The 110,000-nt window shown below is 43.9% G+C and overlaps 2 protein-coding genes across 4 annotated transcripts in view; one reads left to right on the forward strand and one right to left on the reverse strand.

Annotated features, from left to right (window-relative positions):
* Positions 1-5,324: 5,324 nt before the first annotated feature.
* Positions 5,325-97,277, forward strand: TNRC18 (trinucleotide repeat containing 18). Of its 3 annotated transcripts, none has more exons than XM_070761307.1 (28): positions 5,325-5,898; positions 10,424-10,772; positions 34,072-34,197; positions 34,905-36,716; positions 48,219-48,321; positions 49,025-49,230; positions 50,094-50,234; positions 51,321-51,484; positions 53,228-53,654; positions 55,345-56,295; positions 56,417-56,589; positions 56,744-56,880; positions 59,027-59,201; positions 61,079-61,448; positions 64,028-64,300; positions 72,436-72,681; positions 73,637-74,070; positions 75,692-75,874; positions 79,145-79,286; positions 79,494-79,611; positions 79,876-79,951; positions 80,378-80,486; positions 82,788-82,904; positions 83,738-83,893; positions 85,345-86,630; positions 89,401-89,637; positions 91,285-91,359; positions 95,196-97,277. In XM_070761307.1, the coding sequence occupies exons 2-28, from the start codon at positions 10,592-10,594 to the stop codon at positions 95,400-95,402; spliced, it is 8,625 nt and encodes a 2,874-aa protein (XP_070617408.1). In that variant the 5' UTR covers positions 5,325-5,898; positions 10,424-10,591; the 3' UTR covers positions 95,403-97,277. The 3 variants fall into 3 exon arrangements, with proteins under 3 accessions (XP_070617408.1, XP_070617406.1, XP_070617407.1); XM_070761305.1 differs by lacking the exon at positions 5,325-5,898 and adding an exon at positions 57,640-57,768; XM_070761306.1 differs by lacking the exon at positions 5,325-5,898 and adding an exon at positions 57,640-57,768 and having other exon boundaries at positions 51,324-51,484.
* A 5,694-nt stretch (positions 97,278-102,971) lies between these two features.
* Positions 102,972-110,000, reverse strand: part of SLC29A4 (solute carrier family 29 member 4) — a 19,733-nt gene continuing 12,704 nt past the window's right edge. Inside the window, 4 exon segments of the mRNA XM_070760183.1 lie at positions 102,972-103,510; positions 105,882-106,122; positions 107,904-108,091; positions 109,117-109,249. Of these exon segments, the coding sequence (XP_070616284.1) occupies positions 103,368-103,510; positions 105,882-106,122; positions 107,904-108,091; positions 109,117-109,249 (705 nt within the window). The 3' untranslated portion in view covers positions 102,972-103,367.

Genomic DNA, 110,000 nt, shown 5'->3' on the forward strand with positions numbered 1-110,000 from the left:
AGAGGAGGGAAAGATAGGGGGAGGGGGATATTGAGAGAAAGAGAGAGATTGAGAGACAGGGAGGGAGAGATTGAGAGAGGGGGAGAGAGATTGAGAGGGAGGGAGAGATTGAGAGAGAGAGAAAGAGATTGAGAGAGAGGGAGAGAAAGAGTGAGAAGGTGAGGGAGAGAAAGAGTGAGAGGGAGAGAGAGATTGAGAGAGGGAGATAACGAGTGAGAGATGGAGGGATTTTGAGAGAGGGAGGGATTTTGAGAGCGAGAGAGAGAGATTGAGCGAGGGAGAAAAAGAGTGAGTGAGGGATTGAGAGCGAGAGAGAAAAAATGAGAGGGAGAGAAAGAGAGAGTGAAAGAGAGGGGGAGGGAGAGATTGAGAGAGGGAGAGAAAGAGTGAGTGATTGAGAGGGAGGGAGAGAGATTGAGAGAGAGAGGGAGAGAAAGAATGAAGGAGGGAGGGATTGAGAGAGAGTGAGAGAGAGACTGAAAGAAAGCTGATTTGCAATACTGTAGTTCTTTCCGAATAGAAGAAAATCGGGGTGCTGCCTGCGGCGGGGCGCCCGCAACGAGAAATGGGAAACACACACACCCCGTCTTCTGGCGTTGTTTACTAAGGAACAAGCTCCGGCCAGGGGTGGGGGGCGAAAAAAAAGGTCGTCCCCCTCCCTCTTGTCCTTTCCCCTCCTTGCCTTTTCTTGCAAAGCTCCCCCGGAGGCGCCGCGTAAATAGGGAATCCGGGCACCCCCTTTCCCGAGGCGCGCGCGTAAAAGGAACGGGCTGTGAAGAGCACCCCTCCCTCCCTCTTAACTGTCTCCAAACCTGCGGGGGTGGGTGGGAGAAGGGGTGGGTGTCGGAGGAAGAGGAGACGTGTTGAAGGCCAGCGATGTTAATTCAAGACAGATGGACCCAGCTTGGATAAAATCGGCATTTCTATATTTGGTGCTTTTACGATGCGGGCGCTCGGTTCTCCAACAGTTTGGACGGGGGGTGGGGAAGCTGTCATTAACCTAATTTGAGGCGGGGGGGTTGGAGATCCACTCTCCTCCTCTTAACCTCCCCCCTCCCAATCTATCTATCAATCCTCCAAGTCTCCGGGCAATGAAAACGCTTGAAACGGACTAGCGCCTTTTCCGACGAACGCGGGTTTTTATTTCCACGCTCGCTTCTTCACACCCCCCCCCCGCCACCGTGGACTTCCAAACGCGGCCGAGGGGTCCGGCCGACTTTCCGGGTGGAAAAGACGTGGGTGGGTGGATGTTTTCAAGTCCCACCCACCGCCGTGCCTAGAATGTGTAATTCTCGTGCGTTTGCGCCAAAGCCCCGCGGGACCAGAATTGGGTGCTCCTCCCTCGGGAGATTATTATAATATTTTTTTTTCGGGGGTGGGGGAAGAGGAGAGAATCGGTCGATCTTTTCCTCCGGGAAAGGTTTGGGAAACTCCTGCGCCGAGGAAGGCGGGCGCGACTAAATGATCTCCATTCTCCCGACCCGAAAAGATTTTAAAGTCTTTAAAGCGCGGTGGGAGGAAAAAGGCCAGGTTCCCTTCTTCTGTCGAAAACGCGCAACTCTGGAAGGATCGCGTAGCCCAGAGGGAGGAGAAGGAGAAAAGGAAGCCTTTGGGGGGGGAGGGGGAGGGAAATTAAGCAACATTTCCAACGCGCAAAATTCCACCCAACAAATAACGCGAGCGCAATTCCTCAGTTTTTTTCAGCCGGCTCCGAGCCGCCGCGGGGGAGTCTATCTCTCCCGTCTTCTTGGCAAGCTTTTCCGCGGTGGGAGGGGGGGAATTGAACGGGGATGGGGGGGGGGGGTGTTTGTAACCGGGCGGGGAAAGCCTAACCCCCCCCTCCAGTCCTTAACACCTCCTTCTTCGTCGATCCTGGCTAATTTGGAACTCGGCCATCAAGACCCGCTTGCCAAGTCGTCAATTTTTCCTCCTCCCCGGGGGGGGACGGGGGACGGACGGCTGGGGGAGAGGCACACGGTGTTTTTTTTAAAAAAAAAACAACCCGCCGGGTTGCAAAAATTAAGCGGCGCTTTTCCTTTGCGGCCTCGCCTTTCGACTTCCCACCCTCCCTCCCGTTTCCTTTACAGCTTACGCTACTATTTTCGGCGGCTGTTTTTTTCCCTCTCACCTTTCTCTCCCTCGCCTCCCCCCTCGTCCAGTCTGCTTTCCAACGAGGGAAACCGCCCCCCCCCAGAGGTGGGGGTAATTGGAAACGGCCCCATTCCGTAGAAAAAAAGACAAAAGAGATGGAGAGAAAATAAGAGACACTCAACGCCCCCCCAAACGAAACTCATTTACCCCAAAATTCTAGGAGGGCTTCATTCTCTGGTTCTTCGCGCCCCTTTCCCCCCCAAATCCAGGTGTTCCCTGCACCCCAAAGGTGTAGAGATATCTTTAATTCTACTCCCAAAAGATGCCAACTTCGCAGTCAAAAAAGACAAAATAAAACCGAGATGCAATTTTTCCTCCATCGCTTTTATTTTATTTTTTTTGCAAAAGGGGCATCCGCCCCACGCCCCCGTGGGGGAAACGAGGGCCGAAAAATCCGCCACTCCAACGCAAGGGGGGGGGGAGACGGGATTTTGAAGACCTTGAAACCCGAGGCGGCCCAACCCGAAGTGGGGCATTGTGTAGGAAGAGGAGGGGGTCTTCAAACCCCCCCCCAAAGAAGATCGTTTTTCTTTCCATTTCTCCTCCCCCCCCCCCTTCCCCGCGGGGAGCCTGTATGTAAATAGGGGCGGATTACGAACGATGGTTGGTATGCTTGCTCCTTAAAAAAATAAAGAATGAAAAAGCAAAACAGGGAGGGGAAAAAAAACGAGGCTAGGCGAAAGGAAAAAATGAATCATTCGCTTCTCCCCCCCCCCCCAATGCCCAGCCTTGTTTTCCTTGAAGCGTTAAACTGCCACGGTGGGTTTATTTTGCCAAAAAAACCCCTTAATTCCGAATTATTTCCCCCCCCCCCTTTTAAAGTGACACATCCACAAGATCTCCGCGGCTTGCTATAACCCCCCTTTATTTCTGATCTCTTCCCATGCAAACAAAACGAATTTAAGGAGCCGCGCCTTAGCTTTCTTCTCCCCCCCTTCTCCCCCTCCCCCGAAGGAAGGAAAAAGAAAACAAGCGGGGAAAAATATCCGAATTTGCACGGCCGCTGGGAAAACGGAGAATGTCCCAGAATTACGCACACAAAAAGGCCATTTAAAAAAAAAAAAAAAAAAATTAAATACATATGTCCTGTAAAATGTTTATTGATTGAAATCAAAGATAAACATTGTATTTACAATGTATTTACAAACATTTGTAAAGGCCATTTTTAGGCCTCGCTTTTTCCCCTTGCTAATCTTTGTGGAGAGAAACAGAAAAAAATTTAAAAGGTATTTTTTTTAAAAAGAGACCTTTTTAAATTACAAAGGCCTTTCTCTCTCCTCCTAAACGGAGGTCTTTTTCTTTCAAAAATAAATGTATTTTTAAATTTTTTTTGAGAATCCGCAGCTTTGTTCGTTGAACGGCTCGAGAGGGAAGTAGACGAGGGGCCTAGGTTTGGGAAGGGTGGGGTCCTCTATAAATGCAATCCAATAGAGAAAATAGAAACGCCACCCCCACCCCCCCGCGTTTCTGAGCTCACACGCGTACAAAGACCGCTGGACTTTAATCCGCGTTTGTTTAAAAAGGAGAAGCGACCGTGGCGGATGGGAGTTAACAAAAGCGAAGAGGTTTTACTCACAGTAAATGATTGATTCGGGAAGAACGCGCCCCTTCTTTCGCCGCTTCCCCCCACCCCAAAGCCCCTCCTGGAGTAACTCATCTGTACACTAGGATCTAATTTGGGTGTAATTCTTGGTCAACGACAGCCCCGTGTCGGATGAAAGAAAGAGAGAGAGGGAGAAAAAGAAAGAAAGAGCCGACTCCGGTTCTTTACTCCGCTCCAAGGCGAAGCGTCTCGGCTTCTCCTTTTGGCGGCTTGATCCTGATCGGCGGCTACCGCGGAAAAGGCTGCGCCCGGCCTCTTTCGCCGGGAGGAAATCGGTCCCCCCCCTCTTTCAAAGGGGGATCAGGGCCTCCCCCCCCCCCACGAGGCTGGGATCGGCTGCTGGCTTACCTGGCAGTCAAACCCCACGGGGGGGACGGACGCCGCGCGCTTTCTGGCCGAGAAATATCCAATCCGGACGGAAGGAACACCCCCCCCCCCGTCCAAGAGAATCCGGCCCCTAAGCCTAGGAGGCGAGAAAACATTTACCTTCCCCCCCCATATGCCTTTCCCGCCGGTACAAAACCTTCCAGCCCCCCTCCCCTCCTCCAAATTCCGAAAGAAAGAAAGAGAGAGAAGGGAAGGAAGGGAAGAAAGAAAAAGAGAAAGAGCGAGAGGAAGAAAGGGAGAGAGAGAGGAAGAAAGGGAGAAAGGAAAGAAGAAAGACAGAGAGAGGAATAAAGGAAAGACGAAAGGGAGAAAGGAAGGAAAGAAGAGAGAAAGGAAAGAAGAAAGACACAGAGAAATAAAGGAAAGAAGAAAGGAAGGAAGGAAAGGAGATAAAGGAAAGAAGACAGAGAGGAATAAAGGAAAGAAGAGAGAGAAAGGAAGGAAGGAAGAGAGAAAGGAAGGAAAGGAAAGAAGACAGAGAGGAATAAAGGAAAGAAGAGAGAAAGGAAGGAAGGAAAGGAGAAAGAAAGAACGCATCTCTGACTTACTTTAGTCGAAAAAGTCCTTTAAAAAAAAAAGAAAAGAAAACAATGGGGGGAAACCCCCAGAGAAAGCGAAGGGCCCATTTTTAAGCTGGGGCGGCGCGCCGCGTTGAAAAGGCCACGCAATCCAATGGCCACCATGTTTTTTTCTCCTCCTTCCTCCCTCCCCTTCTTCCTTTAGACCAGGAGGAAGAAAAGAAAGACCAAAAAAAAAAAAGGACGAAAGGAAGAAGAAAAAAGGGAAAAGAAAAGAAAAGAGAGAGAAAGAAAAGGATCGAATGGGAGCGGAGGGAATTGGGGAAAAAAAGGGGGGGCGCCTGGAAACGGCCCTGAAAAAGTTCCCACCATCACCCCCTCCTCGCTCTCATTCAAGCCAAGCCGCCTGGGGGAGCCTAGAAACTGCTCGCCTCCTCCTCCTCCCCCCTCCCAGCTCCATAATTGGTTTGATAAGCTTGGCGGCCAGCCAAAGTTATTTCCACGCGCGGGAGTGGCAGGCAGGGCGACCAATGGGGGAAGCCAGAAGGACATTCCGAATGGCCGAGGGGGGCGGGCCGGCCGAAACAATGCGCGTTTCATTGCTTGGCTCCTTTCTTCCTCGCCCCCCTCCCTCCCTTTCTCTCCTTTCTCCTCGCCCTCCCCCCTTTTTTCCCTTTCTTTTTTTTTTAAACATCCTCGAGAGAAACTTCGAAAAGGGAGGAGGGGGGGTGGGGGGCAGCGCTTGGGTAATGTACCTTTCCCCGACGCTGAGTTGTATATGGAGATCGCCAAGGATTACCAACGGGGACCAGGGTGCGCTTCGGAGGAGAAGCTAAGGAACCGAAAAAGGCCCGGAATCGTGGTTTCCCCCCCCCAGCAGCTCGGATCCCCTCCGCCTTCCGGGGCTTCCTTTCGCGCCAGAGGGGGCCCTCCGTGCAAGACCCTCACCCGCGACCCCCAAAAGCCACGAGAGGACCGGGAAAGGAGGAAAGAACCGACCCCTGCAATCCATCTAGCGCGCATTTGGGTTATTTTTACGCACGGAAATCGCAAAAGGGAAGGATTTTTGGGGAAGGGGAGGGAGAGAAAGAGGAGGAAGAGGGGGGGTTTCCTCTGGCCCCCTTTCGCTGATGGTGGGGGAGGCGACGGATCCTAGCGGGCCAGAGACCCCCCCCGCGGAAAATGCCCCAAAGGATCGGGCTAAGAATCCACTGAGGGCATCATCTCCCGAAGCGGAAGGTAAGAGCTTTGCGCGGCCAACTTTCGCAAGTTGCCAGGGCTGGTTTTGATTTTTTTAGAGGGGGGGGGGGCAGGGGAAAAAAGAGAGGGAAAGTCTTGGCTGTGTGTTTGGGGGGGCTTTTCGTCCCCTCCCTTTTAGGTCTCGAAAAAAAGGGGGGTTGGATGGAGGGGATTTTTTGCACCCCGCCTTCCTTCAACCTATTTCTTCCACTATTATTTTTTCCTCTCGGTTTAATTTTTTTCCCCTTGGAAAGAAAGCGAAGAAAACAAGGCATTCTCGAAAGAAAAGGAGAAGAAGAAGGGGAAAAAAAATAACCCCTCCCCGCCTCACTTCGGGTGGGCTGTTTTTAATTAAAATCGGGAATTCAGCCATTTTGGGAAAAGGGAGCCGGGATTACTCGAGGCAAGGAAAAAAATAAGAAAGGGAGAGAGGATTTTTTTTTTTAAATCCCTCTTGATATTTTAGCCCAAACTCCCCGCACAGTTTCAAAGGAAGTTTATTTTCGCCACCCCCGAGAGAAGCCTCGGCGTCTGGCGGTGTGTGTGTATCCACCCGCACCGACGCACAAACACACACACACAATCCCCGTAGGAATCCCGTGGCCAGCGGGACACCGAAGAAGGAAGATTTATGGCGATTTTTAAAAGCACGCGTGGGGCCCAGCCTCCCCCAGGAACCCAAAACTTTCTCTTTTCCGTTGAAAGAGAAAGTTCCCATGAAGGGGATCTCCCTACTAGAAATCGCAATAAGACCTTTCTCTCCCCTTTGCCGCCCCCCCCCAATCTCCGGTAGTCTTGAATACCAGGGACAGCACAAAATGAAAGCTTAGGCATTTAAAAATATATATATACTGTATTTATATATATTTATTTTGGCTCCTGCTTTCCCCTCTCGATAAATGGCAACGTTGGGACTGCAACGTTACAAATTATCCTTTCCAGGGAAGGGAGAAAATAGCCTTTGGAAGGGTGGGGGGGGGGGCGAGAAATGTGGAGGGGAGGCAGGCGAAAGGACTCAAAGCCAGTTGGCTAAAGGGGGGAGGGCGCAGAAAGACCTTGTCCCCCCCCCAAAGAGATTGTAAAAATTTTTTTGGAGAGGGTTCGTTTTGGAATCCTCGCTTGCGCGAAGGGAAGGCGCGCGCGGGCGGAGAGCCAGACGCCCGGCGCTTTGAAATCGAATGCGGCGCGGGAACCGAACCCCCCTCCTCGCTTGTAATTTTTTTAAAAAAAAAAAAATCCAAGCCAGAAGCGCTTTAAGGGGTGCTGGATCCGATCTCCCGCCGGCCCCTGGGAGGAGATCCGCGGATTTTCCGAGGTTGTCGAATTGGAGGATATTTTTTTTTGCGCGCCTGCTTCGCGCGTTTCTCCACCTGGGCGTAAAAGTCGCCTCTGGATCTGGGCAGCTCGCAGGCAGCCTCCTGGAATACACCGGCGGAATTGGGGAGCCTTTTTAAGGACTAGGTAAAGAGGGGGGTCCTGGGGCTCTTTCTCCATCTTTCTCGTTCTCTCTTTCCCCCTTCTTTCTCGATTTCTCTCTCTCTCGTTCTCTCTAGCTTTCTCGTTCTCTCGTTCCCCCTTTCTCTCTTTTTCTCCTCTTTCCTCTCTCGTTCTCTTCTGTTTTTCTCGTTCTCTCCCTCTTTTCACTCTCTCTTGCTTTCTCGTTTTCCTTCGCTCGTTCTCTCTAGCTTTCTGGTTCTCTCTTTCTGGTTCTCCTTTTCTCTTTCCTCTCTCGTTCTCTTCTATTTTTCTCGTGTTCTCCCTCCCTCTTTTCTCTCGCTTTCTCGTTCTCTCGTTCTCTCTAGCTTTCTTGTTCTCTTCTTTCTGTTCTCATTTTCTCCCCTTTCCTCTTCGTTCTTATATTTTTCTCGTTCTCTCCCCTTTTCCGTCTCGCTTTCTCTTTCTCTCGTTCTCCTTTTCTCTCTCGTTCTTTCTCTCCTTCTCTTATATTTCTCTCGTTCTCTCCCCTTTCTCTCGCTTTTTCGTTCTCTCGTTCTCCCTCTCGTTCTTCTTTTTCTCTCTTTTTCTCTCATCTCCTTCTTTTTCTCCCTCATTCTCTTTCTCTCGTTCTCCTTTTTCTCTCCTTTTCTCTCCTCTCTTTCTCTCCCTCTCCCTCCCCTCTTCCCAAGCCTAGATTTCTTAAGCAGCAAGTCCTCATGTTCACGGTGGGGTTTCTGAGTTGAATTACCTCAGACTGCAGAGTTAGAGGGCTGGGAGGGAAAGGATTTGGTGGGGGGGGGGGCGGAGAAGAGACCCAGAAGAGAGAAGATAGTTTCTCTTAAATTATCAAAGCCACCCCAATAGTTCTGCAAAGCTTTATATATATATATATATATATATATATATATATATATATATATATATATATATATATACACACACACACACACACACACACACACACACATATACATACATATATATAACACACACACACACACACACACACACACACACATATATTAAAGGGGTGGGAGCAGATAGAATATAACTCAAGGTTGTTCCAAGCTTTAAAAATAAAGGTGGGAATAGATAGCTATATATTTCATGTTTAAGCTTCTCTGCCTCGTATATATGCTTATTTTTAAAGCTTGGAACAACCTTGACTTTTTTTTTACATTCCTCCCCTCCCAAGGAAGGTTAAATCACCTTTGATGGAGAAAAGGAGGAAAATAAAAGTCATTTTTAAAAATCCAATAAATAAATAAAACGAATGTTTAAAAACAGATAAAATATAAGGAAGAGTTTGGGTTTTAGGAAGCCCGGAGCAGCGCGATGTTATCCACTTAAATTGTCTTTAAAAAATAAAAATTAAAAGCTAACAGGGTGGGATCCAGCGGGGGGCCCCTGATTTTTCCTCCACAGTTGCCCCCCCCTCAATCCCACCCGCCATAAATGAGGTTCAAGGGTTTTTCATGCGGGTTTCGGGGAGGATTTTGCAGGCTCGCCGCCCTGCTTTGTGGGTTTGGGTTTTTTGCAGCTGGGCCTGGTAAAGAAAATATAAGTGGGGGGTTGGGGGGGGCAGCGACCCCCCCCCGTGGAAGAAACGCAAAAGCAATCCAGCCTTTAAAAAAAAATCTTTTCTTATTAGAAAACTTTATATACAATTGATTTTAAGCATCGTTGTTGCGTTTAGAGCTATATATTGTTTTATTTTATGGTGGGAGAAAATAAAATAAATTAAACCCTGGGGAAAAAAATTTCTGATAAAGCCATTTAAAAAAAAAAGATATTCCTCTCCTTTTTGTCTGCAAAAAAGAAAAACACTTCCAAACGGGCGTTTAAAAAAAAACAAACCAAGACGCCCGTTTTTAAGACACCAAGAGCGGCTTGCGAGCTCAGGGCGGGTGGACTTACAATTTATTAATTTTATTAATTGGGTTTATATTTTATTTATTTATTAATTCTCTCCGAAGACTCGCGGCTTGCAACATAATAAAAGACAGTAAATGACAATGAAAACCAAACCAATTAAATTAAAAATTCCATAGCTGTTTAAAATTCCAAGCTGTATCCATTGACACAACAACTCTGCGATCATTCCTTGGCCAGGGTTAAGGTCTAATGGCCCAAACCTGGCCACATAAATGAGTCTTAAGACTTAGGAAAGGCAAGAGGGGGGGGGGGGCAGTGTGAATATCCAGGGGTAGCTGATTCCAGAGGCCGGGGCCCCCACAGAGAAGGCTCTTCCCCTAGGCCCCGCCAAGCGACATTATCTCTCCCAGGACTCGGGGCACACAACATATGAAACATGGACATACAACATATAAAACCAACACTCACCATAGCTAAATCAAATTAAATTAAAATGAAAGCTATCTTTTTTTTAAAAAAAATAACACAGCTGTGTTAAGCGATAAAGACCTTCCACTTTGATTCAGCAGATCAGCAAGAGGGGAGGAAATTGGGAAGGTTTTTAACAAGTTTTGTGGTTTTACTAGTTGTGTTTTAGCTAAGTGTGTGTATTGCCTACCCTCTTTCCTTAGTTGTATATGGCTTGCTGTCATGCCCTTTCTTAAAAGAATAATGTTTAAATTATTATTATTATTAATATTATTATTATTAGTAGTAGTAGCAGCAGTAGTAGTACTACTACTACTAGTAGTACTATTATTACTATTATTATTACTATTATTATTATTTAATAATAATGATAATTATTATAATGCTCTTTCTTAAAAGGGCATTATAAACAAACGTTTGCTATTATTAATTTGAAGAGGAAGGGGCGATCCTACGGAGGGGAGGGGTGTCAAAGAGCCTCGGTTTCCCGTGGGGGGGGGCTGTAGGGGGTGCATCCATTTTTCCCTCCCCCACCGCCTTTTCTTTTGCCTGCAAATGAACAGGGCAGTTTGGGGAAGGGGAGGGGGTTCTGGGCAAGACCAGGTTTTGGGGAGGGGTCTCTTCTCCCTCCCCCATTCAATAACCCCCCCCAGCTCTCCCCTTGCCCAGGGTGTGTCTGTCTGCCTGTCTCTGTCCGTTTGAAAAGCCCCTCTCTGACTCTGCGCCCCCTCCCCAATTTCTCCAGGCTCCTTGGCTTGCAAGAAGCTTTGCAACCCCCCCAACCCCTCCAGGAGGATGATGGACCCCCGCTCCCCGCTGGCCCCCTCCGGACTCCGCCGCCTTTAAGGCTGGGGCCTGGCCGAGGAGGAAGAGGAGGAGGGCGGCGGCGGGGGCGGTGCTCGGCCACCGGAGGATGGATGGAAGAGACCTGGGGGCTCCCCGCGCCGTCCGCGTGCCCCCGCCGCTGCTCTCCGGGCTGGCCATGGAGAGCCACGTCGCCGCCGCCGGAGCTGCTCGCTTGGCTCCATTGGGAACGCCGCTGCCGCCGGGCAAATACCTCGCCGCCCCCGGCCTCAACCTCCATTCCCACCCGGGTGAGTCTGGGGCTGGGCTTCTGGGGCTGGGAGGATTGGCAGGGTGGGGGAGACAGTGGGACCAGGGTGGTGGAAATGGACAGCCTTCAACCCCCATTATTATTATTGTTGTTGTTGTTGTTGTCGTTGTTCTTGTTCTTGTTATTAGTAGTACTGTATTACTATTATTATTATTAGTAGTAGTAGTATGTTTTAGTATTACTCTTATTAGTATATAAGTATTAATATTATTATTATTTAGATTTATAGACCGCCCTTCTCAGGGAGGTTTATCTATCTATTTATCTATCTATCTATCTATCTATCTATCTATCTATCTATCTATCTATCTATCTATCTATCTATCTATCTACCTATCTACCTATCTACCTATCCTTCCTTCCATCTATCCATCCATCTAATCCCTCCCTCCATCTAACCCATCCATGCACGCATGCACCCACCCACCCACCCACCCATCCATCCATCCATCCATCTCTCTATCTCTCTATCATCTAATTCTATTCTATTTCTGTGCCACCCAACTCTCTAGGGACTCAGTAGGTTTTAAAGGAGGTGATAACACACCTTTCCTTTCAACCCCCCTCCTTTCCCTTTAACCTCCCTCTTTAAAGCTGGGGTGCCCTCCTTTCCCTTCAAGCCCACCTCTTAAAGGTGGAGGTCAGCCCTTTAATCCACCCCACCTTCTTTAAGGAGAAATTCTGCTCTCACCTCTACCTGTAGAGGTAGGCTTCACTCCCCCTGCCCCCTTTCTGCAGTTACCTTCCTGCCCCCCTCCACAAAACAGCCCTGCAGGAAACCCCAACTGGACCTTTAATTAGCTGCCAATGAGTTTTAAGTCCGTTTTGAACCCCCACCTCACCCCAGACGTCCGGTAAAATGTAGGGAGCTGGGTCGGGGGGGGGGGAATTGCCAGAGGGGTCCATTCTAAGTAAAAAATGGTTTAAGGGCTGTTAAACCTGGGATATTCTTCCCTTTTTCTGTTTAGCCATCTGGGGCCACCACCACCCAACCCTGTTTGGAAGGGGGGGGATCACCAACATTTAAAACAGAAAGGAAAAAAAATGGGAATGAGCCAATCTTCTCTTGAGAAAAAGAGCTCCAGATATCTGGGGAGCTTCTCTCTGAAATCCTTCAGAATCCATGAATGACAAACCGAGTTCTATATAAACCACCTTCCCCCTGGATTGGATAAAGTTATTACCAGCAGGTCCCTGGCTGGGGTGGTGTGGGTGCATCTGTTTTTAATCGGACAGATAGCAGACAGTATATATAAATTTCTTCCCAATTTGAATTCGAGAGCAGGAGGGAAAAGAAATAAATTTGTTTTCTTTAAGATTTAAGAGAAGCGAGAACTAAAAAAATGTCCTTTAGGTGCCTATTTTGAGAAGCTGACATAGGCTGTTTGATTCTTAAACCATCGCATTCTATCTTGGGTTAAATGTCAGGGCTGAAGCGGGCTGGTTGCTTTTTTTTTTTTAATGGCTTGTTTTTCCTGCATTTTTATGGTTTTCCTGTATTTTTCTATCCCAGGCACATTCTATACCTTGCTTCCCCCCCCCCCCCCCTGTTTGTTGGTTCTGGAGAATTTGATGCCCTTTTTGTCTCTCCTGCTGGTTTGGTTTTGCAAAATAATGGTGTTCCTGTCTTTGTCTGAGAATTGTAGATTTTTTTGCCCCCCTCTTCCTTGTGGACTAAAATGGCCTGTTTTTTATTCTAAGCATGCTTTGGGAAGTAATTATTATTATAATAATAATGCTTTGGGAAGTCCATGTTTCTTTGCCCGTAGCTTGGTGTTTTATTTCTGCAAATGTGTTCTGCAAAATTTGCTTTTTGGGGGTCTTGTAGATTCTCATCACAATCCCAAGAATTTTCTCTTAGTTGAAGCCTTTTTATTTTTAAATGGACTTTTTGTAGTTCTTGTGGTTTGCTAGAAATGATAGAAAATATGAGAAAAGAAGTCTCAGCTCACTGATTCATACTTACCATTTCTGGGTGTTTTTTTTAATATGATCCCCTTTTGCAAACAGCAAAGTCCATAACCCCAACCGCTTTAACACTGGTGGCAAAGGAAGGTTGTAATATGGAACAAAACTTGCTTTACCAATGACTTAGCCACAGAAATTTTGGCTTCAATGGTGGTCGTAAGTTGAGCTATACATGTACTTAAAAACATAAACCCTCCCAAAATCAGGGATGCTTTAAAATGAAAAACAAGATGGCTTTTGTCACTATTTTTGGCGAGGTTTCCAAAGTTTGAGTGCATATTTTAGAATTGCAAAAAAAATAAAATAATTGCCAATGGGTAGTTGAGCCCAATTTATTTTAAAACTGTGGTTTCTTTCGCTTTTCTTTTTTCCCTCCTTTTGAAATAAGTTTTTTGTGGAGTAACTTTTTGAATAATGTTCCTATAGTAACACAAAACTGTTGTTGTTGTTGTTACATTCAAAACAAACATTCCTTTGTCTTTCGGATTGTTTGATCTCTCTTTTATTGGGCCCAAAGTTACTTTCGAACTGAATATCTTTGTAAAGAAAATAGCTGGGTTAGTTTTGGCCAGTTCTCAGGAATGGCAGTTAAAATTAACTTCTTTTTTCAAGGGGTGGTGGTGGCTGGGAGGGAAAAAAAATCCCTCTGGCCTTTGTCCAAATAAAAGCTTTTTAAAAATTAAGCCTTGAGCTGTTGTGATTTCCCCCCCTTAATGTCTTGCTGTTGGTGTTTGTGTGGTAGGGACACGGCCAAGGAATAAATGTAGGTGTTGAGGTTACACTTCCACCTATTTTTTCTTCTTTTTAATGTTCTCCTGGACCATTTTTCTTTCTGTCTCGCCTGCAATTCATCGGCAGAATCAATGAATTGCCCTTTAATACAGTTTAAAATAGCAGAGTTGTGGGTTGGTTTCTTTGGTTTTATGCCTGGGTCTGCAAATTGAACGGGTCCAAAGACGGGCTACAAGAATGGTGGAAGGTCTTAAGCATAAAATGTATCAGGAAAGACTTCATGAACTCAATCTGTATAGTCTGGAGGACAGAAGGAAAAGGGGGGACAGGATCGAAACATTTAAATATGTTATAGGGTTAAATAAGGTTCAGGAGGGAAGTGCTTTTAATAGGAAAGTGAACCCAAGAACAAGGGGGCACAATCTGAAGTTAGTTGGGGGAAAGATCAAAAGCAACATGAGAAAATATTATTTTACTGAAAGAGTAGTAGATCCTTGGAACAAACTTCCAGCAGACATGGTAGATAAATCCACAGTAACTGAATTGCTTGGGATAAACATATATCCATCCTAAGATAAAATACAGGAAATAGTATAAGGGCAGACTAGATGGACCGTGAGGTCTTTTTCTGCCATCAGTCTTCTATGTTTCTATGTTGATACGCGATATAAATTCAAACGACAAGCTCTTTGCTTGGAAGAACTCCTTGTCTTTCTAAGCTAAAAAGGAGAGGTTAGAGGGGTTTTTTTTGGTTGGTGGCGGAGGGGGTGTGTGTTATGAAATACTGCACAGGTTAAGAGATTGGAGCCTCTCCATTACAATGCGTGTATTTCACCTTTGGTCTGATTATGGGCGTTAGGCCTGCTTTAGAGGCATCAATGTAAAAACCAGCCACAGTCAAAAGTCCACTGTTTTTATGTAGGTGGGTGTGTATATATAATAATAATTAATAATAATAATAATTTATTGGACTTGTATGCCGCCCCTCTCCGAAGACTCGGGGCGGCTCACAACAATAATAAAACAATATAGCAGTAAAAACAAATCCAATATTAAAAAACATATATAAAACCCCAGCAATTAAAACCATACAGCACAGATGTCTTAGTTCCCCCATGCCTGGCGATATAGGTGGGTCTTAAGTAATTTGCGAAAGACAAGGAGGGTGGGGGCCGTTCTAATGTCTGGGGGGAGTTGAATTCCAGAGGGCTGGGGCCACCACAGAGAAGGCTCTTCCCCTGGGGCCCACCAAACGACATTGTTTGGTCGACAGGACCCGGAGAAGGCCAACTCTGTGGGACCTTATCGGCCGCTGGGATTCGTGCGGTATACTGCTCAAAAAATAATAATAAAGGGAACACTTAAACAACAGAATATAACTCCAAGTAAATCAAACTTCTGTGAAATCAAACTGTCCACTTAGGAAGCAACACTGATGGACAATCAATGTCACATGCTGTTGTGCACATTCAACTTTGTACAGAACCAAGTATTCAGTGAGAATATTTCATTCATTCAGATCTAGGGTGGGTTCTTGGAGTGTTCCCTTTGTTTTTTTGAGCAGTGTATTTTTTTAAAAAAAACAACTGCAGATGTTTAAAATCCTGCCTCCTGCCGTGCAGGTAAAAACAAAACTCTTTTTTTTGTAGGTGACAAGTAGGGTTTTTTTTTCTGTTTGAGATGTTTGAGATATTTTTGGTTTGAGATGGACTCCCCCCTCCTCAGCAGCACCTTAACTGAAATAGCATTTCTGAATGCGGTTTATTATTCTCTTCAAATTTGTTTCTTTTTTAAAAAAAAATTCTTGGCTTACCCACCCTTACCTGGAATGTCAAGAGAAAAAAATAAATCAATTTTTTTCATCAACTGGTACGGTTGGAAGGTCTTGTGACTTTCCAGTTCTTTTCAAATCAGTCAAATCCTATGGTGCAATTTGTGTGTGCGTGTGTTTGTGTATCTCTTTCTCTCTTTCTCTCTCTCTCTCATATCTGTCTCTGTCTGCCTGTCTATTATCTATCTATCTCGTCTGTCTGTCTGTCTACCTACCTACCAACCAACCAACCTACCAATCTACCTATCTACCAATCTCTATATCCCTATCTGTCTGTCTGTCTGTCTGTCTGTCTGTCTGTCTGTCTATATCTTTCTATCTATCATCTATCTATCTATCTATCTATCTATCTATCTATCTATCTATCTATCTATCCATCCATACTCTCTCTCTCTCTCTCATCTATCCATCTTCTCTCTCTCTCTCATCTATCTATCTATCTATCATCTCTCTTTCTTTATCATTCATCTATCTATCTATCTATCTATCCATCCTCTATCTATCTATCTCTCTCTCTCATCTATCCATCTTCTCTCTCTCATCTATCTATCTATCTATCTATCATCTCTCTTTCTTTATCATTCATCTATCTATCTATCTATCTATCCATCCTCTATCTATCTCTCTCTCTCATCTATCCATCCTCTCTCTCTCTCATCTATCTATCTATCTATCTATCTATCATCTCTCTTTCTTTATCATTCATCTATCTATCTATCTATCTATCTATCTATCTATCTATCTATCTATCTATCTATCTATCATCTCTCTTTCTTTATCATCTATCTATCTATCTATCTATCTATCTATCTATCTATCTATCTATCTATCTATCTATCTATCATTGCTTGTGAATAGGTGTGGTTTTATTTCCCATCCCCCAACCAGATTGGGGTTGGGGGATGAGCAAGAAGGATGAATCCTGGGTGAGAGAAAGGCGATGCAGAAGAATTGCCATGAGGAGATTGGTGTGTGTGTGTGTGTGTGGGGGGGGGGGGGGTGACAGCTTTTGCAATTGTGAAAAACTCGCTTTATTTTTTTTTTTCCTTTGCAAAACCCAATGGCCAACAACAGCAAAAGAGGAAGTTTGCAAAGAAGATTTATTGGATTTCGGGATAGGTGATTTTTCCAGGCGCTAAAAAAAACAACCCGGAGGTGCCAAAATGCAGAGTGTTAAACTAAGCTCAAGAGCAAACATCATTTTATTTACACGCGCACACCCCCTTCTATCCTCTTAGCACTTGCCACTACGAGAGAGAGAGAGAGAGAGAGAGAGAGAGAGAGAGAGAGAGAGAAGAGGGAGGGAGAGGGATTGGGAGAGGGAGAGAGAGAGAGAGAGAGAGAGAGAGAGAGAGATGACATGACATCACTTTGCAGACTAGCTCAAAAAAAACCGACCCAGAATGGGGCTGAATGTTTTAGCATTTAGGGTATATCAGTATTGTTATTTTAAAAGTCTAGAAAGGTTTAGGGATGTAATTGTCCACAGGCCCACTGTAAATCAATGCCCCTGCTGGATCTTAGCACAGTTGCCGGGTTCCGGTGGGAAATGATATTATTGATGCTTAGAAAATCCGCCGTATCTCTGCAGTTGAGGAGCAGAGACAGAAAACAGCATCTGATGTTCCCTGGATTTTGTGAGTTGTCTCAAAGGGTAGGTACCACTCTGGAGAAGGTGGCAGCCTAATCTGTGATGAAAGGTGTGCCCTTCATGGGTGGGTTTATATGACCTGCCCTGGATCCTGGTCTGTCTGTCTGTCTGTCTGTCTGTCTGTCTGTCTGTCTGTCTGTCTGTCTGTCTGTCTACCACTATCTAACTACCTACATCTATCTATCTATCTATCTATCTATCTATCTATCTATCTATCTATCTATCTATCTATCTATCCATCCATCCATCCATCCATCCACCCACCCTCCTTCCTACCTACCTACCTCTATCTATCTATCTATCTATCTATCTATCTATCTATCTATCTATCTATCTATCTACCTACCTACCTACCTACCTACCCACCCACCTACCTCTACCTACCTACATCTATCTATCTATCTATCTATCTATCTATCTATCTATCTATCTATCTATCTATCTATCATTGCTTGTGAATAGGTGTGGTTTTATTTCCCATCCCCCAACCAGATTGACGGCAGAAAAAGACCTCATGGTCCATCTAGTCTGCCCTATATACTATTTCCTATATTTTATCTTAGGATGGATCTATGTTTATCCCAGGCATGTTTAAATTCAGTTATTGTGGATTTACCAACCACGTCTGCGGGAAGTTTGTTCCAAGCATCTACAACTCTTTTAGTCAAATAATATTTTCTCACGTTGCTTTTGATCTTTCCCCCAACTAACTTCAGATTGTGTCCCCTTGTTCTTGTGTTCACTTTCCTATTAAAAACACTTCCCTCCTGAACCTTATTTAAACCTTTAACATATTTAAAAGTGAAGGAATTGGGAATTGATCCATCATAAGCATGAACCAATTGCCAAGCATTCTGAATTTTGATCATATCCCCACGGGGTGTTTGTTAAGTGAGAAAAATGGTGGTAAGTCCCTTTTTTTGGGGTGCATTTGTGACTTCAGATGCTCACTCAAAACTCCGTTGCAAGTTGAGAGCTTATCTGTGTTTCATCCTACGAATTGTTCCTCCGATTTTTCTGCCCCTTAAGAGGCTCCGTTGTCCATCTGCTAACACAGCTGTGGCTTGTGGATCAGGCTGGAAAGTTAGAGGGACTTGCCAAGGGAAATGGGACATTCCTGAACCGCTAAATCACAGCCTTGTGGATGGAACCACCTCTTTCGTAAGGATATCACGTTGGGGAACAATTTCTAACCCAATTTCCGTTGAATTTGATTTTTGAGCTTTTATACAGTTAATTTAGGCATCCTGGTTTCAAAACTGCAGTTAGTTTTCTTCTATCAGGTCATCTTATATAGACTGCTCAAAAAAAATAAAGGGAACACTCAAATGACACGTCCTAGATCTGAATGAATGAATGAATTATTCTCACTGAATATTTTGTTCTTTACAAAGTTGAATGTGCACCACAGCATGTGAAATTGATTGTCAATCAGTGTTGCTTCCTAAGTGGACAGTTTGATTTCACAGAAGTTTGATTTACTTGGAGTTATATTGTGCTGTTTAAGTGTTCCCTTTATTTTTTGAGCAGTGTGTGTGTGTATATATATATATATGTGTGTGTGTACATATATATACACACATACACATACATAATATATACACATACATATACATACATACATACATACATACATATACATACATACATATATATGCTACATTCAAACCAAATCTCCACCCCCAACACTATATATAAGGAACAAATGGCAGTTACAAACATTCTATATTTACAGCAGAACGAAGCTTATAACTTCAGCCTGATGATCATATATTTGTTTTCGTATTTCTTCCCATGTAGGATTTAGAAATTTCTGGCGATGTTTCGACGAGGTCCCACTCATCCTCTTCATATATATATGTCACGTGTTTTTTTGCTGAATTTGAAAATTAAGGGAGACTAGGATAGATCTATTTTGTCCTTATTTTGGCCTCATCAGCTAGCCATATACTTGAACCTGCAACCTTTGCCTTGGAAGGCAGAGAATTAACCTCTAGGCTACAGTATCCAATCCCTTCAGCTCTGCACCAGGGAAAGGTTACATATTTTTGTTAATAGTTAATTAGGCAACATGAGCATCAAATTGCATTTTTTTACATAGCCATCTTGCTATAACTTCCCGGAAAATCTTGGTGCAGTCAGTGATAAGCAGGGTGAGCGATTCCACCAACATTTGAAGGTCATGGAGACATGAGATCAAGGTAGATGGGATGTACATAGGATGGCTGGAAGTTGGTCCATCCATTTTCTTAATGGCCCAGGTTTGAGAAACAATCAGTAATTCATGGTGCTTTGGTCTGCCCGATTTGCTTCTTAAAATGAGGGAAAGTAAGCTAGGTTTCTAGTCCTTATGGGGCCAGAGGACTTACCATAAATCGGTTGGGCTTCAGAGCAGATGATTTTGCAGCCCTGCAGAATTTCAGCAGTGTGTTAGTATGTATATCCTTGGATATTATGAATGTGGACGATTGTTGGATATTATGGATAGCGATGATTGTTTTTTAATGTATTGGGGTTTTAGATTTAATTTTAAATTGGATTTCTTATATTTTATTTTATTTTAATTAATTAATTAATTTATTATTATTTATTATTGTTTGTTTATTTATTTTTTTATTTGATTTGATTTGATTTGATTTGTATGCCGCCCCTCTCCATAGACTCGGGGCGGCTAACCACAATAGTGAAACAACATATAACAAATCTAATATTTAAAACAGTTTAAAAGACCCTAATTTAAAAACCAGACATACACACAAGCATACCATGCATAAATTGTATAGGCCTAGTGGGGGGAAGAGAATACGAGTCTACGGAGAGGGGCGACATACAAATCCAATAAGTAAATAAAATAAATAAATATCTCAGTTCCCCCATGCCTGACGACAGAGGTGGGTTTTAAGGAGCTTACGAAAGGCGAGGAGGGTGAGGGCAATTCTGATCTCTTTTGCATTGTTATATTTTCATTGAGTCTGCGCAGAATAGCAGCATAGAAATCTAATGAATGAATAAATATGAATGAATAAATAAATAAATGAGATGTAATGTACAGTTGTGAATGAGTTGGCTGATTGGTTTTCATTAGATTTGTTGCCATGCTGGTTTTTTTTGTATTCTGTGAGCTGCCCCGAATCTTCGGAGAAGGGCGGCATACAAATCTAATAAATAAATAATAATAATAATAAATAAATAAAATTAATATTAGACTGTTGGGAGAATTTTTGATCTCTTTGTTTCAAACTTGCTCCCCTGCCAACTGTTCTTCGGTCTGTGTTTCCTGGTCTTTAATGGCAGGCCAGGGTTATAAATATTGCACTTTTTGCATTTGACAACGATCGAACAGTTTAAAAAGCCTGCTTTGGATTCGTCTTGCCTTGATGGTGTGTGTGCTATTTATACGGAGAAAATGCACTTTCTCCTGGATCAGCTAGCTAACAGCCGCCCTTTTTCTAAAATGAAATAAAAATAATACAATGGCCCAGCTTGTAAAGAGTGAATTATTTTAAACTACGGCTTGCAAACAGCTTGGCCGAGTCAACCTTGTTGCTAAAGTTAGCAGACGGGTTATTTCATTTGATGGGGGATGGAGATGAAGTAAAAGGAAAACAACCCAGCTGTGTTACTCTGGGGCTTCTACTAAGGCAGTATTTATTCTTAATGTTAACTTTTCAAGCAATGAAAAACGGCTGTGGAAAACAGGCGATGCTTTATGTCAGAAGCTCTTGGGCCAGCTGTTGGAATTTAGAGAGAGAGAGAGAGAGATGGGGAGAGGGAGAGGGAGAAAGAGAGAGAATGAGGGAGGGAAAGGGAGAGAACGAGAGAGTAAGGGAGAGAGAACGAGGGAGGGAGAAAGAGAAAGAGAGAGAATGAGAGTAAGGGAGAGAAAATGAGAAAGGGAGAGAATGAGGGAAGGAGAGAGGAAAAAGAGAGAATGAGAGAGTAAGGGAGAGAGAACGAGGGAGGGAGAAAGAGAAAGAGAGAACGAGAGAGTAAGAGAGAGAACGAGGGAGGGAAGGAGAGAGGGAAAAAGAACAAGAGAGTAAGGGAGAAAGAGGGAGAAAGAGAAAGAGAGAGAATGAGAGTAAGGGAGAGAAAATGAGAGAGTAAGGGAGAGAGAACGAGGGAGAGAATGAGAGAGTAAGGAAGAGAGAATGAGGGAAGGAGAGAGGAAAAAAGAGAGAATGAGAGAATGAGGGGGGAGGGAGAGGGAGAATGAAAGAGAACAAGAGAGAAAAGAGGGAGGGAGAAAGGAAGAAAGGAAGAGAGAGAATGAGAGTAAAGGAGAGAGAATGAGGTGTGGGAGTGAGAGAAAGGAAGAGAGAGAGATGGAGAGAAAGAGGGAGAACAAGAGAACGAGGGAGGGAGAATGAGAGAACGAGAGAGGGAGAGAGAGAGAGAGAAAGAAAGAAAGAGAGAGAGAGAGAGAGAGAAATCTGCCTTAGCTGGTAGAAGGGCATGAATTACACCTCTGCTCCTGGCCCAACCTTATGGAGATGGTTGAGCAAGGTGCTAGTCCACATGTCTAGGGTTTGCTTTGTGCTTTGCCCCGTCATAATATGGTTTGGGCTTGGCAGGATGTGGTTTGCAAACCGAGATAAGGCACAAGTGAAGGTGCCAGGCTGAATATGTCCACCTCCATATCCTCTTCCCATTCATGCAAATTCACTAGAGGGAAATTGGGCAGCGTGTGGGAAAACAGGTCACGTTGTAAGTAAATTGTAAATTGGGTTAATATAATGGTAACCATTTATAATAGGTAGAAACTGAAATATACCGTATTTTTCGGAGTACAACACGCAGCCGAGTATAAGAAGCACCTTAGATTTTGGGGAGGAAAACAGGAGGAAAAATTTACTAAGTAGGTATTCATCTGGCTAGCATCCTTAGTCTGGTCAGTTTCAGCACATTATTTTATCCCCTGGTTAGAGCTTTTAAAAAACCTTATTTTGAAAGAGTAACAATGAAAGAGCTTGCAAGCCAGCAAGAGCTGGTAAAATCATTAGCACCTGGTTTATATTTATTTGTCTGTCTGTCTGTCTGTCTGTCTGTCTGTCTGTCTGTCTGTCTGTCTATCTATCTATCTATCTATCTATCTATCTATCTATTTATTTATTTATTTATTGGATTTGTATGCTGCCCCTCTCCGTAGACTCGGGGCGGCTAACAACAATGATAAAAACAGCATGCAACAATCCAATCCAATACTAAAATAACTAAACAACCCCTTATTATAAAAACCAAACATACATACAGACATACCATGCGTAAATTGTAAAGGCCTAGGGGGAAAGAATATCTCAGTTCCCCCATGCCTGACGGCAGAGGTGGGTTTTAAGAAGTTTACAAAAGGCGAGGAGGGTGGGGGCAATTCTAATCTCTGGGGGGAGTTGGTTCCAAAGGGCCGGGGCCGCCACAGAGAAGGCTCTTCCCCTATGTCCCGCCAAACGACATTGTTTAGTTGACGGGACCCGGAGAAGGCCCACTCTGTGGGACCTAACTGGTCGCTGGGATTAGGGCTGGAAAGAAATATTTGGAGCAAGTTAGAGCAATGAAAAAATCCTGCAAAGACTTAGGGCTTGGAAAACATTCTTTGCAGAGAGTAACAATGGAAGAACGTGCAAGGTGAGAGTTGGAACATCATTAGCATCTAGTCAGGGCTGGGGGGAAAAGTTTTGAAAAACGCTACATTCTGAATTTAAGTCGCAGCTGAATTTTCAGTCTCTTTTAGGGAGGAAAAAGGTGCATCTTATACTCTGAAAAATACGGTGTTTGTTGTGGCTCTTGAAGAACAAGGACAAAGGTAGCAGCGAGAATGTTCTGCTGGAACTGGAGAGCATGGAATTATTTCTCCCACGAGAAAGAAACCAAAGTCTATCTTTTCCCCTCCAGCTAAATATATATAATATATATATATTGTTTCTAGCTGTAGCCTGACGTGGTGCAGCTGGCTTTTTTCTGTCCTTCAGTTGAACTGTCCTTGGTCTTTGAGAAGATGATTAGATGGTGGGAGAGAGGACATAGTGTACCTTCTCCGCCAAGGTCCCCAAATCTAACCCTGGCAATGCACCGGAGCAGAAAAACTTTGGTGTATTATTCCAAAGGCCTCTGTTATTCCTCCTCACTATCCTGGAGTGAAATTGGTGGAGGAAGAGAAGGTTTAAATCAGAAGTCTTCAAACTTGGCAACTTTTAAGACTTGCGGACTTCAACTCCCAGAATTTTCCAGACAGCATAGCTGTCTGGAGAATTCTGGGAGTTGAAGTCCACAAGTCTTAAAGTTGCCAAGTTTGGGGACCCCTGGTTTAAATTGTAGTTAGTTTTATGTTCAGGTACACACATAGTAAAGCAATGCAGGGTTTACTGAGTCTTGAAAGACTGTGAAAATAATTCTGTTGTATAAAAGTTTGCATGTGAGAGCTTTGTTTTTCTTCTTTAATTGGAGTGTGTCATTTAAAAAAAATATTTTTTAAAGGGGATTGCAAACAGCTACCAGACAGGCACCATAAAAATATTATGGTTATACAGAAAAAGGCCTGCCTACATTGGTAGGGATGAAAAAGGAAAGAAAGAAAGAAGGAAAGGAAGGAAGGAAAGAAAAGGGAAGGAAGGAAGGAAAGAAAAGGGAAAGAAGGAAGGAAAGGGAAGAAAGGAAGGAAATGAGTAGGACAGATGGATGGAAGGAAGGGAGGAAAAAAGTAGGAAGGATGGAAAAGTGTAGGAAGGAAGAAGAAAAGGAGAAGAGTGGGAAGGAATAAAAATGTAGGCAGGATGGAAGGAAGAGTAGGAAGGAAGGAAGAAGGAAGAAAAGAGTAGGAAGGAAGGAAAAGGGAAGGAAGGAGAGAGGGAGGAAGGAAGGAAGGAAACAAGTAGGACAGATGGAAGGAAGGAAGGAAAAGCATAGAAAGGAAGAAGGAAAGAAAAAGAGTGGGAAGGAATGAAAAGAGTTGGAAGGATGGAAGGAAGAGTAGGAAGGAAGGAAGAAGGAAAGGAAAAGAATAGGAAAGAAGGAAAAGGGAAGGAAGGAGAGAGGGAGGAAGGAAGGAAACGAGTAGGACAGATGGAAAGAAGGAAGGAAGGAAAGCATAGTAAGGAAGGAAAAGCGTAGGAAGGAAGAAGGAAAGAAAAAGAGTAGGAAGGATGGAAGGAAGAGTAGGAAGGAAGGAAAAGGGAGAGAGGGAGGGAGGAAAGAAAATGTCACTTCATGTAATATTAGTCTAGAATTAATTCAGTCCTTAAGCTTATCTAGACCAGTTTGTCTGAACCTTGGCGACTTGAAGATTGCGGAAGTCAACTCCCAGAAGAATTCCCCAGCCAACAAAACTGGCTGGGGAATTCTGGAAGTTGAAGGCCGCACCTCTTCAAGTGCCTGATGTTCCTTGGATGGAAACGCCTGTTATTATTTCAGCGTCTCCTTTTGAAGAGGTTTTCCAACCCAAAGATACAGACTCGTGATCCGAATCCACTCCTTGGTCACCAGGAGAAGAAGTGGAACAGAAGTTGTCTCCAGGAGTTGTGTATGCTCCAACACTGGAAGTTTTTAAGATGTTGGATAACCATTTGTTTGAAGTAGTGTAGGGTCTCCTGCCCAAGCAGGGGGTTGGACTTGAAGACCCCCAAGGTCTCTTCCAGCTCTGTTGTTGTTGTTGTTGTTGTTGTTGTTGTTCTTCTTCTTCTTCTTCTTCTTCTTCTTCTTCTTCTTCCTCCCCTTCTTCTTCCCCTTCTTCTTCTTCTTCCCTTCTTTTCTTCTTCTTCTTCTTCTTCTTCTTCTTCTTCTTCTTCTTCTTCTTCTTCTTCTTCTTCTTCTTCTTCTTCTTCTTCCCCTTCTTCTCTTTCTTCTTCCCCTTCTTCTCTTTCTTCTTCCTCTTCTTCTTCTCTTTCTTCTTCCTCTACTCCTCCTCCTCCTCCTCCTCTTTCTCCTTCTTCTTCTTCCTACTAGGAAAAATCATACTAGGAAACTAAATAAAACAATGTCAACTGTAAAGATACAGGCAGCATAGTACTACTACTACTACTACTACTACTACTACTACTACTACTACTACTACTTTGAAGAGAAGACTATTGGAAGGGATGATCCCAAGGCCTTCTCCACCTCTTCTTGGGTTGCTCGCTTTCTGCTTTTGGAGCCAAGGAAGCGTTGCCCAGTGGTTGCCCTGACCATCTCCTGGGGAAAACGGCTGGCTAAATCTCCACTCTGAAGATTTTGGACATTGGGGGGGAGGATAAATTGGGTGAGCTCGGGTCTGTCGGGAGCAGGTGGGCGGCTGCCGGCGTTTCCTGAGCCCTTCTGGTTGCAAACGGGGGAATTCCCCATTGCCCCAGTTCTTGCTCAACCTTCCCGGAATTCGCTTCAGAAGGGCTGGTCTCCATTGCAGCCTGTGTTTTTTAATTACGGCAGGGACACCTTCAGGGTTGTGAGTGTGGGTGTGGTTGTTTTGTCGCTCACTCAGGCTGTGTTTGGCTGGGTTCCCACCTCAAACGCAAAAGAGGCGTGTGGCTCGCCGTGGAAACTCAGCCATGAGTGAAAAACCCTGGTGAAATGACTTTGACGTCTGGTGTGAAACCTTGCCGCTTCCATAAACCAGAGCTTGCTTGCTTTAATTTTTAATAATTTTTAATAATTTTTACTTATTTACTAACTTATTTATTTAATTTGACTTCTATGCCGCCCAATCCCGAAGGACTCAGGGCGTTTTACAACAGTATAAAATTACCATATAGAATTACAAATAACAATAAAAAAGAAGTCAAGAAATCTAAAACCCTCTTCTTCTCTTTGCTCTTCTTCTCTCTTCTCTTCCCTTCCCTCCTCTCTTCTCCTCTTCTCCTCTCTTCTCTCTGCTCTTCTTCTCTCTTCCCTTCTCTCCTCTTCTTCTCTTCTCCTCTCCTCTTCTCTCTGCTCTTCTTCTCTCTTCTCTTCCCTTCCCTCCTCTCTTCTTCTCTTCTTCTCTTTGCTCTTCTTCTCTTTTCTCTTCCCTTCCCTCCTCTCTTCTTCTCTTCTTCTCTTTGCTCTTCTTCTCTCTTCTCTTCTCTTCCCTTCCCTCCTCTCTTCTCCTCTTCTCCTCTCTTCTCTCTGCTCTTCTTCTCTCTTCCCTTCTCTCCTCTTCTTCTCTTCTCCTCTCCTCTTCTCTCTGCTCTTCTTCTCTCTTCTCTTCCCTTCCCTCCTCTCTTCTTCTCTTCTTCTCTTTGCTCTTCTTCTCTCTTCTCTTCTCTTCCCTTCCCTCCTCTCTTCTTCACTTCTTCTCTTTGCTCTTCTTCTCTCTTCTCTTCCCTTCCCTTCCCTCCTCTCTGCTCTTCTTCTGCTCTTCTCTTCCCTTCCCTCCTCTCTTCTTCTCTTTGCTCCTCTCATCTCCTCTCCCCCCCTCTTCTTCTCTCCTCTTCTCCTCTCCTCTTCTCCTCTCTGCTCTTCTTCTCTCTTCTCTTCCCTTCCCTCCTCTCCTCTTCTCTTTGCTCCTCTCATCTCCCCTCTTCTTCTCTGCAAGTGTCCACGTCAACCAGGAGAGATTTATAGGCTAGCACACTTTGGGAGACCTGGTTGAGACTATCCAAGTTTGGAATGGAGACATGGATTTGGTTACTGTAGGGCAGGGGTCGGCAACCTTAAACACTCGAGGAGCCATTTGGACCCATTTCCCACAGAAAAGAAAACACCAGGAGCCCCAAAAACCTTTTGACATCTGAAAGGAAGATAACACTGCATATATATATTCCCCCCCTGTATGTTATGTATAAAAAAGCTATAGTGTGTTGCATTTATGGAATCCATGACCTACAGAGACAGCACATTTTTATTTCTGCATGCAAGAAAAACATTGTGGAGATTATGATCCCCCTATATAGAATGCTGGTGAGACCACATTTGGGATACTGTGTCCAGTTCTGGAGACCTCACCTACAAAATGATTGAAACATTTAAATATGTTAAAGGGTTAAATAAGGTCCAGGAGGGAAGTGTTTTTAATAGGAAAGTGAACACAAGAACAAGGGGACACAATCTGAAGTTAGTTGGGGGAAAGATCAAAAGCAACGTGAGGAAATATTATTTGACTGAAAGAGTAGTAGATCCTTGGAACAAACTTCCAGCAGACGTGGTTGGTAAATCCACAGTCACTGAATTTCAACATGCCTGGGATAAACATAGATCCATCCTAAGATAAAATACAGGAAATAGTATAAGGGCAGACTAGATGGACCAGGAGGTCTTTTTCTGCCATCAGTCTTCTATGTTTCTATTTTGAACCCCCCTCCAAAAAAGATGGGTTGAAAAGTTCAATGAATCACACGCCAGTGGCTATCGCACATTGGTTCTCTTTTTCTTGCGCTCTTTCTCCTTCTCTCTCTCTCTTTCTCTTCTCACGCTCCAGTCTCCGCCCCATCCGCCGATCTTGCCAACCGCTTAGAGACGTCTTTTAGCCGATTAACTCTTCTGGGTTTAAAATGATTAAGCAATTAAGCAATTACCTTTGTTGTGTTTACATCCTGCCCTTTCTCCAAAGAGGAGCACAGGGGAGCATATTACGGAAGATGGTAATTGCTTACCTGGATCTTGCGAGGTAGGCCAGGTGAACATGGCAGGGGGGGGGAGGAAGGGACATGGATTGGCCAAGCGGCAGGTGGGGGGAAAGGCTTAAGTTTGGCACCATGAAACACTCCGCTTGAAGACTGTCTGGGAATAAAATTTGGGGTGGGGAAATAAAGCCCCTTGGTTATCCTTTAACCTTTCCCTGAAATCTTGCTTGTCCTGTTATTGGTTTGATGGGGAAATAAATTGAGACTGGGTGGTGCAGTGGTTAGAGTACAGGACTGCAGGTTACTTCTGTTGATCACCGGCTGCCAGCAGTTTGGCAGATCGAATCTCAGTAGGTTCAAGATTGATTCAGCCTTCCTTCCTTCCTTCCTTCTCTCATTCCTTCCTTCCTTCCTCCTTCCTTCTTTCCCTCCTTCCTTCCTTCCCTCCTCCTTCCTTCCTTCCTCCTTCCTTCTCTCCTTCCTTCCTCCTTCCTTTCTTCCTGCCTTCCTTCCCTCCTTCCTTCCTCCTTCCTTCCTTCCTCCTTCCTCCTTCCTTCTCTCCTTCCTTCCTTCTCTCCTTCCTTCCATCTTTCCTTCTTCCTTCCTTCGTTCCTTCCTTCGTTCCTTTGTTCCTTCTTTCCTTCCTTCCCTCCCTTCTTCCTTTCTTGGTGGTGCAGTAGTTAGAGTGCAGTACTGCAAGTTACCAGCTGCCAGCAGTTTGGCAGATCGAATCTCAGTAGGCTCCAGGTTGACTCAGCCTTCCATCCTTCCAAGGTTGGTCAAATGAGGACCCAGATTGTTGTGAGCAATATGCTGACTCTATAAACCGCTTAGACAGGGTTGTAAAGCACTGTGAAGCAGTATATAAGTCTAAATGCTGTTGCTATGCTATTAGTTCCGAGAGGTTGAGGTGACCCGAAATATTAAGATTTCTGCACCGACCTATGGACTGTTTACCTTTCGTTTTATTTGTCGGAAAGTGTTTTTGTTTAACGGGCGAGTTGGCTGATTAGTCATAATCAAAATGACCCTGTGGCATTTCATATTATTAAACAACATCTGCTTATCTCACAGCCTTCGGAAAATCTGAAGAGGTAGGCACAAATGCCAGATCCAAATTCTAAATAACTGGCTGACTGTGCAAACCAGCCCTAATAAGAGATTAAATATACAGCGGTCCCTCTACTTAAGAACTGAATTCGTTCCATGACCAAGTTCTTAAGTAGAAACGTTTTTAAGTGGAAGCAATTTTTCCCATAGGAATCAATGTAAAAGACACTGTTGGGCTCAGTTTGAGGTCACAAGTGGAGGACGCCCCGTATGTCAAAGGATGATGTTTTTCTCTTTTTATCCAAGGTGGCTCAAAGAAAGCACTTAAAAACCACCGAGAGTTATTTTGGGTCCTTTCGAGTGAAACTGAGAATCAAAAAAATTGACTTTTGATGCCAGAGGAAGGAAGTTCCACCTTCGAAAGAAGGAAGGAGATTGACTTTTGCACAGTTGGCCATCGTTGAGTTTGCAATGCGATCTTTTTACCTTTATGCACGAGCCGCAGTGCCCATTCGTCAGCTCCCCCCAAAACCTTCCTCCAGGTTTCTGCAGTCTCTCTCTCCAAAATTACAGAAAAAGCAATTATTATGATTATTTACATTTCTATGTCGCCTTTCTCCAAAAACTCGGGGCAGCTCACAGAATAAATATAGAAACAAAGCGTACAAAACAAATCTAATACATTAAAAAACGACAGCTAAAATATATATATAATATAATATATATTGGGGTTTCTTATTTTTTAGACTTTTTAAATGTATTATTGTTATTTTAGAATCTAACCATTAGATTTGTCATTATATATTGTTTTTGTCATTGCTGTGAGTCTACGGAGAGGGGCGGCATACAAATCTAATTAATAACAACAACAACAACAACAACAATAATAATAAAAATAAAAATAAAATCCCTATGTATAACTCAATCAGACAATCCAATCACACCATGCATCACATTTATTGGTCAATTGATGCCAACCTGCCTTCCATTGAGGACCTGTATACTGCATGAGTCAAAAAGAGGGCAGGGAAAATATTTACTGACCCCTCGCATCATGGACACAAATTGTTTCAACTCCTACCCTCAAAACATCGCTACAGAGCATTGCAAACCAAGACAACTAGACACAAGAATGGTTTTTCCCGAAGGCCATCACTCTGCTAAAGATATAATTCCCTCAACGCTGTCAAACTATTTACTACGTCTGCACTACTATTTCTACTAGCTTTTTCTCATCCTTCCTATCACCCATCTCCTCCCACTTATGCCTGTAAGACGATAACTTTGTTGCTTGTATCCTTACAATTTATATTAATATCGATTGTTTCCTGATTGCTTATTTGATCCCTATGACAATCATTAAATGTTGTACCTCCTGATTCTTGACAAATGTATATTTTCTTTTATGTACACTGAAAACATCTGCACCAAAGACAAATTCCTTGTGTGTCCAATCCCATTTGACCGATAAAGACTCTACTCTACTCTACTTTACTCTAAATTCTACTCTACTCTATTCCGAATTCTACTCTACTCTACACTCTATTCTACTCTATTCCATATTCTATTCTACTCTACTTTACTCGAAATTCTACTCTACTCCATTCCGAATTCTACTCTACACTCTATTCTACTCTATTCCATATTCTATTCTACTCTATTCTATTCTACTCTACTGCGAATTCTACTCTACTCTACACTCTATTCTACTCTATTCCATATTCTATTCTACTCTACTTTACTCTAAATTCTACTCTATTCCGAATTCTACTCTACTCTACACTCTATTCTACTCTATTCCATATTCTATTCTATTCTACTCTACTGCGAATTCTACTCTACTCTACACTCTATTCTACTCTATTCCATATTCTATTCTACTCTACTTTACTCTAAATTCTACTCTATTCCGAATTCTACTCTACTCTACACTCTATTCTACTCTATTCCATATTCTATTCTACTCTACTCTACTTTACTCTAAATTCTACTCTACTCTATTCTGAATTCTACTCTACACTTTATTCTACTCTATTCTGAATTCTATTCTATTCTACTCTACTCTACTGTGAATTCTACTCTCCTCTACTCTACACTCTATTCTATTCCATATTCTATTCTATTCTATTCTACTCTACTCTACTCTACTGCGAATTCTACTCTACTCTATTCCGAATTCTACTCTACACTCTATTCTACTCTAGTCCAAATTCTATTCTATTCTACTCTACTCCACTGCAAATTCTACTCTACTCTATTCCGAATTCTATTCTATTCTACTCTACTCTCACTGCGAATTCTACTCTACTCTATTCCGAATTCTACTCTCCTCTACTCTACACTCTATTCTACTCTATTCCAAATTCTATTCCATTCTACTCTACTCTACTCTACTGCGAATTCTACTCTACTCTATTCTGAATTCTACTCTACACTCTATTCTACTCTCTTCCGAATTCTATTCTATTCTACTCTACTCTACTGCGAATTCTACTCTACTCTATTCCGAATTCTACTCTACACTCTATTCTACTCTATTCCGAATTCTATTCTATTCTACTCTACTCTACTGTGAATTCTACTCTCCTCTGCACTCTATTCTATTCCATATTCTATTCTATTCTATTCTATTCTATTCTACTCTACTGCAAATTCTACTCTACTCTATTCTGAATTCTACTCTACTCTACACTCTATTCTACTCTATTCCAAATTCTATTCCATTCTATTCTATTCCCATTCCATTTTCTACACAAGATGCCTTAACCTGGGGGACTTTAAATTATTATTACTGTTGAATAATGTAATTTTTACTTGTTCTACATTGGGTTTCCCCCCCACACTTTTGTTCTCTCTTCCTTTGATTGCAAAAGACTTGTGGGTTTTCGAAAACGGCTGCTCGCTTGATATTTCCCCCTTCTCTGAATTGCACAAGGGCAACCGCTGTTTGTGGGTGGGGTTGCGAGACCACAACCCGGCTGACTTGAAAGCCTTTTCTTATCAAGGTGTCCCACTCTTCCACCCCTTGGTTGACTTCCTTGCCCGTGAAGCCCGCCGTTGTATAAGAGTCCGTCTCAGCTTCAAGGGTCCCCAAGACCATAATGCCCTGCCAGATGGAAATGCCATGCACCTGCAGACCCTCTTTTTGAAGGGGGGAGGGCTGGGGGGGTGTCAGCTGGGCCTGGGAGTTGATGAAGAACCAGGAGATGGGGGCTTTTGACTTCCTGCTGGTGGGCTACCAGTTGGTCTCTGCGGCCAAGTCAAAGGCAGAAGGAATGGAGGAAGCAAGGGTTCAAATCTCCATTTCCTCAAGGGCTTTCGGAAATATGGGGTTGGAGAGGGATGACATTGCTAACTGCCAAAACGGTTTGTTTTCATCATTTTTAATATATATATATATTTGAAAAAACTTTGAAAAAAGACTTTGAAAAAACTAAATTACTTTCCAAATCAGAACACGTATATAAAAGAATAATCATGGAAGCCATAGAGATAGAAAAACACCCCCTCAGCATGAATAAACGTGATGACACGTCCCGCCTACCAGAAATTTGAAAACCAGCCCTAAACAAAAAAACATATCATAATCATTACCATGTCAATCCTTCAACTAAATGTGATTCCACCAACCAATCAAATCATTAAAACATAGCCACCCAATCTACTTGCTACATTCAAACCAAAACTCCCCCCCACTATTTATTTATTTGTTTGTTTGTTTATTCATTCATTCATTCATTCATTCATTCATTCATTCATTCATTCGATTTTTATGCCGCCCTTCTCCTTAGACTCAGGGTGGCTTACAACATGTTAGCGATAGCACTTTTTAACAGAGCTAGGCTATTGCCCCCACAATCCGGGTCCCCATTTTACCCACCTCAGAAGGATGGAAGGCTGAGTCAACCTTGAGCCGGTGATGAGATTTGAACCGCTGACCTTCAAATCTACAGTCAGCTTCAATGGCCTGCAGTACAGCACTCTACCTGCTGCGCCACCCCGGCTCATTTTTAAGGAGCAAATGGCAGTTGCAAACAAACTATATCTACAGCAGCACGAACTTACAACTTCAGCCTGATGATGGTGAATGTGATTTCACTGAATGTGATTTCATAGACATGCAAAATATTACACAGGGCAAAACCCGAACTCAGAACAATCTACATACATATACCCGTGAAAATCTATGAAAACATATATATATATATATTTCTTTTTTCATTTTTTTTAAATTTTTCTCCACATTAAAAAAAACATACATAGCAACACATATACCTTCAATAGCAAACCATGTGTTTGTATCATTGCTTATAGTAATAGCAATAGCATTTAGACTTATCTACCGCTTCATAGTGCTTTTACAGCCCTTTCTAAGCAGTTTTCAGACTCAGCCTGTTGCCCCCAACAATCTGGGTCCTCATTTGACCCACCTTGGAAGGATGGTCAACCTTGAGCTAGTGGTGAGATTTGAACTGCTGGAGTACAGCTAGCAGCTAGCTGAAGTAGCCTGCAGTGCTGCACTCTATAAGTATTATTACTTATAATAAAGTAATAAAACATCCTAAATCACTTCAAATTTCCAATAGTTCAGTCTGTCCAAAAATATATATCTCAAATAGCTGATTTTCATTTTATTAAGCGAAAGACTAAATGGTTTTTCTCACTTTCCCGTTCTGATAGTCACAATCTTAAATCTTTATTTCTCTATTCTAATTCAATTTTGGGTATAATGTTACTTATTTGTCTGATGCTACTTTCTTATCTATCTTTGTTATCCTGGTTATCACAATCATATTTCTCATTTCCTTTTATCCCATTTATATCTGTCTGTCCACCCACCCAACCACCCACCCATCCATCTATCCAACCCATCCATCCATCCATCCATCCATCCATCCATCCATTTTAATTTGTATGCCGCCCAACTCCCAATAATATTAAATTAGTATTAAAAACTTTAATACTAATACAAACCATTCATAAAATTTCACTCAAACTTTATAAAACTCCAAGTCTTCTTTATCTGTTAATTTTCATTTTGGCACAGTCCATTATCTTCTTTAGTATTTCTCAGTTGATATTCTATTCAATTTCCAATTTTGTGCAGATACTGTTCTAGCGGCTGTTACTATGTGTACAGTTAAATATGTTTCTTCTTTGTTAAATTTTTCTGGCACTTTGCCCAACGAGAATATTTCAGGTTTTACATCCAAGATTTTGTTTTAAAATCTTTTCAATCCATGTTGGAATCTCTGTCCAATATTTTTTGGGTTCTATGCAAATCCAACACATATGATAAAGGAGCCAGGTATATTTCTGACGGAACAAACAGGAAGTTGAACAGATCCAACTCAGGTTTCTTCCTTAATGGGACTTGATTAAAAAGAAAATGCATAAAATCAAAGGGGGGGGAGGAGAAAGAAGAAATTGGGATTGGGGGGAAAGGGGAAGGGCAGGGAAAAAGCAACGTGGCCGGTGCGTATGGGGGGAGGGAGTTGTTGAATCCTGAACTAATCTTGGGATTTTTCTTCCGTTTCAGGTTTCTCCCACCTGCCGAGTGGTCTCTACCCCTCATACATTCCTTTGAGTCACCTGGAACCCCACAGCACTGGGAATCCCTTACTTGCCCAACTGAGTCAGCACAGCCTCTTCGAGACCCCAAAAGGTTAGTCTCTTGTTCGTGCGTTCGTTCTTTCCTTCCTTCCTTTCTCCCCTCCTTCCTCCCTCTTCTCATTTCCATCTCCTTCCTTCCTCCCTCGTTTCCTTCCTCACTCACTCACTTCTTTGCTTCCTTCCTTTCTCCCTTCTTTCCTCCCTCCATCTTCTCCTTTCCATCTCCTTTCTTCCTCCCTCGTTTCCTTCCTCACTCACTCACTTCTTGGTTTCCTTCCTTTCTCCCTTCTTTCCTCCCTCCATCTTCTCCTTTCCATCACCTTTCTTCCTCCCTCGTTTCCTTCCTCACTCACTCACTTCTTTGCTTCCTTCCTTTCTCCCCTCCTCCCTCCCTCCATCTTCTCCTTTCCATCTCCTTTCTTCCTCCCTCGTTTCCTTCCTCACTCACTCACTTCTTTGCTTCCTTCCTTTCTCCCTTCTTTCCTCCCTCCATCTTCTCCTTTCCATCTCCTTTCTTCCTCCCTCGTTTCCTTCCTCACTCACTCACTTCTTTGCTTCCTTCCTTTCTCCCTTCTTTCCTCCCTCCATCTTCTCCTTTCCATCTCCTTTCTTCCTCCCTCGTCTCCTTCCTCACTCACTCACTTCTTTGCTTCCTTCCTTCCTTTCTCCCTCCCTTGAAATGTTCTGTACGTTTAGATTTGCGTAACTTGAAAGATTTGACCTCAATCTGGTCTCCCTCTTCCCCTCCTTGATTTACAGATGGATTTTACCTTGCTGGGCACGCAGGGCAAGCGGGCTTGCACGCCCAGACCACCCCGTCCAGGGCAGGCCCCAACCCTGCCTCCAGCCCCCTCCTCCATGAAAAGGACTTTGGCCACCCACACCGGACCTCCAAGGACGGCCTCAAAGACCTCGGCGGGAAGGAGCGCTCTTACCGAAGCGACCACTCCTTGTCCCTGTCTAAGAAGGAGGCCAAGCTGCGCGAGGAGTCCCGGCCTCACAGCGTGGTGGACCTCACCCAGGACACCAAGCCCGAGAGCGAGAGGAAAACGAACGTATTTGAAAAGGCCGCTAAGGTCGGGGAACGCCTGTCTCCCTTCCTGGCGGAACACCTCTCCCACCGGGGGGTCTTCAGCGGAGAACCAAAGTCCAAACACCCACTTCAGACCTCTTCCCTCAGCAACTGCAACATGACCGGAAGCGCCCAGGGCTCCGAGCTGGACCGCTGTCCCAAGGACCTCAGCAGACATGACGAGAATGTCAGGCCGCCTCCTTACGTCTACTCCGACCGGATAAAGAAAGTCGACTCCGCCATGAGTTCGGTGGCTGCTTTGCACGTTGCCTGCAGCTGCCCATCTCCGGCTCAACCGGGGAAAATCCCGCCACCTTCGGCCTTCCCTCCCCAGCCCATCCACCCCAACATGTACACCATCTTCCCGTTGACCAAGGAGTCCGCGAGGGAGCACAAGGTCATCGCGCCCACCTTTGTGCCTTCCCTCGAGGCCTATGACGAGAGAAACGGGCCGATCCAGATTGCCTCCCAAGCCCGGGACAACGGCAAACTGAAGGAGAAGGAGGTTCCTGTGGCTCACCGAGTGGGGGTCTTGCAGGTGGTCCCCGAGAGGTGCCTGGCGGATTCCTCTCGCAACCTCTTGGCCCAGGACTTCTCTATCCATGCGTATGCCAAACGGATGGAGATCCTGCGGGAGAAAAATACGGTGATCAGGGCCAACTCCATGGTCTTGAAGAAACAGGGGGCTTCAGAAGCCTACTTGAACAGGCCGAGGTTGAACTCCCCCGAAAGCAGGGACTACCTTCCTTTGAAGGACTTGCCCAAAGCTGGCCTGGAGGCAGAACATCGCTCTTGCGAGCGGGAACGTTTTCAAAGACCTGGCTGCAAAGAAGCCGTGAAGGTCTACAGCACTTTGGACCCCTCTTCTTCCTCCTCCTCCTCTTCCTCTTCCTCCCGCCAGCATTTAGACCCCAACCAGCAATTGAAGCCCCCCGAACAAAAATGGAAGCCTTTCGAAATGGGCAACTTTGCCACCACCCAGATGGCGGTGTTGGCTGCCCAACACAACCACGCAAACCGGGTGGAGGAGGAAGCCAAGAAAAGCTACTTGGAGACCGGCAACCTACAGAGGTCCTCCGTGGTGGGAGGCCGGAGCACGGCTGAGGGCCTCCACGCTCCCTCGCACGGCGAAGGCTCCGCCATGCAAAGTCTCATCAAATACAGCGGGAGCTTTGCGAAGGAGGCGTCGGCGCGGCAGGGGGGTGGCAAGAAGACTCCTTTTGGCGGTCTGGGCAACATGAAGTTGGACCCTGGTCAACAACCTTCCCCCAAGCTCCAGCAGTTGCTGTCCCACCAAGCTGGCAAGCAGCTGAAGAAGGAACCGGAGCGGCCCGAGAGCGCCAAGTCTTTTGGGCGAGAGAGCATTGGATCTCAAGGAGAGGTGGAAGTGAGACATCTCCCCGTTGGCATCGCTGTAGCGGTGGCCCGTCAGAAGGACAACAGCAGCGGCAGCAAGATGGGGCTCGTGGACCGCGACCGCTCCTTGAGTAACGTTAAAGGTAGGCTTGAGAGCAGGGAAGAACCCAGCTCTGGATGGGACAGTTGCCATTCCTGGATTTGGCCGTATGGGGTAGGCAAAGTTGGCTCTTCTATGACTTGTGGACTCCAACTCCCAGAATTCCTGAGCCAATCATGCTAGCTCAGGAATTCTGGGAACTGAAGTCCACATGTCATAGAAGAGCCAACTTTGCCTACCCCTGGATTGGGGGAATTCTGGGAATTGATGTTCTTGGAGATGTAGGTTTGTTCCCGAGCTGAGAAGGTTGGCTGACATGGGGGAACTGAGATATCTCCCCTGGGCCTATACAATTTATGTATGGTAGGCTTGTATGCATGTCTGCTTAATAATGGGTTTTTTAAAAATATCTTAAATTGTAAATTATTAGATTTGTTATGAACTGTTTTTATTGTGTTGTGAGCCGCCCCAAGTCTACGGAAAGGGGTGGCATACAAATCTAATAAATGAAATGAAATGAAATGAAATGAATGAAGATGGAGATAGGAGAATTGGAGTTTGGCTGTGGGGTGTTCTCCAAATTCAAAGTGTTGGTAATGACGTATAAAGCCCTACATGGCATCGGGCCAGATTACTTGCGAGTCCCAGCAACCGGTTAGGTCCCACAGAGTTGGCCTTCTCTGGGTCCCATCAACTAGACAATTGGGGAAGAGCCTTCTCTGTGGGGGGCCCGGCTCTCTGGAATCAGTTACCCCCACTGCCCCCACCCTCCTTGCCTTCCGCAAGTCTTAAGACTCATTTATGCCATCAGGCTTGGGGCCATTAGATCTTAGCCCCCTGGCTGACAAATATTATGTGTGATGGTTGTCTGGATAGGTATGATTACTTTTTTAAACAAAATTGGGGATTTTAGATTAGTTTATTTAGTTTTAACTAATTTTCACTGTTTCCTTTTATATGTTGTAAGCAGAGAGGGGCGGCATATTAATCCGATAGATAGATAGATAGATAGATAGATAGATAGATAGGTAGGTAGGTAGGTAGGTAGGTAGGTAGGTAGGTAGATAGATAAGATAGATAGGATTAGATAGATAGATAGATAGATAGATAGATAGATAGATAGATAGATAGATAGATAGGATAAGATAGATAGGATAAGATAGATAGGATAAGATAGATAGGATAAGATAGATAGGATAAGATAGATAGGATAAGATAGATAGGATAAGATAGATAGGAAGATAGATAGATAGATAGATAGATAGATAGATAGATAGATAGATAGATAGATAGATAGATGATAGATAGAAACTTTGGAAAGATTGGATGAGAAAGTTGGAGTGGACAACATCGAAAGGTGACCCTTTGAGCCAAACAGTTGTTACGATGTTGATTGATTGATTATTTCTTAATTTATTTATTTATTTAGACTTATATGCCATTATTACCAATGTTATGGTAATACTGAAGGAGAGAGGGAGAGGTAGCAAAGTTGAAGCTTGAAAGAACTTTGTGGCAGAATCCAATCTGGGTCATTAGGACAAGAACTTTTAGCTTAGAGGCTCTTAAATTTACATTATAATGTAACTATAATAGAACTTTATAGGATAAATGTATTCTTTCTGTACTGTGTTTAGCTATAGCTGCATAATATATAAAGCCCCCTCTAATACTAATAACTAAATGGATTCTCTGCATCCAGAGATAATGTGCCAACCAAACAGCAGATGCTAAGTATAAGTGGTTGGCCACTATTAGAGTCCTGAATTAGATTTTTATTTTATTTTTTAAATTTATTATTAGACTTGGAAGGGACCTTGTAAGTCATCTATTCCAACTTATTACCGGGGCTTAATTTTCCAAGCTTTTGGACTAGTGTTGGAGCACTAGTAAACTTCTCTCTACTCAGAATGTGTGCGGAGGCTATTCTATGCGTGGTATTTATGTGTCCAGTTCTGGAGACCTCACCGACAAAAAGGTATTGACAAAATTGAACGGGTCCAAAGACGGGCTACAAGAATGGTGGAAGGTCTTAAGCATAAAATGTGTCAGGAAAAACTTAATTAACTCCATATGTATAGTCTGGAGGACAGAAGGAAAAGGGGGGACATGATCGAAACATTTAAATATGTTAAAGTGTTAAATACAGTTTGGGAAGGATACAGAATACAGAAAGGGATACAGAAAGGGTATAAGGGCAGACTAGATGGATCATGAGGTCTTTTTCTGCCGTCAGTCTTCTATGTTTCTAAGGTCTTAAGCATCAAACTTACCAGGAAAGACTTCATGAACTCAATCTGTATAGTCTGGAGGACAGAAGGGAAAGGGGGGACATCATAGAAACATTTAAATATGTTAAAGTGTTAAATACGGTTCGGGAAGGAAGTGTTTTTAATAAGAAAGTGAACCCAAGAACAAGGGGGCACAATCTGAGGTGAGTTGGGGGAAAGGTCAGAAGCAACGTGAGAAAATATGATTTTACTGAAAGAGGAGTAGATGCTTGGAACAAACTTCCAGCAGGCGTGGTTGGTAAATCCACAGTGACTGAATTTCAACATGCCTGGGATAAATATATATCCATCCTAAAATAAAATAGTAAGGGCAAGAAATAGTATAAGGGCAGACTAGATGGACCATGAGGTCTTTTTCTGCCGTCAATCTTCAATGTTTCTAAGAAACTTCTCGAGACGGGAAGAGCAAACCATCTTCAAGGCAGGACCAAGAAAGTCCAGTTCCCTCTTGTGGGGAAAAAAAAATACTTTGACCTTAGATGGATTGAGAATCCCCATACAGAGGTCTTGTTTTAGAGGATGAATTCTCCCTTTCATTTTGCTCAAAAAGCTGAGCCTTGACTTCTCAGCTTGGGCCTCTCGATATGTATTTGCCAAGCCCCTCTTTTAAAAAAAATAAAATAAAAATAAAATCCAAAAACCAAGATAAAGATAAATAAATCAAGCTCGCAGACACCACTTAGCTCTGTGGGAATAACTTAAGGAACATTTTGTTAGGGTGAGTCACTCTAAAGGACTATCCAAGTTCCCTCTTTTCTCCACCCCAGTTAAATTTATCAGTGTTTGATTCTGCTAATGTCCGCAGTGAATTTCCATCTACATTTTATTTGCAATTTGCTTTAAAGACAAACAAACGAACAGCATATTGCTCCAACTGTAGTCAGTCAACTGATTTGGCTTTCCAAGACCGTGTTGTGGGCACTCCCACAAAATGGCCGAGGGGGGCCAGCCTTTTTAGAGAGGGTGCAGATAGATCGAGCCATTGGTCAGAAAGTGAGGCGATAGGGTCCTCATTATTTGTTAACAAACATTAATTTGTTTTTAAGTATTGGATTAGGTAAGGTCGCTAAGGTCCCACAGAGTTGGCCTTCTCCGAGTCCCGTCGACTAAACAATGTCGTTTGGCGGGCCCCAGGGGAAGAGCCTTCTCTGTGGCGGCCCCGGCCCTTTGGAACAAACTCCCCCCGGAGATTAGAATTGCCCCCACCCTCCCTGTCTTTTGTAAACTACTCAAGACTCATTTATACCGCCAGGCATGGGGGAGTTGAGATAGCTCTTCCCCCTAGGCCATTACAAGTTATGCATGGTATGTTTGTGTGTATGTTTGGTTTTATAATAAGGGTTTTTAGTTGTTTTTTTATTATTGGATTGTACATGTTGTGTTTATTATTGTTGTTAGCCGCCCCGAGTCTGCAGAGAGGGGCGGCATACAAATCCAATAAATTATTATTATTATTATTATTATTATTATTATTATTATTATTATTATTATTATTATTTGTACTGTTTCTTGCTGTGAGCCGCTCTGAGTCTTCAGAGAGAGGCGGCATACATAATAATAATAATAATAATAATAATAATAATAATAATATCTGAAGCATAGCACACCAGAAATCCTGATTGTGGAGAAAAAGAAAGTATGGATCATCGACATCGCAATCCCAGGAGACAGCAGAATTGAGGAGAAGCTGCTAGAGAAATTAGTGAAATATGAAGATCTAAAAATCGAGCTCCAACGACTCTAGCATAAGCCCGTGAAAGTGGTCCCAGTGGTACTTGGCACGCTGGGCGCAGTGCCAAAGGATCTCAGCGGACATTGGAAAACCATCGGAATTGACAAAATCTCCATCTGTCAATTGCAAAAGGCCGCTTTACTGGGATTGGCAAACATAATTCGCCGCTACATCATGCAGTCCTAGGTGCTTGGGAAGCGCCCGACTGGTGATGAAATACGAAATCCAGCATAGTGATCTTTTTTGCTGTGTTGCATTGACATCATCATCATCATAATAATAATAATAATAATAATAATAATAATAATAATAATGTAATAGTAATAGTAATAGTAATAGGAGTAATAATAATAATAATAATAATTATCTCATGAGACCACATTTGGAATACTGTGTTCAGTTCTGGAGACCTCACCTACAAAAAGATATTGATAAAATTGAACGGGTTCAAAGACGGGCTACAAGAATGGTGGAAGGTCTTAAGCATAAAACGTATCAGGAAAGACTTCATGAACTCAATCTGTAGAGTCTGGAGGACAGAAGGAAAAGGGGGGACATGATCGAAACATTTAAATATGTTAAAGGGTTAAATAAGGTTCAGGAGGGAAGTGTTTTTTTTTTAATAGGAAAGTGAACACAAGAACCAGGGGACACAATCTGAGGTTAATTGGGGGAAAGATCAAAAGCAACATGAGAAAATATTATTTCACTGAAAGAGTAGTAGATCCTTGGAACAAACTTCCAGCAGACGTGGTTGGTAAATCCACAGGAACTGAATTTAAACGTGCCTGGGATAAACATAGATCCATCCTAAGATAAAATACAGGAAATAGTATAAGGGCAGACTAGATGGACCAGGAGGTCTTTTTCTGCTGTCAGTCTTCTATGTTAATAATAATAATAATAATAATAATAATAATAATAATAATAATAATAATAATATTTTCCGTACCTCCACAAAAAATCTGATTGGAGGTGAGAGAGAGAAAGAGCAAGTAGAAGATACTGTGTCCCAGTTCTGGAGACCTCACCTGCACGAAAGGTGAACTCTAAAAGATGCCTTATGGTGATGGAGGCATTCAATAGTTTGCCGAATTTGTGGTGGTGTGGCATGTGGGCAAATTGAGCCAGAGTCAATCATTAGTTTTTGAGTTTTCTAGTGGATGCATTTGGTTAATCACTAGGTTAACTTTGGTGAATGGCACCAGGGAAAGAACATCAGGGAAGTGAGAAAAATTAACTGAAATGTACAATTCTGGATAATTGTTAAGAATCAAGATGGTGGTGTTTGTTGGGTGGGAGGCATCTTAAAATGAAAACATGGGTGGAAGTTAAATTGCCCCCTCCTCTTGACTTTTCTGACTATCCCTCCTGGGATGCTTGTCCTGCAAATTGAAATTTAAAAAATGGTGTTTGTCTTGTGAGATTACAATGAGGGCCAACATCCTCAAAAGTTATGGACAATGGCCCTTCGCTCTTGCTTCACTATTCTTAAGAGTAATTCAGTCGGAGGCTGGCCAAACATTCCCCAGATTTTGAGATGGGTGGGAGGAAGGAAGAACATACCGTATTTTTCAGAGTGTAAGACGCACCGGAGTATAAGACACACCTTAGTTTCGGGGGGGGGGGGAATAGGGAAAAGAATCTGCTTACCAGGTATTACCTGGTTAGCGTCCTTAGTCTGGTCAGCTTCAGCACATTATTTTATCCCCTGGTTAGGGCTTTAAAAAAAACTTTATTTGCAGAGAGTAATGAAAAAAACCCTGCAAAGACTTAGGGCTTGGAAAACATTCTTTGCAGAGAGCAACAATGAAAGAGCTTGCAAGCCAGTAAGAACTGGGAACATCTTTAGCTCCTGGTTAGGGCTGGAAAGAAACATTCAGAGCAAGTTAGAGCAATGAAAAAAACCCTGCAAAGACTTAGGGCTTGGGAAACATTCTTTGCAGAGAGTAACAATGAAAGAGCTTGCAAGCCAGTAAGAGCTGGGAACATTGTTAGCACCTGGTTAGGGCTGGAAAGAAACATTCAGAGCAAGTTAGAGCAATAAAAAAAACCCTGCAAAGACTTAGGGCTTGGAAAACATTCTTTGCAGAGAGTAACAATGAAAGAGCTTGCAAGCCAGTAAGAGCTGGGAACATTGTTAGCACCTGGTTAGGGCTGGAAAGAAACATTCAGAGCAAGTTAGAGCAATGAAAAAAACCCTGCAAAGACTTAGGGTTTGGAAAACATTCTTTGCAGAGAGTAACAATGAAAGAGCTTGCAAGCCAGTAAGAGCTGGGAACATTGTTAGCACCTGGTTAGGGCTGGAAAGAAACATTCAGAGCAAGTTAGAGCAATGAAAAAAACCCTGCAAAGACTTAGGGTTTGGAAAACATTCTTTGCAGAGAGTAACAATGAAAGAGCTTGCAAGCCAGTAAGAGCTGGGAACATCTTTAGCTCCTGGTTAGGGCTGGAAAGAAACATTCAGAGCAAGTTAGAGCAATAAAAAAAACCCTGCAAAGACTTAGGGCTTGGAAAACATTCTTTGCAGAGAGTAACAATGAAAGAGCTTGCAAGCCAGTAAGAGCTGGGAACATTGTTAGCACCTGGTTAGGGCTGGAAAGAAACATTCAGAGCAAGTTAGAGCAATGAAAAAAACCCTGCAAAGACTTAGGGTTTGGAAAACATTCTTTGCAGAGAGTAACAATGAAAGAGCTTGCAAGCCAGTAAGAGCTGGGAACATCTTTAGCTCCTGGGTAGGGCTGGAAAGAAACATTCAGAGCAAGTTAGAGCAATGAAAAAAACCCTGCAAAGACTTAGGGCTTGGAAAACATTCTTTCGGGAGAGAAATAATGAAAGTGCTTGCAAGCTGATAAGAACTGGGAACATCTTTAGCTCCTGGTTAGGGCTGGAAAGAAACATTTGGAGCAGGTAGAGCAATGAAAAAACCCTGCAAAGACTTAGGGCTTGGAAAACATTATTCGCAGAGAGTAACAATGAAAGAACCTGCAAGGTAAGAGCTGGGAACATCGTTAGCACCTGGTTAGAGCTGGAAAGAAACATTAGGAGCAAGTTAGAGCAATGGAAAAAAACCCTGCAAAGACTTAGGGCTTGGAAAACATTCTTTGCAGAGAGTAACAATAAAAGAGCTTGCAAACCAGTAAGATTTGGGAACATTGTTAACACCTGGTTAGGGCTGGAAAGAAACATTTGGATGAAAGAGCTTGCAAGCTGGTAACGGCTGGGAACATCGTTAGCACCTTAGAGCTGGAAAGAAACATTTCAAGCAAGTTAGAGCAATGAAAAAAACCCTGCAAAGACTTAGGGCTTGGAAAACATTCTTCGCAGAGAGTAACAATGAAAGAACCTGCAAGATAAGAGATGGGAAGATTGTTAGCATCTAGTTAGGGCTGGGAGGGAAAGCTTTGAAAAAAGCTACATTCAGAGTATAAGACACCTGAATTTTCAGCCTCTTTTAAGGGAGGAAAAAGGTGTGTTTTATATTCCGAAAAATACGGTATTCCCAAGTGCCCCCCCACTCCACCACGCTGCTATGAAATGGCTGCAGAAGGAAACCCTTGAATGGGGAAGGCAAAGGGGTGCGTCGGAGCAGAAGGTGGCTGAAATTTGTGAATTGGAAGCCACAGATTGGTGTGTGTGGGTGTTGCAGAAGGCAGCTGAAATTTTGCCAATGGTGGAAACCCCCCCCCCCCGCTTTCCCGCCTGCCAGCTCACATGCTGTGCATCCTTCCAATTGCTTCAGTGCCCCCTTTTCGTCTCCCCATCATTGACCACCTCTCCGTTCTGAGTGGCGGGTGCAGTATCTTTTACTATCAGTAAAAGTGGCGGGTGCAGTATCTTTTACAAGGGCTGCAATATCTTTTACTACCACCCTGTGGGCGTGCCTTATTTTGTGGGTGTGGCTTGATGGCCATGTGACCAGGTGGGAGTGGCTTGACTATCATGTGACCAGGGGGTGGCTTAAAGGTCATGGGATTGGCTTACAGATGTCCAACTTGACGTCACTCACGTCAAGGGTTTGAGTTAGGGTGCCTGGCCTCTCCTCGCCTCAAGAGATACAATTTCTTTAATTTACTATTACTGAACATCCAAAATATACTCTTTAATTCTATATATACAGAGGGTGGAAACACCTTGCAGCACTTCCATGGAATCCAGATTTGTGAAGCTCCCCTCGAACAGTTTTTGTGGAAACTGAGTTCTGTACGTGTCTATTGAGTTCTGCAGTGATTTTAGGAGCTGCGGTCTTGCGATCCGCTCTAACAATTCGCTTTAGAGTCCGACGGTCTCTCTCAGACGACTTCGACTTTCGACCAGACCTGTGCTTGGCTGAGGACGTTTTCCCTTCTTTTTCAAAAGCAGTCATGACTTTTGAGACCTGACCTCTTGAAATGCCAGACATTCGGGCCTTTTCTGTTACACTAGCGCCTGCCATTCGAGCACCAACAATTTGGCCTCTTTGAAAGTCTGAGAGGTCTGCCCTTTCTAGAAGGTTATAAACAATTTCTGTAAAAAAAAAAAAGGTAGTTTAAAAAAAACATATCAAATAACAGAATTTTAAAAAAGCATTAAAATAAGTCAAGTTTTGATAGATTTGAACATGTTCAAACATTATGATGCCAAAAAGTCTCAAGTGTTTCCATTTTCTTGTCCACCCACTGTATATGCTATATGTGTACATACATATTATACACAAAAATATACATTATCTACTATATAAAGTGTTATGTACACACAAACATGCACGCACAGCTCTTCTAAAGTTATACACATTCAACCTCATTCACTACGATCGGAAAAACATACCCAGAGCCCAGAAGGGGAAAATAATTTCTACCGGTTCTGCGTATCGGACAGTACCGGTAGGAACCCACCCAGGGCGGGCTGGGGAGGGACACTCAGCAGCAATCCAAACCTGCTCCGATGCTTTCCCGCTGCTTTCTCCTGCATGAAAAAAAAATTAGATTCTGGACTCTGTCCATCTGTCCGTCCACCCGCTGCTGGGACCCCGGACTCTCATTTGTGTGTGCAGGGGCCAGCCTCACTTCATTTTTCCATCTGGGTTCCCACAGCCTCTTTTGCATCTGGTGCCAAGAGCCGGGGATTGGTAAGCAACAAAGGAGATGTGTTTGTTGGAGCTGGTTTGAAAGCTTCCAGGCCCCCCCTCCCATCAGCTCTCCCCCCCCTGCTCCGCCATCCTTGGCTCCCCCCCCTAAAATGTAATTTACTGAGTAGAAATAAGAGCTTGTGAACAAGGACTGTACTTTGTCTGGTTGCTAAGCGATAGAATTGGCACACAAGGCGTTCTTTTAAAAAAAAAAGATTTTTTTTGCCTGTCTCGTGGCCCCCTCCCCAATTCTCCCTTGCCCCCTCCACCCTTTTCCTGTTCTGGCGTGCCAGGAGATTTTCTTTCTTTCTTTCTTTCTTTCTTTCTTTCTTTCTTTCTTTCTTTTTCTCTCTCTCTCTTTCTTTCTTTTTCTCCCTCTTTTTCTTTCTTCCTTTCTTTATCTTTTTCTCTTTTTTCTTTCTCTTCTTTCTTTTTCTCCCTCTTTTTCTTTCTTTCTTTTTCTCCCTCTTTTTCTTTCTTTCTTTCTCTTTTTCTTTTTTCTTTCTTTCTCTTTTTCTCTTTTTTCTTTCTTTCTTTCTCTCTTTCTTTCTTTCTTCTCTCTTTCTTTTTCTCCCTCTTTTTCTTTCTCTTTTTATCTTTTTTCTTTCTCTTTTTCTTTCTTTTTCTCTATCTCTCTTTCTTTTTCTCCCTCTTTTTCTTTCTTTCTCTTTCTCTTTTTTCTTTCTTTCTTTCTCTTTCTTTCTTTCTTTCTCACTTTCCTTCTTTTTCTCTTTCTCCTTTTTCTCTCTCTCTCTCTCTCTTTGTTTTTTAAAAAATTAATAATATCAAGTTGTTCTGCGCCAAGTATAGGGAGCTTGAAGGTGCAAACTCTTTTGGGGAGAGAGAAAAGCAAAGGGATGAGGAGAGTGTTAACTTAGTTAATCCACTAGGATCTGGCAAGCCAAACCACACATTGAACAGGGCCATCGGTCGCCAAGGAAACGGGGCCTCCCGAGATATTTCTTTTGGCCCCCTCCCGCCCGCCCAGCTCGGTGCATAACCGATTGAATTTTGCACGGGGATGAATGTCGTTCCAGCGGACTTTGTACTGTCACGTCAGGAAATTGATCAAGACAAGATTGCTTATGGAGGGGTTTTTGGTGTGTTTGTGTGTGTGTGTGTATGCCAGTGATGGGCTCCTACAGGTACAGCCAGGTATAGAAAACTGGTAGAAAAACTTTGAATTTTTCTCTTTTTTTTCCCTTCTGGGCTCTGGATATGTTTTTCCTATTGCAGTAAATGAGGTCGAATGTGTATAATTTTACAGTTTATAAAGTAGATAACATGTATTTTTGTGTGCCTGTGTGTAATATGTAAGTACACATATGGCATAGACACATAGAATTAAATAGTATATTTTGGATGTTCGGTCACAGTAAATAGATGGGGAAATTGTCTCTCTTTGAGGTGAGGATTGGCCAGGCACCCTAACCCAAACCCTTGGCGTGAGTGGCGTCAAGTTGGCCACCTTTAAGCCAGTCACATGACTTTTAAGCCACCCCTGGTCACATGATTGTCAAGCCACTCCCACCTGGTCACATGGCTGGCAAGCCACACCCACAAAATAAGCCACCCCCACAGTGTGGTAGTAATTTTTATTTTTCTAGTTGCAGGGGGTCTGGATTTGGATCACGTAACCATGGCAATTATAGGTCCCTCCCTCTGAACTCCTTTCCTCTTCCTTCCTCCTCTTCCTCCTCTTCTTCTTCCTCTTTTTTCTCCTCTTCTTCCTCTCCCGCTTCACCTCCTCTTTCTCCTCTTCATGTTCTTCCTTCTTCTCTTCTTCTTCCTCTTCCTCTCCTCCTCCACCTCCTCCTCTTCTTCTCTTCCTCCTCTTCTTCCTCCTCTTTTTTCTCCTCTTCTTCCTCTCCCACTTCGTTGTCTTCTTCCTCCACCTCCTCTTTCTCCTCTTCATGTTGTTCCTCCTTCTCTTCTTCTTCCTCTTCCTCCTTCTCCTCCTCTTCCTCTCCTCCTCATCCTCCTTTTCCTCTTCCTCTCCTCCTCCACCTCCTATTCTTCTTCCTGTTTCTCTCTTCCTTCTCCACTTCTCCTCCACTTCTCCTCCTCTTCTCCTCCTCCTCTTCTCTTCCTCCTCCTGCTCTCCCCTCTCTATTCTGAACAATAAACTGTTCTAAGTTGGGGACTACCTATATTTTGGGAGCAGAACCAGGAATTTGTCTGTAGGTATCTAAAGCTTCCCGAATAAGCAGAGACCTGTCCTGTCCTTCCTGATTCCACTTGGCCCCTTAACCATTCTGCCCTGATTGTCTCTTCAGGCTTCTCCATCAAGGAGGATCTTGGGATCCTGGTAATTCTTGAAGAGATGTCTAGAACTTCAACCGTCGGCTGGAGAATTCTCAATGTTTGATTGTATTTGCAGGAGGCTGAGCTTGCTTTCTTTCGGTTGCCCCTTAGGACACGGACGGTTGGACGAGGACTGTGCCGACGACCGTCCACGCCTCCGAGAGAACCACCTCCTGGCAAGTCGTCTGGAACGAGACCAGGAGAAGCTGCTCAGGTGACGTTTCTTTAGGCTTCTGGTGCTTTTCCTGCTCCACGTTGGCTCTGAAATGAGACCGTTTCCGCCCACAGTTTTGTAGCCTGAAAGAGGCAACTCTCAAAGCTGCCTGTAACGTGGAAATATATTTCAGCCACCAATGTAATGAAAGCAAATAAACCCGCTGTGGAAAATAGCAGGGAAGGAAAAACATTCTTCCTGGCTGATGGAAGGACAACCAAGAAGGGGCGGAGTAAATGTCCTTAGGAAGTTCAGAAGTTATCTGGATATCTCCTTCAATTCCTCCTCTCTCCTTCTTCTCCTTCTTCTTCTTCTTCTTCTTCTTCCTCTTCCCCTTCTCCTCCTCTTCCTCATCTCTTCTTCTTCTCCTTCTTTCTTCTTCTTCTTCTTCTTCCTCCTCCTCCTCTTCTTCTTCTCCTCCTCCTTCTTCTTTCTTCTCCTCCTCCTCCTCCTTCTCCTCTTCCTTGTCTCTTCTTCTCCTCCTCCTTCTTCCTTCTTCTTCTTCTTCTTCCTCCTCCTCCTCTTCTTTTTCTTCTCCCCCTCCTCCCCCTCCTCTCCCTTCTCTAAACCTTTTCCACAAATATATTCCACTAGCTGTTGAAGAGTTGTCATTCCGCTTTCCGATGAAGAATGGAAGAACCATGCTTGAAAATCTATCAAGACTTGGGTCCCTAAGCCCTACTCCTCTTTTTATTTTCCGCAGAGAAAGCAAAGAATTGGCTGATTTTGCTCGGATCCATCCGGCTACTTGCGCTACCAGTGGCTTAAACTCTAACCTCATGGTGATGGGGGGGCCACCCCTGACCAGTTCAGGACGGTGGACTGGGGACCCCGCACCACACCTGGCGACCCATCCATGGTTACCCAGAAGCAGCAGTTCGTCCATGTGGCTTACCGGCCATCCCTATGGTAAGGGGATCCAATGAACGCAGAATTGGCCTCTTGTTTTAGACTATTCGTTGAAGTCTTCGGAGAGGGGTGGCATACAAATCTAATAAATAACAATAACAACAACAACAACAACAACAATAATAATAATAATTCTTTCTGAAGGCTTTTCAGCATGAAATTCAAGTTTGAAAAAAGCCCATCCATTTCACATTCTATAGCAAGGTTTCCCAATGAGTTTAATGATGTCCAGCAATCTCATGTGCATTGTTATGTTCTTAGAATATGAATTGGGCACTTGTGATGATATAGACACCCCCCATGTGACTAGAATTTTAAAAATGATGCAGCAATTGCTTGATTGCTTTATGAGCCATGGTGGCGCAGTGGTTAATGCGCAGTACTGCAGCCTACTTCTTCTGACTGCTGGTTGCCTACAACTTGGCAGTTCAAATCTCACCAGGTTCAAGGTTGACTCAGCCTTCTATCCTTCTGAGGAGGCAGGTTATTGGGGGCAAGAGGCTGGCTATAAACCATCTAGGGCTGCAGAATACTGTGAAGCAGTATGTAAATGCTATTGCTATTATCCGTGCATTTTCTTTGGGGGAGAAAAGGCTTTTGACAGGCACTGTGGCAACCTGGAAACATCCAATATACTTCAGCCAGGTTCACTTCAGGGTTGAGATGGGTACCTTACTTGGAATGCTGATGGGCACTTTTGAGATGACTAGGAACTTGACGACTGAGAATCTTCACCGACATTTATCCATCCCTGGGTGACCATCATCCCAATCCTAAAACACCTTTATTTTCGCCTGTTTTCATATGACCGTCGATCTTTTCATTTTATATAATTCCTCATCTGATTCTATAATTCTTTGCAGGGCACCCTTCTTTGCACCAAGGCATGGCCCCTGGCTTCCCTTCCAGCATGGGGGGAGCACTCCCCCCTGCATATCAGTTTGCCAGAGATCCTCAATCCGGCCAGCTTGTCATGATCCCTAGTGAACACCTGACCCATTTTGGTAGGTACCCAAAGATGATTGTAACTTCAGATGTGAAAGTTATTGTTTGTGTACACTTTGCAATGAGGTTGAATTAGCTGATGTGGTCACTTTTTGTCCGATCCACCAGGAATGGTTGACAAGAGATATTTGTTGGGAAGCACCAGCCTGGCAGGGAGGGATCAAGCATGGCATTATCCTGGAGTCACTATACATTCACAAAAGGGCTACAACTGAACATGCCTAAGTTCTTTGGATCCACATCTAATTGTTCCCGAGAGTAGACAGGGAAAAATCAACACACCAAGGTCGAAGTCAGCAAGGCAGGCACGAAACACAAGGATCAGATAATCCTCCACAATGGCCAAACCCACAGGCTGCTATTTATAGCAGCCTCCCTAATGACCACAGCCCCACCCAACCACAGGTGGCCTCGTTTTCTTTGATAATAATCTCTCAGTTGTTGTTGCCTATGCATCGCTCTCCGCATGGGTGGCTGTATCATTAACTCTTGTTCTGAATCCAAGGAGGAGCTAGATAATGGATCTCCTTCTGAGCTGTCTGCCACACTCTCCTCCTCCCTGTCACTCATGTCTTCTTGGTCAGAGGAGCCTTCATCAGCAGATTCTACTGGGGGCAAAACAGGCCTGCAGCATGTAGATGTCTCCCCCACATCCACAGTCCTTGGGGCAGGAGCTGGGCCAGAGCTAACCACAACACTAAATGATAAATGTTATCTAAAAATGCTGGTTAGTCCGAGTTTGGCGCCTTAGTTTTGAGTCAGGGGCTGGTTTGCTCCAAGGGTCGTGCACAGAACAAACTCAACCTTCCATCCTTCCGAAGTAGGTAAAATGAGGACCCAGATTGTTGGAGTCCATATGCTGATTCTGTAAATTGCTTAGAAAGGGTTGTAAAAGCACTGTGCAGTGGTATATAAGACTAAATGCTATTGCTATTGTTTTCATCTGATATGTTTTGGGTAAAGTTCATATGTGACCAACCTGGTGGCCCATGGACCCACCCAAAGGATAGCCACATCACTTGGTCCTTGAAGTCTGCCTTTGATTGGAGTTGGGTTTTTCAGATCAGTTTCTCTCTTCATTCCAGCAGAACTGATGGACCGTGCACCCCCTCTCTGGCCTGCCATATACTCTCCTACCAGGGGCTCCCTCCAGCACGCTCACCAGCTCCAGCTCTTATCTCACCAGCAGCTGATCCGTCAGCATGAGCTATACCTCCTGCAGCAGCAGGCTGCACATGCCCAGTTGGTGGTAGGTCCTAATCCTTGGGCTTCAACTCTTGCAACTGCCTTTCTCACTGGTCTCCCCCTTTCTGAAACTCGATCTCCGGATGTGATGAATGGAGAAGGCCAGTAATGGGCAGCCAGAATTTTTACTGCCCCACTGTGGGTGTGGCTTAATGGTCATGTGACAGGGTAGGAGTGGCTTGCCGGCCATGTGACTAGGTGGGAGTGTCTTGAACGATCGTCATCGCTCAAGCGAATGGTTAAGTCCTCGACTTACAGTGTCACTCACTGGGGTGACAATTTGCTTCGCGTTTCCCGCGCTCTCCTTCCTGGGTCGCCACCCCGCCTCAGACTGGGTAGCTAGGCCAATGGGTGCTGCCAGAAGCATAATTGCTGCCAGCGCCGCTTCCACCCACACCTTCTACTTGCACCTCAGGTGGGAGATGGCTGTGTGAGGCTGGAGGGGAGCCGGGCAGGAGAGAGGGAAGCTCGTCCGAAGCCAGGAAGGAGGAAAGAGGAAAAAAGCAAGGAGCGCAGACGCAGCAGCAGCATCAGTAGAGAGAAAAAAGGAGACCAGAGCTGAGACCAGTAATCCAGGAAGTGACAGCCGCCGATCAGCTGGAGCTGCGCACGCATCTTCATTTCTGCCTGTGGAACTGTGTTCCACCCCGTCCTGCCTGCTGCCCACTCCTGTAGAAGGCCTGGCTAGATCCTAGTTAGCATTGATTAAGCCAAGTAGACTGGTATGGTGGGATGTAGTAAGGGTGGGGTGGTGGGGTGGGTGTCCCCAGAAGGGAGGGACTGCATTCCATAGCAGGCAACTCAGCTCAGATATCATTGTGAGAGAAAGTGATTGAGGACAGTCCCTCCTCAATAGTTTCCAAAGTATATTGTAGAGGCAGATAGCAGAGTCTTCATTCTGGCAAGATTCTGTCTATAGGTGTGAAAAAATAAATAACTTGGTTTAAGAGAGTCACCGTGTATCATTCTTGGTTTTGGACCTTATAAAGTGGTACCTCTACTTGCGAACTTAATTTGACCAGGTTCTTAAGTAGAATAGTTTGTAAGAAGAAGCAAAATTTCTCATAGGAATCAATGTAAAAGCAAATAAGGCATGCGATTGGGGAAACCACAGGGAGGGTGGAGGCCCTGTTTCCTCCCAGGAGATTCCTAGAGAGGCCCCACGGAGGCTTCTCCCCACCTTTTCCAGCCCTGTTTCCTCCCATGAGATTCCTAGAGAGGCCCCACAGAGGCTTCTCCCTGCCTTTTCCGGCCCTGTTTCCTCCCATGAGATTCCTAGAGAGGCCCCACGGAGGCTTCTCCCTGCCTTTTCTGGTTACAGTTTCTGAGACTCGGGTTTGTAAGTGGAAAATGGCAAAAAAATCTTGAACACCCGGTTCATATTTAGAAAAGTTCATAAGTAGAGGCATTCTTAGGTAGAGGTACCACTGTAGTTGGCCTTTCCACATCATTGTTATGCCTGGATTTTTTTTTACCAGACATGTTTTTATACAAGGCAAGGAAGGGCAGTTGGTGGAAAACCATGTTGACGGTGAGAAACATTAACCCAACTTGTCCTTTTGTCCAAAAGTCTGCCCCCATGACTGTAGAAAGGAAATCACCTATGTTGACAAGCATTTATCAGTTTCTGATAAGTTGTGAAGACTTCAACATTCTGCATTGTTGTCTCTGTGTCCTACACCTAGTTTACTTCCACGTAGCATCAATGGAGAACCCTGACTATTTGAGTTCTTCTTTCCCTCAACAGGAGAGGCTAAAAGCCAGCGAACAGCGGGCCGAGATGGAAGAGAAGATAACCAAACGCAACCTGGACAATGCCAAACCCGGTTTGCCGACTTCTGCCTCAACCCTTCTGCACCGGAAGCCTCCGGTTTTGTCTCCAAGCACTTCTGTGTCCTACAACAAGGTGGTCAGCCCCCCTCTGCTCTCGCCCAGGGCCACCCCCATGTCGGTGCTCAAAGCTGAAGTGATCCAAAAGTTGGAGGAACCGCCGAGCCAGCCCACCTATTCCTACCCCACGACTCCCATCACTCATCCATCCAGCCCACCGCCTGCTTCTCCACCGCCTGCCCCTAATCTCCCTCCAAAAGAAGAGGAGGAAACTGAGAACATGGAGAAGAAAGAGCTGGAACTGGAAAAAGAGACCTCTGCTTCATACCAGACGTTGTTTCCAGGTACAAAGCCCCACTATTTTTTTTTTTTTTAAAAAATAATTTTTATTGAATTTTTAAAAACATTAACAAAACATAAACAAACATATTTACAAACAACAAAAAATACAGAAGCAAAAACAAAATCAGACAACTAGACAACAACCACAAAGAAAAAAACCACACTTATGGATAACAGTAAAGATAAATTTACATCGCGGAAACGGAAGGAAAGTATATGTTCATGTATCGATAATTATAAAACTGATTCTTTTTTTAAAATAAGTTTTATTAAGTTTTTCCATTAAAAACATATAACATACAATCAAAAAACCCTCATGCAATATGCCAATATAATACATAAATATGTATAATCAAAGAAAAAAAAGAACCATAGTCAAAAACAACAACTAAAAAAAAATAAAAAAATAAAAACACACAGCAAAATAACACTATACAGTGATCCCTCGATTAGCACGGTCTCGATTAGCGCGAAACGCTGCAACGCGGTTTTTCAAAAAATATTAATTAAAAAAATAAAATATTAAAAAATAAGTCCACGCTAGTTCTCTCTCTCTTTCTCTCCCTGTTGCCGGCGTGGTATATGAGAGAGAAAGAGAGAGGCAGAGGTCGGGCGCATTACCGGGAGGTGGAGGCGGCGTGGGGACGCTGGGTGCCGGGGACACCGAGGAGGGGGTGGATGTGGCCTCTCAGCTGCAGAGCCGAACAAGGGCGGAGGCAACGGCGGAGTCCGGCGCTGGGGCCATGCGGGGCCGCTCATCCAGGGGGGCGTGGACTGGCAAGTCGCCCTCCTTTCTCTTTCTTTCTCTCTCTTATACCACACCGGTAACAGGGAGAGAAAGAGAGAGAGTGGAGGGCACCTTGCCGGTCCACGCCCCCCTAGATGAGCGGCTCCGCATGGCCCCAGCGCCGCCCAGGCAAAGGGGAAACCCCAAGATCGCTTGCCGCTTGCCGTATTGCAGCGAAGGAGGCGAAGCAAGGCTCCAAGCTGCAATACGGCAAGCGGCAAGTGATCTTGGGGTTTCCCCTTTGCCTGGGCGGCGGGAAGACCAAGGGAAGGTTCCTTCAGCCGCCCAACACCTGATCCGCTCCGCAGCGCGGCAACGGGGAAACCCCATCTTCGGCTCCTCGCTGCTTCCGCGCTGCGGAGCAGATCAGCTGTTGGGCGGCTGAAGGAACCTTCCCTTGGTCTTCCCCGCCGCCCACACGCAAACTCCACCATCTGCGCATGTGCGGCCATGAAAAAAATGGCGCACATGCGCAGATGGTGGTTTTTACTTCCGCACCACTATAACGCGGAAATCGATTAGCGCGGGAGGTCTTGGAACGTAACCCCCGCGCTAATCGAGAAATCACTGTATTATCTTTTACTTATTTCATGTTTTGTGGGGAGGAAGAAGAAAAATTAAAAGAATAATAAACAAAATTCTAAGTTTGATCTTGTTTTTCAACCGATATTGAGTTATCGGTGTTCCATCATTCTCCTTGGTTTATTAAGAATTCGTCCATAAGTTTATTATTTATTTACCGCCTTGTGTTAAGATTATATTTAATATTGATTCTATCGCTCCTTTCCATTCATTTAAATTCTGGCAAATATGGAAACTGTAGAGAAAAAGGTAAAAAATCAATAAAAAGAAAATACAGGACTTGTCCTCCATGTTTTCATCTTTTTTAACGCTCTCTCTTGTAGAAATTCCACCCGGCTATCCATTCCAGTCCCTTCCCGATTCCTTCAGAAGACACTACCCATACCTTATCCAGCCCACCGCCGCATCCGAGGCGGGTGAGTTGGGCTCCGGCGTCCCTCTGCCCACCAGCAGTCCCAAGCGCTTGACCCTTTCTCCGGAGGTGAAGCCCATTCATCTATCCCCATCCAAGATGGTCAAACCTATCCAGACAGTGGAGGAAGAAGAATCCTTAGAAGAACGGGTGAAAATGGAGCTGGAGCTGGACCACAGCCAGGAAGAAGGTATCTGCTGCGAACAGGATATGGAGGCTCTTGAGATAGCGACCTCGGTGGCCCTCCCTGTTGAGGACACCGACGATTGTGATCTCCAGTTGCACCACGGCAAAACCCTCAGGAGTTCAGACCACGAGGATGTTCTTGAGGAATGCCAAGCCGCCTATCCAGGGATCTGCTCGGTGGAAATGGAAGCCCAAGCAGAAGAGATCAGTGACGGTGAAACCTGCCCCATTCATGACTACGGTGGGAATTTGATACAGGAAGATACCGAACAGCCCGAGATGGGATTGGTTCCTCAGCCCGAGAAGTCACCGTTGGCCGTAGAAATGCCTCATATCCGATCTCCCCCAAAGAGAGAATTTCCCAGCATACTTCAGGAAGAGGAGGAACCTGTGGTAGAAACCCCCATCTACAGGGATGAGATATATACCTGCCCGCTCCCGTCTCTGGACATCCAAATGGATGACCCCTTGGCTGGGATGAATGCCTTGGCAGCAGCTGCTGAATTGCCCCAAGCGTGTCCTTTGCTCACCAACAGTGATGGTGGCCCTCAGGAGGCCGTGGTGAACTTAGAAGTGTCTTCCAGCCTGTCCCCAGAACACACCTTTCTGCACGGAATTACCCTCTTGAGCGAAATCGCAGAACTGGAGTTGGAGAAACGGCGGCAGGAAACCGAAGGTGAGTAGATATGGAGACCTCATTTTCAGACCATGTTCAAGGCTTAGTTTTTTGAGCTTCAAACTCGGATGTCCCTCCTGCTCCTCATCACTCAACTGACACCACGTCCTATCTCACGCAGGTCCGGAGAACTTCTCAGCTCATCCAGGCTTGGAAAGCCTGTTAGCTGCTGGTACCCAGATGCTGATGGAAGTTCTCTCCACGCCCTTCATGGATAGCCTGAAGAACATCCGTCTGCCCCGAGAACTGAACCCCAATAAGAAATACAGCTGGATGCAGAAGAAAGATGAGATGGTGAACAGGGTTGGGAAGGGCAGATAGGGCTGGGGGGAAGTGGTTAGGGAAAGGCTTCCAACTCGAGCAATACTGTATACTGTATATATGTATATGTGATAATGAATTAACCAATGTTCTGCTTATCAACCTCTTTGCTGTTTTCTTCTCCCAGATGTATTCCATAAAGTCCTCCATTGGCAACATGGATGGCATGGAGCTGGATTACAGGATGAAGTTAGCTGAGCTGCAGAGGAGGTACAAGGAAAAGCAGAGGGAATTGGTGAAGCTGCACCGGCGGAGAGACTCCGAGTAAGTCACCCAGGGGGGGCCTTCAGCTATCCGTCTGCACCGGCCTGGTGGGCTGGGCACAGGCACCGTCTTTGAGTCTTGCACCATCTTGGCTTTTCCACCCTTCTTCTTCTTCTTCTGCTCCATGATACTCTACTTGGACCTTGAGAATGGAAGGGAAGTCTTGTGGCTTGGCAATCCGATCTACTGGTTGGACACGGGGCAGATGCTGTAGGCACCTCTTTAGCAGTTGTGGCTTTCTGTGGGTTGTTTGGAGTGTAGGTCGGTGTAGTGGTTTGGTGATGGATCACGGTGGTGGTCTTCCTTTTTCTTTCTTTCTTTCTTTCTTTCTTTCTTTCTTTTATTCTTTCCTTCCTTCTTCCTCCCTTCCCTCCTCCTCCTCCTCCTCCTCCTTCTTCTCCTCTTCGTCCTCCTTCTCCTCCACCTCTTCCTCCTTCTCCTCCTTTTCTTCTCCTTCTCTTCCTCCTTCTCCTTTTCTTCTCCTTCTACTCCTTTTCCTCCACCTTCTCTACCACCTCTACCTATCTTCCTTGCTTACTTTCTTTCTCCCCCTTCTTCTTCTTCCTCCTCCACTTCCATCTCCTTCCTTCTCCTTCCTTTTCTTTCTTTCTTTCTTTCTTTCTTTCTTTCTCCGTCTCTCTCTGTGTCTCTCTGTGTCTCTCTCTCTGTGTCTCTTTCTTTCTTTCTTTCTCTCTTCCTTCCTTTCTTTTCTTTCTTCTTTGCTCTCAGTTAACGGTCAAGTGTGTGGTTTCTTTTAAGGGAAAAGCATGACGAGAAAAATAGAAGCTTGGCAAAACGAGGTCCAGGAAGGCCCAGAAAACGGAACCATGGATCGAGCGCTCTGTTGCCCCCTAAGGAGCGAGGGAAGAGTGACGGCAGGAGTGGAAAGTAAGGTTGGGCTGTGGGACGGGAAAAGGGATGGTAGCAGGGTCCTACCCTGGTTGGGTGGTCTTCTCTCTGCCCCAAACTTGGAGGCCACCTCTCTTGTTGGCATAGTGTTTTGGCAGTTGGGGTGCCACCTGGATGAGTCAGGCTTGTCATGTGGAGTTTTATGGCAGAGATTTTGGTTAATCGGCAAGTAGGACCACAATGGGGAGAAACCATTGTGACCTGGAGGACATGTTGATCTCTGAGTAAAGGAAGAGAGAGGAAGCCGGAGCAAGCTCTCTATACTGAGGGCTGCTGTGCGTGGGTGAAGGGTGGTCTTCCGTTGGGAACGCTGTGGATTCCTTTGGCATGAGAGGGAAGATCCGCTCTGGTCTCGCTTGGCCTTGTCTGTGGCTCTGCCTCTGTTTCCCTTTTGTTCTGCCTTTGCTTTCTGGAGGATACATTTAGAACTTGGCTTTGTTTTAGGTCCTCCTGCATCGTTGTCCTTCCTTCAACCTTTCCCTGATGAAGGAAATTAAGGAATCCGACTTGGTCTGGATCTTGTAACCTGGTCATTCTTGTTTCCTTCTTCTATATTTTTCCTTACTTCAAGCTTTTGCAAAATTATGGTGAGAAGGTTCTCCTCTCTTTCTCTTTCTCCCTGTCCTCTCTCTCTGTCTCTTCCTTTCTCTCTTTCTCTTTCTCTTTCTCTCTCTCTCTCTCCCTCCCTCTCTCTCTCTTTCGCTCTTTTGCTCTCTCTCTTTCCCACTCCCTCTCTCTCCTGTGCTCTGTCTTTCTATCTTTCCCTCCACCCTCTCTCTTCCTCCTCTCTCTTTCCCTCTCACTCTTTCTCTTTCCTTCTCTCTCCCATGCTCTCTCTCTTTCTCTCTTTCCCTCTCTCACTTTCCCTCTCTTTCCCTCTCTCTCCCATGCTCTCTCTCTTTCCCACTCCCCCCTCTCTCTTTCCCTCTCTCCCCCATGCTCTCCCTCTCTTTACTGTTCCCTCCCCCTCTCTTTCCATCTCTCCCTCTCTTTCCCTCTCTCTCTCTCTTTCCATCTCTCTTTCCCACTCCCTCCCTCTCTCTTTCCCCCCTTTCCCATGCTCTCTCTTTCTCTCTCTTTCCTGCTCCCTCCCCCTCTCTCTTTCTCTCTCTTTCCCTTTCTCTCCCTCTCTCTCTCTCTGTTTCCCTCTCCCTCCTTCTCCCTCTCCTTCTATCCTGCTGGTGATGCTACCAAGATGCTCCTGTGGTCAGCCTCTTTCCTCTTCTGATGTTTTTAGGCTCAGCAAATCCCTGTTGCTTTCCGAAGACTCGGAAATGGGCGAAGGGCTGGAAGAGACGCCCCGAGGTCTTCTCCTGGACGAGGAAGAGGAAGGAGAGACCCGGAGGGGGAAGACGAAGACCAGGCATCGGAGTTGGGACGAGCAAGACCTCTTGATGAACTTCTCCAGCGAGGTGAATCTTCTACCTTTGAAACAAATATGAACGAAATGAAAGGGGGATTTGTTGTTATTATTTAGTCACTAAGTCAAGTCAGAGTATTTGTGACCCAATGGACAACGGGGGGCTATTGCTGGTTCGGACTGGTTGCGACCTGCGGGTAGCCCTGTCCAGGTGCAATCCCATCCATTATCGCTGTGTTCTTTGATGCTGCACACATGCGCGGGCAGCCCGTGTGAGTGAATTCCTGTGTTTTGTGATGATGCATGGATGCATGGATAGCACACATGAGCAAATTGCCATGTTTTGTGACAATGCGCATATGTCAGGCGACAGACATTTTCTCACATTTCCGGTGCTAGGCAAACCGGTTGTTATGGTATGTGGTGCTCACCACTGCCCGTGGACCATAGCAGGCCAGGACCTTTGTCCCCCACTGTCTTCTGGACCCCTCACCCCAACCATTTCATCCTTCTCCATCTCCTTCTCCATTTATTTATTATATGACATCATCACTCTATTAAACAAATAATTCCCTCAACACTGTCAGACTTTTTACTAAATATGCACTTCTAGTCTACTAGTTTTTCTCATCATTTCTATCATCCTTTTCCTCCCTCTTAGGATTGTATGACTTTAACTTGTTGCTTGTATCCTAAGATTTTTATTAATATTGAATGTTTCTTCATTGCTTATTTGACCCCTATGACAATCATTGTGCTGTACCACATGATTCTTGACAAATGTCTCTTTTTCTTTTATGTCCACTGAGAGCATCTGCACCAAGACAAATTCCTTGTGTGTCCAATCACACTTGGCCAATAAAAATTCTATTCTATTCTATTCTATTCTATTCTATTCTATTATTTGTCAAACATATACAGGATAGCAGTAATTTGTATAAAAATAACATAAGTAAAAAGTAACAATAAAACAATAGGACAGGGATGGTAGGTATGCTGGTGTGCTTATGCACACCCCTTACATATCTTTAACCTTAGACTGTCTATAGTTGACCTCTCCCCTTTTCTATTTTTTTAATAAGTTTTTATTGAGTTTTAAAAAAGAAAAAAAGAAAATATATCATATATACATTGTTGAACAGGTGATACTCCTTTTCTATTACATCTCATATTATAATTTCTTATACTTAACGTTATATTAGCCTATATGCATTCACCTACATGAAACAAGCATAAATACTTTTGATTTTATAAAGAGTAGCAATTAAAAAGAGATAGTTGTTTCATTAGCCTAGGTATTTTTGTATTTCTATATTTGATTTTTATTTATATGTATACACTGATACTTTGTATTGTCATGTTTGGTTTTTATTTACGGATCCATTCATGCCATTTTTGCCATGTGTCTATGGTATGTTTGTTTTTTCTTCCTTTAATTGCATTCGTCATTTCATCCATTTCTGCGCATCTGTAGATTTTTTCTATGATTAAATTTTTGGGTGGGGTCTGTTCTTTTTTCCACATTTGTGCAATTGAGATTCTTACCACAGTAATTATATGCATCATCAGATAAAGCGTTTTTTTGGGGGTATTGTTTTTTCCAGATTCCTAGAAGCATGTCTTCTGGTGTAAATTCTATCTCCTCCTTTATCATTTCTGTGAGCCATCTGCGCATATTTCTCCAAATGTTTTGAATTTTGGGGCAAGACCACCACATGTGAAAAAAGTACCAATCTGTTTCTTCCATTTTCAACAATTATCGTTTAGTTTAGGGTAGATCTTTACGAGTCTCGATGGGGGCAAGTGCCATCTGTAGAAGAGTTTATAGAAGTGAGTGGATAAAATTATTGAAATAGTTAGTTTATAACTATTCAGTTGTGTCTGACTCTTGCCAAACTTTATAGGCCAAGTGCTCCTCTCTTTTTGCAGCTGAAGATTAAGAAGAAGAAGCTGGCCTCTGACCAGGAACAGCTGGTGAGCAAGCTTGACAAAGCCCTGTCACTCACTCGGCGCAGCAAACTGAAATCCCCGTTCAAGTTGATGGACGGGTCCAAAGGGAGGCAGAAAAACGGCGGCTGTTACAACCAACGCTACCTGTCCCCCCACGGTGCCTTGTTTGGCAAGGATGCCAAAAAGAACTTGGCGAAAAGCCTCAGCTTCTCCTTGAAAGCCTCCAAAGAAGGTAAAAACAAAATGGCGGTCAAAATGAAGAAGTTGGAGGTGGGGCTAAAAATGAAAGGCCGCCACCTGAAGGTTTCCAGCTCACCAGCGATATCCGAAGTGAGCAGTTATTCCTACAGTAAGTAACTTTTATTATAGTTTCCTAGTTTTTTCCCCCCCTCGCTTTTTGGGGTTTTTTAAAAAACCATTTAAAACCATTAAGACACATGGGAAATAATTATAATAATTGCACTGAATCTTAATGTCAGTTTAATTGAGTCAGTTTAATTCTTGGTTTGTCTTTTAAAGCAGGATAGACATGTCCCTCAAAGATTTAAGGGCGGCCCTTGACCCCAAAGCATTGAATAGTGGACAACCACACTTGAGGATGTGGATAATAGACAACCAGGTTGAAACCGGAGGGGTTGGGTGCAAAACATGGAATTGGTGTGCCAAGCCACACTTTTCAAATCCTCTTCCATATTTTGATGTTTGATGGATGCAATGCTTAAAAGTTGTCCCAAAGGTGCTTTTTCAATAGACAACTGGACTTTGTTCTTCCTTGAAGCTGTTTCTCTCTTCATCCAACATTGTGCTCACCAGTACAGTAATACCTCATGATACGAACTTAATTGGTGCAAGGAGGAGGTTCGTAAGACGAAAGGTTCGTAAGACGAAACATTGTTTCCCATAGGAAACAATGTAAAGTCAATTAATCCGTGCAACCAAAAAACCCCCCGCAAAAAAAACGGCTTTCGGCGACTGCTGGGAAGCCGCGCGGCTGTTTTAAAAGGTGACAGCCGGCCTGGGGGGCTTCCCAGCACCCCCCCGAACCCGGGTTCGGGGTTCGGGGGGTGCTGGCAAGCCCCCCAGGCCGGCTGCGACCTTTTAAAACAGCCGCGCGGCTTCCCAGCTGTCTCCTGAAGCCGAACGCTAAAGCCGAACTTCCGCGTTCGGCTTTGGGAGACAGCTGGGAAGCGGCGCAGCTGTTTTAAAAGGTGACAGCCAGGCTGGGGGGCTTCCCAGCAACCTCCCGAACTGAACCCGGGGTTCAGAAAAATTTTGGCTCTTCTTACGAACTTTGTTCGAGTTACGAACCGGTGTTCGGGAGGCTTCTGGGAAGCCCCGCCGCCCGGCTGTCACCTTTTAAAACAGCCGTGCGGCTTCCCAGCAGTCTCCGAACGCAAAATTTTTCTGAACCCCGGGTTCGTATCACGAGTTGTTCGTAAGACGAGGGGTTCGTATCTTGAGGTACCACTGTATTTGGGGTTGCCATGTATATAAACTACCAATTGCAGTTTGTACCTTTATAGATGCAATATACCTTTAAGGACTTTGGCTGGTTCGCCATAAGAGGGCGCCAGCACTCTCTCCCGATGATGATGCTGGGAAGCTCATTCATTCTTTGCCTTTACCTTTACCTGGTTTGTTGCTTATTTCTGCTTTGTGCTTGTAAATATGTATATATGTAAATAATACTTGTTTAGCATACTAAGTCTGTGTCGTTACTGGCTGTTACCATAAACTGCTCTGTGTATGTCAAAGGTCTCGCAGCCTAGCTGCACCGAGACATCCTAACAAAACTAATAATAGTAATAATAATAATAATAATAATAATAATAATAATAGTAATAATAATAATAATAATAGTAATAATAATAATAATAGTAGTAGTAGTAATAATAATAATAATAATAATAATAATAATAATAATAATAATAATTGTTCTGTCGGGCTCTCTGGTAGACTCCTCCCAAAAATTCACAGGTACAAATTTCAGACACACACACGTTTGAAAATTCAAAACAATGTTCTTTATAATGAAAATTCACTTAAACCAAGCCTTCTTTTGGTATAGCAAAGAGCACTCGTCTCCAAACAAACTGGTAATTTGTACAAGTCCCTTATCAGTTCTGAGATACCTAGATTGCAGCTGGGAGGCAATTCACAGTCCTTCTTTCACAAAGTGAAACACACTTTACTCTGGTTTAGTTTCAAAGCGGGGAAAAATCAGCACACAAAAGGTCAAAGTCAGTAAAGCAGTCACGAAACACAAGGATCAGATAATCCTACACAATGGCCAAACCCACAGGCTGCTCTTTATAGCAGTCTCACTAATTACCACAGCCCCATCCAACCACAGGTGGCCTCATTTTCTTTGGTAATAATCTCCCAGTTGTTCTTGCCTATGCATCGCTTTCTGCATGCGTGGCTGTATCATTGACTCTTGTTCTGAATCCAAGGAGGAGCTAGATAATGGATCTCCCTCTGAGCTGTCTGCCCCACTCTCCTCCTCCCTGTCACTCATGTCTTCTTGGTCAGAGGAGCCTTCATCAGCAGATTCCACCGGGGGCAAAACAGGCCTGCAGCATGTGGATGTCTCCCCCACAGCCACAGTCCTTGGGGCAGGAGCTGGGCCAGAGCTAACCACAACAAATAATAATAATACAGAGTTGGATGGGACCTTACCGGTAGGTACACCGATACTGGTCACCTTCCATCCTCCACCATTCATTCAGTCAGAACTGAAGAAGCTCCTTGGCTATGAGAAGCGAAATGTCTTAAAGGAAAAACAAAGTCCAGTTTCCTTTCGGGAAAAGCGCCTGGAAGTCTGAGAATCTCCACAGGACCGTGTTTAAAGTTGGCAAAGATGTTTGTGTTTCTCTCTCTCTCTCTTTTTTGTTAAAAAAAACCAAACCAATAACTAATTGACCCCAGATACAGATTCTGAGGAAGACGAGGAATCCCTGAAGGATGAGTGGTCTTCTCCAACCCATGCCAGGATGAGACCCTCTGGCCTCTATAGTGTCATGGCCCCTAAATGCGGCAGGATCTCCGACATCTTCAAGCCCGGCAAGAAGACCGTGCCCTCAACTAGGACTCTCAAATCTAAACTGACCGCCAGTAGAAAGCGGGAATTTGGTTTACTCTCCCGAGAGGTCAAAGCTGGATCGTCCTACAGTGGCTCTTCGGAGGACTCGTTCGATCAAGGTTACTAGCTTATAACACACACACACACACACACACACAAACCCCCAACCCCTGAATGTCTAGGTTTGAGTGAATGGGAAGGAGGAAGAGGAAGGGTGGTTGATTGGCCATTTTGACATGGCGCTGTGGATGGTCAACTCGTTGGTGCCATAGAACAGTGATTTTCAACCTTTTTTGAGCCGCGGCACATTTTTTACATTTACGAAACCCTGGGGCACATTGAGTGGGGCAGGGGGGTGGTGGTGGTAAAAAACGTTTGGACAAAAAAATTCTCTCTCTTCCTCCCTTTCGCTCTATTTCTCTCTCCCTCTTTTCTCCCTTCCTTCCTCTTTCTTTCTCTCTCTCCATCCTTCTTTCTTTCTCTTCCTTCCTCTCTTTTTTGCTCTCTTTCTCTCTCCCTCTCTACCTCCCTCTATGTCTTTCTCTCTCTCTCCTTCCCTCCCTCTTTCTCTCTCTCTCTTGCTTTCTCTCTTTCTCTCTCTCTTGCTTTCTTTCTCTTGTTCTCTTTCTCTCTCTCTTGCTTTCTCTCTCTCTCTTGTTCTCTTTCTCTCTCTCTTGCTCTTTCGCTCTCTCTCTTGCTTTCTTTCTCTCTCTGAGCTTTGCGGCACACCTGACCATGTCCCATGGCACACTAGTGTGCCGCGGCACACTGGTTGAAAAACACTGCCATAGAAGACTATTTTTGGGTAGCTTATGATTGATCCACCCGTCTTACCTAATACGCCAACAAATCTTGTTCGGGTCACACGATCGTTTTGTTCCTGATCAGTGTGTCCCAGTCTCTTTTTTTCACACACAAAACACATTCACTATTTTCTATTTCTTTTCGTTTTTTCTTTCTTTTTTTAAAAAAGAGAAAACATCATTTCGTGTTGCCATCGCTGTTAAATGTGGCTTATTTTTTCCCCCTTTCCAAAAGTTACTTTTGGCATGTGCTTAGAGGGCGTGGGAGAGAGGAACTGTGTAAATTAGGATACCTGTTGTGTGGGTGTGTGCCCCTCCTCCCCTTCCCAACCCCCCCCCCCCCCCCCGAAATGTTTGTACTACAATTTTTGGTACCGAGCTTTTTATTAAAAATATCCACTTTGTTTTTAACTAAAAACCGTCTGCCTTGTCTCTCTCTCTCTTGCTGTTGTTTCTTCAGGTAGCTTGATGCTTCACCCCATCTCGCTGTCTCACCTCATTCCCAAAAGATTTAGGGGAAAACAAGAACAACCACCAAAAAAAAAAAAAGCAATTAACAAAAATTGTGATGCATTTCCTATTATTCAAATATCCCTGGCTTCAATTCTCTACTTTGTAGGAAGAAACAAACAAATCTTTTATCAGCTGATCTCGTTTTTCCTTTAAAAAAAACCGAGCGCAGCTTCGTAGGTTGTGCGTAAATTATTGTGGAGTGGGTTGGGCTGTTTGTATACATACTGTTGCATTTATACACTGCGCAAAAAAAATAAAGGGAACACTCAAAGAACACATCCTAGATCTGAATGAATGAAATATTCTCACTGAGTACTTTGTTCTGTACAAAATTGAATGTGCAAATTGATTGTCAACCAGTGTTGCCAACAAGTGGACGGTTTGATTTCACAGAAGTTTGATTTACTTGGAGTTATATTGCGTTGTTTAAGGGTTCCCTTTATTTTTTTGAGCAGTATAGATATATTTTATTTTTTACAAATGGCTTTTTGGTTTTGCCAAAGACACACACTCATACACACACACACACACACACACACAAACTCATTATGCTCCGAAACCTTAATGGTTTTCAATTCCAGCCTTTTTCATCTCTCCTCTCGAATTAATTCAACTCGAAAACAAACAAATGATAGATTTCAGACAACCAGCTTACGAAGAGCAAAAAGGATGACTAAAGGGGATTTAATACTACACAGAGAGAGAATTTATCTGCTGAGTATAACTCCGCATTGGCAACAGGTAGTAAACACTGAGTTGCATTCAATTGCCCAGACTCTACCCTGCAAAGAACTATGAGGTCGTTAAAAGATGATAAAGGAGAAGAATGCAATTCTATTTGTTATTGGGTTTTTTTTTGCTAGATCCGCTCTTCAGGTTTGCAAGAAAAAAAAGGCCAAGTTTCTAAGAAGATCCTTTCTCCATCCTCCTACCCAACACAATAGAAGAGAGAGAGGAATAAAAAGAGAGAGGGAAAGAGGAAATAAGGCAGTATAAGAAATAAAGACAGGCTGAACTTTGTTCTCCTATCTGTAGGCTAACAAAGAGATGGGTTCCTATCAGCTAAGTATCCTATCTGTCACCTTTGTTGCTCTCCTCTCCTTTCCTGAAATATGTGCACTTCAGTTAGTTACGGTAGATGGAGGAATGTAGTAGTAATTACTAACAATCCCCCCTCTAAAAAATTGAATTATTTGCATCCTGGAGCTCAACTACTGATTTGATAGACCTAGCCTTGGTGTTTATTTGCAACTCCGAGTTACTTTTTTGTCACTGTGGGATTTTTGGGGGGATATTATCAACATTAATTTTACTGTTTGAAGAGATCCTTATGGGAGGGAGAAGCCGATCTCGGTTAAGGCTTGGAAGCCAAGCATGTCTTCACTTTGAGTAGACCGACAATGATAAAATCTCCTGGATTTTTACTAACCATTTCATCGGCTGCTCTTTGTCTCAATGGACAAAGTGACCCTGGAGAACGTCTCCAACGGAGGAAATAAATAAATGAAACTAAACAAACTCCAGAAACTCTGTTCTTGAAGAGAAGGATCGAGGGAGAGAAAAGGTTAGACCTCAACGAAAGCCTTTCTAGCTGATCGATCGATTGATTTCAAATTTATTGGCCGCCCAACTGAAATACAGCGTAGGCTTAGCTGAATACAAGCCCCCTTGAATTCCATGACATTGCTTTCTAAGTAACTGGGACATCTGAACTCTGCGATGCTATTGTTTTGACTCTCAAGGACCCCAAAATTGAGTGTATGTGTACGTGTCTGAATAGACACACACACACACAAACACACATGAACACACACACAGCTAGGATGCTATTTTTGCCTTTTTTTGACCTCATTTGGATAACACTTCCCTTTTTTGTTTGGACATCTTCAAATTTTGCTTTCTTTGAGCCTCAACCCATTTCGCCTTGAAAATTAAGGGTCGGCGAGAGCCCCAATCGATAAAAAAATTTCCAATCCTATGTGCACAAGCGGGGGTCTGGCTCTGTGGGAGGGGGTGGCATAAGAAGGGTGGGTGGGTGGGAGAAAGTGAATCATGCAAAAAAAAAAAAAAAAAGATCCGTGCAGAAATATACATATACATATTTTCTTTGGAGTTTGTTTTAAGGGATATTTGTGTAATAGCTTTGCTAATGCCTTTCCCTGATTTTTTTTCCTTTTTTTTTTTTTTTTTTTTACTAAAACCATTAATAACCTCAGCTTTTCCAGCTTGCTTTCGCTCTCCTTGCAGCTGCTTGGCTCAACTTTTCTCATGATGCTTTGAGTGTCTCTGTCGCTTTGTTGCATTTGCTCCTCCCGCCTCCACAGCTCCGCAAAAACCAAACAACCCCCCAAAATATCTCTCAGCCTTATCATGTAGGTAGGCAAAATTAGCTTTCTCTCTTTCCTCTCCTCTGTTTAAAAAAAAAAAAAGCTTTGGCAATTTTTGCAACGATGGAACGATGTTGGAGTTTCCACCTGGGGTTGAAGGACCAAGGAAGGAGGGTGGGACACTGGAGAAGACATTTTGACATCCTTTCCGGGAGTTTCAAAAATGAATGGGGGTGGACCAAGGCAGGGGTAGGCAAAATTGGCTCTCCTACGACTTGTGGACTTCAACTCCCAGAATTCCTGAGCCAATCATGCCAGCTCAGGAATTCTGGGAGTTGAAGTCCACATGTCACAAAAGAGCCATCTTTGCCTACCCCTGGACCCCAAGGGATTGCCAGGCATCATCAACAAACTGGATTCATCCATGGCACATTCTTCTTCATCTTCCCAATCTTGATTTAAGGGGAAGGGGGATTCTGAGATGGGAGATGTCTGAGTGGAGTGGCCCCCTTGTCCCTCCCATTTTACTTTTGGGACTCCTGAACAGGAAAGGCCGTTGGCTCTCGACTGCAGAAGGGTGTTTGCTGTTCCTGCTACCTACAAGGAAGATGTTTACCATCGCAAGCTAAAACGGACCATGCATAATTATTTTGCACATTAGTTATTAAGAGCTATGGTGGCGCAGTGGTTAGACGGCAGTATTGCAGGCTGCTTCTGCTGGCTGCCAGCATTTTGGCAGTTTGATCCTAACCAGCTCCAGGTCGACTCAGCCTTCCATCCTACCGAGGTGGGTCAAATGAGGACCCAGATTGTTGGAAGCAAGGGGCTGACTCCGTATTTATTTATTTATTTTATTTATTATTTAGATTTGTATGCCGCCCCTCTCCGAAGACTCGGGGCGGCTCACAACAAGATAGAACAAATCATAAATAATCCAAATAACTTTAAAATATTTAAAGATTTAAAAGAACCCCATATACTAACAGACACACACACAAGCATACCATGTATAAAATTGAACATACTGCTTAGAGGGGGCTGGAAAGCAGTATATAAGTGCTATTGCAATTTTTTGGCAAAACACACTCTAATTCTCCCCACCCCCTTGAGATTCTGTTGTGGTTTTTTTTTTCCCTGGAGAAGGCTATTTGCAAACCTTTCCCCCCTTTGCAAAGTTCTCTAGAATGGATCGAAGAAGAAGAGACCCATCCTCCAGAACATTTTAACAATCATTTTTTAAAAAAAGAAAAAGAAAGAAAGGTGTAATCCTGAGGATAAGTAGCAGAGATCGAGTAAACCCTCTTCTGGCGTCACTGCTGCGAAAACGCCTCCGAGAAAAAGCCACAATGTCTTTGCTTTTTTTTGCAAAAACTCCTGTCCAATTCTGCAATGAAAGGTAAAACGGTGGGAATTTGAACAGGTCGAGGCGAATCAGATGTGGAGGTCAACAGCTGTCTCAAATCTGCCTGCCTCCTAAGCTTTCTAGGTTTGTCTGCAACATTTATGATAATTGTGCTGTGTTTGGTCTCATGTATAAGTGTTAAATATATATATATGTATGCGTATATATTTAACGATGCTGAATTAATCTTCAATGTGCTGCTTTTTTTTTTTGCTACCTGCTATTCTTCTGTCATTCTTGAGCCATGCTTTTTCCAGTCATCCTGTTGCCTTATGTAGTAATTTAACAAATGTCTGTCTGCTGTTTAACCGAAGTATTATTTTCTTTATTTATTTAAAAAAATTATTGCTGAGTTTTGAAGCCTGAATCGAAACTACCGCAAGAATATCTGACCTTCTGTTCCAACCGGGGCAATTTATTCCATCCATGGCTACCTGTAACAGATTGCATGCCAAATTACCTCCCTGGAATCTTGATCCATGTCCGAGTTTTCAATCCTTTAAACCAAAAGGTTACTAGTCCTCATGGGTCAAGGGTGGGAGATCATTCCTTTTGGGCTCGGAGGGAAATTTTGGCAGTCGATCTCTCTCTTCCGATGAAACCAAAAATGGCTTGTGTGAACGATGCAACTCAATCAGGAAAAAGATATAGCTAACTTTGTTTTTTTTTTCCTGGATGGATTCCTCTCCATCAGAAAAATAAAATAAATACAGTTGCTACACAAATCTCAACTGCCAAGAAAAGAATTGTTGCATGTGATTTATGAACGTATGGTTTTTCTTAAAAATTCCTGTTATTTATTTATTTATTTTAAAAAATGCAATTATGTAGCTTAGCAAAAGGTGTCCAAGTTGAAGTCCAAAATATTTGGACTTCAACTCCCAGAATTCCCCAGCCAGTATTCGCTGGCTGGGGAATTCTGGGAGTTGAAGTCCAGATATCTTCAAGTTACCAAGGTTGGGAATCACTGTCCTAGAGAGAGAAGGAAGATGTTAAAATGCGTCAGCTCAAGTACATTCCTTTAATGCAATGCACAGAGCTTTAAACGGACCCAAATACATTTATGGAAATGTTAGCCATGTTGTAAAAAAAAAAAAGCAATAAATATCATGTTGCAGATACAAAGGGTTGTTAAATCCCAGAAGAGATCTGTCAGGTCAGTTTCATTGTGTTGCCTAAAACTGATGTACTGTCGTGGGTTTTGCTAGTAGTGTTAAAATTCCCCTAGCTCAGAATAGCTCATTTCTATTACAGTGGTACCTCTACCTCTACTTATGAACTTTTCTTAATAAGAACCCAGTGCTCAAGATTTTTTTTTTGCTTCTTCTCAAGAACCATTTTCCACTTACAAACCCGAGCCTCCGAAACTGTAACTGGAAAAGGCAGGGAGAAGCCTCCGTGGGGCCTCTCTAGGAATCTCCTGGGAGGAAATAGGGCCGGAAAAGGCAGGGAGAAGCCTCCGTGGAGCCTCTCTCGGAATATCCTGGGAGGAAACAGGGACGGAAAAAGGTGGGGAGAAGCCTCCGTGGGGCCTCTCTCGGAATCTCCTGGGAGGAAACAGAGCTGGAAAAAGGTGGGGAGAAGCCTCCGTGGGGCCTCTCGGAATCTCCTGGGAGGAAACAGGGCCGGAAAAAGGTGGGGAGAAGCCTCCGTGGGGCCTCTCTAGGAATCTCCTGGGAGGAAACAGGGCCGGGAAAGGCGGGGAGAAGCCTCCATGGGGCCTCTAGGAATCTCCTGGGAGGAAACAGGGCCTCCACCCTCCCTGTGGTTTCCCCAATCGCACGCATTCTTTGCTTTTACCTTGATTCCTATTGGAAAAATGGCTTCCTTTTACAAACTTTTCTACTTAAGGACCTGGTCAAATTAAGTTTGTAAGTAGAGGTACCACTGTACTAAGAAAGGAGAGTATTTGTGGCAGAGGGTTAAAACTGTGGGGTCCTTAATTCTCTTTGAGCTTCGTGGTTTCCTTGCAGAAATTTCATTACTCAATTGGATACCAGTACAGTAAACCAGAGCCTAATCAAATAACCATCCAGGATTCCCTTGTTAGGATAAGCATACCCTAACACTGATGATGTTACCTAGTTAGGTAATAAAGCGTCTGCAAGAAACCCAGCAATCTCAGCCCCAAAGACAGCAATCCTGTTGGATCCTGGCTAATTTTTGTAAGCCGTTATTCCCAAATGTCATCCTTCCTTGATTAGTTTGGTTCAACCACATTTTGAAACGAGTTAAGTAGTTCTGAAGCTATTCCAATGAGATAAAGCAGGAAGTGTTATTACTTTCATGAAAGATGTCCCAGCTGTTTTGTGTATGTGTGTATGGTTGTTGTTGGTTTGTTGAAAGAAAGGAGGAAAAAGTTTCCAAGAGTTCATTGTTGATCACCGACTTGAGGATTATGGGACTTGAAGTCCAGAACATCAAAGAGGTCCCAGTTTGGAGAAGATTATCTCTGGCTAAAAAAACCCAAAAACCATTCTTCTCCGTTGGGAAACAACAATCCCTCTCTATATTTTGAAAGCTGAGTTTGGTATCAGTTGTATCATTTGGCAGGGTTTTATTTTATGGGCATGTTCTGGAGACCTAGGGTCCAAAGAACTTATCTCCTGTTTTTGCAACTGTCAAGAAGTTGTAGATCCTTACGTTCTGGTCTTCTAAAAAGAAACCAGAGTTGTTTCCCGAAGGAGAACTTCTCAATATAACCGCTTTTCTCCTTTTGTATGAAACCTTGGAAAGATTACAGTTTTGTGCCTGACAAGCCTTTGTAGAATTGTGTTCTTGAGAACTGAGATGGCTTCCAACCTAGTTGGAAAGATCTTACTCTGTATCATCCATGGGTTTTGAGGGCCAGTGATAGGTCAACAGCTTTTGTTGTGATGGGTCCCTGGGAAGGAAGGACAACTGAAGGAGGTTGTCTTCATTCTCATTGTCTTCTGCAAAGACACCTCCTTTTGCTGAGAATCTTCTCATGGCAGGACTTGGAGTCTGGAGTGCAAAAACGATGGGGTTTTTTGTAGTCAGGAAAAGGCACATGGAACGGTCTTGAGATCCACTGGGGTAAATATATGGTCTGATTTAATAATAATAATAATTAATAATAATTTATTAGATTTGTATGCCGCCCCTCTCCGAGGACTCGGGGCGGCTCACAACAATAATTTGAAACCCGGTTGCAGGTTTATGAGAGTTTTTCATCTTCTCACCTTCAGATTCTAGCTCGGAAGATGAGGAGGAGGAAGAAGATGATGATGAAGATGAAGAAGAAATGGAAGGCTATGGGGCAGCAGTCAATGAGAGGCTTTCCCCATCAGCTTTGGATGAAAGTGGCTTGGGCCTCTTGGCCAGATTTGCAGCCAGTGCCATCCCAAGTCCCATCATTGTGCCTTCAGTGTCCCTCGTCCAGCTGGAGGCCAAACAGAAAGCGAAGAAGAAGGAAGAAAGGCAAAGCCTGTTGGGTATGTTGGCCATTGTGCAGTGGGTGATGACCCGATTGGCGTAGGGTTAGTTGAAGAAAGGCAAAGCTTATTGGGTATGTTGGCCATTGTGGTTGGCCATTCAAACAGTCTACCCTACTATGGGGCAAGACTAATCTTAAGCCGAGACCAAGACCAAAATATGGATGTCCACCTCTATGCATGGGTCTTCTTTCTTTCTTTCCTTCTTTCCTTCTTTCCTTCCTTCCTTCCTCCTCCTCCTGCTCCTTCTCCTCATCCTACTCCCCCTTCTCCCTCTCCCCTCTTCCTCCCTCCTTCCCTTCCTTCTCCTCCTCCTTTCCCTTCCTCTTCCTCCTCCTCCTTCCTCTTCCTCTCCCTTCTCCCTCCCTCTCTCCCTTCCTTCTCCTCCTTTCCCTTCCTCCTCCTCCTCCTCTACTAAGTGGTTTTGGAATGGGAGGGGTCATTTTCCATGGGAAGACGGATGACGTGACACCTTGCAACCCTTTCCCCAAATCCATCCTTTGAAAAGAGAGCCATTTCGCCCATCCTTCCCTCTTCTCTGGCTCCCTCCCAGAATTCCCAACAGCCCCATGGAAGCTGTAGTCTGGACACCTTTGGAAAGGAAATCATGTGCTTTGGAAGAGAAGGGAAAGGCCAGGGTGAGAAGCAGGGGGTTTCCAAGAGGTGGAACTGAGGAGGGAGAGAGTTTCAGGGACCAGAAGGGGATTTCCATGGGGAAACCGAGGCACAGCCAAACCTTCCGAAAGGAGGTGGGGATAATCCTTAGCTCTTGCGTCCAATTCTGACAATTTCTGCTCTTCATTTAAAGTGTCTTGAAGTTGCCAAATCCAAATCCATTTCTTTTTGCAATTTTCACGCACGGAAACCAGTAATGGAGTCCCTCAAGTTCATCCTGGTCAATATTTCACGGGGTGGTTCCTTTAGTTGACAGATCATTTTTTAATTCCACCTCTAGGGACCGAGTTTGAATATACGGACTCTGAAAGCGATGTGAAGATCCGGAAGAAGTCTCCAGCGGGTTTACTCCATGGGAAGAAAGGATCCCTAGACCAAGGTCCATCCACCAGCGCCATGGAGATCTCCACAGGCAACACCTTGGACAAGGCCAAGTTGGCGGCCGAGAAGAGCCGGAAGCTGAAGAAATTCAGGTCACCCAAAGACCTGAGTTTCGAATTCGGGCTGGAGGTCAATGACGACGACCCTTGGAATCGGCGACGGAGTGAACGGATCTTTCTTCACGACGCGACCACTTCAGCTGGCTTGGCCTCCACCGCCTCAGCCAGTTCAATCCCAGTTTCCAAAAATGGGCGTTGCCTGAAAGGGGGAAACCTTCTGAGCTCCAAGAAGGAAGGGAACAGCAAGGGGAAGGAGAGGAAAGAACTGAGCAAGGTAGGAACCGGAGTGAGTGGGTGGGTGGGTGGGTGGTTGAGAGCAGTGAGGTTGGTAGGAGGTGGGATTTTCTGGCCCTCTGGACTTCTGTTCTTTGACCTTGGAAAAAGATGACCCCCCAAATGGGAAGCATATAATAATAATAATAGTAATAGTAATAATAGTAATAGTAATAATAGTAATAATAATAGATAGATAGATGCATAGATGATAGATAGATAGATAGATAGATACATAGATAGATAGATAAATAGATACATAGATGATAGATACATAGATACATAGATACATAGATGATTGATAGATAGATAGATAGATAGATAGATAGATAGATACATAGATGATAGATACATAGATGATAGATAGATAGATAGATAAATACTGTAGATAGATAGATAGATAGATAGATAGATAGATAGATAGATAGATACTGTAGATAGATAGATACTGTAGATAGATAAATAGATAGATAGATAGATGATAGATAGATAGATAGATACTGTAGATAGATAGATACTGTAGATAGATAGATAGATAGATAGATAGATAGATAGATAGATAGATAGATAGATAGATAGATAGATAGATAGATAGATAGATTTCCCTGAGCAGGGGGGACTATAAATCTAAATAATAATAATATTATTACTTATACTAATAAGACTAATACTAATACATACTACTACTAATAATAGTAATACTACTAATAATAACAAGAACAACAACAACATCAGTACTACTACTACTACTACTACTAATAATAATAATAATAATAATAATAATAATAATAATAATAATCTGTCTGTCTCTAACATGGTCTTTCATGGAGAAAATGTTCTTTTAATTTTTCCTGCCTCATGGTCCTTGGCACGCTGGGCGCAGTGCCAAAGTATCTCAGTAGATATTTGAAAACTATCGGAATTGGCAAAATCTCCATCAGTCAATTGCAAAAGGCCGCTTGACTGGGATCGGCAAACATAATTCACCCCTACATCACGCAGTCCTAGGTGCTTGGGAAGCGCTCGACTGGTGATGAAATACGAAATCCAGCATAGTGATCTCGTTTGCTGTGTTGAATTCACATAATCATCATAATAATGATGATGATAATGATAATGATAATGATAATAATAATAATAATAATAATAATAATAATAATAATAATAATAGTGAGGCAGGAAAAATTAAAAGAACATTTTCTCCATGAAAGACCATGTTAGAGACAGATGGGTATGGAGCAAAAATCCTTCCTTCCTTCCTTCCTTCCTTCCTTCCTTCCTTCCTTCCTTCCTTCCTTCCTTCCTTCCTTCCTTCCTCTCTCTTCCCCTCCCTCCCTTCTGATGTCCATGTACTCCTTCCCTCTCTCCCTCATTTCTATCTCCTTCCTTCCTTCGTTCCTTCCTTCGTTCCTTTTTCTTCCTTTCTCTCTCTCTCCTTCCTTCATCTCTTCTTTCTCTCTCTCTCTCCCTCCCTTCTCATATCCATCTCCTTCCTTCCTTCTTCCTTCCTTCTTTTTCTTTCTTTCTCTCCCCTTCCTTCCTTCCCTTTTCTCCCTCCCCCCCCCTCTCTCTCCAAGCCAACAGTCTGTGATCCTCTCTTTTTCTCCTTTTTTATCTCGCAGAAGAAGAAAAACAAAGAAGGCACCTCCTGCTCTTCCGTTGGTTCATCCTCTTCTTCCTCCTCTTTGCTTTCTCCTCTGGCCATCACTGGCTCCCTGCCGGATCTGCGTGCCAGCTTGACCAGCTCTTTGACCTCCAACAAGAAGAACAAGGGCAAAGCTAAGACTAAAGAGGCGAAGAAGGAGGTGAGAATCGGGGCCAGCAAGAAAAGGGCCCTCACCCCATTTCTGCCCTCTGCATGTTCCCTCCAACAAAGCAGGAACGTTGTGCTAGACCTGAATCCCAGGAAGACACCTGTAACCATTAGGTCACATGGTCATTCTAGCCTTTCTATGCAGAATTAAGGTTTGCTAATTAACCATTTCAGGTATAAATTAGGCCTGGATTATATAGAATTGTACCTGAGGAAAAACAAGTAGGATGCTTGGCTGCATAGCTAGAGGTATAACAAGCAGGAAGAGGGAGATTGTGATCCCCTTATATAGAGCGCTGGTGAGACCACATTTGGAATAATACTGTGTCCAGTTCTGGAGACCTCACCTACAAAAAGATATTGACAAAATTGAACGGGTCCAAAGACGGGCTACAAGAATGGTGGAAGGTCTTAAGCATAAAACGTATCAGGAAAGACTTCATGAACTCAATCTGTAGAGTCTGGAGGACAGAAGGGAAAGGGGGGGACATGATCAAAACATTTAAATATGTTAAAGGGTTAAATAAGGTTCAGGAGGGAAGTGTTTTTAATAGGAAAGTGAACACAAGAACAAGGGGACACAATCTGAAGTTAGTTGGGGGAAAGATCAAAAGCCACATGAGAAAATATTATTTTACTGAAAGAGTAGTAGATCCTTGGAACAAACTTCCAGCAGACGTGGTAGGTAAATCCACAGTAACTGAATTTAAACATGCCTGGGATAAACATAGAACCATCCTAAGATAAAATACAGAAAATAGTATAAGGGCAGACTAGATGGACCATGAGGTCTTTTTCTGCCATCAATCTTCTATGTTTCTCTCTTATTTTGTACACATTTGTTATGCCAGGCTTCACGTTACGAGCCCCAATTAAGTCCAAAGTATAAATTCAAACACACACGGTTGTAAAGTAAACAAAGAGTCAGTTTATCAACAAGAAAATATTGTACACACACACTTTAAACCAGCCCAAAGTGCTCTCCCACAAACCACGAGCCTGGAATGCTGTGAAAAATAAAAACAAAAGCAGAGCAGATAAAAGGCAGCTGTGAAGATGTCACAGCCACCCCCCTTCAAGAGTCCTCAAGCTGTACTTAACTGTGAATTGTTCAAAAAAGTCCTTGTAAATCCTGAAGCAGTTCAAAAGCAAACCACACTTCTCTCTCACCAAATGGATAATCTCCCATGCACGCTCTCAACCACGCTGGCAATTTATCAGCCGCCCCATTAGCCTAATTGCCCCAGCCACAGCTGTTCTCCCTTATTTTCTATAATACTTGCGCAGTTGTTCCCTCCTTGTCATAAACCTGCGCCTGCGAGCATCTATGAATCCCTCCTCTTCTGAGTCTAATGACGATGATGACTCACTAATGGGGTAATTAGCTAATGGGCTGCCTGTAACTACCCCATCATCTGATCCAGCTTCACTCCCAGAATCTTCCCTTCCAAAATCTTCCCTTGACACAGAAGCTTCACTGTCCGAAGCTGTTGGCACTAAAACCAGTCTCTGATAATAGAATAGATGAATAGAATAGAATTTTTAATTGGCCAAGTGTGATTGGACACACAAGGAATTTGTCTTGGTGCAGATGCTCTCAGCGTACATAAAATAAAATATACATTTGTCAAGAATCATGTGGTACAACACTTAATGATTGTCATAGGGGTCAAATAAGCAATGAAGAAGCAATATTAATAAAAATCTTAGGATATAAGCAACAAGTTACAGTCATACAGTCAACATGGGAGGAAATGGGTGAAAGGAATGATGAGAAAAACTAGTAGAATAGAAGTGCAGATGTAGTAGAAAGTCTGACAGTGTTGAGGGAATTATTTGTTTAGTAGAGTGATGGCATTAGGAAAAAAACTGTTCTTGTGTCTAGTTGTCTTGGTGTGCAGGGCTCTGTAGCGATGTTTTGAGGGTAGGAGTTGAAACAATTTGTGTCTAGGATGTGAGGGGTCAGTAAATATTTTCCCCGCCCTCTTTTTGACTCGTGCAGTATACAGGTCCTCAATGGAAGGCAGGTTGGCATAACGTGAGGATTCTCTCAAATCAACCCCTACAGTCATTGGAGCAGGACCTGGCCCAGAGCCAACCACAACAACATTATTCAGATTTCATTTCATCCTCTAGCTCAATGTTTCCCAACCTTGGTAACTTGAAGATATCTGGATTTCAACTCCCAGAATTCCCCAGCCAGCGAATGCTGGCTGGAGAATTCTGGGAGTTGAAGTCCAGATATCTTCAAGTTGCCAAGGTTGGGAAACACTGCTCTAGCTTAACCTTTGCTCAGTTGTAGACTCTTTGGCTTGGCAAAATCTCTTCTGTAGAGTGGTATTACTACCTCCTGAGTCTTGGAGTGTATCCCCCGTTGATGCAGCTCAAGATTGTGTTGGATTTTTTTAGCTGCCACTGGACATTGATTGATTGATTGATTGATTGATTGATTGGATTTGTATGCCGCCCCTCTCCGGAGACTCGGGGCAACTAACAGCAGTAATAAAACAGCATATAATAATAATCCAATACTAAAAACAATTAAAAACCCATTATTATAAAAACCAAACATACATACAGACATACCATGCATAAAATTGTAAAGGCCTAGGGGGAAAGAATATCTCAGTTCCCCCATGCCTGGCAGCAGAGGTGGGTTTTAAGTAGCTGACGAAAGGCAAGGAGGGTGGGGGCAATTCTAATCTCTGGGGGGAGTTGGTTCCAGAGGGCCGGGGCCGCCACAGAGAAGGCTCTTCCCCTGGGTCCAGCCAAGTGGCATTGTTTAGTTGATGGGACCCGGAGAAGACCCACTCTGTGGGGCCTAACTGGTCGCTGGGATTCGTGCAGCAGAAGGTGGTCCCTGAGATAACCTGGCCCGGTGCCATGAAGGGCTTTATAGGTCATAACCAACACTTTGAATTGTGACCGGAAACTGATCAGCAACCAATGCAGATTGCAGAGTGTTGGTGTAACAGGGGCATATTTGGGAAAGCCCATGATTGCTCTCGCAGCTGCATTGTTGGCTCATATTTAATCAGTTAGCTACCAAGCCTCTGAGATCTGTTGAGTGTGGATTCTCCCAGTTTGTATGCTCCCAATATTTGGGTGTAGCAATAATGGGGAGCAGAAGGAAAGGATGAAAGGAGAAGGAGCCTTAGCTACCCTCTGCTGTGGGCACCAGAAGAAGGCTGAGGCTTCACCTCCACCCAGTTGATGGATTCTGAAGTGGGCAAGTAAAATAATAAACCTGGTTTCGTTGCAGAACCGAGGGAAAGGAGGAGCGGTGAGCAAACTTATGGAAAGCATGGCCGCCGAGGAAGACTTTGAGCCCAACCAGGACAGCAGCTTCTCCGAGGATGAGAACATACCCTTGAACCTCCTTATGGAAAGACCCCTGACTCCAGGTGAGTAGATATGATGGTGTGTGAGAGACAAGGACCTTGGCAGAGGGGAAATCTCCATTCCCTCCCCACTCCAGGGGAAGGATACTGCAAAATTCCTATTCCCATCGCATTCCTGGGGGAAGGATAGGGTATGTGAAAAAGACCTTGGGAGAGGGAAGAAAGGACGGAAGCGCCTAGTCCATATTCTCATCTCTGGTTCACTTACAGCTCCTCGTTCTTGCATCATTGACAAAGATGAACTGAAGGATGGCCTGAAGGTCCTTATCCCCATGGATGACAAGTTACTCTACGCCGGGCACGTCAAGACCGTTCATTCTCCTGATATGTAAGCACAAGAGTTTCTCCATCTTAGTTCCTGTGGCTCTACTGAAGAATCTGATATTTTTAAATCATATATATATGTGGGTGTGGGTTGGGTGTGGGTGTGGGTGTCTCAGATGGTTTTTTTTTTGCTGAATTTGAAAATTAAGGGAGACTAGGATAGATCTATTTCGGCCTTATTTTGGCCTCATCAGCTAGCCATACCCACTGGGACTTGAACCTGCAACCTTTGCCTTGTAAATATATGTTGCTGTTGTCCTTTTTTCAGATACCGAGTTGTTGTGGAAGGGGAGCGAGGAAACCGGCCTCACATTTACTGCTTGGAACAGTTGCTGCAGGAAGCGGTAAGTCGGTTGTCTTTGTAGTTAATAGTACGTGAGAATGAACGAAGGAGACGGGGAAGAGATGCTGCTTAGGGAATGTTCTGTCTGGGTCACTCCGGAAGCTATGACCAACCCAAAAAGACTTGTGGACCTCAGCTCCCAGAATTCCTGAGCCCGTCATGCTACTAGCTCAGGAATTCTGGGAGTTGAAGTCCACATGTCATAGAAGAGCCAACTTTGCCTACCCCTGGTGTAGAGAGTGTCCCGATTGAGCAGCGAGTTGGATTTGAAGACGCCTTCTAGCTGTCTTCTGATTGATTGAATATAACTCAGACTTCTCTTCCTTAGAGAATGTTCTAGTGGAGATGGCGGCTGATGTAGTGCCTCTTTTACCGCCGTCATTGCCAATTGTCCATTCTTCAGCTCTTGAATCTTCTTCCCATTCAGATCATCGATGTGAAACCCCCTTCTGTGCAGTTCCTACCAGAAGGAGCACGCATAGCTGCCTATTGGAGCCAACAGTACCGATGCCTCTACCCTGGGACGGTTGTCCGAGGTAGGTCCACCCTCCCTCAATTCATTCCTGGGACAGGATATGTCATCCAGGAAACCTTGGCCTTCTCCCAAGTTTCAATTTAGTATCAGAGCCCTGTTGGATACGAATGTCCAGAAAATTCACATTTGAAAGCAAGTGGTTAGGAAGCGGATAGATGCCCGAATGGTCAACCAGGAACTCTGGAACCAACGTAGATAAATAATGAAGACAATTCAGCAGGAACAGGTTTAATTGATTTTACTCTTCAGTGTATTAAAAAAAATACTTCCTTTCATTTTCTTCTGTTTACAGAATATTTTATTTTATTTATTTTATTTTATTTATTTATTTTGTCCAATAGACAATGAAGGTTTTAGTGGATATATATCTATATACACATAGTAAAATACATGATGAAGGTTAGAGAGGAGATACTCATAGTAAAATATATCTAAGAAAGAATAGAAAAGAAGATATAGTAATAGAACGTATCAATGAAAGAATAGAAGAGGAGATATAGGAATGAAAGAAAGGTATAGGAGATATAGGAGAGCAATAGGACAGGGGACGGAAGGCACTCTAGTGCACTTGTACTCGCCCCTTACTGACCTCTTAGGAATCTGGATAGGTCAACCGTGGATAATCTAAGGGTAAAGTGTTGGGGGTTTGGGGATGACACTATGGAGTTCGGTAATGAGTTCCACGCTTCGACAACTCGGTTACTGAAGTCATATTTTTTACAGTCAAGTTTGGAGCTGTTAATATTAAGTTTAAATCTGTTGTGTGCTCTTGTGTTGTTGTGGCTGAAACTGAGGTAGTCGCCGACAGGCAGGACATTGCATCATATGATCTTGTGATATACTTCACTTTAACTATGTACATGAAGATATAACAAACCTTACTTACAAGTAGCTATTATATTAACTCTGGTTTAATTGTCTTACCACCAGTACACAACTCAATCTTAATGCTTCAATCAGACCACAACCTAAACCATCAACCAACTATCCAACAAAACCACACCCACTGCAAAGGTGCTTTCCTTCTTATAATGCTCTGGCCCAATCAGGTTGCAGCCTGAGTCACTGTGACTCAACATTATCACTGTTTTACATATTCACAACCTTCTTTTACCTTACATGGAATATCACCTACAATATTGTTTATTCTTGACAATGAACTGTAGTCAACCTGATACTAACTTTTCCTAAAGTTTTCCACTCAGATTAAGGTTAATCGCTCGTCCCCACACCCACAAGTTCATCACATGGACCACGCCGGTTCTCTCAACGTCCACAATCCTCCCCTGGACTTCTGGCTTGGGCTGAACAAAATATGACCTTGAATCTCTGGAAGGAATTTGTTGTGGCTAGTAATTTCCCCTCTCATGCAACCATCCCTCCCCAATTCTCACAGTACTGTTCTACTTGTGGCAGGCCAAAGTCTCCAACTCAAAACGATGGGTTTGGCCTGACGGGATGAAGGTGGACACATGAAAGGAAGGGTCACAAAGATTCAAAATTTATTTATTAAATAAATAAAAACCCAATTAAATAAATACAAATCCAATTAAATAAATACAAATCCAATTAAATAAAGATGTTTCTTTCAAAAGACAACTAGACTTGGTTTTTTCCTTGACGATATTTCACTTTTCATCCAGGAAAGTTTTTCGGCTCAGTCAGAACTTTAGTCAGGAGATGTTTCTTGGATGAGATGTCTTCAAGGAAAAACAAAGTCCAGTTGCTATTTTGGAAAAAAACAACAACAATTTTTGACCTGGATCACTGAGACTTTCCATGGACATTGAGGGACATTGGGTTCTGATCCCTGTAGGGATCCCTCCCGTCTTGAAGAAAGCAGTCTGTTAGTATTATGTACAAAACAGTTGGGTTTGCAATATAGGAACAAGTCAACAATGAATGTTTTGTTTGTATTGAAGTACTATGGCTTTAAGAGGTAGTGTTGCACATTGCCATAAGAGGGAGCCAGAAAGCATGATTCCTTCTCTCTGCTCTCTCTGTTCTTTCTGCTGATTCACTGTGACTGATGTAGTAAGCTATGTGTGTTCGATGATAGTTTAATGTATTTGTAAGCTGTAATGTATGTCTAACATGTAAGACAAAGACAGGCTTGTAATTTATTATTGTATTAAGAGATGTTGACTGGTTAACTTGACTGTGCTATTTCTAAATGTAAACATTATTTTATAAATTATGATTCCTAGTCAACTATGAGAAAATGAGATGGGGGGAGGATTACTGGACTCTCCAACTTCTTCCTCTTTTCTCCAGTTGCAACTCTTCCCTCTTTGGTCCATAGGGGTCCATGATCAAGAGGAAGATGGCAATTTGATCACTGTGGAATTTGACGATGGAGACACTGGGAGGATTCCTTTATCTCACATCCGGCTGCTCCCCCCTGATTACAAGATCCAATGTGAGTTGGGTTTTTTGCCACATCCCTGGAGAAGTTGTCTCCTTATTTATTTTATTTATTTATTTTATTTATTCGATTTTTATGCCGACCTCCTTAGACTCAGGGCGGCTTACAACATGTTAGCAATAGCACTTTTTAACAGAGCTAGGCCATTGCCCCCACAATCCGGGTCCTCATTTTACCCACCTCGGAAGGATGGAAGGCTGAGTCAACCTTGAGCCGGTGATGAGATTTGAACTGCTGACCTTCAGATCTACAGTCAGCTTCAGTGGCCTGCAGTACAGCACTCTATCTGCTGCGCCACCCCTTAGGTATCTCAAGATGAGATAGGCTCCCAACTTCCTTCCTTCCTTCCTTTCCTTCTTCCATCCTTCTTTCCCTCCCTCCCTGCCTCTTGTCTGTCTTCCTTCCTTCCTTTCTCTGTCTCTCTTTCTTTTTCTTCTGTCCTTCCATCCCTACTTTGTGTCCTTTCTTCCTTCTTTCCATCCTTCACCTACTACCTCTTGTCCTCCCTCCCTCCCTCCATCCATCCATCCATCCACCCACCTACCCTTCCTTCCTTCCTTTCTCTGTCTCTCTTTCTTTTTCTTCTGTCCTTCCATCCCTACTTTGTGTCCTTTCTTCCTTCTTTCCATCCTTCACCTACTACCTCTTGTCCTCCTTCCTTCCTTCCTTCCCTCCCTCTTGTTCTCCCTCCCTCCCTCCTCCTCCCTCCATTTTGAAAGCCCAACTTCTGAGAACCCAACAGGATGGAGATCCACTTCTCATTCTTGGGAAGTGTGGGTGTCTGTGTGTCTTCAGCACCCACTCAATCTGGCAACTGACCCTTGCAGGTGCCGAGCCCTCTCCCGCCCTCCTGGTGCCCAGCATGAGACGCCGCAGCCGTAAATCCAGCAAAGACCTGGGCGAAGGCAACGGGGCTGAATCAGAGGAGTCCGGAGCCAAAGGCAAAGGGCGTGGACGGAAGCCCAATAAGAAGCAGAAAACAGGTATGTCTTGCCGGGGATGAGGGTAGGAGAACAGCCCAAGCCACTTGGAGCTTTCCTAATTCTTTTTTTTTTTTTTTTAAATACAGGATTGCAAATTACGTTATTTTTTTTAATGATAGTTATTGTAATGTTTTTACATCTATTGGTCCTTGTCAATCTTTTGGGTTTAAATCGACAGGATTTCTCCCAACTTTAGAAGCGATGCATCCTCGCATAGCGTACAATCTCTGCTAGGCAGGGGTGTCTATAAAATGTGTATGGATCTCAGGAGGTAGCTGATTCCAGAGAGTTGGGGCCACCACAGGGAAGGCTCTCCCCTGAGAACCCGCCAGCCGATGTTGTTTAGTTGACAGGACCCAAGAAGACCAACCGTGTGGGCTCTTGCTGGTCACTGGGAGGTATGAGGTGGAAGTCGGTCTTGGAGATACTTTGGCCCTGAGCCATGTCTGATCTAACTTGCTCCGAATGTTTCTTTCAAGCCCTAACCAGGTGCTAAAGATGTTCCCAGCTCTTAAGATATTGACAAAATTGAACGGGTCCAAAGACGGGCTGCAAGAATGGTGTAAGGTCTTAAGCATAAAACGTATCAGGAAAGACTTCATGAACTCAATCTATATAGTCTGGAGGACAGAAGGAAAAGGGGGGATACGATTGAAACATTTAAATATATTAAAGGGTTAAATAAGGTTCAGGAGGGAAGTGTTTTTTAATAGGAAAGGGAACACAAGAACAAGGGGACACAATCTGACGTTAGTTGGGGGAAAGATCAAAAGCAACGTGAGAAAATATTATTTTACTGAAAGAGTAGTAGATCCTTGGAACAAACTTCCAGCAGACGTGGTTGGTAAATCCACAGGAACCAAATTTAAACATGCCTGGGATAAACATAGATCCATCCTAAGATAAAATACAGGAAATAGTATAAGGGCAGACGAGATGGACCATGAGGTCTTTTTCTGCCGTCAGTCTTCTATGTTTCTATGTTTCTACCATCTTGCAAGCTCTTTCATTGTTACTCTTTGCAAAAAATATTTTCCAAGACCTAAGTCTTTGCAGGGTATTTTTCATTGCTCTACGTGCTCCAAATGTTTCTTTCCAGCCCTAACCAGGCGCTAACGATGTTCCCAGCTCTTACTGGCTTGCAAGCTCTTTCATTGTTACTCTCTCTGAATAAAGTTTTTTCTAAAGTCCTAACCAGGGGATAAAATAATGTCCTGAAGCTGACCAGACTAAGGATGCTAGCCAGGTGAATTATCTAGTAAGCAGCTTCTTTTCCCCATTTTCCTCCCCCAAAACTAAGGTGTGTCTTACACTCCAAAAAATACGCTAAAAGTTTTCCAACTTTCTCAAAACAGTCAGTCACATGGTCCAATCATGACATGGGCTAACCACCAGGGGGCACAATGACCAGCTTCAGGACTGACATTTTTTACTTTCTGTTTGATTTGTAGAAGAATCCGATCTGGCAGACCAGACCCTCCCGGGGGAGATGCTGGCGTCCGTTTCTCTTGGCTCGGAACTGCCCGTTTGCAAACAAGCGGTCAAAAATTCGCAGAAGGCCCAGTCGGATCTGTCTAGGACACCGTCAGCTCCGGCAGAAGACAAGCATCACAAAGCCAGCAAGGGGAAGATTCCGGCCAAGCTCCATAGCCCTGTTCCTATCCCCTACCAGACACCAGTGTTCGGCAACGTTTGTGGGAATGAACCCTACCCTGGACCCTTTGGTCCCTCCGGTAACTCTTCCTCGGGGAAAGTCAAATCGAAGAAAGGGAAACCCACGGAGGAAGGGCAAGAATTTGGGTCGGCTCCCAAAGCTCAGAGGAAGATCCCAGACAGCGAGATCTTGATCAAGCTGGACCACGAGGGGGTCATGTCTCCCAAGACCAAGAAGACCAAAGAGGCCATGAGAATGCTGGGGGAGTCGAACTTGGCCAGCAGGAGAGAAGCTAAGAACATCTTAGGGATCAGCTACACAGCCATGGCTTGTCCGAACTCCAAGCAAAAATCTTCCCGGAGCAAAGTTGCGGAGGGAGAGGCGCCTTCTAATTTTGGAGGCAAGTTTGAGAATGCTGGAGATCCTCCATCTTCTTCTTCTTCTTCTAAGGCTCAAGAAGACGGCGGCGAAGCGGCCCCCGCGAGGGACGATTCGGAGAGTAGCGGTAGCAGCTCTGATTCCGAAGGGGAAGAAGAAACGGAGAAGAACGGAGGTGGAGCTCAAGATAGCAGCTCGGCTAGTTCGAGAGCCTCCACCCCAATCTCCTCTTCAAACTCCTCCTCCTCGTCTTCCTCCAGCAGCAGTAGCTCCTCCTCTTCTTCTTCCTCCTCCTCTTCCTCCTCCTCTTCCTCCTCCTCCTCCAGCTCCAGCTCCTCTTCCTCTTCTTCCTCCTCTTCCACGACCGACGAAGACTCTTCGTGCAGCTCCGAAGACGAGGCGGCCGAGACCCAACCCAGCGCCTCTTCTGCCCAACCCACCATCCCAGCCAAGCCCAACAAGGCCTCAGGGAAGTCCCCGTCTTCTTCCCATTCCCGAACCCCGAAGCAACCTCAGCAGCAGGTAGGGCAAAAGCAACAGCCCAGCGGGAACAAGAACCGGAGCAAGAAACGGGAAGGGATCCATTTGCCCACCACGAAAGAACTTGCTAAACGCCAGCGGCTGCCCTCGGTGGAGAACCGGCCCAAAATTGCTGCCTTTTTGCCTGCGCGGCAACTGTGGAAGTGGTTTGGGAACCCGACCCAGGTAAGGGCGCCACCTTGCATGGTCCTTCACTATTGATTTATTTCATTTCATTTCATTTTATATTTTATTTTATATTTTATAGTCTATCTGCCTGTCTGTCTGTCTGTCTGTCTGTCTGTCTATCTATCATCTATCTATCATCTATCTGTCTATCTGTCTATCTGTCTGTCTATAATCTATCTTATCTATCTATCATCTATCTATCTATCCATCTATCCATCAATCTATCATCTATCTATCTATCATCTATCTATCTATCTATCTATCTATCTATCTATCTATCTATCTATCTATCTATCTATCCCATCCATGTTATCTATCTATCTATCTATCTATCTATCCATCTATCCATCTATCCATCAATCTATCATCTATCTATCTATCATCTATCTATCTATCTATCTATCTATCTATCCCATCCATGTTATCTATCTATCTATCTATCTATCTATCTATCTATCTATCTATCTATCTATCTATCTATCATCTATCTATATATCATCTATCTGTCTATCTGTCTGTCTATAATCTATCTATCTATCTATCTATCTATCTATCTATCTATCTATCTATCTATCTATCTATCCCATCCATGTTATCTATCTATCTATCTATCTATCTATCTATCTATCTATCTATCTATCTATCATCTATCTGTCTATCTGTCTATCTATAATCTATCTATCTATCTATCTATCTATCTATCCATCTATCTATCAATCTATCATCTATCAATCATCTATCTATCTATCTATCTATCTATCTATCTATCTATCTATCTATCTATCCCATCCATGTTATCTATCTATCTATCTATCTATCTATCTATCTATCTATCTATCTATCTATCTATCTATCTATCTATCTATCATCTATCTATATATCATCTATCTATCATCTATCTGTCTATCTGTCTATCTATAATCTATCTATCTATCTATCCATCCATCCATCCATCCATCCATCCATCCATCCATCCATCCATCCATCTATCTATCTATCTATCTATCTATCTATCTATCTATCTATCTATCTATCTATCATCTATCTATGTCTGTCTGTCTATCTATCCCATCCATGTTATCTATCTATCTGTCTGTCTATCTATCTATCTATCTATCTATCTATCTATCTATCTATCTATCTATCTATCGTCTGTCTATCTATCTATCTATCTATCTATCTATCATCTGTCTATCTATCTATCTATCTATCTATCTATCTATCTATCATCGTCTGTCTGTCTGTCTGTCTGTCTATCTATCTATCTATCTATCTATCTATCTATCTATCTATCTATCTATCTATCTATCTATCGGATTTCTATGCTGCCCCTCTCCGAAGACTCGGGGTGGCTTACAACATATTAAAAAAAACCCAGTAAATCACAATAAAATCATTCCAATTAATTAAAAATTACAAAACCACCTGAAGTCCCTAATTAAATTAAAAATCAGTCACACCCATTCGTACAACAATCATGCAATCATTGGCTGGCCAGGGGCTAAGATCTAATCGTCTCACGCCTGACGACATAAATGAGTCTTAAGACTCTTACGAAAGGCGAGGAGGGTGGCGTCTGATTCCAGAGGACCGGGCCCCCCACAAAGAAGGCTCTTCCCCTAGGTCCCGCCAAACGACATTGTCTAGACGTTGACCCGGAGAAAGCTGACTTTGTGGGACCTGACCGGTTGCTGGGATTCATGAGGCAGTAGGCGGTAATCTGGTCAGATACCATGTAGGGCTTTCTAGGTCATAACCAACACTTTGAATTGAAGATCTCTATGATCTCTTTAGGTCAGTGCTTCTCAAATAGTAGGGCGGGCCCAGTGAAGGGCTGCAAAAAAATTTAATACCTTGTTTTGTGGGTGTGGCTTGCCAGCCTTGTAACCAGGTGGGAATGGCTTGATAATCATGTGACGGGGGGAATAGCTTAAAGGTCATGTGACTGGCTTAAAGGCGGCTAACTTGACATCACTCACGTCGAGGGTTTGGGTTAGGGTTAGGGTGCCTCTCCTCGCCTCAAAGAGATACAATAATTATTACTGAACATCCAAAATATACTATTTAATTCTATGTATATACTGTATGCCATATGTGTACATACATATTACACACCGGCACACAAAAATATACATTATCTACTATATAAACTCTATGTGTATGTGCACACGCACGCACAGCTCTTATAAAATTATATAAAGTGATACCTTGTCTTACAAACTTAATTGGTTCCAGGACGAGGTTCTTAAGGTGAAAAGTTTGTAAGACGAAACAAGGTTTCCCATAGGAATCAATGGAAAAGCGATTAATGCGTGCAAGCCCAAAATTCACCTCTTTTGCCAGCCGAAGCGACCGTTTTTGCGCTGCTGGGATTCCCCTGAGGTTTCCCTCCATTGGAAACCCCACCTCTGGACTTCTGTGTTTTTGCGATGCTGCAGGGGAATCCCAGCAGGGGAATCCCAGCATCGCAAAAACAAGCGCTTCGTTGGCAGCAGAAGTCCGGAGGTGGGGTTTCCCATGGAGGGGAGCCTCAGGGAAATCCCAGCAGCACAAAAATGGGTGCTGCGCTGGCAACGGAAGTCCGGAGGTGGGGCATCCCAGCGGCGGCGATGGGTTTGTAAGGTGAAAATAGTTTGTAAGAAGAGGCAAAAAAATCTTAAACCCCGGGTTTGTAACTTGAAAAGTTTGTATGATGAGGCATTTGTAAGATGAGGTATCACTGGACATTCAACCTCATTTCCTAACTCTCTCCTTCTTCTTGCTACAGAGACGCGGGATGAAGGGCAAAGCTCGCAAACTCTTCTACAAGGCCATCGTCCGCGGGAAGGAGATCATCCGCATTGGAGACTGTGCCGTCTTTCTGTCCGCGGGGAGGCCCAACCTCCCCTACATTGGCCGGATCCAGAGTATGTGGGAATCCTGGGGAAACAACATGGTGGTCCGAGTGAAATGGTTCTATCACCCAGAGGAGACCAATCCTGGGAAGAAGCTCAACGAAGGCAAGGTTAGTCAAGTTGGTCAAGATTGGTCAAAGGTTAGTCAAAAATTGGTCAGGGGTTAGACAAAGTTGGTCAAAGGATAGACAAGGTTGGTCAAAGGTTAGTCAAGGTGCATCAAAGATTAGTCAAGGTAGGTCAAAGGTTAGTCAAAGGTTGGTCAAGTGTTAATCAAGCTGGGTCAAAGGTTAGTCAAGATGGGTCAAAGATTAGTCAAGATGGGTCAAAGATTAGTCAAGGTGGGTCAAAGGTTAGTCAAAGGCTGGTCAAGTGTTAGTCAAGGTTGGTCAAAGATTAGTCAGAAGTTGGTGAAAGGTTAGACAAAGTTGGTCAAAAGTTACTCAAGGTGGGTCAAAGGTTAGTCAAATGTTAGTCAAGGTGGATCAAAGTTTAGTCAAGGTGGGTCAAAGGTTAGTCAAAGGTTGGTCAAAGTTAGCCATGGTTGGTCAAGTCCAACTTTCTTGCAAACTAACCGGAGTGCTACATTAATAGTTGGGGAGACTGGAAAGGAACAGCTTTGGAGAGCCCTTAAGATCATTTCAACAAGGGCTGTCAAACCTTTCTACGGGTGTAGGCTTTGATATCCAGTAATTTTTTGTTGTTTAGACCATGATCTAGACAACAAGATTGCCTAATGCTTCACCAGCAACTGTGGCAGTCATAGGTAGGTAGACCACTGATTGTGTTCCTATCTTTATAACTAGCTGCCTTGGCTTTTGATTGACTGAGCTGATTTTGGTTTAGCAAGGGCTGGTAGTGACCAACAAAAGAACTCTGTTCTCTAAACCATAGTTACTAAACCTTGAAGGCCAATGGATATCCGATGGTATTAAAGTTCTCCATGGAAGGTTTGCTTACTGATGGATGGATTTTTGGAGGCGGGCTGGGGTTGGAGGGTCAAAGAAGATATTTAATACAATGGAAGAGTTCCTCCATTGAGCTAGTGAGCAAATCAACGTCATCAATGAAACATTACAATTTTGTCCCATAATGTGATATCTCCGGACTTGGTGGGATGTTGTGTTGAATTTCCTCCAATCCATGCAGAAAAAGAAGAGTACAGTGGTACCTCTACTTGCAAACTTAATTCGTCCCGTGACCAGGTTCTTAAGTAGAAAAGTTTGTAAGAAGAAGCAATTTTTTCCATAGGAATCAATGTAAAAGCAAATAAGGCATGCGATTGGGGAAACCACAGGGAAGGTGGAGGCCGTTTCCTCCTAGGAGATTCCTAGAGAGGCCCAATGGAGGCTTCTCCCCACCTTTTCCAGCCCTGTTTCCTCCCAGGAGATTCCTAGAGAGGCCCCATGGAGGCTTCTCCCTGCCTTTTCCGGTTACAGTTTCAGAGGATCGGGTTTGTAAGTGGAAAACGGTTCTTGAGAAGAGGCAAAAAAATCTTGAACACCCGGTTCTTATCTAGAAAAATTTGCAAGTAGAGGCACTTGTAGGTAGAAGTACCACTGTATTCCAAGAACAGGACCATAAAAAGGAAATCAATATTTTTATTATTTTATTGATTATATTTATACGCCACCCATCTCATTGTCATGTGACAGTTGGACTTATTTTTTAATCATCTCTTGATGGCTATGTCTCCCCCCCTCTTCTTCTCTCTTTGATCATCCTCCTGCTTCTTCTGCACGATGCTTGGACTTCAGCGATGGGATCAAAAATCTGCCCGAACCTTATCAGCAGCCCTTCAAGCTTCCAGCCAGAGAAAAGACTTCATGGAGGTGTGTAGAAGCCGACAATCACAAGGAACCTCGTAGCCCCTTTTCTAACTCAATTGTTTGGTGAAAAGCGTTTGTGAACTGAAGCTGATGCCTTTGGATTTTAGAATAGTCTAGCACAATGTTTTTCAACCAATGTGCCGCGGCACACTAGTGTGCCGCGAGTCATGGTCAGGTGTGCCGCAAAGCTCAGCTTCTGAGACCGGAAGCTGAGCTTCATTCTTTGCGCCTCCTTTTTCGCGTCTTCCTTCTTCGTGGCAGATGAGCTTTGGGGCCCAGCGGGAGAGTGCGGGCAGCAGTGGCTTCAGACAGTAGCTGGGGGTGGCGGCTGCAGACGGGAGCTCCAGGTCGAAGGCACCGGCAATGCACCACCCAGCTGGAGCTTCCCTGGCGGGGGCAGAGACAAATGTCCTTTGAAAGAGAGAGATAGCAAGAGAGACAGAGAGAGAGAGAGAGAGAGAGAGAGAAAGAAAGAAAGAAAGAGAGAGATAGTAAGAGAGACAGAAAGCAAGAGAGACAGAGAGAAAGCAAGAGAGAGAGCAAAAGAGGGGGGAAGGAGGGAGAGAGAAAGACATAGAGGGAGGGAAGGAGGGAGAAAGAGCAAAAAAGAGAGGAAGGAAGGAAGAGAGAAAGAAAGAGGGATGGAGAGAGAGAGAAAGAGGGAGGGAGGGAGAAATAGAGCGAAAGGGAGGGAGAGAGATATTTTTTTGTCCAAACTTTTCTTTAGGTCCCCCCCCCCTCAATGTTCCCCAGGATTTTGAAAATGTGAATAATGTGCCGCGGCTCAAAAAAGGTTGGGAAATACTTGCCTAGCACAGTGGTTCTCAACCTGGGGGTCGGGACCCCTTTGGGGATCGAACGACCATTTCACAGGGGTCACCTAAGACCTTGGGGAAAGACAAATTTTCCATGGTGTTAGAAACGAAAGCTTCTATTTTGGCACCTTGGAACATATTTTTGCAATCCGACCAATCAGGCGTTTACAGTGGGGGTATCCCTCTGACCTTCCTGCAAATCAGCTTAAAGCTCTGTTCGGAGAATTGGCATTAGACTTAGGGTTGGGGGTCACCACAACATGAGGCACTGTTATTAAGGACTCACAGCATTAGAAAGGTTGAGAACCATTGGTCTAGAACAGAGGTCTCCAAACTTGGGAACTTTATGCTGGCTGGAGAATTCTGGGAGTTGAAGTCCACAAGTCTTAAAGTTCCCAAGTTTGGAGACCTCTGGTCTACAATAACAGAGTTGGAAAAGACCTTGAAGGTCTTCTGTCAGAGCGATTGCAGTGTGACTACTATTAGGAGATAACCCAGGAGTAAAACACAGCACACCGAGCCTTAGACATAAAACAGTGGTTTATATACAAGACATATACATAAATGTTCTGTCGGGCTCTCTGGTAGAATCCTCCCAAAAATTCACAGGTACAAATTTCAGACACACACACGTTTGAAAATTCAAAACAATGTTCTTTATAATGAAAATTCACTTAAACCAAGCCCTCTTTTGGTATAGCGAAGAGCACACGTCTCCAAACAAACTGGTAATTTGTACAAGTCCCTTATCAGTTCTAAGATACTTAGCTTGCAGCTGTGAGGCAATTCACAGTCCTTCTTCTTTCACAAAGTGAAACACATTTTGCTCTGGTTCAGTTTCAAAGCGGGGAAAAATCAGCACACAAAAGGTCAAAGTCAGTAAAGCAGTCACGAAACACAACGATCAGATAATCCTCCACAATGGCCAAACCCACAGGCTGCTATTTATAGCAGCCTCACTAATGACCACAGCCCTACACAACCACAGGTGGCCTCATTTTCTTTGATAATAATCTCTCAGTTGTTGTTGCCTATGCATCGCTCTCCACATGCGTGGCTGTATCATTAACTCATGCTCTGAATCCAAGGAGGAGCTAGATAATTGATCTCCTTCTGAGCTGTCTGCCTCACTCTCCTCCTCCCTGTCACTCATGTCTTCTTGGTCAGAGGAGCCTTCATCAGCAGATTCCACCGGGGGCAAAACAGGCCTGCAGCATGTGGATGTCTCCCCCACAGCCACAGTCCTTGGGGCAGGAGCAGGGCCAGAACTAACCACAACAATAAATAGATGTGGTAGGCAAACACCTGACAAGCAGTCATCTTGAAATATGCTATTAAAATTAAAATATGCTAGTCAGAGTATGTAAATTAATTAATTAATTACATCACTTCCGGAATTCAACGGAAGAGATGAACGCTTTCTTCAACGTGCTAGAAAACAAAGATGGTGTTTTATGTCGTCTCTGAATAAGTGAGTGTTTATATTGCATGATAAACTGTTTTTTTAACAGCGTGAACCTGACTCAGAGATAAGAAGATGTTTTGAAGTAGACAGCTTGTTATTTAATTTTAACCACTTCGCCCCAATTCCATCCTTTCTTTTCTGCAACCGTCTGAACTTTGGATTTAACCAAGGGCTGTCTTCTAAACTCCCGTTATCAAAAGAAACATGCATGCTTTCGTCTGACGGCTGTTCTGTTTCACTTTCCTCACTAGCTTCCTCCACATCTCTTAAATCAGGGTAATTGACAGTTTCTTTGTCATCTTCATCTTCTGAACGTGACAATTCTAAAGACTGACAGGGAACACAACAAACAGTCCTTGTTTTAATGCTTTTTAAAATTGAGAGAGATGATTGTAATAATAGGAGAATCTCAAATGTTTGATGAGTAGAAGATGTCTTAAAAAGTCTTATTTTGCCTTCAAATACGCCGATGATGCCCAGTTATACATCTCCACCCCATGTCCAGTCAACGAAGCAGTGGAAGTGATGTGCCGGTGCCTGGAGGCTGTTGGGGCCTGGATGGGTGTCAACAAACTCAAACTCTATCCAGACAAGACGGAGTGGCTGTGGGTCTTGCCTCCCAAGAAGGACAATTCCATCTGTCCGTCCATTACCCTGGGGGGGGGGAACTACTGACCCCCTCAGAGAGGGTCCGCAACTTGGGCGTCCTCCTCGATCCACAGCTGACATTGGAACATCATCTTTCGGCTGTGGCGAGGAGGGCGTTTACCTGGTGCACCAGTTGCGGCCCTATTTGGACAGGGAGTCATTGCTCACAGTCGCTCATGCCCTCATCACCTCGAGGTTCGATTACTGCAATGCTCTCTACATGGGGCTGCCTTTGAAAAGTGTTCGGAAACTTCAGATCGTGCAGAACGCAGCTGCGAGAGCCATCGTGGGGCTTCCAAGATTCGCCCACGTATCTTCAACACTCCATGGCTTGCATTGGCTGCCGATCAGTTTCCGGTCACAATTCAAAGTGTTGGTCATGACCTTTAAAGCCCTACATGGCATTGGACCAGAGTACCTCCGGAACCGCCTGCTACCGCACGAATCCCAGCGACCGATAAGGTCCCACAGAGTTGGCCTTCTCCAGCTCCCGTCGACTAAACAATGTCATTTGGTGGGCCCCAGGGGAAGAGCCCTCTGGAACCAACTCCCCCCGGAGATTAGAACTGCCCCCAGCCTCCCTGTCTTTCGCAAACTACTCAAGACTCACTTATACCGCCAGGCATGGGGGAGTTGAGACACCTTTCCCCCAGGCTTTTTTATACTTTGTTTTATGTTTGGTATGAATGCGATGTTTGGTTTTTTAAATAATGATAGGGTTTTATATGTTTTTTAATATTAGATTTGTTACAGTTGCTATATTGTTTTTATTACTGTTGTGAGCCGCCCTGAAGCTTCGGAGAGGGGCGGCATACAAATCTAATAAATAAATAAATTAAATAAATAAATAAATAAAAGCCTGAAGGAATGTTCATCAGATGTTCTAACATGTCTCCTCTTTTTTAATCCAGAGGGCCTTGTACCAGTCTTCTCACGTGGATGAAAACGATGTCCAGACAATCTCACACAAATGCCTGGTGGTTGACTTGGAACAATATGAGCAGATGCTGAAGACGAAAAAGTACCAAGATAGTGAAGATTTATACTACCTAGCGGGGACGTACGAACCCACCACCGGCATGATTTTTAACACCGATGGAGTCCCCATCGTTTGCTAAAACCATTTATTTTTTTTTTGGAGAAAGGAAAAAAAAACCCGCAGGAGGCACCTCGCACCTTGTGCCTCCCTCGGAGGAATGACAGACAGAATGAAAGTTATGTGCCTGTTGAAACGACAGCATGATTGTGTTGTGCTCGGTCACAATGTTTCAAACAATTTTACAAAGAAAGAGAGAGAGAAAGAGATATCTGCAAGAGATTCTCTCCATTTTTCAACCACTTCACAGACTCAAGAGCGATGGATCGGATTCTGTGGCTCCTGAAAAGGAATTTAACGTTTGGGATTTTTAAGAAAATTAATTCTTGGGCAGTGGGCCTATTTCCGGTACTTTGCAAATTAAGTATTGGACTACAATCAGCTCCACCATCAATCTTTGAGTATTGAAAGTTTATAGAGGCCAATTATTTGGGGGTAAAATTGGCACCTTTTTTTTAATCTTCAGGGTACTGGTTTTATCTGCCCTCACCAACTGAAAACTCAACTTACGGAAGACTATTTGGTTGGTTCAGGGACAGTTTGAGCAAATGCCAATCAAAAGGTGGCCTGGAGTCTTCTCCATCTACTTCTCTATCTTCAAAAACTGTTCTACCAGAGAACTGGTGCAAAGAAGCAATTGTAGAAGCCACCTGGGCCAATACGATGGTTACTGGAGGAACAGTTGTCCGACTTTTCTTTTGAGTTACAAGGACTTTGAGCAGGTGGTTCAGAAACCCACCACCGAATTTCATTTATTCTCTTTTGCAACCCTTTCTCTCCAATCCCTTCGGAATGATGAAGGAGCCTTTTTTCACTTCTAGGGAAGAACTCTTCAACGGACACGCTTCCTCCCTCGTGTAAAACTGAATGTAATTTACTCCAGGTTCCGCTTGGGGCTGGGGGAAAAAAAGGCTCCTCATCAGAGGCTCATCAATATTGTGGGGGAATATAATATTTGAGACAATAGACAGGCCAAGCTGCCTTGCTATGCCCACCTCAAGAAACATTTCAAATATTGGCCAAGCTGCTCTTGAGGACGACCGGATGGTCATTTGCAGCCAAAGACCGAATCTCGCGTCCTCCTGTCTCACCGTCACCAAAACTCAGCACTTGTTGGATACATGTTAAGAACCGTTGGCTGGTAATCTTGGGAAACACAGTTAGGTCTCATCGCAGGGGTCATCTGCATAGACCTCATCTCATTTGTTGAATTATCCAGAAACCGAAATCTACCATCTTCCGGCCCAAGGATGGTGAGACTTTGAGCGTTACCACCTGCCTACTTCGAGACGAACCAAGAGATCCTTGGAGTTGGAACTACTTGGGTGTGGACCTCACGCAAGGCCAGAGAGGACAATACGGTGACCCTCACAACGCCAGCGTTTTTGCACTTAACCGCCAAAATCACACACTACAAGACCCCAGAATCGTTTCTGAAAGGGACAGATGTACCATTTTTTTCCCAAGCACTACAATTGGTGGGGAGAGGATCTTCTACCTGACTTAACATGAGCAGATGTTTCTTTTATTTTCTGCTATGGTACAAAAGGAACACTTCCCCTTGGGAACTTTTCGCCGCCCCTTCTTTCGAGAACCATATGGTGCTGTCCCAGCCTTGGCTGCCTCCTCCACTCCACCAAATCCCCAGCTTTCAAGCCTTAGGTGGATGACGTTTGTAGAATGAGCAACGGGCGGGCCTGTACAGTTTTCATACATCTGAAGGCTTGCCATATTGTGTAAAAAAAAAAGAAAAAACCATCGAAAAAAAATCCCCAACAACGAAACGGAGGAGGAAAACAAAGGAGTGAGAAAGAGAGAGAGAAAGAGAGAGAGAGATTGAAAACAAAGAGAGAGAAAGGACGAACAAAGAAACCAAGCAAAAAAAAACAACAACAAACAGATTTACCTTTTTAATTATAAATATAAAGTATAAATATATAAATATATATATAAATATATAAACTTTTTAAAGTTTAAAACAAAAACTGTGAAAAAAAATTATTATGGGAAAGTATAGAAGCAAAAAACAAACAAACACACGGTCTGACATTAAGACTCTTTATTTTTTATTTTTCCAGTTGGAATTGTAGAGAAAGAGAGATAAAGAGAGACAGGGAAAAGAAGAAGAAGAGAAGGAGAGAAAGAACAAACGAATACAGGGGAAAATTAGGAGAGCCAGACATTGCTTCCAAAAACGGCGGACTGTAATTGTAGGACGCGGAACTTCTCGAGAAGAAGAAGAAGAAAAGCAATGTGAACCGAATGTTAAAATATAGAAAGCACTTAACTGCCCACTGCCTTCTATGGAACACAAGGATGTTTGCCGACAATCGAGAGAGGAAACGGAGCCACACGTTTGGGTTTTATTTTTTGTTGTTGTGTGCGTATGTCCTTTTTCCTCCCCGTCCCTTTTCCCTGTTGTTTTGTGTTTGTTTTTTTAAGTTTTCATTTGTTTCCCCACTTTTTTTTTTTTTTTTGGCATTTTGTTCGTTGCTGTACAATGTGTGATTCTTTTTCATAAAAAAAAAAGAGAGAAAAGAAATCTTGAAAAAAACAACCATCCCAAAGTATTCTGCAAATTATTGTGCCTTGGTTTTAAAAATACGTGCGCTGAGTTATTGGTTTGCCCACCTTCGGGATGTTCTGGAGAGACTTTGAGGAAGGATACCCCAATTTCAAAGGGCTTGAAATCAAATAATAGAGTTGGGAGGGACCTTGAGGTCTTCTAGTCTGACCCTCTGACCCGGGCAGGAAACCGGGCAGCAGTGATGGGCTCCTATGGGTACAATCAGGTATGCAGAACCGGTCGAAAAATTTTGGTCAGGTACACAGAACTGGTAGAAAAATTTTGGTAAAGTTACGCAGATCCTTCTGGGCTCTGGGTATATTTTTTCCTATCGCAGTAAATGAGGTTGAATGTGTATAATTTTAGAAGAGCTGTGCGTGTGTGTGTATGTGTGTACATACACATACAGTTTATATAGTAAATAATGTATATTTTTGTGTGCCTGTGTGTAATATGTATGCATACATATGGCCTAAATACATAGAATTAAATAGTATATTTTGGATGTTCAGTAATAGTAAATAGAGAGGGGAATTGTATCTCTTTGAGGTGAGGAGAGGCCAGGCACCCTAACCCTAACCCTGGACATGAGTGACGTCAAGTTGGCCACCTTTAAGCCAGTCACATGACCTTTAAGCTCCCCCGGTCACATGATCATCAAGCCACACCCACCTGGTCACATGGCCCGCAAGCCACACCTACAAAATAAGCCACGCCCACAGTGTGGTAGTAAAAAAATATTGCATCCTTTCAGTGTCCTGTAGCATTTCAGACAAACGATTGTCCCAATCTCTTGCAAATCTCCAGTGATGGAGCGCTCACAACTTCTGGTGGGAAGTTGTTCCACTGATTAATTGTTGTAATGGTCCAGGAGTTTCTTCTTAATGGTCTTTTTTTTTAAAAAAAGAGGGCTGCGTGCATTGAAAAAAATCAAACCAGTGATTAGAATTTTTTTTAAAATGGATTTTTATTACGATGATCCTGAAAGAGTGACTGGCCAGTGGATAGATCAACCTCATTTTTGTGAGTGTGTGGTGCGTGTGTGTGCATGAAAAAATTGGCCATTTTTTTTTGCAAGAATTGTGTTTTTGTTTTTCCCTTTGCCCCCAGGAGCACTTTGCAGGCTTCCCAAAACCTCTGCATATCTCATTTTTGAAAAAAGGATGTGTGTGAAAAATGGGCCATTTTATGCAAAAATGGGGAACGTTTTTGCCTTCCCCAGTCCCTTGGAGCTCTCTGCAGACTTCCCAAACCCTCTGCATGCCCCATTTTTCACAAAACCAGGTGAAAAATGGGTCTCTTTTTGTGAAAAATGGTGTATGGAGGGTTTGGGATGCCTGTAGAGTGCCCCAACACACACACAGAAGCTTGCGAAAGGCAAAAGGTTTCTTTATGTACAAAATTGGCTTAATGCCACAGCAACCGCAAAAGGAATGCTGGTTTATGACTCCAAGGGTCAGGGTTAACGACTCAAGGCGGCAACAAAAGTCTCTCTGGCTTACGACAGCGAATGACTCACTTGGCTTGAGTGTCAGAATTCCCAAACTGTCCAAAGTAAAAACTAAATCACGAAGCGTCCAAGTCTCTGTTCCTTTCAAATCTGAACGATAAATCCCCACACCGCCTTCCGCAGTCCTTCCCTTTTTAATCCTGCTGCGGCATCCTTGATTATTGACAGCTGTGACTTAGCATCTCTGTCTGCATATGCGCAGCTGCTCCGGGCGTCCCAGCATTCTACGCATCCTGACATTTAGGATGGGATCATCCATCGCTCCTTTCTCATCTGACTCCGGTGAGGCTCTGACTCGAGATCCTACAGGTTCTGCAGGTCTTTCTGCCTCACCTTCCACACGAACCTCTCCATTTTCTTTGATCTGACGGATCAAAATCAGTGACCAGAGGAGCTGGCGGTGAGCCAACCCACAACGGGAGGGAGGCAAAAAAGTCCAAATTTTGCAAAACTAGGGGTGCACAGAAGTTTTGGGAGGCTTACAGAATGCTCCTGGAGCCGGGGAGGACAAAACCCTTTTCTCTTACTTACCTCTTTGAAATCTTGGTACATCTTATACGCCAGTATGTCTTATAGTCCAAAAAAATGCAGTACATTTGGACCTGGGTGGGATAACTGGTTAGGAGAGATACAAAGCAACAGGTTCCATCCAAGATCTTTCAAGATTTTTAGTTGAAGGCAGTGTTTCCCAAATAGTGGGGCACACACACACCAGGAGGGGGGGGAGCGAGGGCAAATGACCCCAGGGAACATGCTTTTTTTGCCAGGAGTAGGTTATTTTTGCACTGAACAATAGCACACAGCACAGAGCAGGAGATATGAAGTGCAGATAACAAACCCTTAAGAGACACAATGGAAAAATATTTAACAGGGATGAAAAGAAAGGAGGAGAGAGATGGAGATAATGAGACAAATGTAAGTCTCCCAGAAGCGAAGACGAGGAAATAGGATGAAGCGTATGTAGAGCTTTGGCTTCACTGGGACTACGGTGGGAGACAAGGAAAGACCGCTATGTTGACTCTGTCTAAAAAATGTTGAAAGCGGACAGCATGAAGCCAAATAAATTAAGATGTTGCTTAAACACATCACACCCCAATCACGCTGATAAGCCACTTGAGTTTTTTCAGCGAAAACGTAGAAACATAGAAGACTGACGGCAGAAAAAGACCTCATGGTCCATCTAGTCTGCCCTTATACTATTTCCTGTATTTTATCTTACAATGGATATATATTTATCCCAGGCATGTTTAAATTCAGTTACTGTGGATTTACCAACCACGTCTGCTGGAAGTTTGTTCCAAGGATCAACTACTCTTTCAGTGAAATAATATTTTCTCATGTTGCTTTTGATCTTTCCCCCAACTAACTTCAGATTGTGTCCCCTTGTTCTTGTGTTCACTTTCCTATTAAAAACACTTCCCTCCTGAACCTTATTTAACCCTTTAACATATTTAAATGTTTCGATCATGTCTCCCCTTTTCTTTCTGTCCTCCAGACTATACAGATTGAGTTCATTAAGTCTTTCCTGATACGTTTTATGCTTAAGACCTTCCACCATTCTTGTAGCCCGTCTTTGGACCCGTTCAATTTTGTCAATATCTATTTGTAGGTGAGGTCTCCAGAACTGAACACAGTATTCCAAATGTGGTCTCACCAGCTCTCTATATAAGGGGATCACAATCTCCCTCTTCCTGCTTGTTATACCTCTAGCTATTCAGCCAAGCATCCTACTTGCCCGATCACACTGCTCACCCATTTTGAGACTGTCAGAAATCACTACCCCTAAATCCTTCTCTTCTGAAGTTTTTGCTAACACAGAACTGCCAATACAATACTCAGATTGAGGATTCCTTTTCCCCAAGTGCATTATTTTACATTTGGAAACATTAAACTGCAGTTTCCATTGCTTTGACCATTTATCTAAATATTGCAAACAATTGTCCCGGCGGACAGTCGGGGTGGGGTGGGAGGCACGAAATATTTACTTCTTCCTAAGGGGGGGTCGTAACAGAAAATAATTGAGAAACAGTGGTTTAAGGCAAGCTGATTTTGTTTAAATGGTGATGACTGTAGTGACAACCCAACCTTTAAATTTTTTTTACAAAAAATGTAAATCTACCAACCCTACTGTCCATGCGGTAGAATTCGAATCATCTGGTTTACATGAACAACACAGAAGCAGGAAACAAACCACAGACAGACATGGCAAGAACAGTCTTACTTAAGATGATTCCTGGTCTTTGGCTTCGTACAATGTGGCTCGCAACTTCTAAGCCAGCTGATACGACGTACAGTGGCAGCTGCATTTTTCAACATATTTGATGAGATATGCGTAGAATCTCATCCGTGAATGGAAACATAGAAACATACAACATTGATGGCAGAAAAAGACCTCATGGTCCATCTAGTCTGCCCTTATACTATTTCCTGTATTGTATCTTAGGATGGATGCAGTGGTACCTCGACCAACAAACGCCTCTACTTACGAACATTTTTAGATAAGAACCGGGTGGTCAAGATTTTTTTTGCCTCTTCTCAAGAACCATTTTCCACTTACCAACCTGAGCCTCTGAAACTAACCGGAAAAGGCAGGGAGAAGCCTCTGTGGGGTCTCTTTAGGAATCTCCTGGGAGGAAGCAGGACCGGAAAATGTGGGGAGAAGCCTCCATGGGGCCTCTCTAGGAATCTCCTGGGAGGAAACAGGGCCGGAAAAAGCAGGGAGAAGCCTCCGAGGGGCCTCTCTAGGAATCTCCTGGGAGGAAACAGGGCCGGAAAAAGCGGGGAGAAGCCTCCGAGGGGCCTCTCTAGGAATCTCCTGGCAGGAAACAGGGCTGGAAAAGGTGGGGAGAAACCTCTGTGGGGTCTCTTTAGGAATCTCCTGGGAGGAAACAGGGCCGGAAAAGGTGGGGAGAAGCCTCCATGGGGCCTCTCTAGGAATCTCATGGGAAGAAACAGGGCCAGAAAAGGTGGGGAGAAGCCTCTGTGGGGTCTCTTTAGGAATCTCCTGGGAGGAAACAGGGCCGGAAAAGGTGGGGAGAAGCCTCCGTGGGGCCTCTGAAGGAATCTCCTGGGAGGAAACAGGGCCTCCACCCTCCCTGTGGCTTCCCCAATCGCACACGTTATTTGCTTTTACATTGATTCCTATGGGAAAAATTGCTGCTCCTTACAAACTTTTCTACTTAAGAAGCTGGTCACGGGAACGAATTAAGTTCGTAAGTAGAGGTGCCACTGTATGTGCTTATCCCAGGCTTATCCTGTGGATTTACCAACCACTTCTGCTGGAATTTTGTTCCAAGCAGCTACGACTCTTTCAGTCAAATAATATTTTCTCATGTTGCCTTTGATCTTTACCCCAACTAACTTCAGATTGTGTCCCCTTGTTCTTGTGTCCACTTTCCTACTAAAAACACATCCCTCCTGAACCTTATTTAACCCTTTAACATATTTAAATGTTTCGATCATGTCCTCCCTTTCCCTTCTGTCCTCCAGACTAGACAGATGGCGTTCATGAAGTCTTTCCTGATACGTTTTATGCTTAAGACCTTTAGGACATGGGCAAGATGCTATTTGGACCGATGGGTTTGAAGGGAAGAAGAAGAAGATCTTGTAGAGGACAGCAAACAGTCCACCAGAAAAATGAAATGTCCTGCTCTCAAATCTGGGACAGGAACAATGCAACCTGCTCAGAAGAATAGCCACATGGGTCATACATACCCACGGGGGTACGGGCATGGGTATCATACACATGGTCATTGGGTCAAGAAGATGTGGCTTGGGTTTTTCCATGCAGATCCCAAAGGATCTAGGGTGGCGTGCCCGCAGGGGGGCACCAGGTCACAGGCTCCCTTTCCCCCCTACCCCGTTATCTTGTGTGGCGCAGCCCAGACGTCAATCCTCCACCGATGGTCCGGTCAGTTGCCATCTAGGACCAAGGCGGTGTAGTTCCCTGGGTAGAGACAGGAACTTGGAGAAGTGCTGGTCAGGCTGTAGGCAGAGTAGGCTACTACGGAGCCCAGGGTCAGCCCTGTCATGTAGGACACAGTCATGGTGTTACCTGGGAGTGAAAAACGGGAGAAGGGAGGGTTACGGACATGAGTCTCCATCGGAGAGGGCAAGGGAGGTCCTGAGGGGGGGGGGGAATCATGGCATCTTCCTGAAAAGCAGGCAAATTAGATGACGTCCTTTGCAGGATGACATCATGATGGACAGGTCTTCATTGGAAGGATGGCCACACAGCATCATTTATTGTAATAGTTATTCTCCTCAACAGGAATGAATGGAAAGATATAAATGAGAGAGAGATGATGGATGAGAGAGAGATAAGAAAAATAGATGATATAGATAGATAGATAGATAGATAGATAGATAGATAGAAAAATAGATAGATAGATAGATAGATAGATAGATAGATAGATAGATAGATGGTATAGATTTTATTTATTGATTCATGATAGATGATTGATTGATAGGTAGGTAGGTAGATAGGTTGCTCGATTGATTGATGACAGATAGGTAGGTAGATAGATACTGTAGATAGATACTGTAGGTAGGTAGGTAGGTAGATATAGATGATAGACAATAATGGATAGAGATAGATGATAGATAGATGATAATTTTGCAGATAGATAGATAGATTAGATAGACAGATAGATAGATAGATAGATAGATAGATAGATAGATAGATTAGATAGATAGATAATATATAGAGATGATAGATAATGGATGGAGATAGATGATAGATGATAATTTTGCAGATAGATAGATAGATAGATTAGATAGATAGATAGATTAGATAGATTAGATAGATTAGATAGATAGATAGATAGGTAGGTAGGTAGGTAGGTAGGTAGGTAATATAGAGAGATGATAGATAATGGATAGAGATAGATGATAGATGATAATTTTGCAGATAGATAGATAGATTAGATAGATTAGATAGATAGATAGATTAGATAGATAGATAGATAGATAGATAGATAGATAGATAGATAGATAGATAGATAGATAGATAGATAGGTAATATATAGAGATGATAGATAATGGATACAGATAGATGATAGATATAGATAATTTTGCATAGCGATAGACAGACAGACAGACAGACAGACAGACAGATAGATTGATATCATAGACAGGTAGGCAGATTGATATGGATAGATAAAGATAGATTGATAGATATATGATATTAATGACATGCTGTAGATGACAGATAACAGATGTTAGTTTCAGAGAATGAGAAAGAGATAATTGACAATAGAAAATGAGAAAGAGAATACAGATACAGAGAATGAGAGAGGGAGAGAGATGATAGCAGGATAGAGATTCTCTACAATAGTAATTCTCAACTTTGGAACTGTTAAAGTGGGCTGATTTCAATTCCCAGAATTCCCCATGCTGGCTGGGGCATTCTGGGAGTTGAAGTCCAGACCTCTTGAAGTTGAGACGCCCTGCTCTAAATGGTTCTACAGTGGTACCTCTACCTAAAAACGCCTCTACTTACAAACTTTTTTAGATAAGAACCGAGTGTTCAAGATTTTTTTGCCTCTTCTCAAGAACCGTTTTTCACTTACAAACCCAAGCCACCGAAACTGTGACCGGAAAAGGTGGGGAGAAGCCTCCGTGGGGCCTCTCTAAGAATATCCTATGAGGAAATAGGGCTGGAAAAGGCAGGGAGAAGCCTCCGTGGGTCCTCTATAGAAAACTCTTGGGAGCAAACAGGGCCGGAAAAGGCAGGGAGAAGCCTCTGTGGGGCCTCTCTAGGAATCTCCTGGGAGGAAACAGGGCCAGAAAAGGTAGGGGGAAGCCTCTGTGGGGCCTCTCTAGGAATCTCCTGGGAGGAAACAGGGCCAGAAAAGGCAGGGAGAAGCCTCTGTGGGGTCTCTTTAGGAATCTCCTGGGAGGAAACAGGTTCGGAAAATGTGGGGAGAAGCCTCCATGGGGCGCCTCTAGAAATCTCCTGGGAGGAAACGGCCAGAAAAGGTAGGGAGAAGCCTCCGTGGGGCCTCTCTAGGAATCTCCTGGGAGGAAATGGCCAGAAAAGGCAGGGAGAAGCCTCTGTGGGGCCTCTCTAGGAATCTCCCGGGAGGAAATAGGGCCGGAAAATGCAGGGAGAAGCCTCTGTGGGGCCTCTCTAGGAATCTCCTGGGAGGAAACAGGGCCTCCACCCTCCCTGTGGTTTCCCCAATTGCTTGCTTTTACATTGATTCCTATGGGAAAAATTGCTTCGTCTTACAAACTTTTCTACTTAAGAACCTGGTGACGGAACGAATTAAGTTCGTAAGTAGAGGTATCACTGTAAAGTTAATGAAGTGGAGCTGGTGTCCATGTGGTCCCCTCTGATCTACAAACTCCTTCCGGCCTTGCATCTCACAATTCTTGGGCTGGGGGAGGTGGAAAGCATGCAAAAAATGGTTGCTTCAACTCACCGGCCAGTTCCCGCTGCTCGGGGCTCACTTTCCCAGCCGCCAGGATCATGGGCACGCTGCCGAAGTAGCCGTTGGTGATGCCCATCAGGAGCGAGAAGATGCAGGGCCAGGCTGGGTGGCTAAAAGTGGGCTTCCCGTTGGGGTAAACGCAGAGGATAAACAGAGGGATGAAGACCACTCGCAGGCAGGAGCAGAGGAGGAGGTGGGCCCCCCGCCAATCATAAGGCAACGCCGCCAAAATCTGGAACATGCAGAAAGAGAAAAAAGGACGAACAAATTCTTACAATTTGGTCTTTGTTGTGATTCCGTCCGAGGCCCCTCAGGGAACGGCTGATCTTCTGTCGGTTTCCTGCTCAGAGGGGGAGGATGAGGAACAGGAGGTGCAGGCAGACGAGGAGGAGGAATCCCAGGCTGAGGAAGAGGGGGAACAGCCAGAGGCCCCCGAGAGGGAGCTCTTCCCAGCAAGCAGCCTGGATTCCTTAGAGGAAAATACACAAGCCATAATCGATCTGCGACAGAGAAGAGCAACACAAAGAAGGGACCAATTGGCTAGGTACTTTCAGCACTAAAGAGGCAACAGCTGGGTTTGGGTGTGGTGCTCTCTGGAAAGGCTGAAAAGGCAGACCCACCCTTCCTGGCTTGTGGAGTATTATCTTTGGGAGTCCTGGGACCTGGCTGTGATCTTTGGCGTCTTGGAATTCTGGTTTGTGACTTTGAATACTGAAACCTTGGGGGGGAAAAGGTGGGGGTCTTATGCTCTACAGTGGTGGGTGTGCCAGCAAGAAGTTTGCTGTATTGTCTGGACATCAGGACTCTGCTGTAAAGTCTCCTAGCCTGCCTGTTGGGAAGAACAGGTTTTTCTCTGTGTTTATTTTTCAAGCTATAAAGTACTTTTGCTTTTACCAGCGTGTCTGGCTGTTTTTTCCAGTTGGTGTTGAGGTCTGGGGGAACCCAGACAGAACAGTCTTGAACATATTTAAATGTTTCGATCATGTCCCCCCTTTCCCTTCTGTCCTCCAGACTAGACAGATGAAGTTCATGAAGTCTTTCCTGATAAGTTTGATGCTTAAGACCTTCCACCATTGTTGTAGCACGTCTTTGGACCCCTTCAATTTTATCCGTATCTTTTTGTAGGTGAGGTCTCCAGAACTGGACACTTTTGTGGACAGTACATTGACAGTCCACAAGTCTTTTTAAAGCAATATTAATATTTGTATACCGCCCCGAGTTTCCGGAGAAGGGCGACATACAAATCTAAATAATAATAATAATAATAATAATAATAATAATAATAATAATAATTCCGAAAAAGTGGTCAAAAATGAGCAAGCAAAACTACTGTGGGACTTCCGACTTCCGACTGACCGAATTCTGAAGCATAACACACCAGGCATCCTGATCATGGAGAAAAAGAAAGTATGGATCATCGACATCGCAATCCCAGGAGACAGCAGAATTGAGGAGAAGCAGCTAGAGAAATTAGTGAAATACGAAGATCTAAAAATCGAGCTGCAACGACTCTGGCATAAGCCAGTGAAAGTGGTCCCAGTGGTACTTGGCATGCTGGGTGCAGGGCCATAGGATCTCAGTGGACATTTGAAAACCATTGGAATTGACAAAATCTCCATCTGTCAATTGCAAAAGGCCGCTTTACTGGGATCGGCAAACATAATTCACCGCTACATCACGCAGTCCTAGGTGCTTGGGAAGCGCCCGACTGGTGATGAAATATGAAATCCAGCATAGTGATCTCATTTATTGTGTTGTATTGACATAATAATAATAATAATAATAATAATAATAATAATAATAATAATAATAATAGTAATACTACTACTACTACTACTACTACTACTACTACTACTAATAATAATAATAATAATAATAATAATAATAAACTTTTCCCTCCGCTGTGGTGCAGAACTAGGCTACAATTACCCGTGGACACAGCCCCCCCCCAGTAACCGGGCAGATGACCCCCCTCCTAAATTTTTCAAAGGTCACCCCTGCCACGAGGGTTACCTTGCCCACGAAATCCGAGAGGTTGAAGATGGCCATGATGAGGATGGGCAGCCACTCCCCCAAAGTGCAGTTCCGGATCTCCGATTCCAGCCCGGGGAAGAGGCAGAGTGTGATGAAGTAGGTCACGGCGATGGAGAGCATGAAGGTCCAGATGACGCGAGAGACGACGTAGCGATGGAGCATCATGTCTGTCGGGAGCCAGAGAAACAAAGCGGTTAGGCCACGAAAGGCTGCCCTTCCTTCCTTCCTTCCTTCCTTCCTTCCTTCCTTCCTTCCTTCCTTCCTTCCTTTCTCTTTTTCTTCCTCCCTCCCTCTCTTTCTCTTTTTCTTCCTTCATTCCTTCTTCCTCCCTTTCTTTCTCTTTCCTATTTTCTTCCTTCCTTATTTCTTTCTCCTTTTTCTATCTCTCCTTTTCTTTCCTTTTTCCCTCTTTCTTTCTTTTTCTTTTTCTTCCTTCCCCCCCTTCTTCCTCCCTCCCTCTCTCTTTTTATTCCCTCCTTCTTCCTTCCTTCCTTTCCTTCTCTTTCCTTCTTTTTTCTTCCTTCCTTATTTCCTTCTCCCTTTTTCTTATTTCCTCCTTTCTCTTTCTCTTTCTTTCCTTTATCTCTTCTTCCTTCCTTCCTTTCTCTTTTTCTTCCTCTCACTCTCTTTCTCTTTTTCTTCCTTCATTCCTTCTTCCTCCCTTTCTTTCTCTTTCCTATTTTCTTCCTTCCTTATTTCTTTCTCCTTTTTCTCTCTCTCCTTTTCTTTCCTTTTTTCCTCTTTCTTTCTTTTTTCTTTTTCTTCCTTCCCCCCTTCCTTCTCCCCTCCTCTCTCTTTTTATTCCCTCCTTCTTCCTTCCTTTCCTTCTCTTTCCTTCTTTTTCCTTCCTTCCTTATTCCCTTCTCCCTTTTTCTTATTTCTTCCTTTCTCTTTCTTTCCTTTATCTCTTCTTCCTTCCTTCCTTCCTTCCTTCCTCTTTCTGCTTTCTTTCTTTCTTTCTATATATCTTTCTTTCTTCTTTTCTTTCTCTTTTTTCTTTCTTCTCTTTTCCTTCTTCCTTCTTTCCTTTCTCTTTCCTTTTTTTCTTCCCTCCCCCCTCCCTCCCTCCCCCTTTTCCTCCTTTCCTGCCTGCCCCTAAAAAGACAATCGTAAATAAAGGACCAAATGTACCAAAACCAGCTTTCAAGAAACACCAATTTTAGCCTTTGCCTTGAGGCTCTGATATAGTTACCTCTGAAGCTTGGCCAACTCCGTTTGATTCCAGGTTGAGGGACGTCAAATCTAACGTAGGTGCCATTGCCAGTCAGCTCACCTGCATCCTCAAAGGTGTCGGGAGGAGATGCGTTTGGTCTGGGAGGTCGACTCTCCTTGGAGCAAAAGGACAGAGAAATAGCCACCACCAAGGTCAACAGCCAAGAACCCCCGGCACAGCTCAATGGTTGAGGAGGGGAGTACAATGATGGTGGTGGTGATAGTTCAGAGGTAGACTGCTTTTAACGTGGAGGATCTCCACAAACATTTTAGCCAACATGCCAATTCTGAGTGAATCTCTCCTGGCACAGGTAGGCTCATCATCCATCCACCCATCCATCCATTGATCCATCCATCCATCCATCCATTGATTCATTCATTGATCTATTGACCCATCCATCCATCCATTCATTGATCCATTGATTGATTCATTTATCTATTGATCTATTAATTGATTCATTGATCCATCCATCCATTCATTGATCCATTGATCCATTGATTGATTCATTTATCTATTGATCTATTAATTGATTCATTGATTATTGATCCATCCACCCACCCATCTATTCATCCATTCATTGATCCATTGATTCATTGATCCATTGATTCCTTGTTTGATAGATTAATCCAACCATCCATCCAACCGTTCACTCCTATCTCTGGGAGTTCAAATGATATACATGGCCTCTCATTTTTCTCTACAACCCAACCTTGTGAGGTGAGCTACTGAGCAGAAAGAAGGACCAGCAGTTGAAAGTGGATTGAATCTACGTCTCCTTAAGTGCATTCAACATTTTAACCAGAAGCCCAAACTGGTAGTTCTTTCGATTATTCATTCATAGAAACGTAGAAGATTGAGGGCAG

Source organism: Erythrolamprus reginae, chromosome 9, assembly GCF_031021105.1.
Source record: "Erythrolamprus reginae isolate rEryReg1 chromosome 9, rEryReg1.hap1, whole genome shotgun sequence".
Taxonomy (NCBI): domain Eukaryota; kingdom Metazoa; phylum Chordata; class Lepidosauria; order Squamata; family Dipsadidae; genus Erythrolamprus; species Erythrolamprus reginae.

Excerpts from the sequence above, each read along its gene's own strand:
- TNRC18 (XM_070761305.1), top strand. The coding sequence starts at position 10,592 with ATGGATGGAAGAGACCTGGGGGCTCCCCGCGCCGTCCGCGTGCCCCCG. Across the intron at positions 36,717-48,218 it reads CTCCTTGAGTAACGTTAAAG|GACACGGACGGTTGGACGAG; the intron begins GTAGGCTTGAGA and ends GTTGCCCCTTAG. Across the intron at positions 89,638-91,284 it reads AGAAGCTCAACGAAGGCAAG|CGATGGGATCAAAAATCTGC; the intron begins GTTAGTCAAGTT and ends CTTGGACTTCAG.